Here is a 143,039-nt window from a genome sequence, read left to right as displayed (position 1 = left end):
TATATCTAAAAACGCTATTACTAAGCGTAACTGATGGATGGAAGCTCTCCTTGGTGCTGAAATTACGGTGATGTTTGCAAGTTTTGAAACTATATTCAACTTTTGAACATTTCCTTTGCTCCTAAACTCCCTCTTTAAAATCAATGTCAGAAATGATCCTTAAAGTAATAATTTTGAAAAATAACGGTCGATAATGATGATATCTGTAAACGATAAAACTAAGCCTAACTGACAGGAGTAATCCTCAGAACGACAATATGTCCACACGCGTTTGTTGAACGTCTCTCCCTCCTATCGGGACTTAATCCTACAATACATCACAGTGGCCGCCGGTTTGTTCTACTGTCTGTGTCCTTATGAATTCTTAATGCTCACCTGGCTAGCTTATTACTGATGTGTGCAATGGTTCTGACAGACAGGCGTTATGCGGGCGTCCATCACGAGTTGTTTTATTTTTGTATTCACATTTGATTATTGAGTATTAGGCAAGAAGCACAGTTTCTTATGTGTGACGCCTTCTACTGAAAGACATATAAAACAAGACAAGAGCAAAACACAATGACAAAATACATACATAATTACAAAATGGGTAAAGCAAAATAAATAAGTATAAACAAGACAAGTTGGTGCTCTATCAATTACGAGAATCTACCTGTACAGTACAAAGGTTTAAAGTACATCGAAGACACTACAGTTTTGTGAATGTGAAAGTGATCGACGTCAACCTTCGTAGCAATAAAGAGCAAAAATTTAAAGTACTGTCATTGAGATGCTGTAGCTCTCAGAAACGTCTGAGACTACCTGAAACGTCTGACCGTTTCCAAAATCATATCCAGTTGCTTGAGTATATACTGCTTTTTGGTGCAGCTCTACTATGTTGGAAAGGGATCATGACAACAGTCCATCACGAGTTGCGGCGTGGTGCGCAGGACTGTGGACGGGCCCGACAGGCAGATTCATCAGGCCTGCTCTCGGCGCCGGCATTCATCAGCACCTCGGTAGGAACATATTCATTACCGGGCCTCCCTCCCGAGCGCGAGCCGGCACAACTTCACTCACCAGCTCTCCGGATCCGTGACAGAGCTGCAAATGCCCCTCCTCGGGATCAATGCATGAAGACCTTTATTGTACATTTGATAACCGCCGAGCTAAGCACAGGTCAGATGTTGACGATCATACAAGGAATATAACATGTAGACAGCTGACATACTCTCGTACTTTCGGCTTCCTCTCGCTTCTTGGTATTTGTATAATTGTAGGAGGCTTTAGGGTTAATTAAAATGGTTTATCGAAAGATGCAAGGAATGTTAATTGTTCTTTACTATTCATATATTTAAAGCGAGGAAATGTGCTAATCACAACACTAAATCTATGGTGAAATGTATTTCGTTTTCTGTTTCACCTAAATTACAAAATTGATGGATTCGTTAATCTATCCGAGCTAGATGGATGGCCGAGTTGGCCCTTTCCTTGTTGTGGCAGATTCACCTACATTGTGCGCTCAGTCGGGAATAGAGTGGGCGTGGCACTCCTACCCAAGCCTGCAGTAGATCAATCAAATCAGAAGAAATCGACGATCACAGCGACAGAGAAATAGGACACTGTCACGATCCGCCAGCTTAATGTCTATAATCGGAGGATGCTGCGCTGACAAAGTAAGACGATCAAAAGCTACCTTATAATCAAAGACACCCGCTTCTCTCCAGAACCATTTGTGGTCAATTATCATTTGTATCCCGGGGTATACCGACATGTAAGTGTCTTTAAAACAGGCAAAACGGTGTTATTTGGAACAAATGTTGTCAATCTTGTAGTATCTTCCTGTCATTGTGGGCTTGCAACCCTTAATGTTCTACCACAAAAATATGAGACGCTGCGATGTTCAAACACATCAAAGAGATTTCATAGCGCTACAGTGTCAAGAAAGGCAAGCTCTACACATTCATTTTATGAATGTTCAAAAGTTAGACAATTCAATTTTCACCCTAAGTGTTGGAGCCTGTGTGCTATTTGTCAGTCTACCGGGAAAACACAAGGGTGCCATTTACTGGTACAGCCCGCGCCGATACCGGGAGATTTGTAGGTCTACAGTCATGTGTATCCTCTAATCAAGTGCACAAAAAGGAGAGATAATAGCGGCAATACAGCGCCTTGTCCATTTACCAGGCGTCTCTCGGGTGCTTTTCCCCAGTATCGTTGACGAGCAGGTTCTCAACTGACGGATGTGGCGAAAAACAAATGGGTGGTTTTCCACTCCGTTAGGCAATTATATTTTAATACCCCGCATTAAAGTAATTTCAGATTAATGTCGTATAAAACCGTAAGGACTTACAGAGGGTAGTTCTTAAAGAACACTTAATTAGAGAAGTCATTAACATCAGAGCAGCTCCTACAAGTTTATTTATTTATTCGTGATTACCGTTTGCAGTAACGAGGTGACATACCGCTTCCTAATCTCACATTAAGGCTCCTGGCGCCAGAATGTCGTTCATAAAGATCATGCGATGCGTTATTGACCACTCTTGTAGCCATTACTATCGGCATTCCAGGGGTACATGGCAGAATCTAATATCTATCATGTAAAACCAGGGCCATAAACATAAAGTTTCATGTCTGTGTAAAAGCCATGACAAGTTGTTCCGCTTGACGAAATAATAAGTTGTAAAGACTATGACGAATGCTGATTGATTTTGGCGAAGAGAGACGAGCTTTAGTTTGGTAGTTAGATCGTTGTGCTTTGTGAAACACGCGTGGGAACTAATTATCACACTTCTCACCGGAGCCCTTAACTATAATCACCTCCCATAACTACCACCCCATATCTGCTCTACACAGCTCCCTCTTACGTAATTATTCTCAATTGTAAGTCGACTAGAATGAAAAGAGCTTTTCTGAGGTTGAGGCTATTCTCTTTGTTGTCGATGATTGAGTTAGAAGTGTATGAAATTTGCAGCGATGGACCGATCTATCTGTGTTGTTGACGGTTTGCTCATTATGGTAATTCTGCATCTGTCACATGATAGGTGCTGCGGGTTGCCGTGTGTGCACAACAACTCTCGGCGGTAGTTACCCAGGGTCATCCGCACGCCACTCTCCATTCTGCCGCTCCTTTTAATCTTCCTGCCTGCCCTTCCCCCAGTAAAACTTACTTCCACTAAAACACATCCTGCTGCACTAATTACTACTTTACGGCGCTGTTGACATTGCCTTGGAGCAATCAGCCTCGCAGTGCGGCCATCCAGGCAGCAGTAATTATGTCAGACAAGAGGGCCGTCCCGAGAAACATCCCTTCCCAATTTGGAGACAGCATCTGATGTAATTAGATGGTTAAAAATTCATCTATTCTCTCGTATGTCAACACGGGTACAACCTGTTGGCTGGGCGGGAGAAGAGCTCGAAGACGTCTCTAGGATCGGCCCCATTCTCCAGCAGAACGTCCTGTCGTCAGGTCGGACCGGAGCGGCGCTTCCCCGGCCCGGCGGAGAACGACTGATAGATGAACATTCTAAGTGACTATTGATTCGATCATTCCCGACGATAAGTCGGTAACCAATGAAATGTTGAAAGACCTCCTGTTGTGGGGAGTTGGAGCTGAGCACGCTCGACTGGCGACCGGCCCGCTACCCGAGACCAGTTGAGCGTTACCGGCGGTGATGGCTGCTCCGTGTGGTGGGCGAGGTGTCGTGGCGGGGCTCCTGTGCGTGATGGCTTCATTATGGCGAGGTGAGAGGGTCTTCTTAGATTAGCCCTGCTTTCCCTGGGAGATATTAATGCACGGGTCGGGTGGTACCGCCACAGGTCAAGTATCAAACGGCTATCGTTTGATTGCGGGGGGAAATGGGGCGACTTTATGGCGATCTCCTCGCTACTGAAGGCGCTCCAGTTGTTACCGCCGCTGATGAAAATTCCATATGCTATTCAAGTCGCTAGACGGGTACTGTAAGCACTCATCCCGATACCCATTTACTTGTGTTGTAGGTCATCGTTCGTTTAGGGCAACGCCTAAATGGTACGCACGAAGCACTTGCTATGGCATTAGTATTGTCCGTGTATTATCGGTGTTACACTGTTATGTGTTTGTAGCGGCAGCCCTGATGCTCAACACTTGCCCATGTAGAAGCTCTATTCGTATCTTTTATGTGGTGTAAGCTCGCAGAATTTGTCCTTCTATCAGCGGCGCTCGGGCAGAACGGGCAGGTAGGATCCGCGGCATGAGCTATCCGTTGTCTTCCATGTCAATCCCTCGGGGAGAATTACCTGCGTCTACCCACGAAATTGCCGCAGGGCCCTAACGTCTGATATATTACACCGGGGATGCCGGCGAGTCTACCCGCTCTCTCTCTGCTCGCGTTCCGGATAAACTTTCCCCGTGTCTTAAACTCGCTGTTATATTGCGATGCGACAGTACGTGTATGTATGTATGTATGCGCCTTGAGGACGCCCGACATGTCGCATCAGTATTCTGTGAAACCGCTCTTGGAATTTGTCCAATAATGACAGTGTCATCCTCGATATCTCACAGTTCGTCGACTCTTTGAGTAAATAAAGACTATGACGTGCCCAAGATCGTCTCCATATGCCATTATGAAAAAAACCTATATTACCTATATTATCTTGTATTTATGGTGTACTAAAATGTACTGCAAATACTCTGTCCATGTTGAATCTGGCAGATTTCTGTGTTGTTTTGCACTACTTAGAAGTCCGCACATGTTGGAAGATGTCGTCAACATTACGCACACATCTCGCTACGTCAGCGTGCATTACGCTTACCCCGAGAAATGATTTTCGACTCTCTGCCGCCAATTGAAGTGTGGATCGTCCCCACCCAACCGTGTCACACATCTCCACACAGCCGGGAGAAATCAGTACTCCTTCCGTGTACGCAATCATATCCTAACCGCCTCGGCGCCCTCAAAACTCATCTACCACATCGAACCACACCTGGCCTGCTTTTCAAATAACGAGTCCGTTATTTTTTTTCTTCCTCTTCGTCGCCAACCAACGTCTCTATCGTAACCACTGTTTACGGTGACCTTTCTTCGATCTGTTTCCTTCTCAGCCACACCACGTTACTAATTAAGGCTACAACTGAAGCATGCGCACTCCAATTAATCTCCCTTCTCCCTGCAATCGACATCGCGGCATCGCGGCTCCGTCAGCCCGGATCTCTGAACGCGCAAATTAAAGACGCCCATGAAAAATTTAACAACCAACCCGCCAACTGTGGTTTCCCCTACTCTACTCTACTCATCTATTTAATACCCACACGGCTTAGTAGGTAAAACTCTGCAGTAGTGCAGATGAAATCGTATATATGATTTGGAGTTCTAAGTAATCCACCGCCAACAATCCTCAGTATTCCATCCGTGAAATTAATTGCTTATAGCCATAGCCAATAATCTAGTAATACCTACTTAGTTATGAAGTACGAAATAAACACAGAGTTAATACTCAAGGGTCTTCTTCGTGTAAACATGAGATTTTTTTGTGATGAAAGCTCCAAGTTGTGAGTAGACCAGCTCAGGTCTGGTGTATCGATTTCAAACCTGATGAGGAGATTGTGTTCTCGCAAGATAACCAGACGAAAAAGCTGATTAATTGACTTTTCAGGAGAGACAATATCTTAATGGGCAGAATCCATCTTTCGATGAGCGTGCTTCCTGTGTATCGTCCTTTCCACTCTGAAGCAATTTACTACAAACCGGCCTCTTAATTGTTCATCCATTGACCAAACTTTCTGTTTCCCTGACAACGTTTAAAACATCGATCGATCTCGTACCTCTCCTAATGCGAAAGCGGTAAGATTGACTACAGATAAGTGCGTTCTTAGAGCTTGTTTATTACCAGATCTACCCAGGAATCTGCTCTCCAACTGCTCGATAAATGATAAGGGACTCTTACAGACACGTCGCAATTAGAACTACTTCACTCAAGTAATTTCTCCTCTGTATTCACGGTGAAGCTCCCTTTTACACAGTGCTAGCCTGAGCAGAAGGGTGCTTAACATCGCAGAATGCTTTTGCTTTTTACAACTTCGAAAATCAAAGAGCGCTCCCAGCGTCATTGCCTTTGGATAGGTGGGCCTTACGTTTTAATGTATCTCCTCAAGTTTTATATCACGCGGTCATTAACTTGACGACCCCATGGTAAGCTGCCGTGGAACTTTAGGAACCTAACATGGACGGTAGCAGTAAGATTCAGATATACATTCCCCCAGATAACTTCTACTCTTTTGATGGTGTTAGAATTTGCATGCCCGTGAAATTTCGCTATACACTGACGATATTACCAGTCTGTGAAATGTTTCTGATCGCCCAGCCTCTAGCACATTGCATGGCGTTATGTATATATATATAAACCTCCTCCCGAACGTAATAAGTATGTCCCAATCTATCACTGGAACCGGAAGTTTGGGAGAAAATTAGACGGTTGTCCCACGGGGCGCGTAATCACCAGCTGGAGGCGGGCACCAGCGATGCAGGCGGAATATTCGCCCGGCGTTCAACCCGCCGTCACGCGCCCTACCTCCCGCCAAACCTTACGGTTGCCCCCGTGTGTGTACATGATGAAAACACATCTCCAGTGTGAGCAGTGCTCACGGCAGTAAAAGCCATGACAAACACACGGAGTGTGCCGAACATCAGCTGTTGAGAATTGTCGGGCTGATAATGGAGACCTTGTCACTGATATGTCGGCCTCGGTAACTGTTAGCAGGCGCAATCATCATTTAGAGCAAGGCGGGCTGCCACATTGGCGACACATCAAAAACCGCGCGGGCATCAGTTAAGACGGCTGTTTCATATTTATGAGGCCTATCTTCAGTGTGGACGTCCTGTAGATGAATTCCTTCCGCAGTGAAGACGGCTTACCTGGGATCTATCTGTGGCAGGACGCTCCCTGACCTGACCTTATGTCCACCGCCATTCAGGTTTTTATCACTGAGCCACCAGCACCCAGGCAGCTGCACGGTCGTTTAAACATCTGTCATAAAAACTTTGGCGTTATCGGTACACCTGGAGATTGCCGGCAGCCTGACACTCTGGCGTTTGGAACGGCGCGACAGCGCTATTTATGACATCGTAAAGACTATCCACCAACCCCTGGGGGTGGGATCGCATTATACCCACTGCCCGACAGTTTTTGCACGCTCGCAGAAGATGGGATTTTCTTGTCACGAAGAGCTTCTGAAGAGTTGCAGGAAACTGATATCCCGGCGTCACGGCGAGAGAGCCATGACCCGCAGTCAGGATGCTTGCCCGTCCAATCACCCTGCTAACACAGTCCGGGGGAAATGGTGAACAGATTAACGCTGCTGAGCCAGCACAACGTCACGACCTACACCTCGGGAAGGAGTTAACCCATCTCCATGAGCAAGTCAGACAGTCTAATAAGATTTATCAGCGGGAAGAGACATCCAGCTTTATTTGCAATTGTAAACAGTGGCTGTTGTCCTGATCCGGTGTGCTAAAATGAGGAGCCATATACATGTATACGTGTGTTAAGGCCAAAAACAAAGATATATATATACTATTTCATTCTCATAGATAAAGCAAGGGTTTAGTGTAAAGTAAAATGTATTAAGCAAGATCAATGAACACGTCATCTCAGTGGCTTTGTCTGTGATATTCAACACGCTATTTTCTAATAATTAATATCTGTGCTTAGATATTATCACGTACGTTTAGATTTGAATGATGTAGAACAGAACAACATCACATTGTTCAAAGAAACAAGTCAGCTGTGACAGACCGCAAAATAACAGATGCATAATAGACTGGGAGGGGAGCAAGGTCATAGACAGAGGACAACAAACGCAGACGTTAGATGAAGGAAGTCATCTGGATCAGTAGAACAAAACTGTCAAAACACGCAGTAGTGAAGTTGACGGATGAGGTGCTTATAACCCGTGTGCCGTCACAACATACGTCTCCTGGCGGGCTCAGTGGGCTGTTGTTACTCGGCGGACGGATTATAAACTTCCGTGACGAAAGTGATCTTTTAAACCGCAGGAACGGCATCAAAATTACAGACTTTAACGTCAAACTCAGTTCTTACGATACGTGCCTGTGTTCCTGAAAAATCATGCCCGTAGCCCGAATTTTGAAGGAAGGGGGGCCCAATGTCTGAGGGACCAGCGAGTACCGTAGGTGCGAGCTTCTGGGGAGGGGGGTCCGTGGGCATGCAACCCCGGGAAAATTTTGAAAATTGATCATTCTGAAATGACATTTCTTACGTTTTTGAGAGGATTTAAAAAAAAAATCAAACATAACGTTTTATTCACGATTCCAGTTTTTCTATGATTCCATCCCTGCTTTTGATACCAATCAGTCCATATAAAATATGGGATCTTTAGATAAAAAGTGGACCTTTGAGCCTTCTGGGGGAGTTCTTCCGAATATTAGAAAATGGACTACTGTACATTGACGTTGAGCGCGTCACTACAAGAAGAAAATACCGGAAATGAAATACGAGCGAGCAGAGTCTGAGTTTATTCAGGGGAATTCCACTCCTCTGAGATGACTGATGCCAATATCTACAGAATTCTGAGGAAGTTCTGCCGCACTGTCGGAGATAGAATAAATCATGTAGTGTGGCGTGCCGTGGATATGAACGGGCGGCAACGCGATGTGACAGCCGGTCGTTCTCCAGGGCCGGAGTCACAATTGAAGAGTTACCGCGCTGTCAGATCCGCAGAAATGCTTGCCACGTCTCCGAGCCGCTCATTGTTCTAACTTCAGTATCTCACGGCACATGCACGGCCCCATTAAGAACCTATTATTCTCAGGAGATCTACTCCTGAATTAAGAAAACCCGAAGGAGATAGTCACCTGTGAGATTGTCGCATCCTTTTGTGCCAGTGCTGCGGAGGATCATAAAGCTCTGTAAGCCGTCTGACTAAATGTACCGCAAACTTCCAGGAAGGCTAAAGGTGACTGATTGCCTGGTGTTATGCGCTGAGCTAGACAGAGATTCTCAACAATGCAAGATCCTCTACTTGCCAGGAATACATAATTATCATGTTGTTCTGTTATAGTCTTTTGAAACATATACGAAATGTTTGGACAAATGTCCATTGTAAAATCACAATGAGTTATCTATACCGTGACGTTTAAAATACATCCCTAATGATTTCCTTCAATAACTGTTTAACAATAATGACATGCCCAGTACAACCCCCTACAGTAAAGTGTGTGTTTCTACCGCAGTTAGTCATTGTGTCGAGCCTGGTAAGATGTGTTTAATGTCCTATAGACCAAGGTTGGGATAAACTTTACCTTAAATGCTATGGAAAAATGACTTCATAATAAGCAACTTCACTGAGTCAACAATATTTTGATAAGGACACTGCAGTTGCACAATGAAACACGTATTGTGTAATTATCCTTAACATTAATGCCCATTGGCGTTAACTGCACCATTTGAACCGGCAGGCCGGTCGCCATGTACAATTATACATACCCTCGGGGCAGTAATGGATTTCTGCCGTCTCGGCGTTCTGTTTCCTCTAACCAGACTGGAGCATAAAACACAACAGAAGTCATTTCAGGACACAGTGTTCAGTTCACTCATACTGGGGGGTATTTAGTATCAGTAAGAACAATTACAATTATTATCTCATTATGATAAGAGGAACGATAATACTAAGCAAATAAAGAAGTAATTTAAAATGAATTTATTGGGGAAAATCATGCCCGAAGGCTATTTGCAGGGGCGGTGTCAAAGAAGGTAAAGCAAAGCAATAAAGAACGTACAACTACTTGCGGATCAACGTATACTCCTACTACTTTTGCTATTATGAGATTTGACTATCAGAGATTATTTCATGCCGTTGTTGTTTTATCCTTGTATCTACTGGACGAAGAAAACGTGACGGAGGTTATTAACGATTAGGTTCATGACGTTATTGGTTTGAAACTCATTATAAGTCCAGTCTGGTCCAGTACGGTACATTAATCCATGCCGGTGACATACGGCCGGGCATGTGCTGAAAATAACGCCGGGTATTCCGACTCATCTTCCTGTAGTAAACCTGAGTCTCAGGAGTCTCCATCTACCCGGAGGCGATAATATGTACACAGCACGAGAACTGCAGTTGGTTCCAGGGGACAATATACCGCTCTGGTAGCTTTACTGCGCAGCTGGGGGACAAAGTATATTGTGTTTTCCTGCTACAATGTTGCCTACATGCCCTCCGGCCGTCGCGTGCTGTCAAAGGAGAGGAAACGGCTCTGCAACTTAACGTTCAATTTTGTTTGGAATCTGGTTGACGAATGGTCTGTCTTCTCACGGCGTATCTGATGGCGTTCGATTCTGGCTTCCTGCTCTTCCCCCGCCATTAGATACTTCATGTCGAGTACCCGCTTTCCCGGATAAAAGATTTCACCGCAGTTGGGGTCTAATCAATCGACCTCATCACTCTTCGACCAAAAACAATTTGGAGCGAGTCGTTTATACACTAGCGAGCCGGGACTTGTACAAATGACCTTCCCCGCATAGATGATTTCTGTGCTGACCTGATTTTTTGCTGGAGACAAATGGATAGAACATCTGACCAATGGGCGACACGAGGAGCGGATGTGCATCAGAGCGAAGCATTCTAACGTTAGAAAACCGTGATAATATTTCCGTATTAATAAACAGGTGCATCCCCGCGTGAAGATAGTTAGTGCCAGATTATGTTCTAGTCGCTCCCTCGGGCCGGATGGAGGCGGGACCTATCGGACTTGTGGCGTTTGCCGTTCAATATTGACCGAAACGAGGGCCAATATATCGGGTCTACGGCGGGATGAGTGGCTCGTAATGGACATGCAGCAATCGCTACGCAATAAAAAGCGCAGAGATTCATAAATCAGCTGTGCGCTGACCTTTCCGTCTGTGATCAAATGGAAGAAAGGTTATACCGTCCGTAACACGAGCCTGATCATGTGTTAAAGCCTCCAAAATTGAAATCAAAGTTTCGTCCTCTCGGAAAGTTTTATGGGGAAGATCCACTCCCTTCTTGTAACCCAATATCTTCTGAGCTTTGCCGCTGTCACCAGAGTATCATATAGTTCTGGTAATAGTAATGAGATCGGTAATACCAACATTAATCTTGAAAGATGTGGGTTTGTACAGGAATGGTTCAGAATAATGAAATGTGTATAGATGACATGATAACGTAGATCCTGTGGTGGTATTGAGCAAAAAGTGATAAATACTTGCGAACGTGTAAACAAGCATTTTTGTATATTTTATCCCATTGGATTCATGTTCTCAATTCCTGTTTATTACACCTCCCAATTCATACATCCCGCAATATGTCGGCAATTTCATACTCCACTGCACACAGAAAAGAAGTCAAACCCAACATTAACCATATCAAAAGTAGCATTAGCTTTACTTGTTATCATTTTTACAGTTATTTCTTTATCATGTTCTTGCAGTTAGGCTCTTGCCTTGGGCATGGATTTGCAATAAACTTTCATATGATTATTTTCTTTTTTTCTCTAAAAGCTAATTGACACCCATGTTGTGTTTTTCTCTCCCTAGCCAACGCCGCTTCGTACAAAGTGCAGCCCCAGTCGGCGGCTGTCCTGCGGGGCCAGGCCGTCACGCTGCCCTGCACGTTCAGCGGGCTGACCGGGGAGGACGTGGTGGTGTGGGAGGGTCCTCCCGACTTCCGCATCATCTCCATGGGCACCAAGGTGGGGAGACACCACCATTGAGTCCCAAATGACAATTGTAGTTCCTAGATAATATCTTTGAAAATCCTTCTTTTGCTCTTGAACATTCTGGTCCAGCTTGGACATTTTTGGGCTAGAAGGAACAGGTAGGGTCTAAATCGTCCTATTTTGGTCAAATTTTGTTCATTTCACCAGTTTAGTGGGCATAATGAGAGATTTGAGTGATGAGCTCTGGCCTGCCCAAGGCGGATGGATGCACGACAAAATTAGGTCAAAAGTAGGGTTTATTCAGCTAGCTGTTGTAAGAGTTTGAGCTGGTCAACCTCCTATTTTCTTTCTATATTTGGGAAGCAGACCCTTGTGGCTTTTTGGTGCAAAAGAAATTTTGAGATTGAAATGTGAGAAAGTACTTTCATCGGGACTTGTTTCAGTGTATTTAACCATAGATTCCTATGGACAAAAAGGTAACTGTACTGTCCATCCAGGTGACGGCTGGATACGGGAGACACTTCGTGATCGGGGACACGTCAGCGGGGGAGTACAACCTGCAGATCCGGGAGGTGACGCTGGGAGATGCGGGGGGTTATCGGTGCAGCACACCCTCCGTGCCGGCGGCACCCAACGCCGCGCTAACAGTCATCGGTGAGCCGGGATTTCAGCCTAGTAATAAAGCACTCTAGCCTGGGTACCATCCGGATTTTCGCTCCGCAACGCTCGAAAACCATCCGGATTTTCGCTCCGCAACGCTCGAAAACCATCCGGATTTTCGCTCCGCAACGCTCGAAAACCATCCGGATTTTCGCTCCGCAACGCTCGAAAATCTGGATGGTTCCCAGGCTAAAAGCACTCTGCTGCACCGCAATAAACAAGGCAGCAGGAAGTTCTGACACGTTCTACCGCGCCGTAAATTTGCCCCGTGCGAAGACTTGTTGGAAACCATGTGAAATTCCATCCGTCTCAATAAATGCTTCAATTTGAGGTTGCAGGTAGTCGGTATACGTACTGAGGGCAGAAAACAGGCATACGCCGTGCCTTTGAACCCCAAAGTAAAGGAGTGATGATACAAAGTATGATAAAGTTTCAAATGAACGTCGAAGTAAAGACTAAATGGGGCAATCTTGTGCAGCTATAATGGGATAGATACAAATGATTTCATAAATATGATTGGAATATATATACACAGAATATACCAATGTTACACCGCACTTATTTTTGGTCTACTAAATCGATCGGGTATAGTTCGTGCTAAACCTGGCAGTTCCTAAAATTATTTTGAATGAACACTTTGGGACGACACCCACGCAGAGCTTCCATGGTCAATTTGTATTCTCTAAGGCACCTGTAAACACATAATACTGTACTGAATAAAAACCCCGCAGCAATAAGTTAGCTTTAGTATAATGAGAACATCAAGAATCAATCAGGAAAAAAAGCCCCGTCGATAGCTAACGTGTTTTGGGTAGAATAGAATCGTGAAACAGGATAAATCACTTGCGTAATGCTGGTATTTGCTATACAAATCTGTGCCCCAAGCGCGCTGCCCTTCGTCAGTTGGCCTTGACCCCGCCTGCCCCCCTCCCCATAACTGGAACCGAATTCATGATTCTCTCCCACTCTCCATCACGGTCGTTTGGACAATGGCGACGCCGCCGTGCATAGAAAGCAATTATATTGCTGTCTCAATCACACCCGCAAGGTGGCCACAGATATTAAACAATTTTCTCCGAGGTGCTAGGAAAATCATCTGGACAAATTATTGGACCGAATCCAAAATGGGCAGCTACGAAATGTATTCCTGCAAGCTTTAAAAACGCTAAATCACACCCGCAAGGCGGCCACATACAGATATTAAACAAGTTTCTCCGAGGTGTTGGGAGAATCATTTGAAGAAATTCTTGGACAGAATCCAACTGGACAGCTACGAAATGTATCCCTGCAAGCTATAGACATAATTTGTTACCTTCCCGTGGAAAAGTGCGTGTTATGAGCTAAACTTTGCAGTAGTGTTTCAGCTAGTATGACCTAATGTTACCGAGCATATATACTCATCATATTATTATTATACATCATTATATGCACTCAGCACCATATATACATTACGTATACTCAGTAACATTACTATAACATATTGAAACACCACTGCAAAGTTCAGATTATGACATGCAAGAAACAGCCGCCATAATGACTTATGATGGCTGTTTCTTTTGATAATCAATGATTGTAAAATATATTGATCAGCATTAACTCACAATAACCATTTGTACTAATTCCGATCTGATTTCAGTTCCGTTAGCGAAGCCCCCGGAGATCGTTGGCGGGAAGCGGCCCACTCCGGTCGGGCAGCGACTTCTTCTCACCTGCTCCTCCCAGGGAGGGTACCCCCCTCCCACCCTGTCCTGGCTCAACGGGACCAAACTGTTAAAGCGAGGGAAAACTCCGCGGAAACAGGACATGGACCGAACCTCGCTGGATTTCGTTCTCACTAAAGTGAAGAAGTGGGACAACGGGAACAACCTGACCTGCGTGGCTGACCAAGGTCTCCAGGGTGTCGTCAGGCCTCTGACAGCATCCAAAATAGTATCCGTCAGCTGTAAGTAGCCTCAGTATACACAGTTTGATTTGATGTATTGAAATTGCAACAGTACAATACACATGGGACACAGGCAGCTGTTGCTGTCCCCACACATAGAAACACATACAGGACAGACCATACTCATTTTCACTTGAGTTAAGTGGGAAAAGTCGCGTTAAGGGCACTAGATCGGTGGCATGTCAGGACTCGAACCCAGGACCTCTTGGTTCCGAGTCGAGCACTATACCGTCGAAACACAACCCCACAGTTAGACTGTACATGAATGGACAACAATCTAAGAACATATCCATTAACTGTACAAGTTGAAGGTCTTCTGTTTTATGGTACTTATTTATCACAAGCCCATTTAAGGGACGGAACAGAATTGTCAATACGCGTCTCCAATTCCCATTGACTGTAATGTTTTGTGCTCCGGCAATGATGTTTATATGGACAGTGCTGTTCGTTTTACGGGGAAGGAGGCAGTAATCAATAAATGGAGACGCTTGCTGGAGAGATGGTTGTGCTTTGCTTTGAGGAGGATATGTTGTTACTGAATGGATCTGTGTTTCGACTGTTACATTGGAAGTCAGAAAAATGGCCATTATATACATGGTAACAGACGCAAAATCGTCAGCTCAGACACAAGTAATTGCCTTCTTTTATAGACAGTATATTTCGAAAAATATTCTGACAAATACTGGAGAGAGACGGGTTTGTTTTCAGCATGAAGATACCATAGTCTCGAAAGACACAAGAAACGTTGCTTCTCGATCATTATTTACTTTTGGGTCGAGATTTTATCTTGCTAATTCTACAGTTTTCTGTCCTTAAGTTAACTCAGAGAACAATAGATGCATATGAAATCTAATGAAGCACTATTTTAAATATTATTTTCCAAACTTCGCAGATCCACCGACAGTGACCGTGCCAGAATCCTCCAAACGTGCTAAGGAAGGTGACCAGGTGAACCTGACGTGTGTGGTGGACAGTAACCCGCCTGCTGTCGTCACCTGGAGGAAACTGGGCGGGACCCTGAACCAGGGCGTCAATGACAGGTGACGTCAAACTTGTCTGTGCGCAAGTAGTGCACTATCCAATTTAGGCCAGCACGTCGGTAGAACGTCTGCAGAACGAAATCCGGACTTTCCATGGTTTTTGTTAGATCTTCATTCAACGTACGTTGCACCAGAATTTTGCCCGTTGCAGGCCATATCGTTTTTGACTATATATCACAACATTTGACAACTTTAGACAGGATGTCATCCTTAAATGCGCAAAAATGATCTCAAATTGGACGTCCTGCCGAAGTGCTGTGAAAAATACTTTACATTGGATGTGCATATTGGACCAACCTTCTGACAGTCACGTAGCTACAGATTTTTCATATGTACATAATAAAACATTAGACTGGGGCTTGCTACTATGGTTGACCTAGTTATCAAAGCTTACAATGATTTGTCATCATGATCATCATCATAATAATGATTTGTAAAATTGGAAGACGGTAAGACAATCCCTCTGCTTGATGGGTTTGATGCGCTCCTACCATCAAGATGTAAGGATATCCCGCTCGTAAAATCATATCATTGCAGAAAGCATTACCCCTCTGTCAGCAGAATATATAGCGCGACCTGAGGTATTGCGAGATCTTACAGTTTATTGATCCTGAACTATATAGATCCCAGTGGACTCGCGACCTTCTGACCAGACGCAAGAAGGTCCTTCAGGCTTCCATAACTTTTTGGCAAAAATCAGTGACAGTGCAGAAAGGGCTTGGGTAGATTGATGAATGGCATGCCTTTGTTCCCAGAGGGCAGACGTTGTCTCTACCAAAGGTCAGCAGGCATGACAGCGGGATTTACCAGTGCACGGCAGACAACGAGATCCCCCCGCCTGGTTTGGGAACTGTCAGCTTAGATGTATTATGTAAGTATTCACTATTTCATATGAAAACGACAAGTCAGCATTATAAGTAGCACTAGCTTGTAGGTACAGCGTATAACTTTCTAAGATATTCACAAAGTTCATGGTTCTACAATATGTGTAATAAGAAAAAAACAGCTATGCAAGCTAGAAAAACATACTGTTTTCATATCATGTATAATGTCTATTCTTGATGGCAATTAACCACAAAACAACTAGTTACGTCGATGAAGGTTAGACATCCAGGTAATACAATACGCCAGCAGTTACTCAAGCAACTGGATCCAAAATCCACGTGGGGCGCGTACAAATATTCAGTTCAACGAGTTGCCATTGCGATTCTGCCTTTTGCAGCTGGAGTCAGCACAAATGTTCAATCTTGTTCTAGTTTTGTTGTGATGTTTGACAAGAAGTAGTTCACCAAAGATGGAACCCATAAATCAGAGATAAAAACGTTATGAAGTCCGCATGTTAAGAAGACGTCCAAAGCTGGAGGAAGATTTGTGCCCATCGCGGTGTATTCTGCAGCCGCCGCGGGATCCCCTGGCAATCTCGCCTGGTGCGACCAATCTCCACAGGCTCACCTTTAGATTGCTTTTCGCCATGGTTATTGTGATGGAAGCGGTAAATATTGAGGTCATATATCTTTTCGGCATCTTTATACCTTATCTGAACAATCTGTTATCATTCAAAGTTTTTTGAAATATCTCTGACCATAAATAAGGTTGTGCCTATAAGCGTTTGAGGACTGCGATCAGGGCATCTTTTTTCCTCCGTGCCTGTATTCAGGAGACATGCCTGATGCAAATCGCAGATCTACCGATATGTCTTCCCTTAGCTTCGTGTTAGATAACAGCACAAAGCTAAGTTTGTGTCAATGACTGGTTATGAACTTTTCGACATGAATGAACAAATTCCACATAGATTGATCGTCTATGTAGTAGAATAATCACTTGGAAAGACGCGTTACATAATAGAACCATTGATTACAGTTCTCACTCGAGCCTAACGAATGTAATTTGGTTGAAACACAAGACCCCAAAACCATGATTTATTTGTGCAGGGTGATTCTATCGTGTTCTGTGGATTCTTGTAGCTTCTCTTCTGAGCAAGACCGAAAGGTTGTCAAACTACAAGAGGCCTGAAACGCACCTAATGGATACACGGACTTCACGGCAGTATAGAAAAAGCCAGGCCCGAACAGCAATACCCCAAGAACGATGACAAAGTGCATTCTCATGCCATCATATCTGGCCTGAGAGGCTCTTCGATCATGTGCTAGAATATGTCATATCGTTGAGACGGCCCTGTATGACTAAGTCTTGGTTATTAGTGACGGTACTTGCTCACGCTCCTCGCGTACGTGGATACCAACTATCTGGGATGGTACTTTTGAATCATGGTGCCAGGGACGGATTTTACATCGAACATCTATCGGGGGGTATGGTAATGGCTTCTAACCTTGTCTGCACCCCATGGGTTGACGCCATGGCCGTCTAGAATGTCAACAAACGCGATTACCACTTCATATCTGATCGAGAAAGAACGCCGACACAAAAGTGCCATTTGAGAAACCTTTACAGATGTATTTTCTATTCACAGATCAATCCTGGATAGACCCCTCCCTCAATAGCAAGGTCAGTGTCATGTACGGACAAGATGGCTTCCTGCTCGAGTGCTCGGCAAGCGGCAACCCGACACCCCGGGTAAGATGGCGGCGGAAGGATACAAGTCTGTACTGGGACAACCCACTCCGGTTCCACCGGGTGCGCTATGACGTGGAGGGGACGTATCAATGCGTGGCCACCAACGAAGGCTTTCCTGCGACTACAAGGGATACATATGTCGATGTTGTTGGTAGGTTTGAATCCCTATGTTGGACGCAGAAGGAAAAGAGTCACATCATAAAGCACGAAGAAATAGTTAGCACCATAGTAAAATACTGCCAGTATCTTGACCGTAAATCACGTGCAATTTTCTCAACCCCACAGGCACTATATACACTCACAAGTTACATCAGCTAAAGAGATAAGGAACTCTTAAATCATCACTACTCATGCCATTAATGTAAGAGCTTTAGATGAGTTCGCTCCGGTAATACCATCCATTAGTACAGAACTTCAAAATCGTTAATTTTACTGCCATCAATGGAAGAAATCAACAACCTTTTTATATCCTGATGTCATATACATGTAGGCGACAGGTTTACAACAGTTCGGTGTATCATAATTCAACCCGTAAAGTTAGTTTTTCTGGATGCCCCTAGCCATGCTTATAGCACCAGTCTAGCGTTTCTAAAATCCTTTGCTGCCATCTGTATCCTTATCGCAAACATCAGGTATAGGTGTCCCAGTATAGCAGATTTGTAAGTGTTAGGAGTCTTGTAAATCATCTTTAGTACCTTTAACATATGAAGTTAATTTGCCCGGTTGGTCCAATAAGCTTGGATATGGCAACATTACAGTGCTTCTAAAACCTATGCTATAACAGTTTACTCTAAATATAGTGCCACTTGCCTACGCATTTCTCACGCTAGCGATCGGTGCCGCATTGTGGCAGGTTTATAAGCCTGTAAGTCATCTTTAGTATCCTAAGTATATGACGTTAATTTGTCCTGTTGGTCCAATATGCATGGCCGCGATGGCATTACAGTATTTCTAAGACCTATCATACAACAGTAAAACCTGCAGATAACGCTATCTGCGCCCATATCCATCACATTATAATAGCTATTTGTGCCTCAGTATGACAGGTTTAAAAGCGTTAGGTGTCCTGTGAATTTTCTTTATTACCAGTCTTAAACTTGATTTGTTCTATTAATCCCATGTACCATTCAGATGGTTACAAAACAATTTTATAACTTCTTTGATATAACTTTTTACTCTCTTAGATACATTTATTCGCGTCTCTTTTGCCAAGATTACCTATTGATGCCTCAATATTGCCGCACCTGCCGTACAATAATAACATCGTGTTAGTGTGCTTCCCCAAAAAGTCAAGGAGTAAGTGATATTGATCTCAATATGGCAGCTTCTGCAGCTCGGAAATTAATCTTGTAACCACGCCATCAATAACCTACAGCAGGGCTGCGTGGTGCATTCCATCATATAGGCACCAGGACCAGCCGGATATTTCATTGTCTCCCGTTCAGAATCAATCATGATTAAAAGAACTGTTATCCTAACAAGACTAATTGATGCTGGATTGGGTGCCTCCTGATGACACGGATTAGAGAAGGTTTGCTGAAAAATTAGAAAAGCAACTTTCATTCTGAGCGTGAGATCCTGTTAGAGGCAGGTTTATCCATTTTGATTTATGTGCTTTAGATTCTCGGTAAAGTGCTTTTCTTTCTCAAAGCTATCCTTGATACGGAATTATTTTACGATTGACTGATCGTTGGCATTATTTCAATTGTCCTCTATCGGCTTAGTATCTCTTCAATCGCCTAAACAGTGCTAGACAAGACAAAAGAATCGTAAATTTCCCATTCTCTTAAAGATAGATGGCGTCGTAAAGAAAAGAGGCCTTCATACAATCGCATTATGATACATTATGGGATTATAGAGATATGCTATGGTTAAAGTATTCAGGGCAGTTGCAGAGAATAAGTTTTATTGCTACTTTTTTTATTCGCAAAGAATGAGTTTTACTGGTGATTTCTTGTCTTCACCCATGCAGGTAGGCCGTACATACTTCAACGTTCAACAACGTTCACAGTCCGGAGAGGCGACACAGCCAGACTGTCGTGTGAGATCGTGTCTGATCCGGTACCCAAGACCATCCAGTGGGCCTGGAGAGATGTACAGGGGATAGAATCAACTCTGTCTAGCGGGGAGAACGGGGTTGACATTACGGAGGAGCTTATACTCGGTGGCAAACTCAGCACCTTGTCTATCAATGGGATTACCGAAGGGTGGAAGGGAACCTACATGTGCAAGGGAACGAATATGTTCGGTACTGACCAACGGGAGTTCAGGCTGGAGGTCACGGGGTCACCACACACGCTGGTCATCGTGGTCGGAATATCGGTCATGGTCGCTGTCATGGCGGCGGTGGCGGCCATCTTTGTTTTCTTTTTTCGCAAGAAATGGTTGGGTGACGACAGGAAATCAGGTACAGTCTTACATTATCTAACCTCCATCGACGTTTCCTTTAATATCTTTTCCAGATCTTCTTTAGCCTGCTGTAATGTCGTCTTATTAATTATTAAATATAAGTGCTTTAAGTAAAACATGTTTCGTATCGTGGCTCAACTGAAAGTGATGCTTATTGATCTAGTTGATATCATCAATATGTTTAACTTAAGATAATGAATCAATCAACATGGTAAGGCATAAACGCAATAGTCACTGGCTTCATGCCAAAGACACGACAAAGTTGCTTCATTGCAGACACCACATCAGTGACAGTGTCTCGTCCGATGCCACCTCCTCCAGGCTACAATAAAAACAAGCTGGATCAGCTGGGTTCCCTGGATATTAAGGACATAGACGGGCTGATAGAGATCCATGAGATGAACGGCACGCTGAAGCCACGCCCTCCCCCCAGAGTAGACAAAGAGTGGACGGCTATTGGGCTGTCGTATCCAGGTACGGAAAACACTGTGTCTTCCTTCAAATTCACATAAAAATCACCTGCAATAGAAATAACAAAAATTAGTCTGATTCTTATCTGCTAGTTTACCTCAATTTTACGTATACGTCCATCGTATCACTGAAGATGATTATATTTCCGGCGTTGACATCAAAGAAATCAAGCTATACTTACGTACACGACAATTTGAGATTCGAACATATACTTAGTACTCGTTAATGACATAGGAATAGTGGATAAGTGAATACTTGTGTATCACATCACCAACAGGGTTAGTGCAGCCATTGCCGCCCTACTCCACAGTAGACCGTCAGCAGCCGGAGGGAGAAGACAGAAGAATCGGCAGTCAACAGTCCCAAGTTGGTACACTTCTTCAACACTATTATATGTTAGTCTGGTGCTAAGATCTGTTGCTGTTGGCGAGATCTACAGTTGTAAAATTAATGATGATGACTGACTTAGAATGTTAGGGATCTGCTGTTTGTCTAAGTTTGAAATTTGCTGATTATAAATACAGTTCTTCAATCCTGTCTCATGTTTTCACACATCCTCCAGCCGGACGCGCCTCAGCCGCCACCGAAAGCGAGATGGACGCCTACCAGATCGGGAGGAGACCGGAGATGTTCCGCCTCCTGTGACCCTGACAGGGCCGGACGGTACAGAGCATCGCGGGGTGATCAGACAACAGCCGCATGAGGGAAAACTCTGGGCCGGCATTTCTGGTCATCAAGGCTGATGAGAATCTGGTCATTTTGCCGACATGTTGGAGGCTCCCAATCACCATCCATGTACATAAACATAAACTGTGGAATTGCCAGGCTCAGGTGGTAGTGATACAAGAGTGCAAGCAGCCTAATGTTCGTGATGGAGCTTCTGCCATTTGAAGAGTTCCTCCTCATCAACGCAATGCTGCAACAGGCTTAACGTGTGGACTTTTATTACACTTTACAAACGCTGAACGAAGAAACGCATACAGTTGAAGACATGCCAGTGAGCTGAAGTTTCTTATGTCCAGCGACATCATTTTCAGTGGAACAGTTGGCGAAATGAATCTTCTAGCGTTTAACGACGAGGGAAGTTTGGTGAATCTTCTGGATATGCTGCCACGTTTTAAGGTTACGATACACGACAAGCTTCAATTACTATCAAACATGGAAAAACAACGCGCAGTGAATGAGGCATACCTAAGCTACACTGTGGAAAAACACGCTGGCAAAAACACAACAACGCTGAGGTGGACTAATGTCTGGCCCTTCTTTTGTCCAAAGGCTCATCCGGAATATGTTTTATGTAAATTCAAGAAAGACATCAGATGAATACCGGATCACAATTTCATTATCTTTTCAGTTCGTTAAAAATGCCTCCCCGCTGTCTATATCCCGACAGGGGTGGGAAAACTTTAGGAGTTAGTTACTGGTTACCTAGCTGCTAGTATGATCTATCACAGTTATGTGTAAGACATGAGGTATTTCGACATGTATTGATGCAAACAGGATGTCCTTGTACAAGCGACAAAAGAACGTACATTGTTTAGTACCTTGCTATTTCTTCAGTGACTCGAAGCAATCCATTCTAGATGATCTGCTCATCTTTGCCTTGATTTAACATACTAGAGAATAAATTGACATCGTATCGTCGTCGTTTGCGACACTGGTCTGTAAAAAATTTCCTGTGAATGTGGACATAAATGTTTTTATGATAAAACTTCCTAAAATCAACGCTGTCACGTCTCTTGCTTTGTATTGTACATGACTTAGTCACACTAATACTTGCATCAGAGTGGGATGGAGAGTATTTTAGGCAAAATATTCCAGTAGTTTGGTTGGTTAACATTAAAGTATTTTTTCTACCATCTGTAGGGACAGTGTACACGATTGCATTGAAAATGATGAATATACTGAAATCAAAGAAACTATCAATGACATTTCATCTTCTAAAGCAAACGACTTACATCATCTATCTTATGAAATTTCCTTTGGGGAAAGATGTTGCCGGAATTACAATCTGCACTTTGATTTCGTTTTATGTATCTTTAATAAAGATTTCCTTTCAGGGGAAAAGGGGGGTCTTTGATGACGTCCTCTAGAACTTGATGGGATCTTGTAGCAAACAGTTCAATGCCATCCATCACAGCTAGTCAGCGTGATGCCTGCTGATTTCTCATGCCGCAACAATCTTACACTATCTCAAACTAGATGATTGATTGTGTGCATTTTAATTGCATCTGTTTTGGCATCTCGTCGCTACGTAGAGACTAAAACTTTTGACAGAGCTAAATATATTACAAACTTTCCCTCAATTCAATATACCTTGCCAGGCTCAATCAGAAAAAAAGTTTTCTTCATGAACTCGAGTTACTGTTACTACATGTATCTCAAAATTGACAGGGTGGTGCACATGTAAGTTGTAAGTGCAAAATAACTCAGTTCTGTCAACATATTAGTTATTGTATTAACGACTTAGAGAAAAGAAGATAAGATTATGATAAGATCATAAGATATTGCCATTGCCATGTGTAACGTTAGTCAAGTCATAAGGAAAAGGCATATGGAGGCCATTTTACATCTGCCAAAAATTTATTCGTCTATAAAGAATAGGCAATATCATTCAGTTATGTTTGGTAAAAGCTTTCATTCATTATTGTCTTATGATGCTTCATAAAAGCATTCATGTTGGTTGTAATATTCCTCCCGACGAGCGGTTGTTCGGCGTTGACGAAAGCTGCCTCCACCCTGTCCTCACGTCTGCCATCCTGGCGGGGCGGACCATTCATCTTCGCTCTGATGCTCTCCAGCGGGTCGACCCTACCGTCCCCCAAGGAACCTATTTAGATGCATCATGCAAGCATTCGTCTCATCTGCATTTTGTATCCAGTGAGCCGGGGCCGCACAGGGTCGCGGAACAAATTGGATAAGCCTGAAATTAATAAACGGCCGGTCTGTAAATGTGGATGATAATGTCTCTACCGCCCGGGGGAAAACCGGTTATAAAGTGCAGTGAGTTAGACTTCAATTTGTCACACATCCATCTACTCAATAGTGTGTAAAAGGACTTCCCATAGGAATTCTGCTGCAGAGAACAATTTCAGCCAGGCAAAAAGCATTACATCATTTAAATCAGCTATCAGTAGCCTTGGGGCCATGCTTACGGTCGTCCGTGACGGGTTAGATTTACGTCCTACATCTCAAAACATTAATGTACGTGTGCGAACTCCACATACGTAAGGACGTACCCGTAAATCTTAACATGATTCCAAAGAGAGGTTGCCGAACAAAGTTATGAAGCAGGTGCAACTGTCCTGAACGTTACAGTAAGATTTATAGTTCTACTTATTACTAAGGCGAAGCACGCATTCGACAGAAAGAGTCTACTAACGCGTGCGGATAATGGGATTCTTCTTCGTGTTACTTTTACAAATGTATGTAAAGGAAGTCCATTTGGGACCAAAATGAACTTGAAGGTTAAAGTCAATGTGTTGTAAGAGTTTGAGGCGTGTAATGGGCAAGTACCTACTGCTGTGCCTTGATGATGGCTGTTTCTTCGCATCCGAAGATCAATGGGGAGGTTGTGCCGCTCTGCATGCGTGAGTATCTTGTGTGGCTCCCGATGCAGCCCGATTCTCGATCTGCACATCCTACTGCAGTTCGGGCATGTGAAGCCCTGTGTGCATGGATGGTGACTGAAAAGCTGCAGCTTTCCTACACCTTCTCTTCTTCATCTTCTTCTCTACTACTAGCCTGTAATGACAACGGATTACTAGCAGCCGCGCCATTTTTATCAACTGTGAGTGCAAACAAAGGGCAAGACGGGGAAAAGACGTAGACATGTGCAAAATAGGACAAGTGCATTAGTACTGTATATAATATACAGGGGCAGCTCACCAGACTTCTCTTTACACATGAAATCACTCCTCAAGCTGTCTGAAATCTTTCAGCTGCATAGTCAAGTCGTAAATCGAACATACCCTGACATTTGAATATATATAGAGGCGCTACTAGCACATCTCTTAGAGCAGTAATAAATCGGTCATTTGTTCTCCACCTCTTTTCCCGATAATGCCGAAGGTGTCACTCACTCTCACCAGCCGAGGGAGTGTGAAGTAAGATCAATATCGTCCACGGGCAAGGAAATACTTTTGGTATTCAGTGAAACTTTGTTAGCAGCCAATGACCAACTACGTGTATGGCTAGCTAGCTGCTAGGATCCTACCCAGTCACTCAGAGGAGTAACAGAACTTTGCTTTGATGGAGTTTGGTGAGTATGGGAATAAGGTTGGAATCCTTCTACATGGGGGTCCACTTTATTCACGTCTATTCATAATGCATAGGGAATACTCGGAGTTGGCAAGTATGCCATATTTGACAGGATTGACATGATTTAAAGCATACCATGCATGTTATACAACTAGCTGAAGCCAGTGAAGGTTGAGAAGATCAGAACAGTCTTTTACTCAAATACCACCTGTAAGATAAGACTTACGACAAGAGCGCCTGCCTTTCCCAGGATGGTCTTCAAGATTCCCGTTGTTTTTACAGCGCCAAGGTCAGCACAGTTAATTTACGACTACAACGGTGTCTTCAGGTGCACACTCACTGGAAAGTGCAGCGTAAGGCGCGGTGGTACCTCCTGGGCATCGCGGCACCCAATGCAGCGTTATGGATAAAATATGGCAAACATTTCCGACCAAATCCGGGACTAGGGCTATGTACTTTTATCGAATTGTATTGAATATCTAAGTGCAGAAAGACTTAAAACTTGGCCTCGGGGTACTTTTACTGCCACCCACTCACGAGGTATTCTGCTCATTGATAAAAACGATAAGTGCTAAGTTAGGGCGTAAGAGAATGATGTGGCAATGCGTGTATGTAGAAACATCTTCAACATTCCCTGCGGCATGTTATCCCTACAGCGTCCCCAGAGGCTCTGACTGGGATGTTACAGTAATCCCTGCAAGGATGGAATTTACGCTGGAGTAATGTACAGATAACCTGCTGGTCTCATTATGCTCATGTGCAGCGGCAGTAGTGGCGCGGATTCTGGTCTAGAATCTGCCTCTTCTATGATGATATAATGATATACATGTAAGGTGAAGGATGCCCAGTTGTTGAATTTCAAGTAGTTCTCGTGAACACTCGATATAAAGGGACAGATAAATTGCATGTTACATAGATTACACTCTTTTTAAGTGGTTACAGGAGTGGGAAACTCATTTGTACTAATAATCTACTCTGCTACGTCCATGGTGACCATGACAGTGTTTTATTTTCAACAAAGCACCACAAAGACGTGTGTTATTGTGTAGGCTTTACGCCTAACTCATCAAAATGGAACCAAAATTGTGAGGTCACCTCAGAAAAGAGGTCGCCGTGGAAATAACCATGTTTAAGTCTCTCTCTAAGTGCTTTATTCAAACCGAAGCGGAAGGATATTTTGTCCAACAGTTGTCCTATTAGTGAGAATCAAAGATGGCGGAAACCGCGGAGTCCAAAGTAATTAGAACTGGAGGCCACGGCACAAGAATCGATCGTCCTTAAATTGAATCTCACCCTCTGTGATCTGTGCACTCCATCCCCAGACGGGGGCTCCCTAACCGAGTTGAGCTTGGCCTCAATATGAGCCGTGTGAATGTAAGAAATTGGACAGAATAATTGCGTGCCGTTGTGCCGGAAATAATGGGACACCTGGAGGTGAAAACATGGCGCGGTAGGTGTGTCCGCAATCACGTCATTTTGTGGTTAGTGTTCCAACAGTTCGCTACAGACTTTGTCACAACATTATCATTACTCACCAAACTTTTGCTACCAATGGAACCTTCCAACAGGAGATTAACAAATCCGTCATCAAGGCTTCCAGTGAAGTGTAAAGAACGATTAACGTTAACCTTCTCTCCCCTATACTTCTGGAAGCCGCACATCTGTCGACGATCAATAACGTTCACGCTCCAGGAGCGCGGGCGGGTGGACGGGATTGTTTCGGTCCTGGTCCCCGGGAGATCTCCTGAGCACTGCCGGCGTGACGGAGCCGGCTCTTCCGCTCGTACAGGATTGTGTTCAAATCTCAGGTCTGGCACCCTTCCTATCTCACGGTCTTACGGAACGAGGAACACGGTGATAAGGAACGGAAGTCTCAGTCTAGAAGCTACTCCACGTCCAGACATGCACTTTAAGGGGAGATGGCAATGATAAAGACTTGCTATTTTGAAATCGCTTGTCATCAGAATGAGAAATGTTATGTCAACGTGATCACATCATGAAAGTTGCAACATATCACCAATTGTCTGTAAACTGGGAATGGACTTTTTGCTCAGAATGTATAGAATACATATTAACTATTGTACAGGGTATAAAGTATGGCATCTACTAGTACATAAATGCATCATCATCAAATAGTCAGACATTGGGGCATTTGAATTGCTGTTATATTTAGTTGTAATCTTGAAGTTTTCAAAGAGCTTTCCGTAATAATGAAGTATCTGTTTTACGTTCCCGAGCAAAAGATCATGTCATGACTGAATAATCATATCTGGTTGTACTTCTCTGGACGTTGATTGGACATCTGTGTTACTATGGAGCCAGGAATAGAGTACCTCAGGCTCAGGTGGTGCAGAGTCCCGAAATGACACCGCCTTAATGTCTATCAGCGATCTTTTGCCATTTCAGACGTTACCTCATCAGGGTCCTCCACATCAGCGGTACACTTATGACTCTCGGCACTTCGGGATAACGACGCTGCCATCAAGATTCGTTTGAAGGTGGAGGTTCTTCAAAGGCTTTTCTCAGAGGTGAGATTCAATTAAGATATTCAGATCTAATCCTCTGGTAGGTTAAAGGTTTGGCTCATGCATGAATAAAACTCACATTGTTTGCAGACTGGGTTTGGTTGGGATATCGCTGTAGGTATCTTCATTCAGAGCAATGTGAGGACTTAATCATTTGGGAACGGTCATTCATAACTTTGGTCATTATGTAAAGAAAACAAATCTTATGATTAAACTGTGAAACTTTCCTGGAGTGCTATTCTTTTCATCAGTCCCGTGTGTCCAAAAACTTTTCCCCTGTTCCTCCCTGCAGCAGTATTCTGCCAGCTGAAGGAGCCGTCTTCGATAAGACGAGCTTGTTTTCCTTCAGGAGCCCTGCCGTACATGGAAGCCTTGAATTTATTGCGTTCGCAGATCTGCCATCTCAATGACAGCTACCATCCATCATTCCTCACGAGGAACGCTGCAGTCGACCTTTTCCTTCGCTAGGATTTGGCTTCATCCCTTTCTCTTGTCCGTTACGCCTCCATTTGGAACCCCTTGGGTCGTGACCGTGAGCGGTGCCACCATGGAGGTGACAACTCAGAAATTAATGAATGATTCTCTCTGTACGTTACAATATCCTGCAGGCTCTTCAAGCCTTAAGAAAAGTAATCTAAGGATCCGATATAACATGTTAGCTGTTGGCAGGCCAGCCCGCGAAAATTCCCAGGAAATTGATTCTCACTCAATGATACAGTGACCAATTCAAAGTCACATTGCATGTGCTAACCCGCCTGGTGCGGTACGATGTAGATTACAGTAGCTGAATGTAGGTTTTGGTAATCGGCAAGGTCTGCCACCGGATTCTTGGCCGATTAGAATATTCTAAGAAACGCATTGTGATGTCTTCCCTTTTCCTTAAGGAAATTCAATAACAGCTCAGTTAAAAGTGACACAGAAAAGGACGTCTCTGCCATTGAGCCGTAGTTTATCGATCCAGCTTAGTCCATCGACTGTCTTGACTGGCAAAGACGTTGACTATTACTTTTGACCGTCAGTAATGGAAGCTCAGCAGGACACTTTCTACACTTTCTGGGCAGTATTCCAAGCAGCCCAAGCTTTGAAAGGTGATGTAAAAAGTAAACTTTCTCGTTTTAATTAACATTCTTGGAATTCCTTATCGATTCCTAAACGCTGTAAATGTAACAACTTTGTAGTTCCACATTTTCTACATTGTGGTCTTATAGACTTCTATCTTCATGGTTAGATGATAAACTGCGAAGCTTTGCCAAGAATGAGTTGAAAAATACTTTGATATATCTTACAGTCTCTTCGCCCTCTAGATACTTTTAGCAAAAATCGTAAAAAGCTATTTGATTTATACGTAACAATATAGACGCATTGTATTACACGATACGCCTATGTAATACGTTCCAGTATCAGATATCTCACTCACCGAACAATCATGATGGTTATATCTTCTTCAGCCAGTCCGGGCAAACTTAGCTGTGGCTACTCATGTCTGCGGCCGCTGACCTGGACATATGCGTGTTAAAAGGCTGCTAATGGGAAATTGATCTTTCGTATTTGTTCATCACGGGCAGTTAATTTGTCTTCTCTGTAGAGCAACCGAATTAGGTTGAACAACTGAAGCAAATCACGAGGATGTGGGTGGGTTAATCTCTTGTGACCGACTACAAGATACCGGCCACTCATTACGGACTATTGCACAATAGAAGATAACGATTACTGATTTTGTTGAAGAACATACAGAGAGGGAACCTCAAGCTTATATCAGTTTGTACGCATACCAGTTATCATCAATTATCATTGATAGTTATTTGCAATAGGTGATGTGATCCAGAGACTAAATAGCGAAGTCGTATGACCAGTAGTCATTCTTATAACGAACATGTTTCTCAATCGATATCATTCTACTCGAAACGATATCGATTTTATCACCTGTTGTGAGGATGGGTCCTTGATGGGTTAACTGATAAATTGACCAGGTAATGTGATTTTGGAATGAGGCTCGTTCTAAGTCTAATCTCATTATCGAATACACGTATTTGGTGTTTAGAAGTACATTGACTTTTTAGATTGTTTCAGGCCCTCCTTGTATGAATCATTTTTGTTCGTATACATCAATATTAGATATCAATACGTGTATCTGTTCCGATTCTACCAATACAGATGGAATTCCAAGCTATGAAGCATAGGCATAAACTTAAATAAACTTGAAGTCTAATCTAACCAGGTTGGCATTGAAATAGGCAAGCAATGCCTAAAACTCTTCAAAAGGTTGTATAAACATGCTACAAAAGTTAGACAGCACCCAGCACCAAGTGCTTCTCTAGGTTTGGTTACAACCAACATCTATTCTAAATCAATTATTCAATCCTTGCTCTTTTTGTGGTTGTAAGATTGGAGGTTTAATGTTACGACGCCATGGTTGTGCTTCTGTGTGGCAGATATGACTATCTATAAAGGCTGTGGCATTTCCCGGACTTCCGTACATGGCATTTGTTTCCTTTTTATGTGCCCGTTCAACAAATCGTTTTTGTAGTTCGAGGATCATTCGATACTCTTCGGTTGCAGAACATATGAAGTATATGTCTTTGGAATCCTCGTGAAGAATACGTTGATCCTCGTTTTGACATGGTTGTGGGGGCATCAGGAGATCCCTATAGCTTTTGGACTACTAAAAGCTTTATTATGAATGAGGTGAATCAAAATAAAGCCAGACTAGATACTTTTATACATACGGGACTCAGCTGTTTAATTCTCTTGGTACAAGATCCGACTTCTGAAACACTAAGATAAGGAAACGGGCCATCTTGTACCATTACTTTTAATTATCTTCAATTTTTTCTGCCTCCCTTATTTCAAATACAATTTCACGCCGTATGGATCCTGGTCTCTATGAGCCCAGCGCTGGCGTTAACGTTTCGATGTGGTTTCTGACTGTAAATCAACCCCATCTGTCCCAGGCAGGCAGCTTGGTGATAAAAAAAGTCCGATTTCGTCCGGGTATACGGAAGCTTGTACATTAAGTCTCAAGCAAAGAGAATAACAGCATTGGACAGTGAATTCCCGGTGTGACCCTGGGTTCTCCGAGACAGATGGAAGGGACATTTAGCCAAGGACGCCTGAGGAATTGGATGTGCAGCCACGCGAAGCCAGGTACCTTCAGAATAAATTGGATAATCCTCAGCATTAATAAACGAATGTGCAGCGCGTGAAGACAGTTATTACAAGATTACTTTTCCCTAATTCCCCGGGGGGAAAATGTGGTTAAGGCCTGTCGGGTTCTCCACCACGGTAGCGAGACAAACGAGTTTAAGTATCGAGTCAATGTTGAAATGAGTGGCCCGTAATGGACGTGCGGCAATCGCTGATGCAATAAAGAACCGCTGGAGCCATGAATCTCGTGTGCTCTGACCTTTTACTTCGTGAGGTCAGCGATGAAGCCGTGCGTCACACGTACTTGTTCTTGCGTCAGCCTTCCGTAGCTGCCAGCAGTGGCCATACGGCTGTGATAAATGTTTACATGTGAATGTACATCTGGGAGATATTCCCTCTTGTCGAGACCTCCATTATGGCTACAGAAAGATTACCACAGTGAGCAGCCCTTGGATGATTCTTCCTCCAGACCTGGTTGGCCACCTCTATCACAGGCAGGCATTGTGTCGATGACTAATCCTTTTAAAACTACATCTGCAAGTTTGATACTAGTACCAAGTTAACTTTTACTACTGGTGCAAACTTTAGCGGACCATCTGTGAAGATATTTTCATGCATTCCTATTCAGTGGCAAAATGAAAGTCCTTTTGTACCATGATGTTCAACCATCAGCTACACGGCATAAACCAGCATGACGGTACAAGGACGACATTCTTTATAGGTTCTAAATTCCAGTCAATGTGAAGGTCGGAATAACCTCAGGGAACTTTTGGACGTTCATGGTTTAAAATAGCAATAACTGCATGCAGTATGATAAATAGTGGAAGACTGACACTCTGAACCCCTGCAAATGTCACAGCAATAAAGTTTCCTTACGTCGCTTTAGGAAACTTGCTAAAAGACGAGGAGGCACCCCTGACCTTTATCCAGTAGGAGTTGGAGGTTCCTTGCCAGCGTCGTGGTGCTTCTTCTTCCCGAGTTAAGGATGTGGTAGAGAGCTAGGATTACCAGATATCTCGGATGTCCTGGGGAGAGAACTTGCCTCTGTCAAAGGTCGGCTCCTGTGATCAGTAGACTCTATCACCGCGATGCAGACGACTAAATATGACCACAAGGGATTGCCCTTCATGCGTTACTCGTATCCCTTAAGTCCTTACGGAAAATATTTACAAAGCACTTAGATTTGTTCTCCGCATGGAGGTATTTCAGATACTCGAGAGAAGCATTTTGTAGTTGCCTGAGGTTTTGGATTTCCTGACTTCGTGCGACTATGAATCACAATGTCCACGCAGGAAAATGATACCATAAATCTATGCAATAGTTGGGAAGAAGACCCTTGCGTCTTTCATAACATCAGGTCTAGTAACACCCTATGCGCGTGTAGATTTGAGACGCAGGTTAAGAGTGTAAACGCTGATATTTTGTTTATTGTGGTGGTTTCCACAGGTTTATGTTATGCCGTACAGCAAATTAAGTCTCTTTTCTACCATTAACGAGAGATGTGCACACCCGTTACCTATTTCCTCTTCCAGCCGAGCAGTTACATCAATACAATATCGATCCACACACATTTCCTGCAATTTCGTACAGACGAGGCCAAATGTCTCCGCTATCAATTTTCTCTCAACTATCTTCATTTCGCACTCAGCCACTGTATCACTTTGGTATATTGGATTATATCTACCCGATATTTGTGATGAAATTTCGCTGGCAGTGTCGACAGCTTCTCAGCTTGAGATCATCTAGCACTGTGAGCCACCAGGTTTGTGGAGTAAATTAGGGTTCCTTTCTGTGCTGTATGAATCGATCGTAATTAAAGTGATACTTATCAGCTATGAGTTATGCAGCCACAGCCCGGTAAGTGCTTTCCTATGTTCCAGACGAATTGGTGGCAGCGGCAGTGCCAAGTATATACACTGGTCGAGAGAGTGACAATCGACGTTAATCTTGTTAAGAACGCATGAGACCCATCGGGGCAGAAAATCTGGAAAGAAAAAATCAATATGTGATCTTTTGACACAATCTTCAATTTATGTTAAGTACACATGCGCATAGGAAAATTAATATAACATATTTTCCAGTGTTTTTCAACACTGGACGGCATCGGATCGCATAGTCAATGAATTGTTCTTTTCAGTAGCATCGTATATAAGCATCACGTATAGCCATCACTCACGGTGTATCACTTTATTAATTACCAGATCTGTATAATACACTTATCTCTTCATATCACTTCTCAACCAAACTATCAGGTTTTTAGTACCTGCAGGGCTGAAAGCCAAGAATATCACAACACCGCCATGTTGACAATTGCCAGGTGCATCCTGGGTAATGCAGTTGGCTGCTGTGGGGATTTTTGACCGCTCCGTTACGATTGATATCGATCTTATTTTCTCTCACAGGATTCTGAATCATGGTCTAGCTTAGCCAGTCACACTTATTACTTCAGACCTGCCTGTTATATTTCGATTATTGTTTCTAAACGGCAAGATCCTAATTCAGAATATCATATCAGTTGACAATATCCCCCCTTCGCTATAGAGTAAACTCCGTCAAAGGGGGACCATGCCTTTGCCGTAAGATATGGAATCTGAAAACCGTTATTTTCGACTACATTTAGATGAAAATGTAGGCTTACTGCACCAAAGTTGACCCAACGTTTGTAAGGCAGCAAACAGACTCCTTTTATTACAGCTTTGTAGATGACATTTCACTCGATATCCACGTAGTATCTTCTATCTGGATCGAAATTTGTGCCCATATGACTGCCCTCCCCTACAGCTACTGCACCGCTCCGGACCACGTTCCCTCCAAATAGGGAACATTGGATCCGCTCGGAGTGACAATCAATAGTTATGTGCACCTGTTAGTTATCGTACAGGAACGTGTGAACCCTGGAAATATGAACCGTCCTATTTATGTCTGTAGTCAGTCAAGGCCGCCAGGTTGTAAAACGAGTGGGGGATGATTACTTATCCGTTATCAGGCACTGCTCACAGAGAAACATCCATTTGGTAACTTATAGATCAACTAAGACGTAATCCCTCAGATTGCTATCAGCAACGGTAATGGGGAAAGTGAGGTACATTGGAATTGGTCTATGGGTTGGAAATTGTGCTCAGAAACATCGGTAGGTGTGATGGATTATCCTGTCAACAAGCACTATGCTCTCGCTGTCAGGATTCCTTTTGTAGAGAGAGAGTATGTACGTTTGGTGTCCACTCTTCAAAGCGAACCATTTCTTGCTCTAGATCTCTCTCATGCAAAGATAATCTGTAAAACTTTTGATAACGTGGTGGTAGATACGCATGTTTGTTGGCATGCAAAAACACGTCTTCAACTTTTGAATCTTGCTCTGCATTGGTCACGACTCTACGACCCCAAATGGAATAACATCATTCATCTTCAAACGCAACTTTGTACAGGCTTTTTGGCGTTCATACAAACATAGCGTTGCCTATTATCCGAACTGTACTTAAGAAAGTGAACTAATCGCGAAGGTTCGTTGAATGGTAGTCGTGATCACTGACTGATTGTAAAGAGAGGAGTTTACATGTGATCTGTACGTACATTTGTAGATGTGAGTCGAGTTAGTCGAATGCTCATTTCCATCAAGTCTTCCGGTGTACAATAAGGGTTGTTTGAATAGTAAGAGCAATTCGCCCCCACCCCTTCCCACAAAGACCTACTGTAACTCAGGTCGATCTCAAGAAGTTCTGACTACAACCAAGAAGGTTAACTTTCCCTTTTCTGACCTCTTTGCTACCATTGTATCTTGACCATGTTGGGATGCTACATAGAGACATTAGATCGTTCTACTCCCCGACTTCGTGGTTGATTTCACACCGTGTCTCTGGGGAGTTTGTGCAATCTTACACACCGACATGCCTGCCGAAATTACTTACCGGAGTCGCAGTTCAGTATATCTCAGAAATTTGATAATAGAATTCAATTTCTTTAAGATATATTGAATATAGTCTTACAAGGCGTCTATGACGTTAGTGTGAGCTTTTATATCATATGTGCGCCGTAAGACTATCTATATATAGCCACGGAAAACTAAGTTTGAATTAGTACAAGTCAAAGATAAATGTCGATGGGCACCATGGGATACAAAATGGCGACGCAGGCATCAGATGACATATGTTTTACATTGCTGATGTCTCCCAAGGTGACCGTGAACATGCTTGTTGCGTCACATCTTGGGAGGCAGTTATGTAGAAAATGACCCGCCAAGGAAGCCGTATATAACATTCTCCTCCATAAATGTTATCTTACACATAAACTGAATACTAGGAGCCAAATCGATCATTGGGCAAAAAATTCCTACAAATCATCAGTACGTAATTATCTAATGATTAACCACAGGCAAGTATTCTAAAGGTAAGTGTATTAATTAAATGCCATACTGCCGCACACACTGATTACCTGGGCACAATGCCTCCATGTGATCTTCCTTCAAATTTATTTCCTTCGAGTTTCCTCAAGCAGAGGCGATGTCAAATAAAATAGTTAATGCTGTAACGACGTAAAAACTATGTTTATTGAATGATTGCTGTTATAAAAATTCAAAATCTTTCAATCTCCTCACTTATGTATGTATGTAAATATGAATGTGTAGACCACAGGAAGAATAGCCTCTTATGAGGCTAATTGTGGATCTGAATAAAACTGAAAAACTGAAACTTTAATCTACAGTACAGAATCCGTTCGTTTGATTCTGGGCCATGATAAACTACTATCCGGCAACTTTTCGATGACTATCTCCTTGTCGCAAAGAACCTGAGCTCAAGTTCTCCACGCCTGATTTACACGTTGCTGCCAGCGCTGTCTGGATTACGGCAAGACAAATCTTACTCCTGGTTTCTTATTCATATCTCAGTGCAGTAGTTAAAGGTGAAGGCTGGAATACGCGCACGTCCTTCAATGTTTAGGTAACTATTAAAGCCCGTGAGGAAAGGACCCATTAACCGCTCAAGTGCAGGCAGCAATCAGGTCTGAAAGGCGGAAGGTCTACCGGAGAGAGAGATCACATCGTAGCGGGGGAGAAGGTTGCCTCCGTTTAAGTGACTTCTTAAGAGCCTGAGAACTGAAGCCATTATCTATCACAGTGTGAAATACTAATTCACACATCTTCATTGAAAAATGTAGAGCATGGCTGAATATGATTTTTTCAAAATCTATTTTCTTATAAAGGACCAGTGTCTCCATCATTATGCTGATGGATTTTGAATAAAGATTGATAGATTGTTAACCCATATTTTGTATGGTTACACGGTTCTTTAGCGACTGGAGACAACCATTTTGTCAATGTCGTAAATAAGCAATGTTATGCTAGATAGTGTTCAAGCAATGCTCCAATGTTTAATGACCTTTTGAACTTTTTGCTCTATTTCTTATTGTTTATTTATTTATACCCTTCGTTAGTCACGACAAAGCCTCGATAAGCCCTTAAAGACCTGTTGTTGTTCTGGATATCGTCGTAAGGACATGAGAAATAGCACCGTTTGGCTACGTGGCAGGTACAGCATGAGTCACAGCAAGAGACAGTACAGAGAAAATTAGACAAAACCCTGGGGGACACATAACCACCACCCTGTGCTATACCTCAGGAGTGAGTGATGGATTCACTTGTTTTTTGTTCGAGCCATTAACGTCTTTATTGCCTGCTGTGTTCTTTATTGCTGACATAGATCAAGGTGAGATAACATTAAAACAGACAAGCATTGTTCAAATCACGCTGACATCGTGGTGGCTCTGTGCTATATCTGATGTAGACAGTCGTTCTCCATGTTGAGAATAGTGTCGTTATCCGTATCCATGCAAGACCTCAGTGTTCGGGAGAGGAAACGTTGCCTCGATAGCCGTCCGTCTTTCTCTGTGTTTTATAGCAGATGAAAGTCCGTGTGCTTGTATCTCAGTCTCCCCCGAAGGATCATTCTTTCGCAGGAAAAGGCAGTAAACTTCTTGCATACTGCACAAACCTTCTACTTTTAAAATCAACTTGGAGTAGTAACGTACGTACGCGGATTCCCAATTTGAACACTAACGTTGCTAGTATGTCTATCTAATTTCTAAACACATTTGTTCAAAGGCAAAACTGCTGCGCAAGCTACGAGCCGGTATTACAAGATACCCCACAATTAGATAACCGCCGATCCCGCTGGCTTTCCCCTAGATCACCAGGATACTTCAAAGCTTACAGAAACAACAGTTTCGTTTTATTGCCTGTTTTATGTACCCCTACAAGGTATGCAAAGCTGTTGCAGCTCCCCCGTCCAACATCAAACCGTCAGGTTGGACAAATTACGGCTCACGACAACTATCACTCTCGGGCTTTGCGAACGTTACACCTGGAATGAGCGCGTTCGGCAAAATAACATTCAGCCATTTGATGTTCCTGAAACAGCAGGGGAAAGTCTTACGGGTAGATAATCCTTTTACGAGTCAAGCAGTTTGAATACGTAAAATGGCAGCGTACGGAAAAAGGGGCTGTATTTCTTATACAACAATCCCACACAGGGTCTTTATCGTATATTTACTACAAACTAACCTGAAGTATCAAGCCTTATTAATTCAATACAGGGGTTCCAAAGTTTTGGGTAGAGAAAATGGTGGCTAGAATATTTCTCATAACTTTACAGCATCAACCAAAGGCATTGAAGAGAGATCTGTCACCTTGACTAATCGTAGGCATTGGCATTTGGCAGACAGTAATGTTGTTACTGTATTTGCCATAGACCGTTGTACTTGCTCGGTTATTCCGTAGCGGAAATCTGATAGCACGAGATAAGGCGGGCAGACCGAACCTTCTGGTTACCAACGACCACATCACGTCATCCGGGCATCCATTTGGCTGCCAAAGTCTTTTAGATAGAAAACTTTTCGCTAGCAGTCACCCTGTTTTATAGAGCATTAGGATTACCGGGAGAGACGGAGTAGCTTGTGCTAATGTAGGACAAACATAAAGCGAGTTGCTTTGAGAAAAGCCGGTTGTACTGGAAAATGACCTGGTCAAAGCAATCTTTGAAGGGCGGAGTACAAGGAACGGCTCTGGCAGCTGAAATCAGTTGGTGCTGAATGACCAGCTTAGAGTCCACATCGCATTTAGTGGAGATAGAATGACATCAGTCTTCTGCACACTATATATCCAGTGGAATAGTTCACATTTCCTCTATGTACTGCTTAGCTCGCATTTGAGACTGATGCTGCAGGCAGTAATCTGTTGCCGCGATTGCATCACACTAAAACTTGTGCCTCCACGTCTTTGAAAAGCTGCTAAAGCTTCTAACTCACCAGCCCAAGTCGCCCAAGTCATGAAGTCAGTTCAGCTATTCCACAGAATGAGACAGACACGTCTTTACATAAACACAAGCAGGTATGTGTTATGAACATAGTTTTCGAGTTTAGTTCCCCCTTTACTCTTTTGTGACAAACTACGTACTGGAAAGGTAGGGTGAAGTACTACCATTACTAGTTTAAAAATGCCTGTCGTTCCTTTTCCTTTGTTGTATCAGTTTCTCCTAGCTACCTTTTCATAAATAAGAATAGCTAAGAATAGCTGCCACCCTCGGATGGGCAGCTATTAAAAGGAGAGTTTTTCCTCAATAAACCTCAATAAATGTATAACCGGCTCCTATATATTTACGTTCAATTCACACGCTACAAACAAAGCCTCGCGAGCCCCACAGTGGGTAAGGAATGAAGATGATTTGTGTTGTGTTCCGGAAGGTCAATGCGTGGCTACCAGGGGTCAATGCGGTCAGAGATCCGCCATGCCTGACAAATGTACCGTATGCACCGAATGGATACACAACACATACTGCCTTTTGGCTGAGATAAAACGGCCTTGACGAAAGCGTGGCATTGCATGTTACCTGGGTTCAAATTGCTGAGGAAGACATTTGGGAGTCAGCGTGGGACGCAGAAAGTTTGAAAAGGGTACGCCATTATCGTTCTTCAATCCGCGCGCTGTGTTGGAGCGTAAGGCTAAAGGTAATGAGGTTATCTTCGGAGAGGAGTCTTGAAATATGAGCCGAATGAAGGATGCGGAGTTGATAGAGAAAGGACATAAATTTCCAGGCCTGGCGCCACCTCAGCTTTTTTCAGGGTAAACGGGCCATTGACCTAAGGCCATGGCATAGCCAAGTAACATTTTTGAAAGCCTTAAGCTTAAGTTTAATGTAATAAATGAAGTTCAACATAAATACTAAGTGTCACTGCAAACTAGAAAGTCGTATAATATCATGTAGTATCAATATTATGTAGTAATTTTTTTTGCAGTAGTAATCCTTTTGAGGTAATATACACCACAACACTGTTCTTCTTCACGTGAAAAAAGTTCACAACCACAACTTAATTGCAAGGTAACTTCAGGGCTGACCCAAATCCTGCACAAGATAGATGTTTTCTCCGTTTCTCCAATCTAGTGTGAGAAATCGACTTTGCAGTCGATCGTATGTCAACCGCCTGGAACAAATTGGATAATCTTCTGTAGTAATAAACAAATGCCTTCTCCGCGAGGGCATCCGTTACAAAAATACCCTCCGCAATTCCCAGTGGTGAGAGCTGGCTCGATCCTATTGGCTTTATGCTATTTATCGCTCAGTAATTTCCGTAACGGCACCGCTGGATATCGAGCTATTGTGTTGATGAGTAGCCCATAAACGACAGGGAGCAATTGTAGTGTAATAAGCTACAGCTTAGATGTCATAATTCATCTGTGCCCTGGCCTTTAGCGGTAGGGGGTGAGTACCGTCTATCACACATGTAGAGTTAACATCTCACTTCGTATTCATGCCTCACGCGCTGGTTATACTTTAACTACATTTTACAACTTTACCTGGATTGTGTGACTAATAGATAGCTTGTAAACGTATCCACATCGTTTGAATGAACGAAATGGTGAAATTTTATCATAATTGACAACTGTTTATAAATGCAGCAATTACGAGAAAACAACATACAGAACAGAAAAATGTCGTAAAATGACACGAGCAGCCAGGTATTGTTGTGGATGTTGTTATTGAGGTTGCCATGCAATTTACATAGCAATGAGGCTCAATACCAACATCCACAATACCTGATTCTTCATGTAATATCACTGTCATTATATTTTTCTGTGCAAAACCTTAGGGCAGTATCAAATACTCTTTTTATTTGGCGTCACCATCGAATGTCATCCAGACCCAAGAGAGATGCACATAATTTGTTCCTTTATAACGCATCAGAGACTCCCTGGCATCATGATTGAACATCTCCGTTGTTGTGAGTTCGCCAACAAGGTTATATTTAGAGTGCATTGAACGTAGAAGAGGAATTTAACCAACTGTAACGTTAAAACATATTCAGTCTCCATTTCTATAATCTATAGAACTGTTTTGTTCTCACGTTTCGTTCTCACGCCATTTCTCAGCTGTTCAAAGGTCATCGCCATATTGAATACAAATGGCCGCCCTGGGTCAGCTTAGAGGGGCAAAACTAATGGCGTCTCACCGAATGTCATTGGCAAACCATACGTGACAAATGCTCAAATTATCACCTATTAATGCCAGCACACGACAGGACAAATACCACATTGAAGGGTGGCAAAGGCTGTTCTGACAAGACGTATAGATGACTTCGTGGTGTCTACTATGATGGAATGAGCTTTCCTTCGACAATACTTTTCTCAGAATGACCCTTAGGCCTTTACCCTAATATGGCAAAGCAATGCCGGTATGAGATGATTTAGTACTTAGCTAGCCACATCAAGAAGTAAGCAATTTTGGTGAATGTTTGACTTTCTACATTTATTTGCATTTATAATGTCTAGTACGTTAATCATTACAAAAATAAATGTTGATGCTAAAAGCTTTATTGTTCCAAATTGTGTCAAAACACACAACCAAATGTTATGGCTAATTTGTACAATTAAAACAGATAAGGCTGCTAATTTCAGACAATTAAATCCAATCCTACAGCATACACAGATGTTGTGTTTCTCACTTAACATTGCAATGACTGAATGCAATGCAGTAAATGTTTGTTTTGTGATCCGTTTTTCTGCCTCTTGATTACATCAATCTCATTCACCTCTCATTACTCCCAGAAGCCTTGAATTCCCACGAGTTGCTATCAGAAAAATCACTCATCAACGCGGAACATTTAAAGTAGATCATTCTCCATATTGTACATATGAGGCACTCCCAATACGCACGTAGAAAAAGGCTTATCGGCACAGAAGAGACTAAATAACACGTCATACGGGCAAAAATCTAGTCGTCCCATCTTGATGTGTGTAGCGTCACTAAGTCTGAAGCTTAGACTGATCAAGACGTCTTGGGTGTGAAAGCCTTCTCTCCTTGGCGTCGAAAGAATAACAGAGTGTAAAATTCATCAGACGTAAAACGTGCCCCTAAGTACTGTTGGAGCACGTTCTTCAAAACAAAGTAAGGAGGATTTGTGACCTTTCAGAGTAAGACGGAGATGCTTCCGGTTCCTCACGATGCATACGTTAACTTTAAACGATGTGCTTTTACAGGATAGAGGGGATATTCATATTTGACGAATGCGTCCCTTTGAGTGAACCTGACACAGATTGCGTGTAACAAGGCAAGCGAAAAGTATCAGTGAGACACAGCCAAGAGGACGTGCTTCGAGCCATTGGTACATGACATGAAAAACTATTTTAAGCATTTGAAAAAGCAAGAATGACGAAATACAACATTAGCCAGTTGATGACCCATTTCCGTTTAATGTTGACAACTTTCATGCATCATTCCATGATTTCTGCATTATTGAGCCCTTGGAGACTGTGCTTAATTTCTGTGATAAGACTAATTGCTGGCTGATTGAAGACTGGCAAACCCGGGAGGCCGCAAAGTAAAGAGTGTTCCAGAATGATTAAGTGTTGCCTGTGTGGTCTGAGAATCGATCGTCTCTAATTGAAGCCTTTCCTCCCTGATTTATATGCGCATCGTGGTGTATAAGTGCCTTCCGCTGTTAACGTTGCCTCATTTAAGAAAGTGCCACTATGCAATAACAGATTTGAGTGAAGGCCCGTGCGGCAATATCGATGCCCCAAACTGGGGAAAGATTACACAACATAACCATTTATATCGTGCTAGCTGAGATGACCCCATGATGAAACTCCTATATAAGCAGCCGATTTGTTACCCGGCTGATCCATGTAGGAGATTTCCCTGTGCAGAAGGCCACCTCGTTTGTCCTTTACGGCAATATACATGGAAAGTCTCATGAGAAATGTACTTTATAGGCAATAGAAAACTGCGCATGTTATTACAGGACTGCGGGCAATGACATAGAATATATGGACCAGAGTACTTCGTCTTCTACTTGTATACATGTATCATTCAGATGCTCAAGACCATGAATTTAGAGTAATGTAGATTATTAGGTGGACATTGGACTATATCCTGGTTTGCAGAAGAAGAAAGACTAACAAACCAAGCAGATTTAACATTTCGTCAGCAAGACATCGTGCCATATGGACTTATTGTGTCGACAGGGCGGTCATGGCATTGGATCAAGGGTTCTCATATTTGCTACAGCATGCCACATGTACAGCATGTGCTAACAGAACACTATTTAGGACTTTAGAGCTTAGATGTACTACGTTATCCCAACCCCATACCGCTGTGTGTCTTTTTGTTTGAGAGGAGTCACCTCTTGTACATGTATATACATTAACATGTCGCCAGTTAACTTTAACAGCATCATGAACATGACCGTTTTCCTTCTAATCAGTCCAAATGCTTCGATCCATCCCTGCAGTAAACAACGTCTTCCCCAAATTGAGTCGCCTTCAGCAGAAAAGGCCGAGTAAAAGTTCGTTTACCGAAGGTCTTGGAACTTCAGCCGGGGTAATGGAGAATCGATATCGCATCATGTCGGCTGAGGGCCCGGGAGACTCCGCGGGATTAACGGCCTCTAATAGCGGTCAATGTCATTTGGAGCCAGATATGGAGACGGATCAACAAACCACTATATCCACAGAGGGGGGATTAACGTGAAACTTTAAATTACATTTGTGTTGTTATCTGGCTCTTAAAGAAAGGGGATTGGATCATTGATAACGATTAGCATCTTTTTATTCAAGACATGCATTTGTCTATTCGGTGGTGGTCAGACAGACTGACCAAGGGGCAACGCAAAAATAGGTAGATATATAAAGAAGTGCTTTGTTATTAGAAAAAATGCCGAAACTTGTGATTAGTCCACTCGATTGTAACACTTCATCAAAGACTTGTGTTATCCCATATTATTTGAACTTAATCATGATATAGGTTTGTTAGGTTTTAATCGACATTAGGTCTTGTTCAACACGCTTATTTTGTTGTTGTTACTCTCTTTATGTAGTTTGCCATGCATTGTACCATGTGCAATTGTCGTGCGATAAAGTTCTTCTATAAGTGTGATCATACTCGTGATATACACCTTGTGCTATGGAAGAGCCCAGGCATGTCCTGCATGTAGCAAACATTTAGCTCTTTTCCTTCCCTGATTGCGGACTGTGGTGTTAACTGCGGCTCTATGGCGCACGAATAAGAGCTAGAGATGTCTACAGAGTTTATATTATGAGACAACGTTCTCTCGCAGATGACATATAGACTCCATATCTGTTTATAATTATAACATCGAAATCAATATTTCCGCAAACGGAAATGTATTTCAGAAGTTGAAATACCATCACTCTCGTAAGGCTTATTGGCATTTGTTTGACATTGTGAAATTATTCGTGCTTGAGCGTGCTACAAGTTCCATTTAGATATACCTGTGGGTCGACATCAACGTTGTACCTGAACTTAAGAACTGCGATCATGTGTAAATCAGAGGCACAAACCGTGCTCTCTGGTGGGTGGAACTGTGGTGAAATGGACGAGGTTAATTTGACTCTTGCTCTGACCTCCTGTAGAACACGAGCGTGAGTCCATTGCTTTCCTTTTTGTCAAGAGCTAACCCTTGCCCTTGGCTCACCTTGTGCATTTTACCTCACACGATACCACGTTGTGATGTATATCATGTTCGTAACCCCCATTATAACAGTCTACAAGGACAACATACCGAGGGAGAGGGGGTGCATAGGCAATGTACAAACACACATTATACGGTTTATCATCATAAATCAAACGGGTATTTCAACTTCACTTAGATACGACCAAAGCCAGCTGTAAAGTGTAGTCAACTCCAGCTTTGAATGTAACTTTACTAAAAGTGAACTTGTTAGGTATAAATATTTGTGTTACCAAAGGAAAACATTTTGTTTTTGCTACGTTTCCTCTTCTCCTCCAAACCAAAACCTGGACCAGACGGTCTGTTATGGTAACCATAGTAACTAGTGTTGGCTTACACCATGTTGCAATTTTATAGCAGGAGGGATTTAGACTCCTGTCTGACCATATGTATGGATGTGTTTGAGTAAAAACTAAACAGAGCAGACCATATGCGACGGTAAAAATTATGCATTTGCATTGCAAATGTTACCTTTCTAGTTATAGATGTCTTCCACGCGTACATGTCTTGGACCAGATCCACCACGATACAACATTTCTTCCGCAGTGTTATTACAAGTAATCCGATGCCTCAGGAATTAAATTCCGTGTCAAAACCAGTAAGATAACAGCTTCCTTAAAGTGTTGTAGAACAATCCATCATGATTTAAGGGTCTTGTGGGAGTTGCGATCTGGCGTCTGATACCTACCAAGGGCACGTCGTGAAGGTTATCTTAAGCGAGTTGCCCTATATTGATATCGGTGTTATCATCCATCTTGTCCTGGAAACAAGTCCCTTAACACCTTTACTGATCCTTGATCAATGCAGAAGATTGCTTTGAGCGACCTTTCAGCCATGTGTGGTTTATACGGTAATATCTCATCGACGTCTTCAAGTAGTTGATCGTGTCCGCCGAAGGCGTCTTCAAAGTAGGACAACTAGTCTTGGGTGTTAGACATCGGTAACGTGTGGAAGTGATCCATCGCGATTTGGTAATAACGGTAAATGGTTAAATGTGTCAACCAAACATCTGTCGTTTTCAAACCGACTCAGATGTAGGTCACTCCTATAGGAGTCATTCCAGTAGCCAATACTAATCGAATTATAACAACGTAGACCTCATACTGTCACAGTATATTTGAACAAATTGACTTAAAAAAGAACATTAGCTAAGCTTTGGTGATAAATCTCTGTAAATTTAATCTAACTGCTAGTGCCAGATGTAATGAAACGGCAGACTCAGTCCACCCAGGGATTCTAATATGGAGACAATTGCCCTTCTTTTGAAGCGGGAAGACATTTGTTTTCAACTGTCTGCTTAACATTTTGGAAAATCAATTCAGCAAAAGTTTATCCACATAAACAACGATGGCAGAATATGCCAGGTTGTCTACTCTTGTCAACAAAGTTTCTGAGTGTCTTCACTAGCTAATTTGGCGTTATCTTCAACCCTTAAGAAAAGCACGCAGTAATTATTGTACTTGTCTGTGGCCCATTAACCAGAACTACCAGCGGATTCTTTCCTCAGCAACCTCCAAAGGTTTCTATCCTCGTCAAAGCATCAGAATTCTGCCAGCGCACCAACTCGCATGCAATACAGGTCGGCTTAGCTACCTCCGCACTGCAACCAATAAAACCAAGACAGTGTGGGGCCAGAAATGGACCAGATCACAAAAATCACTGCTGTTGCGTCCTGCATCCACGATTGCTTCAGCAGCTCTACAGAAAACAGGTCATTGAACTTCCTCTTGACTCACTGATTGTAACTCAGCGTCACCGGGTTTCCTGGGGTATTAATCAATTCATGCCGTGCAGAGACGTGCATGAATCAAAGATAATCTTTCTCAGAAAGGGATGATTTCATTAGTTAGTGCTTCGCGTGCTGCTAAACAATTTAGATTTATTATCCAATACAACATCTGTGAACTAATCCCACCTTATGAAATACAACATGTAAATAACACAAGGCATGATACATTACAAAATTCAGGCATGGTGCCATAATGCAATTTGTGAAAACATACTCATATAACATGCTTTCTCTTCCTGTAAGACTGCTCTTCCTGTAAATATTGCCCCCCCCCCTTTGTTTTCAATCGTCGTTCCGAAATGCGTCATCTCCCAATTGCAGGAAGACGGTATAAGAAGGTAATGGCGACATTTTTTAACTGGTCAAAACTGTTAATGATGTCGTTTTAAAATGTTACAGTTTCAAACTTGTATTTGAGGTGCGCCAGTTTAGACTTCCTTTTCTATGCTTTGCCAGACGACGGACAACTTATTAACCTCCAAATGGATCACGATTACCGCTGCTTTAATGCAGATAAGACTGAGCCGATCTCCGATGCCTGTGATTGTGGTTCACATTCAGCCTCATCAACCAGGCAGGATAACCAGGGTGCTCATCAGCGTAAAAGCAAGATGAAAAGACCCTGCCGTGCTAATTTCACGTCGTCAGGCTAAATTACGACAAGATTGACTGTCATCAACAGAGGCGTTTAGCACGGGGAAGAACAAGTCTGTCTTTCTTGGAAACGATTAAGTAATTGTCACGCACTGGCAAGAAAGAGTAAGTATTAACATAATACCGGTGGATTCCAGCAATGTGAGGATGTGAACAATTACCGATGCACGCAACAATGACGCTAGAAATAGATACAGTCTCATCCGATCATACGCGAAAAACAGATTAAGTCTACAGGACACCGGTAAATTTTTTACTTTATTTGATAGTTATATCCATAAAAAGAACAAGTATTAAGTCTGCAAGCAACTTCATGCAACATTCCCGTGGTTCATGTCCCGTTTAACATTGAATAAATAGTTTTAACACGTCGTCAGACTAAATTACAACAAGATTGACTATCATCAACAGAGGCGTTTAGTCTTTCTCGGAAAACATTTAGTAATTGTCACGCACTGGTAAGAAAGAGTAACTATTAACATAATACCGGTGGATTCAGGCAATGTGAGGATGTGAACAATTACCGATGCACGCAACAATGACGCTAGAAATAGATACAGTCGCATCCAATCATACGTGAAAAACAGATCAAGTCCACATGCCATCGGTAACATATTTTTTATTCTATTTGATAGTCATATCCTTAAAAAGAACAAGTATAAAGTCTGCAAGCAACTTAATGCAGCATTCCCGTGTGGATCGTGTCCCATGTTACATTGAGTAAATAGTTTTCACACGTACCAATTCAGTTCTGATTTACTACCTGACTATGTGAGCGATCAGTTGAAGTTTTATTCTCACTGCCAGTTTCAGATTTATAGTTGTGCGTACTACTAAGGTAAGTAGTTATCTATATGCTTAGCAAGATTTATGCATTCACATATGTTGAAACACTTCAAAACATCGAAACGCTATTTTGCACTAGCCGTGAATATATATATTCAAGACAGCTATCAGAACGCGAGGGAAACTTTACACTAATAAGTACCATCCAATAGAAAAATGGCCGACATTCAATTACTACATTTTTCTGAGATTAACATATGATTTAACCTTAACCTTAAAACATATTATTAAACCATAGTGAATTCCCATGAGATGTTGTTTCGTAAGCCAGAAAATCTCTGACTCAGGTATAATTAGGCGGGTGGTCTAATTAAGCAGAAAAACATAGACAGATGTTTTATTAAACATACACAGATGTTGTTTTTCTTCGTTAGATTGATGATAAATTCTTCAACTGTAACTCCACATGTCATGACTGATGTGCGCCGTGCTGTGATCAACTGTGATGAAACAAGGCAAATCTTTACATCTATTCCGGGCTCAGAAAAACTCTGCCGGTAAGTTTAAGGACTGTCTGTGCTTCCTTAGAGAGGGATCTACCGAGCACATAAGGATTCTAGTAACATGAAAGGAAAACTCGCCAAGATCCCAGGATTGATGCGTGTTCTTACGTTAATATGCACGTACGTACTTTCCATGTTACCGCTATTGACTGCGGTTCTAGGAAGTATGTCTCCTACCATTTTCTTGGACGTTATGGCGTATGGGACACATTGGAACATATTATGTAAAAATGTAGATTTTGCAAGGATTAGCGCTAAAGAAAGATACTCCATTTGGTCATGAAACATAAGATAACAACCATCATATTAAAAGGTAAGAACTATACCTAGCATCTTTCTTAAGACCATCGTCTAAATACTGAAGAAGTCAGAAGTCATACTTCTTGTTTTCTTAGTAATTAGTTTGATAGTAGGCACGCTAATATTCACATGCACTAAAACTGATTATGTACTGATTTATCACATGAAAATATTGACTTGATATCAAGCTGTTACACGTACGCACCAACAATAGAAATCATAATACATTCTGTGACATTGATAGATGTTGGCTATATAAAGTGCTGCGTTTCTACTTGTCATGCTGTACAGATATCGTTACAGGCATGAAGAACAGCTATTCACTCCCCATATGTTACCTAAAGTTCCACACGATTAGCAACAACAAAGGCCCAGTGGTCTTTTGATACTCTTGAACTGCTTTCGACAGATCTGTTGGGATGATAAAATGGGTTCTCCATCATGTAATGTCTACGAGACCTCTCGTACCCACGCACCAAAATGAAGTTTGGTGATATATACATCGACGTGAATATTATTGTGTAGCGCGCCTGTATTTATCACATCTTGGAACGCAATCAATTAGCTGATGGATGGCTGGGTTCGGGCTCCCCGCAGCTCTATAGCGTACCGCTGAAAAACAGGATCCTGTGGGAGTTGGGTATGCATTCTAGTTGTTGTAAATTTGCTGTGTTTGCAAGAAATATTGCAATTTCTAGATTATATGAAGAATACTTGAGATATTTGTACTCCATCAATGTAAAAAACACAAAACAAAAGAAAATACAATTTATTTCATCAAACAACACACACATCAATCACAACAACTATCTACGTACAGTTAGAATCCTGATATTCCAGTGTGATATGAAGAATGATGTCACGGAAGCAACAGTTATCGTAATGACTTTGAGAAGTAATGTGTTCTGAAAAGCCGGAGCCAATTCCCCAGGCAGGGAAAGATCCATGGCATCGTCTCCCATACTTAAGCACCCACTTCATCAAGCCGTAATTGTTTTCCCGCATGCACGCTTGACGCCGAGGTAACATCACTATTCACAAGGACAACATCAGGATATTGCTGGAAGAATCTTGAATTCTCCATCTTACTTACAGGAATGTCCCACACATTGCACATGCCTGGCAGTCTTACGAGACCCAAGCCGCTCATTTATCATAACACAATTTAATGTTGTATTCGCGGTCTCTCTTGTTGGCAACCGAAACGAATCATGATTACCCACACACAGGGGTTTGTGAGATTATTTCCCTTGATGAGTATCTTTGTCTTCTTAGTTTCATCATTACAGCATCATGAGTCTAACTCGTTAACTACAGGGCAATGATGGGATGTGATAAATGCTTTAAGAATAAATCCTTGCTATCAATCGAAACATTAAGAGATTATCAATAAGCATCTTAAGGTAATGCGTAAATCCCCTAATCTTCTGCTGAAACTTTTACCGTCTGAGGAATTAAGACGAATGGAGGCCATCTTTTCTACTACTGCAAATGACAAAGCGTGAAATTGCTTAAACCCCTCTGAGTCTCGTGTTTAATTCTCCATTCGATGTTGATAACTGTTCGTTTTAAGTGCCTCAAGTTACAAGACCACTATTGAGTGACAGTTGACGTACGACTCAGCCCTTTTAAAGGAACAGCCTTGGCTTAACTGCACACCATTTAATTGCCTGAACGCTTGAATGAAAAATGTAGAAAACCTGATATGCATCTAGCTTACGGCCGTTTCATTGTCAGACCATAAAACTGCCAGTCGCTTCAAAAGAACTAGATATATGGTGACATATCTACAGGATACAGTTGTTTAAACACGCACGGCAACTTCAAACAACATTGCTTTGGTCAGACTACAGGGTGACGAATAAGGAGACTTCAATAACTTTGTTCTCTTAGAACTTTCCAGAACCGTTGCGACATCTCCCATAGCTGTAGGCGATACGAGAAAATATTGTAGTAAAGTAATTTGTCCTTTAGTATAGATGAAAAGAGTTTGAAGTAAAGTTAATTGTTTCTACTCGAGGGAAGCTACAATCAGCTCAGTGAATGCCATGGGGCTGCCAGACCTGAGTCTAAGGATGAAATGTACAGTCTGCATCAATTGTTCACCTTCCACTATCTTGCAGAACACAGACAAGTTCTGGGGAGTAAGATCATCCAGAGATGTCGAAAGTAATGAGACGGTTCCACCTATCAAAGCGATGCAGGATGCATCTTGTACGTTACATACGCAGATCAGCACCCAGGAGAGGAATGATTTACTCGCTAACTTTAGTAGATGTTTTATAAACTTTCATTGTGTCAGAGACTATCAATTGTGAATTCCTTTCAACTGCGATTAAAAGATGAAGGCGGCGTGGACTCAGGGCGTAATTGACAAGGCGCCATTTTTGACTACTCTCAACGATACCAAAATCCGTTTATCCTATTCATTTGTCACTGAAGTAGAATAGATTAATTTCTCACAGTTTACTTGAAGTTTGTGACATTGATGTGTTTGGCAGTGTAGTAACAAACTCTACAGAAAGATGTACGTAGTTTCTGTTCGTATTTAGCTGCAGCGGGCTTGTTACAGACAGGTAAACCTAATGGCAAAGATAGATATTGCTCCCACGGGAATGTATACAGCTGTCCAGAATCGTCCTCGCAGTGAGCAGGTCGGGGTGGCTGGAGACGTTAGTTCAGACAGAGTGATGAGTTTTCTTCTGCCTTGAAGTGTTGCTGGTGGAGCCACTGGCAATGATCCTTCGAAATTGGCTGTTAACACTAAAACGGTGCTCATGGAGAAAGTGACAGGTCGATCTTTCAAGTACCGACAAAGATCCATCACGGCCAGTGAATGAGATGCTTACAGTCTAGTGCGTGATCCCCAAAGTCCAGCCAGACCAGCCAAGTGGGATCTTAGAGAAACGTAGACGTTTGGATTCAATCATTGCCGAGGATTAAACTGAAATTGCCTGTCAACAACCTGTATTAACAAAGGGAAAGACTGGGCAGTCACATTTCAGAACAGATCTCCTCAGTGACGATGTCTCATCATCTCAAGCTTATCAATTGTAAGAGAGACAGGTCCCTCCCAGCTGTCCGCCGAGCCAACGTATAGACATCTTCAACTAACAAATATTTAAACTGAGATACTGATATTTGACATTGATTAATGTCCTGAAGACAGGGGTGGTCCAGCGCCGGTCCCTCTCTGACAGCCAGCCGCCCGTGGTGACCCGAAAGGTCGCCGTTGTCTCTGCGTGGTGTCAGACGTATTGAACTGATGGCGAGTGAGGAGCGTTTCACACGCCACCTTGTGATCTGTCTAGACTGGATGGAATCACCTGGATGGCATGTTTACGACCTGTCTGACTGGAGATGGTAACTGGGTAAGGGCATAGCTTTACCTGTACGTCAATGAGGCCAATGTTTCTCTCATTGGCGGCATTTGCAAAATGATTGCAGCTGCAAAGTGTCCTGACCACTGCGGTGGATGTCTGGTGGATGATAATTGGCAAAAAAGCCACTACTGCACTACCACCCAGTTCACGGAATTTGGAGGCTGTTGCTGGGTTTTGTGAACTCAAAACGACGAAAGTGGCCAGTAACTCAGAGATTGCACGGGAACTACATAACTTAAGCATCTCAAGAGATATCTGTAAGTTTGTTCACGGAACCTTCTCCTATGACACTTTCTCACTTATCATCATGATGGTATAAATACTGTGCGGCACAAAGATGAATGTGGCCAGGATTGATGGATTACTTTAATTAGTACAGACCCGATAATGTATAACTCGCTATCGCATTCAATAATGCTGTCAGTTCACCAGAACAGAATGGATGATTGCCGGCTGAAATATGAATCTATGTTCATGGTCAATGAGGAGGTATGAGTGATAGAGAGGGATCCACAATTCTTACGTAACTTTGTTGTTCACCACTTTCTGGTGCCATGGAGGACAAACAATGACGTTTAACGTATAGTTAACTCTTTGAATATTTTGGTAGTATACTAGAGGCATTTGGTATGAATGTACAATCCGTTGAAACCAAGATGACTGATGTATCGTTATTGCGTAGCCGCCGCAGTGTTGGGCACATGCTGCTATATAGAGCTGACATTTATGGGGCAGACGTACCAAACACCATATGATGATAGGCTCCCCGCAGTAAAGTGCCCAAATTGTGCGAAAAATGCCTAAATTGCGCAGAAAAATGCCTAAATTGGGTAGTCGGAGCCTTTGCGCTCCAAGTTCGCGACAATAAGCTTATTGGTGGCATTTCCTGTACTATAACTGTGCCCAATGTGCGGAATTCTCGGCAATTTTCCTTTCTCCAGCTCTCTATTTCTTTGTACTCAACTGCGTTCTGCATGAAGTACTCAACTGGTTTAAAACATGACTTTTGCAAATGGTACACAGGCGAACACAGCATCTAATAGTGTGAGACTCTATGGTTCCCAACTGTTATATGTTCAAAATGTTTCCTGACGAATTACAACACCTGGGCCTTAGTGGTCAGCATTTTATGGCCACATTAGGAGTAACTGCCACTGCTACGAATACAAAATCGATCAGGATGACACTAAACCAAACCTGTGTAATTTCCAGTTTCTCTGTGGTATGCTCAAGTGCTGATCGTGTGCGATCAAACTTCGGTAAAGCTTACAGTCGCCATAGCTGCGATAGCCCAGGACTTACACGCAAATGTGCTAGAAAATGTGCATTGGGATCAGCTTCGAAAACTGTTTCAGCTATCAGGCTTTGCCTTGCACTGCTATAGTGGTTGTGAACAGACAAAAAATATTGTCCCTACAACGACGCAAAGTGCCCATTTGTACTAATGAGATGGATTCCGCGATATACTACTCAATAAATCTTTATAGACATAAGTTTCGTCCTACAGAGTTTCCTGAAGATGACTACAACTCTCGTCCGTGTCATAAATCGAGGAAATCCAAATTTAAAACTGCAACTGTGGAATCCAGAAGCGCAGTAGCTAACCAGTACATTACTGCCGGCGGCCGTCATGGCTTACAGATGGGGGCCTATAAATCTGCAGCGTCCGATAGAAATCTTTGCTCGTGGCAATCCGTCAACTCAAGCATCCCGGGCAGGAGATGAAAGCCAGGGTTATCTTGGATCACGTGGCAGATGGCAGCATGTCACGTGCACCCTAATTCTTGTCCAGGGCTCAGTAATATTTACAGCGCAACAGAAGCCATGATAGGAAAATCCCTTCATGTGGCATCAGAACTACGCAAACGGTACTAACCAGCGATTGATTTTGAAACAATCCTTACAATAAATTGGGTTGATGATGTACGTCAATGTTTCTCCTTTTGACCTGTAGATAAATCAGGCTTCACTCAGTGGTGGACATCATCAATATTACACGGCAAAAGTTTGCTCTTATCCTCTGGACTTTAGACGCCAGTGCAGGGAGCATCAGTCATTCTGCCAAATACATTTTAACGGTGAATACGCCGAAGGTGCCAAGAGTTACATCATAGATATATGACCATCGACTGAAGGCTTCAAACTATGATGACCATTAGGCATCTACCTGAGGTGAATACGAAAGGCAATCTATCGGATACTGACCTCGTTACTAGTATTCAGATGATGGATTAGTATATAATATGTGCGGCTGATACTCATATGTAGGTCATGTGTTCGTATTCCAGTACTCCTTATTGGACAGAATAGTAACCATAAAAAATACGACATTCTCTGTCTAGTATATTCCTCTTCGCAGCGCTCAATATTGCAGTGGATGCAACATTGACGATAAGCCATGACTTTACTGTAGCAGGTATTCACGGCACATGCAGCTGATTGCGTTTTGCTGCTAGTGGCATCTTTTAAAGTGCAGCTTCACTCAAGCAAGTTGTTTGTACATAATGGATACTGCTATATGGATATATCGTGACCTGCGTTAGAATAGATGTACTTCCACTAACTAAGATGTGCTTGCTGTTAAATGTGAATTGGTGAGTATTATTGGTGTGTGTATGAAGAATACAAGCATGAGGTCTCTAGTCTCTACACGCACATTTATATGCACTCAGCAGATTTGACGACCTGACCCTCTTAAGGAAAGTAATCATCAAGTTTCAAGTACGCTAAGAAAGTTCATCTCGGGACAAGGTAGTAAAAATTACGTCCATGCATGAGGCATAAGGGCCTACTATGTATGACATGTACAAAACCATTTCCCAAGTTTCTACACTTTTCAATATCACTGCAACAGACATTCCAAGAATCCGTGAGGGCTCAGCAATTTGATGACCTGAACCTCTTAGGAAAGTAATCATCAAGTTTCAAGTACGCTAAGAAAGTTCATCTCGGGACAGGGACATGCATGAGGCATAAGGGCCTGATATTTTGAACCATGCGAACGAGTGTTGATGAAATGTAATACAAACATTCAGATAACCGTTGTGGGCTCAGCAATGACCTGACCTTCTTAGAAGTTTCAAATAACGCTAAAAGGTTCATCTCGGGAGCCAATACTGTACCAGACGTACTCTTCTCTCTTGATGAAATTATACAAGCAAAAATTGGGCTGGCTTACCTTCAGTATCTTTGTGCTCTACTGAACGGGTTTCTACACTTTCTAAAATCACTGCAACAGACATTTAGAGAATCCGTACGGCTGAAATTGCTGTTATATTTGTTATTCCTACCACTGGCGTGGCTTATACGCCTTGGAGTGGGAGGTCTTTGGGGTCTTTACTTCTCAAAGCCAAGCCGGAAAGTGCAGAACCGTAATTCGTACACTTCGCCGTGTCTAAAGCCATGTGGAATAATGCAACTGCATTAGTTAAGGTCACACAGCCAGCTGCGTTGTTGTAACAATTTTCCTCAGCCTCTGCGTTTATGGCAATCACAATTTCCTCCGACAATGTGGTCGTTACAGCATATCGGCAGATGTAATAGACGATTATAGGGCGTTCGACGCTGTTCCATACCTTTGAGCCTTGCCGACATATTTTGTCCCATAGATGTCGTTCTGTATTTGACATCGAGCCATAACCTTGATCTCCTAAATTCAAAACTGAGCCCGAGTTTATTGACTGCCGTAGAAAACGTCACCCTGAGGTGAAGCGAGGATCTAAAGAATATTTCACTGCCCAGAATCTGATGTTTCACAAAGTAGGTAGCCCATTTACGGCAGTAATGGGATCGGTGAGATCTGAATGATTTACTTTTCTTACTACTTCCATCGTTCAGTTCCAAAGTAATCAACATGGTTAGTTTTTGTAAATCGTTAGAGCTAGTCTGTTACATTGTGGCCACAGTTCTTGCGGTATTGGACTTCTGTGCTGTAGTTGAGCTTCAGCGTTTGCTGGAAGTTAAGAATAACTGTGTTATCAGCACTTCTTTCACATTCATTGTAAAACGGGAAGGCGTCTGTTGCTGACTGCCCAAACGTCCTGCAAAAGTTTCTATCGATCAGCTGGAGGGTTATTCAGCAAAATTTTGCTGCCTTGTTACGGAAAATGCTGCCTTTGCTCCTCGTGGGTGGATGCTTCTGCTGAAGCTTCTATAACATCAAATCCTACGACGGTCTACGGCGAGTATGACAGAGTCCTTAGATGTGGTTTGTTAGATGTGCATGTTCATTAATAATACGTAATAGTAGTAGAAGGTCTCCTATGTCTTAAATAGATGAGATCAGGCGTAGAAAGTACCGGCTTGGAACAAAGACACAGAAAACTGGGATATCGTAAATCGATCTTTCTCGGCATCTTCCGGCATCGCCTCCGTTGATGACCTTTTTTTCAAGGCCGGGCGTAAACGAAGCGAACCCAACTCCAGAAGTTGTCTCCACGCTGCGGTGCCCAAACGGCACACGGACATGTTTACACAACTGAACACTTTCATTGGAACAGTTTTAGTTAATGTACGGTTTGTTCCATACTGACAATACCTTCTAACTTTTTCAGTCTTTGCCTTTAATTTATTTTTTACTGGCACTTCTAGCTTACGAACTTGCCATTACGTTATACATGTACACATGCAGATTATCATTTTCATGATATATGCATTACATCGACTTAAAGCACAGTTGGTGAAGTTCTCAACACAACTAAATGTTACTATGGTCTTTTATGTTCGTGTTACCTATGCTTCTTAGAGTGCAGCCTCCTGAAACTAGATTTCATTCATGAGTTCTGCAGACCCAGTATCTTACCATTGACATGGCTGTGGAACTAATGCAGCAAGCGGGAGACATCTACCCAACAATCATATCAAACTTTCAACACTGCCAGTTACTAATGCACGGGCTTAAACTGGGAAGACACATGTCCCAGGAAAACGGATATTGAAAACATCAGAAGAGTTCTGCAAACGATTCTTTAAGCCTACCTGAGATGACTATTACCGATAAGTTGTAATGCATATGACGACCTTCATGAAGCTAATCCCGAAGTACGCAACCTTCTGTATTGACTGATGAAAATAATGTAGGATGTTCGGACAGCCTTGTCCGTACTGCCGGGTAGAATGGGTTTATCTCTTTCCAATAGTCTCGGCTACTTACATAGGCACCTGGTAGTCTAGGCTGTTAATGGTTGGACAAATAATCATGGATTTTTCAATACGATTCTGAACAATTGACGTGCTCTTCTTTTGTTTTTATGGTGCTTTAGATTCCGGGTCGATTTAATCTTTTCATCGATTAGCTGCGGTTTAGTGAAGAATCGGAACCGTTTGTACTTTAAACGCAATGCATTCCGAAAGAAAGTATTTAGGATAGGATCCCCCCCCCTCAATGTTTGTACACGTATGAACATTGTGGAAAGATTTTTCACTATCAAAATGAGGGAGCTCAACACTTTTGGGCAGAGCTTGTAGTATCCTTACAGCACAACAGACTAAACTCTTCGAGAGCTAGCAATGTCTTGAAATACAATCAGCACACCAAGACATTACCCATATCTCTTATCTTATGTTGCACTAAAAACTTCTCGAGTGACACATTATAAAGACTCCCAAGCAGTATATCTTGGAACAACATAAAATATTGAAAAGCATGAAATTAGATGTACAGTGCGACTCCAACTCACTTGAATGAGTTGCTTATTGGTTCTTTTATGAGCAACAGTCGTGCGCAGTTGTGTTATACTATACATGTAATTGATTCCCATCTTTGATTGGATCAATATGATTTACAGAGCATGTCGCTTTTAACCCTGAAGACAGCTTTGCACCGATCGTTATCTCATAAGTCGTATACACAATTTCCCCAAATGTTTCCCCATTTATTCTGGTAACCATTCAGAAGGTTTTTGGAATGACGAGGTATCAGCTTGTTCAAAGCGAAAAATCCATGCAGAAATATAAGATAGATGTTTACGACTTTTGACAACGTTCCAGAATCCGGTGCGTTGTTGGTAAGGTTTGTATTTCTCAAAGATGTTGAAGTGTAAGAACTTGTGGATATATGTGTACAGAGACCGTTGAAAGTTTTAAGTTGTTTCCAGTGTTCTTAAAGAGCCATTAGAATCGACGTCAGAAGACAGAGTGCAACCTTGAGGTCCGAGTAGAGGTGTTGTGGAGCAGCACTTAGCGACCCAACAGTGCACACCCTGCGATGCGCACTGAATGCAGTATGAGACCGGGTTGTGTAATGTTATTCATTGGCAGACCATATCTTACCTTCCGTGAATAAACGAGGTACTTTATTTTCCGTCCGTCTATATTGTGAAGTCTGTCTCACATCTAGATAAGTTAAAGGTGAATGGGTATCTCTAGACCCACGGGCGTCTGACGAATGTAATATTTTGCTCTTGCAAACCGGTTCGGTTGTTGCTCTGACCATGAGTGATGCCGGTTCGACCCTGGCCAGCTCTCCAGGCGGTAGGTTAGTACGTGATAGTTTCGCACGCTCCAAGCAAGAGGAAACTTCCTCTTTAAATCAAACAAACACTAAAAAGAAACATTGAAGTGAATAGGTGTTTCACGTGGGTTACACAACAGTTTTGATAATGAATGACGACCTTTATTGCACATTTTTGCCACACTTGGCTAAGTACAGGTCACAACAAAACAAGATGAACGGATACAGTTGTCAGATACAAAAGAATCCAACTATAGTTATATAAATTAGATAGATACGAGTATGTTGTATTTATTTTGCAAATAACACGGGGACCCTCCAATCATTCACCCATTCACATATATATATTACTTCTGGCAGTTAAAATCACTGTAGGCGCCTAGGAGTGTAACGTAATGCATACACGTTTTTAATGTGATCAATGTTGGCTTCTCATGACATGTGTCTGGTTCTAATATCTAGTATATTTGTAGTGTATTAGTGTATGTAGAAACATTAGTGCCTACCAACTTTAACATTGCAGGGCCTCTACAGAAAGTTTAGACGAGACAGGATTACAAAATATCACATTTTTAAAATGTGACTGCCGCCTCTCTACAGATAGCCCATGTAGTAGGAACAATAAAGCTTCTAATGGACAATTTACATAAGTTGGGCATGTACCTAAAACGATAACTATTTGTTTCACTTAATATGTATGTCAGTATGTCAGTTGAGCAAAAAGCCACTGAGTTCGCTTGCCCTTTATATGTGTGAGACACTCGCACTGCAGAACAAGTGGAATGCGGAGAAAAGTTTCAATGGTGATCCACTGGGATTAAGATCAACAACAACAAATCGCCTCTATTACCGACTACAAAGCAAACACAGAAGATGGCGCGGCTGTTTATCATTCTATTTTAAGCCCCAGCATCCTTCCTGCAGACGTCCCATGTCACACAAGCGTCCATTACCACTACACCTCATGCCCCCCTCCACACACCGGCTCATCCATATGGCTCTTACCGCTGCCATCCGTACGACAGCGGCCGTCAGTCTCTCCTTTCAAGTCTCGGCTTCCAAGCGGCTGGGCCGGCCGACCTCCCCGCCGCTCGTGAAAGCGAACACCGCGCGCCCACATGTCATTCCGTTACATGTTCATCCCGCATCCGGCCAACCGAGACGGCCCGAGAGTCGGGAGCGAATATCGGGCGATCGCAGGAATTAATAAAGGTCTGGGTCTGTAATTACACGTGTGGCTGCGGTATCTGATGTCTCGCGGGAGATGGTAATGTTATAAAGTTTTCAGGAGACTTATTTAGTCTCGCCATGTTGCCTGGAGGCGCTGCCTGTCGCTAGGAATGGGTGATTAGACAGACATGGGCGAGGCACGGAAAACGGCAAGTATTTTATGCATAGCAGACCCCAGAAGAAGCCAATATTTAGCATTATTTCAGAGAAGCAATTATAAAATATGCTATATTGTACAACTACGTAAGATCAAAACGGATATATTATAAACCTATGATCAAAGGCAACTACACAATTGCGCACATTAAACTTGAAATTTATGTAGTCTGTCGAATTCTGTTTTGTGTTGTTTTTATTAAAGATTCCTAGTTCATCTAGTACCCCTTACATGTTGACAAGGATAATTCAATATAGCGTACAAAATACATCTTTACTAAGCAAAGTTTTACGTCTCTTTGTAAATCTGAACACAGTTTAGAATTATAATTGTTTCTGTTTGAGTTTTATATCCCGTATGGAACGAGGGAGACAGAAAAATGGCGCCAAGTTGACAAAGTGGCATTAGACATTACAGCCTGGCCCTAAAACAATCTGTGTAAAACTCCTGTGTTGGTTCTGCAGTGATTCCGCCCGTATCTCTCCCCAAATCCTGCTCTTTATGGGTCTTGATTATTGTTTACAGCGTTTGATAAGCCAGACGGCAGTAAAGACAACCATAATCTGACCGAGCATGACTAATGAAATCGGGTACACGGCCTTACATTGTTACGAGGCAAACCTTAAGTGCAGGCGACTTTTATGGAACAATAACAGTATACTAGTAAAAGGTCTCCAGCATCCCCTCCTAAGGGTACAACGTCATTCATTACTTCCTCACAGAATGTAAAAGGCCAGACGTATCTTATTGCTGTGTAGTCACACATTCAGAACCTTTCCCCGAACACCAGCCGACCAAGATTGGCTGACGTTTGGGTGCACTCTGACCAGATTTAAAAATACAGAATAGGAGTCTATCATAGATAGTTGTTATCGTTCATTTGAGAGACACAGGCAGGTTGATATATACATAGCTTCTCTTCGAATACATAAATACAGAGTCGAGCAATAAACAATGGAATGGGAAATCTAAGATCAATGGAACGAAATGAGGCTTTATCAACTACACTGAGGTGCAGGACAAGGTACAACATATGCATCATCATCAATTCCACAGCGCCACCTTGCGGCACACGCTAACATTGCCATCAATATAACATCCTTCTTTGCCTCACAACCGTTTCTATCTTTTTCCCTGGGTCCTCTTTATGGTCATCCTCGTCCTCTGTCCCAGTCTCTGATGCTCTGAGAGGGTCGTAGGCTCCAAACGGGTCCCCGTCCTCCGGTAGAGCCGGTTTGGGGGTTTTCTCATAAAACGCTGACAAACTGTCCAAAATGCTCTCGAGCGCTGCACATGTAAAATACAAGGGGAAAGGGAAGAAATAAAGATTTAGATTCCTTTGTATTCCATTATTTTTTATTGAATTTGGAGTGTTTGTTCGGTTTAATTATTTGTGCACTTGTTTTCATATCAAGGACGTCAATTTCGAATTCAATCAATGGAGGGAGTTAGCAGATGATTATTAAGAACAATTTGTCAAAAATTGAATAAGATGATTGCAAGATAATACATTAAGGTACCGTGTATTCGTGCTTCACTGGCTGGTTCTCCCCCGCCATTGTGGTAGAGTTGTTTGCCGTTGTTGTTGACAGCTCTTACCAAAGTTGACGCCACCATGAAGATGAACAAAATGGCGGCCATGACCCCACGACTGCACATATTCAAGGTCATCTAAAGTGAGAAAGATTTAAAAATTTCAATGGGGCAACGTATAGGCCAACAATCATCTATTAAGAATCTATTGAGAAGCTAGATTTGAGTCATATTTCATCAGAAATGTATGAATACTCGTATTGATAACAGTTATTATATGACAGAATAAACAAGGCTATGCAGCAGGCAACATATCATGTCTCATATGACAAGAATAGAAAAAAAAACACTGCGTTTGTTCTAGTTGAAAACTCAATGTTGTTGTTAAGACACGGTCAAGTTACCAACGATATGCCAAAGTTACCACAGGCGTTTAGTACAGTTGAAGGATGTAGCTTGCATTAACGTTATACCGTATTATTTGCTTAGAAAGACATAATCATTTGGGGAAATCTGCAGCTGGCTCTTGACAAATAAATAAACGCCGAAGTGCCGTATAGCAAATTCCTGATTAGACACCACCTAAATCCAGAGCCACTCCCAAAGCCAAATGTCACCAAAGCAGTGAAGACCAACATGGCGCTTAAATACATGGTTGCTAGATGTAGAAGTCATGCATTTGCTGTACGTACATGTATGCATTGAAAAGAAAAGACATAACCTACCATGCATATGAATCAGACTCACGGCAAATCTGTACTCTCCGATCGTGGTTACGATCAAGTAATTAGATACACGTACACTCAAACCATCTTGGCTCAGAGTCAGATACGGGTCAGTTCACAGCACCATAGACCTCGACGGTAGCTGCCGTACGCAGTCAGACCAGTTGGACAACTTTTGTGGACACGCTTCGACAGGCTGTGGGGTCAAAGGGAACCGGACCTAGCTATAGACAGATATTCCGTAATAATGTAGCGGCGTGTTTTTGTCCGCAATAAAAAGAGAGATGCTTGCATGACCAAACCAGACTAAAACAGAGTATATTATAAGGTACTCGCCCAAACATGTAAAGACAAACAGCGAAATTGAGCTGTTAGGGGTTATCTCTCAAGTGAACAAGAGTTCCACTTGAAAATAAGTGTCTTTTGTACGAATTCACAAGTTTCTGACAACATCAATTTGAAACATGAACTTTTGTTTTAGTTCAGATCAGTTATTTCCAGTGAGTTACAGGATGTGATAGTGTCTTGTTCCTATCATTTGACAGAACAGAGACATTGAGACGACAGAGTTGGAACAGCGATCAAAACTGTGTTTCAGGCATCTTCAGCTAGGTGTCGCTTCTGAATGGCTGCAACCTCTGCAAACCTGTCTAGCAATACACGCATAAAGCAGCACTGTGGTGTCCCCCCGGAGTAATTACATGGGTCATTGCACACTTGTCTTCAGGCAGAAACGTCAGAAATACCCTGAACGCCTTTCTTCATATCTCCGTACTGACCGATATATACATAGTAATAAAGATCAAATAGCAGAATATACTATTTGCCCCTATCGCTCCTTGCACATGCTTACGTAGAATGTGAAGGTCATCATATTGTCAATATGTGACCTTCTTATTACTGATGACACCGACGCCATCTTGTTTTTGGCGCTATTTGCCCCTCAAGCTATATGACTGTCAGTACTGAACACTCACTCTTCGCCCCCACTTCGCCTGAATGGTAGAGTGATTCACAGCCCCTGGAGCATTGTAAAGTAGTCCTTGAGCGATGAAGACGACTTCCCTTGTGTCACATATTCAGTACCGACACGGTAGGCGAGTCCAGGTGGTTCCTGAGACTTTGTTGGTCTGAAATCTGCCACAACAACACAAGCAGGTATGTTCTGGGTTTTATACTGCACGCGTTCTGAATGTTATACTTAGTACTATACGGTGCGATGTCCCAGTATGTTTGGCAACGACATGCTCAGTTTAACGTCTAATATTTGCCTGGAGCTCGTCAATTTACTGGTTAAGACATAATGTCTACAACGTAAATACACTTGTACATGAATATCTAGAATGTTAATGCTTATTTTTCACCTCAAATCTTTGCCTCGTCAATACCAGTTAAAAGACATAATTTCTAGAACGATTGTACATGACGATTTCGAAAGGTTTAACACTCCACTATGTCATAGTATACGTATAGTAAATTTACCCCGTGCTACATATAACATTTTGGTATCATGTCAGATCATGGCGAAATGTTTAAATCTTTATGTCCACAATGTAAAAGATATTACGTTTTAACCGTGTAGGTACAGAATTCATCAATTCATTATAGAGATTATGGGCAACGAGGGTTCCTCTATGGCTGTACTTCAAACGTCGACACCATTTGTAAAATGGTGCATTTTGTCCCACGCTGTGCTCTTTTGTTCGTTCAAAATTACAGGCCAGTAAAAACAGTAGCAGTAGCTCCAGGGTATGGGATTAGGGTGGTGACCCAGAAATATGACATTGGTGATTCACTCTGTCTGCTTCTGACTGTAAACATGGTAATGGTAGAAGAAGGGATGGGTTGTTATCGGCGTTAAACCATTGACTTGTATTTTGAAGGAGTGGGTTGGAGAGTTGATGGACGGGATTCTTTGACTATGATATCATGAAAAAAATTGTCCACGCGATGATTTGAAACGACCAAATATTTTCATAATACATATGTATAACCGCTTTCTGTCTGAACGTTCCCTATCTCTCTTTCTCTCTCTCTCTGTGTGTGTGTGTGTGTATGTGTGCGTGCGTGCGTGCGCGCGCGTGTATGACTGTATAGTCGTGTCTGTATGTGCGTGCATGCGCGTGTGTGTGTGTGTTTAGACCTTTATCATGCTTGTCCGTCGACGACGATATTCTTATCTACAAGCATGTTCTATTCAAGACGCTATAAACACAAAGTTGCCGCTACCGGTACCAGACAACAACATATCAGATAACAGCTTAATGTCCATTTTCTTTGTGTGCCGGGGCGAAACTAGCCCCGAGCGTCAGTTAGCAAGTCTTTTGTACGAGTCAGGCGACGTGTTATCTCAGATTTAAGTCTGTCTAGATTTTGAATTGAGTATTGAGTCTAATACTCTAACGATGCTATATATATATAATGTAGATTCTATTCAAACTAGATAGTGACCACCCTCAACAGAATTTTGATTGACATTACTTAAACTCCGATACTTTTGTGGTGCCAAAAATCTGTCATCATTGTAAAGATTTATTGGGATCTAGAATAAAGACAGGATATGGGAGGGCCAGTTTAACGGATGTAGAAGCGACATTGTATCTGTGTTGTTTTCTTTCAATGTAAAAGTTACCGTGGGCACTGTAGATAACCAGTGTGTGTGCTGCTATGTAAAAAAGAAATCAAATTGTGTTTTATTCCTCCAGATTTGGATCTTTGACAGACAATGTGGGGAATTTTTTTAATTATAAGAAAGCAAAACGTCAACAGGACCAAAGGACAAGCGATGGGCTTCCACTTCAGACTCCTGTTGCTGTTCCTGTCTCCAGTTTCTGTCACTGTTGCAGTGTATCGGGATTCTGGTAAGTAAAATTTGAACGTTTAAAATATCACAGATATCATACAGTACAGCTAAAAAAACTTCTTTTAGGAGAATGATTTTTACCATGAAATCATTCACCGTATCGGAATTCGTTCATAGTAGTTTGAAATCTCAGAATTTCGTACAGTAGACGACCTATATTCAGTCAGGCATTATTCATCTCATTACAAACATTTTGTTTCACTTGACATAGCAGATGTACCAAGACTGGGACCGCCCATTGTAGATGCGCATCAAAGAGAAATAATCGCGTTCAGGCCAGACTTTGCATCTCTGCCGTGTGCCGTAAGGGGGCGTTCCTCTACCACGGCCTATGAATGGAGAAAGGACGGCCATGGGTTGATCTTGACGCCTGCCAAGTACAGACTGGTCGATGGAGAGCTGCAAATTTTTAGTCTAAAGAGACCAGAAGACGAGGGGAAGTACCAGTGTGTAGCATATAACGAGGACGACGCGGAAATAAGTCTACCGACATATCTAAGAATAGCCTGTAAGTATAACATAGACTTCGATAAATGTTAGACATCCAGGTAATGAGGTACAAAAGATCTAGAAAACAGTTACTCAAGCAGCTAGAGTACCTAATTAATTGTTTTCTGGTATATAACTTACACTCTAGTCCAATAGCAATATCACTAGCAGTTTATACACGGTGTATACAATAGCAGGTAATACATGATGTATACATGATGTATACATTGATGATTTGTTGAATATATTTTGTTTCCTCTTTCAGATATGGAACCATTTGAACGAACCGTCCGTCTGCCTATAGTCGTCACCGAAGGAGACACCTTCAGAATCAGATGCGATGCTCCCGATCATTACCCATGTGAGTAGAACTATATAGTAATTGATAGGACTAGAATATCATATGCACAAATCAACTGTTTCTGCAATTCTTAGCTGAAAAGTTCTTCCATTGTCTTTTAGGCGCCACGTAACGCAAATGATAAAACGTTATTCAATGATATAAAACTGTATTGTTTTGTGTATTTCAGTGGGTGCGTACAGCTGGTATAAGGGCTTTCCTCTCCAGAGGGTAGAACCAGACGAGCGGATTTTCATCTCCAACAAAAATGGGGACCTCTTCTTCAGATACGCCACCTTGCAGGACTCCGGGAACTACAGGTGATTCATTTCTCTATCTCATTGAGGTCGTTGTGAACCTTTAGAAATTGTTTTTTAAAAATGCCAAAACAATAGCAGAGTTTTTTACGTGCCTCGATGATACTACCTGTAGTTTCAAACATGATTATCCTTTACGAAGTTGCAATTGAAGATCAATAGAAAAGGAATCGCCGTTGAAAACTAATAGAATTTTCTGTTTTTCTCCACCAGTTGTGAGGTAGCCCCTCACATGTACTACCCAACCGCACACAGTCCTGCAACGTCTGTTATTCTCCGGTCGGGAAGTAAGTACATGGCGTTGTTATTTTAATAAAGCCCATCTCTACCTATATATTCAGCATCACATAGAGACGAGAAAAAGGCGACCCTATGTATTACAAGCCGTTAGTATATGTGCATGTACGAACTGGTACCGTTACAGTAGTAAAGGGTTTAATGATGAGTCACAATACTATGTACTGCTACTTTGTCATTGTCTTTTCAAATATTTCTGTCTGTGATATAACTAGCATGGCATTTAGAGTGCCATTGACGTGTGGACCTCTCTCACTAACACCGGCCACTAACTCAGTCAATTTGCCAATTTATCTAGGGCGTTCCAACCTTTTAGCTTTTAAAATTATGGCGAAAGTTTCGTGAAGTAGTTATATGTAACATGATTCTATTTCTGCCCGTTGGCAGACGTGACATCCAGACCTCCCCATGTCGTCCTGTCCCCGGAGGTTGTTCACGCTGTGGAGGGGCAGACGGTCACCATGCAGTGCTTTGACGATGCATAGTGAGTTTTCCACACCATGTTTAAGGTCTTTAAGCCATTAATAGAAGAGGGATATTGTCTTGACGGGTCTTTCATAATGCAACGATGTTCCAGTCCTAATTTTGTCACCAAAACTGTTTGTTTTACACACAAATTTTCTGTTTAGCAACTTTGGCATCCCAAGGAGCATGGTTGATGTTGAGTCATTGATTCTTTTCCATTGATCTGAATAAGTTAAAACTATGGATATCTGTTTGTGCCAGCCCTGTTTCCGAGACAGTGTGGAAGAGAAGGGCGAGGAGAGAAGCCAGTGACGAGCTCCCCCTGCCGGAGAATGCGGTACTGCAGAGTAACGACCACCTGTTAATACTGCCAGACGTGAGGCGGGACTCAGACGGGTACTACTCCTGTGAAGTGGAAAACACACTGGGGAGAATGAGCATATTAGGCAGGCTAACTGTCAACGGTACGTGATTACTTCATAGTTTATATACACATATATCTTTTGTAACTTCAGACTAAATATTTTCATTTTCATAGTACAGCAATAACGTTGTAGATACATGTACATGTATTTAGAAATACACATTTAGTACGTACAATGTACTTATGTTGCAATCATTAACAAGATTGTGTCTTTAGATTCGCTAAAAATTCGGTTATGTTGGTGGTGGTTTTCATGTATTTGCGTGAAATAATCAGATTTTGCCCCCTCCCCTGGCGGCTTGTTATGGTACTGCATATGCATATAGATACATATGCTAGGGTCGCATGTTTGTTCGCCGCATGATAGTTTGCATTCAGAACAAGTAATCACGTTGTTGCTTTTTTGTTGCATCGACAGTTCCCGCCAAAGTGACATCGCCCGGTACGGAGACTCCTCTGCGTCTGGGGGAGAACATCACCTTCAAGGTCACGTTCGAGGGGACCCCGCCCATGACAGTCACGTGGTACAGAAATGCAAATGAGGTAGTGACGAGCGGGAAATACGTCATCAAGGGTGACACACTGACGGTCACTGACCTGAGGTTCACAGATAGAGGAAGGTGACGAATACGAACTTTGAAAAGTTCAGTTGGCTAATTCTTTTCCTTTTCAACATTGCTTCAAGACATTCTTGGCTTCAAGACATTCCTGTATTACTAAGAAAATATCAGTGTCTGTTTAGACTAGTTCCCAGCACACAACTTTAGATTGAGTTTAAGAGGGTTTTGAAGTGATGACACTAATATGTTGAACGTTGTTGAGGATGACAATCTAGATGAGAAAATTTATTCATATTTACAGTTTTAAAATCTTACATAATATCGCTTTACTGAGAATACGGTTGATGAAAAGTATATCCCGTTTCCCCAGGTACCAGTGCATGGTACAGAACGAGTACGGAGCAGACCAGGTGTTCTTCAGCCTTGTCGCCGTCGGTAAGGGTGATTTTTTACAAGTCTTTACCTATAAAACTTGTTAATACAGTGCAGTTGTTTTGGATGAAAATTTCGAACCTGCAAATCGTGACTAATACATAATATATTGATGTATTTACGTGGCAAGTGACATTCTCTAACTCACGCCTTGCCTTCATGTATTTTCTAACTCACTCCTACGTTGTAATGAAAGTCAGCCGCTGCCAGGCCACTGAATGACTTGGATGACTGATGAAATTTTTAATGTATTTCCAATGAAGACAACTCCGAAAATAAAGCTTTCTCCACGTCACTTCCAGAACCTGCCATAGTAACACCTCTGCAGGACCCGCAGACAGCCATCCTGGGTGAGAACGCTACAGTGTCGGTGAGCTGGGAGGCCTCACCACCGCTCACTATCAGCTGGAGACACGGGGACACCACTGTGGCCAGCGTCAACATGGACGACACACAGACAGTCACGATTATCAACCCTAGGTGAGATGTTTGATCTGTATATGCAATGGAATCAGGACGACTCGGACCATTACCAACTCGGCCCATCGCAAATTTGGTCAACTCGGCCCACCACCAAATCAACCATGTTGACTATAATATTTTTTGAAATCCCAAACCGCCGGTGCTTGGGCAAATGCAATCAACATGATTTTATATAGACCGCGTCTTTACGCAATCGCCTCTTTGCTAGTTCGTACTTACTTACAAACCTGCTTTTCTGACAACTCTCCAGTGTCACAGACAAAAGGTAATCGGGATGCCACCTGAAACGTCTGACCGTTTCCAAAATCATATCCAGTTATATTATTAATTACCTGAATAACCTGGATGTCTGACCTTAACCGATCCAATTGCCTCTTTGTTGGCGCTATCTGCAAAACAACAGAAAATCAGTGGGATTCACAGCACCATCCAATAATGACAATGATGTAAAACAGTCAAAATCGTCACTAAAATACACATGCTATAAGTATAACAACCCCACCGACGATACTGATCATTTATTGATTTAGTGTGCGAAGGCCTGTAAATGGAAAGCATACATGTATTAGCCAAAAAATGAAACTGTGGACAACACATAACTTCAGTATAGATGAAATGTATCAAATCTCACTAAAGATGACGACTTGGATTTTCTTTTGTGCAGAATAAATCTTACCAAAGAAGGCTGGTTGTTCATCAATGACGTCACACCAGATGACGAGGGAGAATACACCGTCACTGTTTCGAACCAGTTTGGGCAGGCTCAGGCGTCCAACCATCTCACAGTCATCGGTAAGTCATGCGTTAATTTTTTGCCACACTAAATAGTTTTTTTCCAGGTTTACAAATTTCAGTATCCCACACTAAAGTTCTCTTCTGCAACAAATAACACGCTCGTCCAGTAACTGTAACAGATACATGTAGTGCGTGTCTTCGTCAATAGCTTAAGAAAGATGGATACCGTCTGAAAGCTCCAATGCTTTACAATTGTAAGTCGTGTGCATCAGTGTAGATCCTTCTAGTAAGATACATGTTGCTCTATGAATATTGTGATAAGTTTGCAACGTTATTTTATTACCTGGCAAACCATATGCATTTCAAACTTACATCTGTAGAGATAGAAAACACTGAGCATTAATAATAATAACCGATATCTCTCATCACAGCACTACCAACAGAAAAACTAGGCACCAATAACATCCCACTGGTCATAGGAGTTAATGTGGCCATCGCCGTGGTCATCATTGTCGGCGTGGCTGTCGCTGTATGGATCATCAGGAAAAGGTCAGACTCAGTGTGTTTTATGTTTTACATGTATAGTGGATCATAAAAGTGAATCAGTTATCCGTTTGGCTACGTACATGACCAAAAATCAAAATCAAATCAAATGGCACCGTCGCTAGGATTCAGCGAAAGACGTATAGTGTGTGTTACTGTATGATGCTGATGATAAATCTTTCAGTACAATAAGCATTCAGTGTGTTTACAAAGCAACAAAAAAGTCAATTTTTCATCAAAGCCTCGCTAGCCGACCAGCTATACTTTGAAGAGGATTTAGTCAAATTACACTTGCAAATTAATTGCTTACAATCAAGTTTATATCAACACGTCAAGTCCATGCAAGACTAACTTAGGCTAACTGTGAAGAAAGATAGCAAAAGATAACGATTTTAATAGATGAATAACTAGATTAAAATTTTACCTTCCGCCCAGACGGAGAGACAGGGTGCGCTCCCCAGCCCGGCCTGACGCCGTCATCCTCCGGCCCGGCAGGGACGAGGCTTTCCGTGTCCGGCTGTACATCGACGACAAAGTCCCGGTCAACGAAGACTTCGGAACGGAAGACACGCAAGCATTGACGGCAGATCTATAGGAAAAAGCATTTTTAAAAGGTCCAAGAATGTTGCAAATAGCGCTAGATTTTAAAAGCATTATGACTATTGAGCGTCTGTAAACAAATTATAGTATATCGAGGCTACTAAAGTGCAGGCGTTAGCACAATGATCATGAAAAATATGATGAAATTTAAAAGCAATAATGTACAGCTTTTTTAAGCAATGCAAATTGGCAGTGAATCTAAAGTGCAATAAACAAGTAATAGTTCTATTTTTGCTTCCAGTCTTTGTAAGGTAATAAAACCATAACAGGGATAGCGGGTTATCTGTTTTAGTTACCGCAGTAGAACATCATCTTCATATGCAGCTAGCTTTCTATATGGTGTGCAATGACAAATTGTTTAATTTCAAGTGGAATAAAGTCGATCTAAGGTCGCCATTCTGTGTTATATTGTTTTTCTTGTCTTACGTGTACAATATATAATACTCCTTGCCAAGTACAAGTAGCCACAAACAGTAATTGTCCACTTTGGTAATGGTTACTTTACTCTACCCGTGTCAAGAACTCCATTAGAAGTATAATCAAAGACTGGGTACTTGTTACTACTGTCAAAATCAACTGTTGGGGTTAAAATAACTTGTACCACTTACTTATGGCACTAGAGACTTTGGTCACTTAACGGTTAACTGTGGATCTGTACTACACGTGTGCATCCGGTCTAATACCATCTCTTCTTGCTACACTATGCGCTGTCATCATGGGTGTAGTATGAACATGTATCGAACGGGTATCATACAAAAGCATTTTAAAGTCATAACAGAAAAAAAATCATGAAACAGTAGCATTTGTCCATGTAGTAAAGCATTTTTATCAATTCTCAACATCTGCAGAAGGAAATTATTACTTGTTTGATATTTACAAGCGTTGGTTACCACGTAAAGTAAGAAAAGTTGACTCTTAACCTCCTTCTTGTTGATTTAGACACATAGTAACCACATTTGTAATGAGTACAATGGAAGCCTGCATGGCTGCATGGTGAGGGTTAAACTTTATATCCCTCTAAAAACGTGTGCAACTGGCCATGACAGGATACATACAATTTGCATCTTTCAGTTCAAACTTATTATTACATAATCATTCAAATTGATTCAACACATTTATGTACGAGGAACAACTTGTATAAAGCTGCTTCATTAAAGTTTTAGCCATATTAGCAAAAATAATCACTAATGTAAAACTTTTCCTCTTGAAATTTTTAAACTCTTGTAATGCTGAAGTGCTGGCATTCCTATTTGTATTGCACCTAGCATTTAGCATTTGACATAAAAGGTGCAACATTATCACCCAACAACATCAGTCTAGAGTTAGCATAATCTACCTGTTCCCATAGTATCAACACAATGCACCATCACAATTTGGCAGTGTTATCATTCACTACGTTTTAAAGTATTGAGTAATCAAGTAAGGCACATTCTCAAATCAATCAATAATAATGTAAAACAATCAAGACGTATAATAGGACAGGTTTCTTTTCATTGCAAAAATGTGCACAAATACAAGTCACCAGTGCTGGCCTTTTTTCAATCATGCATGTTTTTTTTTTGCTTGTGTAAAACAATCAAGAGTTATTACAATAATAGGACAGGTTTCTTTTCATTGCAGAAATTTGCACAAATACAAAAGTCGCCAGTGCTGGCCTTTTTTTTCAATCATGCATGTTTTTTGCTTCTGTAAGCATGTTGAGCATGATACTTTATACAAGTCAAAAATGTTATAAGAAGTTATTACAAGCATTTCATTGTATCCTTCAATTGTTATCAAGCATACTGAGGCACACAACTGTATGCTTAGTTGCTGCTGAGACAATATGGTTGTCTGTAACTTTGCTATTTAGAAAAGTCATACGTGTCCAGTATACATGTAGATGTACCTTTGACTAAAAAACTGTATTTCTGTGCTATTGACTACAATTACATGTACCTTTAACAAGGAGTAACACTGAGTAACTCACAGGATGAAAAGCTCGTTTTCAAAGCAGCACTGAGCTTGAGGGCAAAATAAAGTTATAAAGGTCTTAAGCAAAGGGTACATCTCATAAATAAGTTGGTGTCTAAGTAGCCATAGATGCCAATGATAAACTTCATCATTATTTACAACAAAATGTTGACTCTGAGATGACCCTTAACAGAGACCAGAGAAGTAATTAATAATAATAAGATAAATACATGTAGCATCATGTACATCTGATTCATCAGTATTGGGCACAATTCTATACAGCATTTTGCAAATACTTTCATGAACCAAAAAATTACATACAAATTTCACTCTCAGCAATAAATTTTTTCAAGTAAATACAATATAGTTGCTAATACAATGTGCCCAATGTACACAATCTTCCAGCTTATAGTTGTAGGAAGAAAATAACATATTTTCATCACTTAGTGCTAGTTATTATACGATGTGGCACAAAGTGGTGGATTAAAGTTTTCTCAAGTAATATTTGGCATTATCAAACGCATTTATTTATTAAAGTCATCACACGAGGCACACAAGAATACTGTGGTATGTCTGTAGGTAAGCAGTTATGACATGAGTATGCTCCACCCAGCTTTAGAAATAGATCACACAGGAAGGAAGAATGCTAGATTTTTGTGCACAGTGCATCTTTTTTCCTAACGTTTTGATTATTTCCAACAGTGCCATAGCACTGGAGTTACTTATAGCATACTCTTATTAGACATAATCTTGAATATTAATATTTTCACATATCAACCTCTCCCATGCTTATATGTAGGATATTGTACCCTGAATAGAAAAGCCTTGATGTTCTCTGAATCATCACAATACGATTACACCAGAAAACAGATTGAAGCAAGTCCCAGCTTGCCAATGCTAACCCTACACCAAAGCAGCTGCAGATTCTTTACAATATGAGAGATTTTTCCGTGTAGAAGTCAGCTACACATCCAGCATATCCTCATCACTGTCATCATGGTAAGGCCTGACTTCTTCTGTGTGGTTCTCATCTGATTTAGGCTTGGTTTTCTGGAGATTCAAATATGAAAAAAACATATCAAAATGTAAGTTTTGAAAAAAAAATGCATATTTTCATAAAAAGGCATATTTTCATAAAGTTATTTATCAGGATTACGACAGTTGTGGATTGACATAACAGGTGACTATTACCTTTTCAAGATGTCAACCCTGAGACCAGATTGTATGGTTTGAACCACTCATACCAGGAAGGACCCCTGCTTTTTTCAATAAGCATGGGGAATCTTTAGCATGCTTAAGGTGTGGCTCTCCTCAAACAAGGGACCTCCAATTTATGTCTTATCTGGGAGGACGTCCCTAACCGAAGCTACCCTAGTCATTCATTTTGATAGTCATAACAGACAAAAAAGGATACAACTGTTACTGTATTTCTGGGACTGTCTATTGTTCACTCACCTTTTTTCTCTTTGCTCTGTTTTGTTGATGGGACTCTGCGTCAAACTCTACCATAAAGTCATCTGACGCCTCTTCTGATTGGCTGTTGCCGCTCTCCTCATCACTGTCCAGTCCACCCATCAACAGTGTACCATCCTCATCACCGTTAGACATAAACTGGAGGAGGAAGGGTTTTGATTAATCTTCTATCATAATCATTAATCACATAATAGAATTTCAATACATGTAATATAATATTATGTAATGTTGGTTTTGTTTACCTTGGTATATCTGTAGGTTGGGTGACTATAATCTCCTCTTCCACAGCAAGATTTCATTTTGTGTACAAATGCTTGTCTGAAATAGGAAACAAAGCATTAGCATTGGACAACAGGGAAAAGATTATTAAATGTTGATACCTCTAAACAGAGTGCTAATTGTAACTGGAATTTCAACCTGTTAGATGCTTGATTGTCAATCATGTCTTGCAGAGTAAATGACTGTGACTTTTATAATGGATAAAAACATTTACTGAGGGAGGCAGCGGGGGGTGGGACCCGACAGACAGATGCAAGTCTCGGGCCTAGTCTCGCGCTCTCGCGAGATTAGGCCACTCCGTGAACAAGATGGACTGATAGCCATCGAAAATTTGGAGGTTAGTATCCTTATCCTTCCAAGTTGTCACTGATGAAAGAATTCACTAGGAACTGTATCTATACGTGACAAATGAATCTCTTCAACGATTTACTGAGTAAAAGTTAAAACTGGAGCATAGCTGTTGCTCATAACAGGTTCCTCCTACCTTCTCTCCTGTTTGTGAAAGATGATGACTAGAACACAGATGATGACTATAGCCAGCATGATCCCCACCACCGTGGCAGCAGAGCTCTTATGTCGGCTGATGAACTGGGGAATCCCTGTCCCATCATCAGGCAGGTTCTGTTCTGGGGGTGGGATGGAGCTGAGAAACAGACAAGATAAAAATCAGAATACTTGTAGATCAATGATAGCAAACATTGGGGCTATTACATTGAAAGACTTCTTTTACACATCACATTAGGATTTCTCTGGGATGACACTAGGATTTGTTTACGAGTATCTTTCAGATAATACGGGTACCACATACATGTAATAAGGTTCCTTGAGAGAGCATGATTTCCTTCTACATTATGGAGTATATACAATACAACAATGGCATGTATTTCTCTCTTAGTGCATACAGTAGCTGTAACTTAAAGAGAGAAGCTACAATACAATAACCTGTTACAGAAAAACATTCTACATGTCTAATGTCTTAGAAGTTTCCAGAATTTAAAGTGATAGTGTACATTTGTAGTTGATGGATGTTAAGCTGAAGACTTACACACTTTCCTCCACATCATCCTTCAAACAGGCGACGCTGGTGTACCAGTTAAAGATGTACTCACAATCATGAGACTCAGAGAAAAACTCTGGCTGGCCCTGTTCAGAAGAAATTAAAAAAGAGTCATATTAATATCCATTGAAACTCACAAAGAAATGTCACAAAGAAATGTCATTAAAAAGAAGACAATGACAGAGAAGTACATTTGTATCAGTAAAATGTTATGGTATCCTATCTTACCCTTTCGATGTATTCTGAACAATGGAAGATTATAGTGGTGCTGGTCTTCTTTTCTTGTTTTCTCCCACATTTTGTACCAGAGAGAATTTGAACTTCCAGGGCTCCATCTACAACAGACAGAATATCACACAATCATCTAAATTTCCTATGTATTCAACATTTCATGATGGCAAAACTCCACAATCATTCTCTAATTTTGCAATGAAAAGCTGCATGAAGTAAAAGTACATATCTATCGAAAGGTAAAGGTAAAGCATCAGAAATTGACTGTTGCTATGCAGGGGGTATACAACCACTGGAGTTCATATTAAAATGATTGATAAAAATTGGAATATATGACTCATATTATGAGATGAGCAAAGGGCCTTCTTTAACAAATTTACACACTGAACACCAAACTTTCAAATTAATATCTTATTATATATATATAATATTCATACATAAAAGCTGACATCTGTCAGTGCCTACCTTGCATGTAATAATTGATCATGTTAGGTTTGCCCAAAACTTTCATGAAGGAATCCTTCTCCTTGACTTGGCAAACGGCAGCACCTCTGCACTGGTCCTCCTGTATGCCAACATCGTCCATCCTGATGTAGTACACGTACACGTCCCTGTTGGGTCTCAGGTCACCCGTCACTCGCCACGAGTTACTGGGGGGAAAAAAAATCAACATTCAGCCATCTTCAAGTAGTTTTATATAAAAACAATACCCTATTCACATGAGAGGCAGAATGAACTAGAATGCCATCTGAATTAAAATTCTTTGTATATTCCTGGATATTTGAAGTACATTCTAGAAATTCTTACTACATTCCAAGTATTAGTAGTCATTCTTGCCGACTTGAATGCTTTAAAACAAGTTAACTGGAAAATGTTATTTTAGTAGAAGTGCACTGGGTTTGGAACAGAAGCCCTATTAGTACTTTACTGGCAAACAAATATCTCTCATTGGCTATATTATAATAAGCAATTCAATTTCTCCAAATTCTTCCAGTTCACAGCATTTAAAATCAGCCTAAAAATAAGAATGTTTTAGTTTCAGCCAACAGCAACAAAGTTTAACATGCTACACAACTCACCCATTATTGTTGTAGAGCTGTGATATAGGGATGACACTCTGGGAGAATGGATCTCTGATCTTTCCACTTTCATCCGGTGTGACTGATTCTCTGTGAACAAACAAACATCTAGTAAGTACAATTCACAGTGTTTCACTTAGTAAATGTAATCCATTATAGATTGTGTACAAGTCATGTACATGTATGTTAGGGTACAGGAAGGATACACTATACATTAGTTAGTAGACAGTCTTCATTTTTGACAAGCACTACTAGTGGAAGGAGCACAACTACATTGTATACTGTATATAAGTGATCAATCAATCAATCAATCTTTATTCATTAAGGAACTCGCGGGCAACACACCCGAATTACGTCCTTGTTACACCAGTCACATTAAACACATTTACATTTTAAAACGAATCATCACATAGGTAAAATCTCAATATTAAAAACATCACAAATAACATGTCACAGTTAAACATATGCTGTGCCTGGCGCGATTACCAGATGTCCAATTACTCAGTGCTAATTGTCTTGTTGTAAAGACGGATTGCGCAATGGAGGAAAGAATTTCTTAGTCTCTCAGTCCGTGCCCTTGGTACACTGATAGTGCTAGAGTTTCTAAGTGTCCGTCCCGTGGCACCAGACCTTGAGGGCGGTACTAGGTCATGTAGAGGGTGGTCCTCCTGAAGCATGCGTTGGAGCAGGTGTACTGCCGCATCTTCCCTCCTCGACTTCAGTGTGGGTAGGTCAGGCACGCTACGCCTTCCTCCCAAGGAAATGATGCGCAAGGCCCGGCGCTGGACCCTTTCGATGGCCAGTTCTTGCTCCTTACAACACCCGACCAGTAACACATGTCCGTATTCGAGCACTGGCCGGACTAGCGCCAGATAAATCTGGATTAGGTCGGTAACGCTGGTGCCTTGTTTCGTTAGTAGGCGCAAGTAGTGTAGTCTGCGTGAAGCGTTACTGATCATGGAGTTAACCTGTTCATTGAAGGTTAGGTCCTTGTCTATGAGGAAACCCAGTCCCTTAGCACAGTCGACAGATGGCACTGGTTGACCTCCAAGAGTGATCGTGGGTGGGATTGGGACAGATCGACTGAAGCAGATCTGGAGAAGGAGGCTCTTCCCACCGTTCAGTGTCATCTTGTTGTCCTCTGCCCAGGAGTTGAGGTGAGAAGACTCGTCCTCTACAGTTTTGTCCTGATCAGCTAAGGCTACGGAGAGAGTCCTTGACAGTGTGACGTCATCGGCATACCCAACGTTCATTGTGTCAATGTGTACCGTGGTGCGCGTGCTCATGAAGAGAATGAACAGGTAGGGGGAAAGAACGCCTCCCTGTGGCACCCCCGACGTTAGGGTGCGCCATGAACTAGTCTCGCCGTCGATGACGACCCTCTGCCGGCGGTTCTGGAGATAGCTGACGATCCACCTCTGCATGCGAGGGCTAGTGTGGATGTCAATAACGCGCTGTAGAAGCCGAGCATGATCCACACGATCAAACGCCTTACTCATGTCAGCGAAGATCGCTCTGACCAAGGTTGGCTTGTTTGAATCTACCGCAGTTAACCACGTTTGCGCCATCCGAACCAGAGCCAGGGTTGTAGAGGAACCCTTTACGTACGCGTATTGGTCCTTGATGACAGCCTGGATGGAAGGTAGTAGCCTTTTCAAGATGCTCCTCTCCAGAAGCTTTGCTAAGACTGAGAGCAGGGACACAGGCCTCATGTCCTGGGCTTTAGATGCTCCGGCAAATTTGGGCACCGGGACCACGTTTGCTGATTTCCAGTCTATAGGTACTGTTCCCTCTTCGTACGAGGCGTTGAATAGGTGGGTCACAATCGGGGCAAGGTCGTCTGCAAACTCTGAAAGAATCCAGTTTGGTACATCATCTGGCCCGCTTGCCTTCTGGGGGTTTGACAGACTTCAGAAGGCACTTGGTCTCCCCAATTGAGCACAGTTCAGGACCAGGGTCACCGACTGGTAGAGGGAACATTGGAGTGGATCACCTTGACACCATGCCTCAGAGAAGAACTGGCGGATCGTCTCTGCCACCTGTTCCCGCTGGAGTCCCATCCATGTCAGAGCGTCTCGGCTTCTCCTGCGATCGGCCGAGCTCCCGGTTTATACATGCCCACCATTTTCGTGGGTTTTCCCGTTTTAACTGCTGAATGCAGTTTCTGTAATGCCAACTTTTGGCCTGCTGGACCACAGTCTTCACTTTATTTCTCAGCTGTCTCCACAAGGGCGACTTCCCGTGTCGCTGGAATTCCTTTTGCCTCTGTGAAATGGCTCGTTTCACCCTTTCCGTCATCCAGCTTTTGTCGTTCATCCGAACCGACCTAGTCTTCAGCGGGAAGTGATGTTCCACGAGACCCGTGATGATGTCGTAGAACGTCGAGACCTTCTTTTCCACAGACGTGGCTTCAAGCACGCGTGACCAGTCAGTTGTGGCAATAGCAAGTCCGAAGCTTGTTTTCTTGGAGTTAGTGACCAGCCTACGAGTCAGCTTGACTGGTGCTTGCTTTTCACCCGGAGCCCGAGCCTGAAGCAGCACACAGGCGTGGTCGCTTCTACCTATCGGTGCAATGATCTGCGGTTCATGATACAACTGAGCCATGTTCGTGATCACGACGTCTAAAGTAGCTGTGCCTCTGGTAGGCTGCTTCACGATTTGCTTTAGACTTGGGTGGGCGGCTTGGAGACGTCGAAGCGGTAGTCTGTTGACATCGCCGCACAGCAGAACACCAGCCTGGGGCTGGCGTCTGTGGATGACATCGACCGTGTTCACCAGGTGAGACAGTATGTGATCATTCCCCTCCTTATTGTTCCTACAAGGTGGGTGGTAAACCACACCAATGGCTATAAACGGAACGATCCTGGGGAGCCTGAGTGGTCGAACCTCAATCCACATTACTTCTAAGTCCGCGACTTCTAAGTCTTGGACTCTTCTTGCAGGAATGACGTTCGAGATGTACGTAACAAGCCCACCGCCCTTCTGGCATAAAGTGATGTTAAGGCTTGAAGTGAAAGATGGGTAGTGGTTAGTAGATGACCTACCAATGTTACTACTGGTTACTCATGTTTAGTATTGTGTACTGTGTGGTATATAAAGATTTTATTTGTCAACTGATTCAGGGCTAAAGCAGACTGTATGTTTAAAACCTTACCTCTCTGTAGCACAAGCGATGGCAGATCTCCAGTTGACGACAAAGTGACACCTGCCGTTGCTGTCTATACTGTGTAGCTGTGGCCCTCCCACTGTGGATCCGCAGGAGAACTGGATCTCTATGGAGGCTGCGTTACTGTTGGACCTGCGGGCGTGGTCATCACACACCCCGGCACCTCCCTCACTGTACATAACCTGCAACCCTGTGTCTGGGGGAGTGGAAGGGACAAATTTACTAGTTTTTTTTTTTAATGGAGAGCCGAGAGAAACATGGCTATGTCAAGAGATGGCGGTGAACATTAGATTTGAAAGCCTGTAGATTGTAGGTTGGTGGGAAACACTTGTCAGGGAGGGAATTCCAAAGCTTGGCCATACGGTGAAAGAAACTCTGTATCTGTATCTGTATCTGTATCTGTATAGCCGGTATAACCGCCTTTCGGCGTAACACACCAGCTTCGCAGGCACGCGGCGCGGCGGCAGCTGGCTATATTACACCGATCGACTTGTTCCACCTAACCCTTGAACTTCTAGCTCTAGACATTGTTTAAAGCTATCTATTGACAGTGTCCCTACTGTACTTGGTGACAGTGAGTTCCACTCTGCGATAGTTCTAGGAAAGAATGAATTCTTGAACACCTCAATCCTTGGTTGATAACTCTGGTACTTGAATGCGTGGCTATTTCTTGTTCTCTTCTGGGCTGGTATTAGGTACTTAGTAGTTGGGACATCCACCAGTTTATTAGTCATTTTGTACATCATGCATAGTCGAGACATCTTTCTTCTGTCTTCAAGTGAGGTCCACTGTAGGTTTCTTTTCATTTCCGTGACACTAGCACCTCTTACATAGTTGTTCATACAGAATCTTGCAGCTTGATTCTGTACCCTTTCCAATTTGTCTTTGTCTTTCTTTGTATATGGATCCCATACTGTCGCAGCGTATTCTAGGTTCGGTCTTACAAGTGACGTGTATGCAAGTGATTTTACTCTAGTTGGACATGCCCACAGATTACGTTTAATCACTCCCAATGTCTGTTTCGCCTTAGTTGTGATATTATTAACATGTGCACCCCACTTCAGTCCGCTTGTCAGCATGACGCCCAGATACGGATGGATTTTTGTGGTTGCTAAAGCCTGACCACAAAACTGGTAGCTAGTTGCATGTGGTGTTCGTTTGTTTGTTATGTGCATAATGTAGCATTTTTCGGGATTAAACTGCATGAGCCATTTGCTTTGCCATTCTTCCAGGGTGTTCAGCTGTCACTGTAAAAGATTTCGAACAAGGAATTTGGACGGTGAAGTTGTGTGAGCTAGTGGAGAACCTAGTGGAACGCTTAAAAGTTCTGAGTGGTGGCAACGAAGGGTTCTGAGTAAATAGAAAGCTATTTTGAGGGATTATGTACCAAGTACTATCACATAGTATCAATGTGCAAAAAATGAACCAAATCAATTTTTTGACCGGTGCCACTATTGTCTGACCCTTATAGACATTCGCTCTTAAAAGACCTGGAAGGACCCCTACTTTTTTGATAAATCCTGGGCACAGTTAGATGTAGACACTTTATGCTTATAGAATAGCTCCTGTCCTTGGTGCTAAAAAGAAATCAAATCTTAACCAAAGCTTTCTCTCTGTTACAATAACTCTGCAGACATAAATTCTAAGCCACCTAATAGCTCCTGTCCTTGGTGCTGAAATGCAGTCAATGCTTTCAAAGCGCAATGATAGAACTCTGTAAATGAAAGTTAGTGACAACTACATGGTACTGGACATGTGCTTACCATCCACGTTCATAGTCTGAGAGCTGACCATTCCCAGGTTATCTACTGTGCCATCATTTCTCTGTCTACAGGCAGCAGCATTGGGGTCACACCCTGTAGAATACAGAAACATATCATAGTCAACATATCGGAATAACCCAGTTTCCAAAACAAGGTTCCAAAAAAGACTTGGTACAGCTTCACTGAAGACATAGAGTATGTGGATTTCAATTTTGTATTTCAGATGAAATCCACAAAATGAAATACTAGTAGTGCAACATCACAGACCTTTAGTATATATATGTCAACAAGTGCAATTCTACAGGTATGTACAAAAATGTATCTTGATTGGAGTCTTTGTCAACAGAAGTTCTCATCAGGATGCTGTTGATATATTAGCAAAGGGTGGTTTCCCATTTGTAGATACTGAATTCCAAGTCAACCACTTGAATCAAAGTTGAAAAGTTCTATCTGTCTTTCAAGCAAATATCTTAAAGTAGAATATTTCTAGTTAATTGTTGTACATACTAGGAGGTCCCTGGTGTACAGGCTGACACAGGTTGAGGTAGTACTTGTTGCCAAACTTGTCCCTGAACCTCCAGCTGTTGGTCTCCTGTGAGAGGAGGTTCAGGTCGTAGGTCTGTCCGTTCTGCTGGATGGCACAGGGCTGACTGGCCGGGGGGCAGGCTAGCGAGGTCTTCCACATGAACGTGTACGAGCAGCCGGTCATCTGGAGAAAACAGACAATGGGACTATGAAAGAAATATAACTTATCAAAAATTAAACTTCTTATGATAAAATAATCTGTAGAAATGTTACAAGCCTAAAGATTTTTGAGGAAAGGAGCAAAACTAACTTTTGATTTAAAACAGACATTTTGATGCCTTTTACACTGGTTATATGAATAAGTCATACATCAAAGAGGAAAGAGAAAAACCTGACTGTAATTTGCAGATGGTAATTATAGCAAAAGAAAGCTGTTGTGTGTATTGTAATTAGTGCTGCTCTTATCATGATTAGTTCTCAGATCTCAACCCTGGCCATAACACTTAATACTTAATTCTTAAAGATTGTACTTTTTCATAATCTGTACTTGAACCCTTGAACAAGGCCTGGAAGATTAGCCCTTTATGGTACATGTACCTCAACAAGCTCAACTTCAATCTGTATTCGATACACAACAGATGTAAATACTCTGACTTACACTGAATATAGCAGGCTGACTGTTCTGTTCCTCTGCACATTTGAAGATGATGTTAGTACTGTACTTCTCACTCCCCCTGCATGTCGTCCCGTCGCTGTAGGACAGGGTCAGCAGGTTTCCCTCGTACTTGAAGGTCTGGGTGTTAAATTTGCCAGCTGAGATCTTCTTCCCGTCAGCTAGTGTCACACACACGGCACTGTCCTTGTTACAGCCTGCCCTGGGCACTGTGCCACACACATTCAGGCTGTACTTACCACCTTGGACATTGTCCTCAACCTGAAGATATGATAAGAAACAGATATCAAATACTGCAAACATGAAGTCCAAGCTACAACTACAGCCCATGGAACATATTGTGCCTATGCAAAATCCAGATTTCCCACAGTTTCTTTTGGTTGTTTGGTCAACTTTGCAATTTTGCCTGTTGCACTGCAGATGATATCTTTTCTGACACAATATTTGAAAACTATAGATGGGGTGTCATCCTTATATACATGAATACAAAAGATGTTCTGCTAAAGTGCTATGCACAACACATAATAGGTTTTGCAGACATGCTTTACATGTAAACCATTACTTTTTAGGAACTTCAAGACAATCACCAAAAACATGATCCAAGAATGATGTCCTAACTGTTACCTCATAACCGTTATCACCAGTGCTTCTGAGACTGGTGAGATTGAAGGTGTACTTCAGAGCAGGGTCTGTGTAGGTGCACTCTGTGGTCTGCACAGGCTTGGGGGCTGCACACACCACGTTAGTCTTCCACTCAAAGAAGTACACACAGTCGTCTGTCTTGTAGCTGAACTGTGGGCTTCCCTGGAGGGAAAACACAAGCAACAGTTTACTTCAAACTGTCTTTGTGCTGAACCCCATCCACATACAGGTGAACACACCTGTCCTTGGTGCTGAACACCATCCACACACATGTAATCACACCTGCCCTTGGTGCTGAACACCGTCCACACACAGGTTAACACACCTGTCCTTGGTGCTGAACACCATCCACACACAGGCAAACACACCTGTCCTTGGTGCTGAACACCATCCACTCACAGGTAAACATACCTGTCCTTGGTGCTGAACACCATCTGCACACAGGCAAACACATCTGTCCTTGGTACTGAACACCATCCACACACAGGTTAACACACCTGTCCTTGGTGCTGAACACCATCCACACACAGGTAAACACACCTGTCCTTGGTGCTGAACACCATCCACACACAGATAAACACATCCGTCCTTGGTGCTGAACACCATCCACACATTTGAACAGACCTGTCCTTGGTGCTGAACACCATCTACACACAGGTGAACACATCTGTCCTTAGTGCTGAACACCATCTTGGTGCTGAACACCATCCACACGCATTTCTGATGATTTATTAACTACATCACTGATTTGCACCTAAAAATAAACTTAGAATCTCACCACTGATGTTCCCTGTTCACATCGGAAGACAATCTGAGCAGTGTTGTTGTAGTTGGGGTTACTCTCACACCTCGAACCGTGCTTGTAGATGATTGTGATCTCCTTCGTTACTGGGTTAATCTTGGGCTGTTCAAACACTCTTCCAAGGCTCTGGAACATGGAAAATGTACTTAGTGAAATAGACATGATGCTCTTGAAGTTCTTTTACCTCCCCATCATTATAACTGTTACATTGCATTTGCAGGAAAAGAAGATGGTAGGAATAAAACTATTAGACTTGGAGTGTTAGCCTAACTTGCAACAGAGTGAAAAGAGGCTAATGATACAGTACTTGAGTTTATGTATGAGCAAGGCAAGAAACATACCACAGGATTTTTGTCATCTTCCTTCATACAAGCAGAAGCCCCCGGTGGACATCTGACCCCAGGGATGGGGTTCAAAGGTCGGCAGATGTTGATGTAGTACACCCCGGTCCCTCCTATCGAGGGCGCCATGAAGTGACCTTCAGCCTTGATCAGAGGGGAAAGGTCAAAGGAGTTTGTTCCGTTGTCCACGATGCAAGGGACCTGTGGGAACATAGTTTACATTACATGTAAATTTGACACATCGTTATGAAATCATTGTAGGAGGGCAAATTCTACTCTTGAACCCAGTTGTAAAACAGCATCAACAACGAAAGATATAATTAAGTATGACCTATTTTTGTACTGTATTACCTATCACAAATACAATACCAAGTAGCATTGTATATACTTGTGATATCATTTAACTTTTTGTCTATTCATCCAATAGCTTTTAAAACATCAGTTCTGGGGTATTCAATACAGCTCATTTCATTTATGCTACTTTCTTTATCCAGGGACAACATATTGCCACTGAGTGAGGTTTTTAAAAGTGCCCTGCAGGCATACATCATAATTCATCTATCAAATATTCACAGTCCATGAATACATGTATCCTGTAGAAATCTTGTAATGTTATAATTCTGTTCACATGTATTTTGATATCTGATAGTAACAGATAGTAATAAGCCTGTAAACCACATTGCCGTAAACCAATGATTAGCCAGAAGTGTTAGCCAGGGGTGCAACAACGCTGGCTATTGTTTACATCAGCACATTATAGAAACAAAAAGCCTGACCTGGGTTTCACAAGCCAGTGGTGTATGGAAGGAGAAATAGTAGGTACAGTCCTCCGACTCATCTATGAACACCGGCCTGCCGTTGTCCGTCCTGTTGGCGCACACGAAACTGACGACCGAGCTGCGCTCAAACTGGTCCTTGTGGCAGCGGGCGCCGTGTTTGTACGTCAGCTCCAGGCTACCCTCGTTGTAGTCCAGGTTGGAGTTAAACTTGCCGCCGCTGAACGTGCGAGTGCCATGGATCAGCTCGGCCTGACAGACACCTGTGGGAGAAAGCAAGCATGGCGGGGCTTGAAATGCGTTTTTGGGAATAGGTGCACTAGCTGGTGCACAAAACTTTTTGGGTACATCATAATAAAAAAAAATATATAAAATAAAATAAGTACTACAATGTACTTTCTACTAGAATGTTAGCAAAATCAATTTATACATGTTTGGAAGGTTGAAATTATTTCACTTTGCTGCCAGAACATGAGGAAATACATGTGTACATGAAGTCAATGACTAGTCAATGTCAGAAAGAAGAGGACCAAAGAGCTAGACTTAGTGACTGTACATATACTTAAAAAAAAATTATTTCAGTCCAAACTGGTACGTAGTGCATACCTAAGTCATCCCCGTCACACTTGGAGCCCTTCACAGCCCCACACACGTTAATCTGGTAGGCATGCTCCTTTGTCTGGTCCAGGACTTGGTAGTAGGAGTCTTTCTTATTCAGTCCATTCAAGTCAAACTCATAACCTAGCAGGACAAGGTAAAAGATATTCAACACTGATCTATAACATTGTTCTATCTTGCATGGATCTAAATGCTAGTAATCAGCTTTAAAATGAAATTAATCTGTAACTTTAAAAAGAAGAAATAAACAAAATTTTAAGGTAGAGTGATACAGATAGTAGGAACTATACACTTTACACTACAGATTCTATCAGTAACTGACAAAATGTTGATCTGGATGCTACTTGAAATGTCTGACAATTAAAAAAATCTTTCTAACTGCTTGAGTACTGTGTTACAGTTTTCCTGTGTATTACAATATAATAGAAGAATAACTGTACAGTAACGTTTACCTGTGAGGGGGTTCTTAGCCTTGCAGTTCCCTTCGCTGGGTTGTTCAGCCTTGAGAGGACAGGCCACATCAGTGAACCAGATGAAGGTGTAGATACAGCCATCAGTAGAGCCCAGGAACTGGGGTCCATTTCCCTATGGAAAACACAAACAGTATGTACCATAAGCTTCTTTATATCTAAGTAGTCTTATCAATGGACAGCATTTTTTTTTCAAAAGCATATCCTCAGGTCATTTAGTCTGAAATTACAAATGTATAGTTTCAATTTTTATTATCTCCTGATCACAGAGGCTTAAAAAGTACTGTGACTGTAAAAAAACCTTTCAGTTCTTACCAGTCCATTTGGACTGCTACTGCCAAGAGGTGATACATGTAGCTCGTTAAAAGTTCGTTTTGTTGTTAATCACTGACCTTAATAAGATCCCAGATGAAGAAATGTATCATTATAGAGTCATCTTTTTTGATGGAATCATCTTATGGGTACATGTACTTGTATTCAATCCATTCCCACTCACCACAGAATCTGCATCACACACAAATTTGATGACAGTCATTTTTTTCCTGGACCCGTCAGCAGTACAGTTTTCCCCCAGTGTGTAGTTGAGCACCAGGTTTCCGTCCTCGTACCACGGACCACTCTGCACCTCTCCCAGGTTCATGAACTTTTCACCGGCGTCACCAGCCTCCGGTAACTTCATACAGGCACCTGCGTTATAGGGACACTGGACACCTAAAATGATGTGAGAAAACAAACTATTGATGAAATACTTGGCACTTGGAGAGCACAGGTTTTGGTCAACATTTATTTCCCCCGTATTTCATGCCTACTTGTAGTTTTTGAAGCAGAATATACACAAGTCTTGAAGCAAAAAATACAATGTACATGTATCAAAGGAAGCTGATATGAAGATTGCCTCCTATCCTACAACGGCTAAAATTAAATATAATACAATACTTAGGAAAATTCATGGATCCATTTGATAACTAACAAACCACAAAGCAAACATAAAATTCATAAAGCAACAGAGTCTGGTGAAGATATAGCCTCCCTGTAAGAGCATTTAGGACGTGAGAAAATATAGAGAGGCAATCTGACGCAAGCTGTAACTGAACAAGTTGTGAACGAACAGGACTTGCCTCTGGAATGCACGACTGATCTGCACACATTGATGTAGAAGATCTCGTTGTTGGAGCTGCGTGATGTTGGGATGATCTCCCAGTTCCCGTGGGACAGAGACAGGGGGGTCAGGTCAAACTGGTTCCCCTCCTTGTCGTGGTAAACACACTCCACGATCTTGAAGGGGGGACAGGCGTACGATGTCGCCCACTCAAACACATACGTGCAGTCTGAGGTCTCATTGACGTAGACCTGGAAATGAAATAATAAGTGTCAAACTACAGAAAACTGAATGTTATAAACAACCTCAATTCAATTGATGAAAACGACTAACTTTAAAGATATAAGACTTATTTTGATTAGTTTAATGTATGCAAAAATTAACTCTTATGATTGTATACTATACATGTAGGTGTTTTCTGGAATTTTAAGTCCTAAATTCTTTTGAAAATTATGAATGTTTTCAATAAATGTGCTATGTAAATTATTTTGTTGATTGTCTCTTGGGATTCCCCCCCTCCCCTTCCAGTCTCATTGAGGAGTCAACTCAGTCTGCATACTAGTCTCCACACAAAAGAGCACAGAACAGGTCTGAACATGCATGATTTAAGGGGGATAGTAAGGGTCCGAGTAAACTAGTTTTAGGTATTATAGGATTACTTGATGGTCATATGACAAACGTTGATGTCACTGGGATTTCCCTATTCCTTTCAGTTTCACTGATGAGTCAGGTTTGCATTGTCCTTACATTTGTACATACAGTATGCCTTTAGGTATACCTAAAAGCTTTCATATCATTGGTCTCTGTACAAAACAGCACAGAACAGGTCTGAGCATGTATGCTATGTTGAAGCCTTGGGGGTATTCTAACTTTGAGGAAGTAAACTAAGAGCTACTTATTTTACAAAGAAGGTCATTTCCTTGATGATCACATGACAAAATGATGTCATCAAAAATCCCCTTCTCTTTGACTCTGCTCTGTCATTACATCATGTGCCAAACCTGTATAACCACTGACTCTACAGATTAAAGCTGCCTTACTTAACACTGTCACAACTGCCACACCTTGTTACGAACAAACCTGCCAAGTACTGTTCAGAAAGTGTACTGTAACTGTTACAGTTCTATTTAGGGCAGTTTCCTAATTTCTGAACAGATTTCTGACTCTTGATTGCAATCTAAGTCTTTATGAGTTACAGCATGAATCTGTTGGTGTCTCTTGCAGTTTTCTGTACTGCAGCACATGTCAGCTGTGGGCAGTCTACTCAAGAGGTGAGTGCTCGGTGTGACTACAGCAGGGGTGGGCAGGCTGCCTACACATTCGTGCTGCCACCTTCCAGTGTCCACAACTGTGGCTCTGGCTCTGACCAGGAGGGAGTGAGTCAACTCAGGGACATGGTACAACAACTGCAGACTAACGCACAACAACAGGAAACCAAGGTACAACAACTGGAGACCAAAGCACAACAACTGGAGACCAAAGCACAACAGCAGGAAACAGAGGTGCAACGGCTACTGACAAAAGTACAAGTACTTGAGACTAAGAGTTTGGAGGACAAGTGCGCTGAAGGACACAAGTTTCCAGGTCAGTTCAACATTCTATGTGTAAAACTTAAATTTTTGCAACTGTTACAGTGCCATTATCTAACTACTAATAAAAAAAAAATTTTAAAAAATATGTACTGACCGAATATGATTCCAGCTCATTGTTAATACTTTTTTTTTTCACCCAATGCCAACTACAATACATGAAGAAGTACTTTAAATTTATGGACCAGTAAACTTACAGTACTGTAACTGCAGTTGCAATACTAGTATACCAATTTGAAAACAATTTTTGCTGTATGTACAGGTGTGCCTTCCTGCTATCACCTGTGGAAGCTGGGATGTCGACAGTCCGGCTCCTACGTGGTGTCCTCAAATGTATCAGATGTGTACTGTGACTTCAAGAATTTAACCTTGCCACCAGGTATCAAAACATCATTACAATACATATTAAGCACCTACATTGTAAAAAAAGCTTATAGCTACATGTATGGTTTACAGAAATTTTGGAGCTGAATTTTGTTATTGCAAAACACATGTTCAAAAGGAAAACAAATTCCTTTAACTTTGATTGAAGTGATATTTTTTTAATGCAAGAAATATAATCTAACATCTTGCATAATTTGTATTTACTAATAATAATGTAACTTGTGTGTGTGTTTGTGTGTGTGTGTGTGTGTGTGTGTGTGTGCACATATAAATTCATTTACTAGGTATATGTATGAATAATTATGCATGTCTGTTATGTTATGTGTGCGTATATGTATGTGCATATGCATTTATGTATGTGCATAAATGCATGTGTATGATTGTGTATGACTTCTTCGTGCTGTGATGCATTTGACAACTACAGTGCAATGTATATACTGTTACAGTAACAAATTGATGAATGTACAATTGTACATGCACATGTACATGTATGTGCAGCACATGTAATAGCATGCCAATCTAATTCAGATCTACATGACTGTATGTACATGTAACTTCCTTCTCAGGTGAAATGCCCAGAAGCTGTTCGACCCTGTATGAGCGAGGTATGGTCTCAGGGGATTACATGATAGACCCGGATGGGCCTGAGGCTGGGGTGGAACCATTCTCTGTCTACTGTGACATGGACTACGTGCCTGGCAAAGGTCATTACAAACAAGACTTAGTAATTACATGTAAAGCAAAAATTGACTACTATAAGGCCACACCAATTCAATTTATTGTATCTTAGATTTTTTCAGAAAAAATATGAAGCGACAGGGTGAAAAAAAAAAAAAAAACAGGCCAAGGCACCCCATGATAGCCGGAAATGTTACGATATGAGCCATGAAGTCAACATACCAGGCTGGTTTATAATCAAAATAGATTTTAAACTTTTGATACAATGAAGTTGCATTGTTACATTGAAAAACTTAAACAACTAGGAAGAAAAGGACTTTCTTCAACCGTTAGGGCCAAAATATGTCTTTTGTTGAGCATTTTGCAGTTGATTTAGAACCAAAAACTTTTTTCTTTTGCAAAAAAATGGACAGGGCAAATCCGAGAAACAACAAATTAAATTGGTGTGGCCTAAGGTAAAGAATTATAGTGACTGTCCTTCAAATTACAATGTAGTAGTCTAGTTAGATACTAAGTAAGACTTCACATCTGCAACTTAAGATAAAAAAAGAATTATATATAATTGATACTTCAAAAATAAAATTATACATTTTGTATCTTTATTGTATCCGCATCAATCAGGCACTGCTGTTCCAAAAGAATCAGAACCTAATACTAACTAGAAAGGCCAATATTTGCTTTGGAGCAAATACAGCGATGGGTTCACCACATTTTACGACATGGCAGGGAAAGAATGAGAAACACAAGGGAAAACAATGATTTACATTGATATAACTATAATATGAAGTAACATACAACTAAAACAACAGTTGGATAGCTATTCCTAACATTATTGGTTAGGATTTTTAATTGCATAATGCAAACTGTTGATTTAAAAAAAAAAAACGTTCATGCCCCGCATTCCAATGCTGGAGCAGGAAAGCTTGAAATACCTACCAAAACACTTGAATACAGACATACTGTCAGTATGGAAATGCTCTGTGCAGGTGTTAATCAAGTTAAATCCCAACAGCCAATCAGCAAGAAGAATAGAGGAAAGCTGCATGCCTATTGGTTGATGCCCTGCATTCCATTGTGATGACTCATGCCCAAACGTGGTACACTAACACAGTAATACATTTGCTATAACACAGCCAAAAAACTCAAATAAAACCATTATAAAAGCCTGTATCACAAAAATTTATAAAACGCCTGGGGGTATTTGCCCACTGTACCTCCATACCAAATTTCAGGACCTTAGGCCCTAAAATGAAGAAGCTGAATCCATTTAAAAAAATGGCAGGAGAAGAAGGAGAAGGAGAAGGAGAAGAAACACCAGAAAAAGCAATATGGTTTCACCACACCCACTTCGTGGTGTGGTGAACCCATAATAAGTATTTTTACAAAGACATGACCACTGAATCAACAGAATACCTGTAAGATGACCTCGGTTTTTGCCCCCCTCCCCATGTTGTTCTGCCCAATCAGGCGAGACTGTGATCAGCCATGACAGTGAGGCACGTACCCCTGTGACGAGTCATAGTGCACCTGGTTCCTACATGCGTGATGTCACCTACCACGCTTCCTTGGACCAGATCAGAGCTCTGATCTACATCTCTGAGTCGTGCAGGCAGTTTATCAAGGTAGCATTATTACAGCTCATTGACAGATTACTTACTTACAAAGTACTTAGTACTTAGTTTGAGCTCCTGCCTACTTCATAATCAGTTTCAGAGTTTTCCATCTGTGAGCCAAGATACTTAAAAAGTTTTTGACCACCTCTCATCGGAAATTCAAAAATTCAACTGTTTTTTCCTGTTGCTCACATATAACGTTAGGTGTTGACAAGTTCTAAGATCATTAGCGATGCTGAACAAGAGTGGTGGATGTCAATCGAAACGTCCAGAAATTATCTCGAGTCCGTAATTCATTCTGTAGTAGAGTTTGAATTTCCTTTGACATTTAATGATTAACTGCAATCCTACAAAATGTACATTGTAACAAGACCATCTCTGAGAGTTTATGTATTATACATGCACAAAGTCTACCTTTCTGAAGATGATAAACATTAATTTTGCTCCTGATACAGTATGAGTGCTTCCAGTCTTTGATGAACGATGCTAATACTGACTACGCCTGGTGGGTGACCTGGGATGGCAGGAAGGCAGACTACTGGGGAGGGGCTACCCCTGGCAGTGGCATGTGTGCATGTGGTGTAGAAGGTAAGAGCTACATGTACATGTACTTCAACCACATGCATTTAAACACAAAAATGGGGAAAAATGGGTATACATATATATACATATATACATATACATATATATATATATTACACATCCAATATTCCATGTTGGCAAATTCTTAAACCTGTTTCAGAGAGAAAAGCCACTTATAGTGATGTACAAAATGTATGTTAACTGTGCTTTTTCAAATGTGTTCCCAGGCACCTGTGACAAAGGACAAACCAAGTGTAACTGTGACAATAATGACACGGCCTGGCGAGGAGATGAAGGATTCTTGACCCACAAGCCAGACCTGCCCGTCACTCAACTCAGGTTTGGAGACACTGCTAGCCCCTTTCATTTGGGTTTTCATCGTCTGGGAAAACTCAGGTGTTCTTAAGATTTTACCAACACTTTAGTTAAGGTACCATAGTCCATAATATGCATTTAATTACTTCAATGGTAAGTCAGGTAACTAATAGTAATGGCAATGGTAGTTAAAATCTGGGTGGCACAGTGCAGATTCTAAATTTCAACTAGGCTAGCAGTAATTAAATACTTGGTGGTCCAGCATATAAAAAAGGTACAGACTGTACTATGCAAAATCCAGATTTTTCACTGTTTCCCTTACTATAGATGTTTCAATTTTGCATCAGAATTTTGCCTGTTGAAACATTTGAAAACTTATACTTAGTGAATAGGGTTATCAGTCTTTAGGTTTGGGGTATGATTTTCATTTAATAACCTGTACCGTGTTCTCACCAGGATTTTTTCACAGCATAGGGGTCAGGTACAAAAGGACAACTTTCACGGTGCACTCACAATCCCCTGAGACACTGTTTCTCGCTAATCAAGGGCCAGATTTGGTGAAGTTAAGGTTTTCCCTTTGCTATAGTTTCATTCTGTTATATTTTCATTTTTTGCAAGATTTGTGAAGGTTCTCCCCCAAAAAAGAACCCTATGCTGGTTGAAAGACAGCATAGGGGTCCAAATCACAGCATAGGGGGTCCAAATCACAGCATAGGGCCCCTATGCTCAAAAGGCCTGGCGAGAACACTGCTGTAAATGTACAAACATTCACTATTGCTGTCAATTTATGTAATATGTAATATCTATGGATGGATGAAGCTTAGCATGTCAGTTATTCTCACTGTTAAACGTTGTCAGTGTTAAAAATACCCATCTGCAGTCTGCATTTTGCAGAGACATTTTCAATATTGCAGAAGAAAAATTAAGCAAGTTGAACCTGCAATTTTGCAGACTGAATAAATCAGGCTAGGGGTTTAATGGTGTTTGTGTTTACTACTGACTCTATAATATACATTCAAGTAATTTTGCATGTATCTTTCAAATTGCATGTGCAATGTAAAATATGCAATTTTGTATATGCCATGGGTTTAGATCCAGACTTTTAAGTGTGTTTTTGCAGAAAGTATTTCCTAATTTCAGAACAAAATTTTGACTTTCTGCAATATTGCAGAAAACTGAAAAGAAGTAATATTTCTACCACTGATTGCGTAACACATTCAACTTGAATTTGATGCTATCTCAATCTAATTTTCCACTCATGTTTCAAATCCTGAATAAAGAGTCCTTACCGGTCCAGGTTTGGGTCCGTCCTTACACCTCCCGTCAGCACAGTGGTCGCAGTAGAAGTTGATGGCTGTAGACCGGTTATACACAGTGTGGCACTTCTCCCCACCGGTGTAGTTTAACAAGATCTGCCCATCTTCATACACAACTGTCTTGTTAAATGTACCTGCCAAATACAAAATGGTCCTTAAATGGTGCAATAGCTCAATTGGTAGAGTGCTCGCTTTGTAACCGGGAGGTCGTGAGTTCAAACCCCGGCCGGGTCATACCAAAGACTTTAAAAATGGTACACACTTCTTTCTCTGCTTAGCACTCAGCATCTATGAGAAAGGGTGTGGGAAGGTCAAACACACAGCACTACCAGCGGACCAGCCCCCTGCTGTAGTGCATAGCAGTCACCCAAGTGTCACCCAAGGGTTACAGAAATGGATATGGGCACCACCCTACGCTCTGCATAAGAGCATGGGAGACCTTTCCTTCTCCTTTCCTTAAATGAAGATTTTAAGTGTCTTATAATATTATAATAGCTCAGAGTTACACTTACAAATGTACGAATTCCACTTGTAGAGTGTTCCAGCAAGTTTTATGTGTTCACACCTTTTTAACAAACTGTTCAACGCCCGATTTTTCAAACATAAACTTTTAAAAATTCTTTTTCTTAGACTGACTTTAAACATTGTAAGTCATAGAAAAATAATTTGAACTGTTCTCTTTTAACATTTTACATTTTGTATCATGCATACAAAATAACAAATTGGAGATGAATTTTTGTCCTCATGTATTTCCTCGAGCTCACTGATATATAATGGATGCTCACTTTTAGTAGTAAGACATTTTTTCTGACATAAAGCATAAACTTCTTACCAGTAACATGGGCCACCACTGGTTCAACCCCAGGCAGGGTCTTCTGACAGGAGCTGACATCTTTATGTACCTTAGCGTCGCACATCCCCGTTCCCTCATGGAGCGGTCCGCACACATTCAGACTGTACTCATACTGCTGGGTTCTCACTCTGTAAGATGGACAATGTCGACAGAATGATACACAATGAATTAGACAGTGTGAAAATTTAAAGTGAAAATAATAATGTCATGTAGTTTTGTTGGGGTTATCCCCCCAGGAATCTTTGAAAACTGCCAATAGGCGACATGTATTTCCTGGTTAAATAAATAAACAAACAAACAAACAAGGAGACAGCTGAAAGTCTTTTGAATGCCACCCCTTCTAAACTTTTAATTCAATTCAAGTCTTATAATGTTTGTGCCAGACCTAATGTCGTAGTCAAAACTGGAAGTACGTTTTGTGAGTGGTAAGGTATACAGGTATGACAGTAGTGCGCAATGAGGAAATTTGGAAGGAGCTATTTTCTAGTAACATCATTTTGCATCCAAAGCTATCACAGCAAATATAAAGTTTAAAAATTTGCCATTGCTTTGGATATATATCAGACTACTAGGATGAATTTGTTTTGAAGGAAAAGGACCCATGGTTACTAAATAAATATTAATGCAATACTAAGTTTGCTAAAATCTTAGGACGTTCTATATTGACATTGGACTTCCCTACCTGTAATCATGTGTGTAGTTGTACAGTGGGGAGAGGTCAAATTCAAATCCATACAGCGGATCCCTCACACGGCAGTTGTTCCCGACAGCCCTCCTGATTGGACAGGCACTCGGGGTACGCCACAGGAAGGCGTACTCACACCCGTCCTGTGTCGTGGTCTGAAACGTTGGGGTGCCCTGAAGAGAGGACAATGAACAACAGTCATCAAACCATGCTCAAGATTACATTGTAGCCTTCTAGTGAAGAGTAAGATAATTCATTGCTGGCTGAAATGTATGGTACCCCTAAAAAGTCTTCTAGGGCGCATACGTCAACAAAAATATGTTAAAGATAAGCATAAGAGTTATAATTACTACAGACATACTCTCTGTAATATACAAAATTCCGGCCATAAAAATGATGGCAATAAATCATACAATGTTCATGGAGATTTGTATTCTGACATTCTACCTTCTACATTTCATGTACACATACATACCAAATACAGATCTGACATCTTTAGGTGATAAAGAAAGTTAGTGATAAATAAATTCATCTGTCAGCAAAAGATCTCACCAACTGAACAAGACTTGTGTTCACTAAATGTTCATCTAACTTGACTTGATATATGGTAACTATGGGCCATGAGAACCTACCTGAGTGAGTGAGCACTCGAACACAATGACCATGCTGTTACAGTAACTATAGACCATGAGAACCTACCTGAGTTAGTGAGCACTCAAACACAATGACAGTGCTGTAGTGTACGTTGTCTCGGCACATGTCCCCATTGTAGTACCTGATGGACAGGGAGTTTCCTGCAGCCTGGGGGTTGGACTGCACCACCCCCAGGTTCTTATTCCCCAGGGGGCCGGTCATACAGGACCCCAGGGGACCACCTGGGGAGGGGGAAGGCCAAGGTCACATTTTACTGAGCCTAAGTTATTCCTAAGCACACCAAGCTTATACACCAAGTAGACTTTAAAATGCTTGAGGGAAGAGGATCATAATACACTGTAATTATTGTGGATGCTACATGCAGAGCCACTGATCTAGCACTGAACAGAATGCATGATTTTACAATTCATGACTACTATAATGCTGTAAAGAGGTAGGTTACTAATAACTGAAAGAAAAAAAAATTTCGTCTTCTCAATCAAGTTTGTCTCCTTCTTTTACGAATTAAACAAAATTAATGTCCTTGGCAGAAATGTGTGCTGCTGTGATGTACATGTAGAGCACATGACTGTATGTACCTGGGCAGCTGTAGTCCATGTTGTCAGTAACGACCAGAGGCCGACACACGTTGATGTGGTAACGCTCGTCTTTGTGTCCTGGAGTGGACTCTGGGTTCAGGGGTTCCCAATTACGGTCCTGGAAAAACATCAAAGATTGATTGATTGAATTATTATTCTATATACTAGAATATAGAAGTGGCACTAACAATAACTTAAAAATATGTTTCTTATGTCATGTACATCTAGACTTAGATATAACAATAGTAAAATATCACAAAGTTTCCAACATCTACCGTCTATCTTTGAGAGATATGGTCTTTCAAATGTCAAATTCTCTGATCACAGATTAAGACAAAAAGCACACAAAGACAAAACTAACCGTTCGAGACAGCGGAGTGAGATCATACAGATTGCCAGCCGTGTCTGTGACCAGACAGTCCACAGGAGCAGGGGGGCAGGCCAGGGACGTGGCAAACTCAAACAGGAAGGCCAGACCCTCCTGTCGCAGGAACTTGGGCTCTCCCAGCGCCACTTGTGTACGGCACACGAAGTGGATCATCACACTCGTCACTTGTCCTGCAGGAAAGAAGACAATTGGTATAACAAACAGAATCTTCAACAAGATACAGGTGGTTGCCTTAACAGAAAGTAGACAAATTGCAAACTACCTGTCTTTATTCAAACAACAAGGGGTTTTTCAAACAACTGCCTGTCACCCTGTTTCAGGACAACAATGACTAGTTCTAGTATGTATCTTGGGACTGCATTAAATTTTTAATTTTGCCACAGCATGATCTAACTCCAATCAGAACTTACATTGTTGCCCTGAAGGAAGGCATTTAATATGATGTTCTTCACTCTACCCAGGTGTAAAATGACTTCAGTTGGCGAGGTACATTGTAAAAGGCAGTGGAGGGATTGGGATGGGCTTCACCTTCTAATACCATGCAAATCCACTGCCCCTATGGCCTCAAAAAAGTCTGTAGGACTAGACTACCCTTTTAGACTGGACACATCACACTTCATGACTAGTCTTCACCTCTGCATGTCAACAACAATAAGGAAGATCTCCACATACCTGACCCCTCATCCCGGACTCCGTAGTACCGGAGAGTCAGCTGTCCTGCGTCTGAGAACTCCAGCTGGGCATCGCGGGCGTGTGCGAGTGCCTTGTTCTTACCCGAGGAGACGGAGCACACACTCGCGTCTTCACAGTGCCCATCTCCGTCACAATACTGGGGACAGCCATCATCCTTCACACTTCCACAGATGTTCAACTGGGAAAAAGATTTAGGTATAAAACCTTGGTATAAAACTTGTTGTATGATACCTGATAGTAAGTCTAAAATTAGATAAAAGAATAATAAAATAAAATAAAAAAATAGTAGGCTAAACTTTGTCCACTAACAGAAGCACAATTCTTTACTTTTGGTTAGTAATACCTTTTCTTAAGTTTACAATGTAGCTCTTCCAAGATAAAACACGCCAGGAAAGAAAAGACGCAAAAGGATCTTTCATGCTTTAACATCGTAAACCTATCTTCAACAAGGTTGTTGTTCTTGTTCGAAAAAGGTCCTGCCAGCCCTAGAAAAAATTTTTCTGCCATGCACAATTACCTACTGGTATTCCAAGACAAGATTTTAAGAACACCCCCTACCCTAAAAGCCTGCCCATCACTACTGGTGACATCGTAGTATTTCTTCTGTGTCCTGTCTCCTCTGGTGAGAGGCTGGAGGTTGAAGATGTAGCCAGAGTTGGGATCAGGGATGGTACAGTCCTCCTGTGTCTCCACCTTTATCCCGCAGGCCGCCTCTGTCTCCCAGGTGAACACAAATTCACACCCCATCTGCTCCAGGAACCGGGGGCTGCTCGACTGGACACAGACACATACAGTACATCAGCATTGAACACAATTTTTGTAACCTCTTCATCATGTAAGATTATTAGAGCTGTACCGAACAAGCTTTCGAGTTTAAATAAAGGCTTACTACTACTACTACTACTACTACATGTACATCTATTAGACAAATTTTTGGTGTATGGATTTAGGTAGAAGTCTAGATCTGTAATACTATCTATATCTCAACTAGTATGGCCAATCATCTTCAAGTCGACAGAACACAAAAACACAAAACATTAGCATTGCTGTTTACAAAAGTTGTAAACCTGTTACAAGGAAATTGCTGCAATGTCTAAAACATACAAGCAAAAAAGGAACTTAAATAACTTACATTTCAGTAACTTACCGTGAAAAAGACATCATAAAATAATCTAAGTACTGATCATTTTAGATTAATTTTGGATGCTCATTATCCAGTCTGGCATTCCCTAGAAGTGCAGAAGAGTGAGTTTCCACACATGACCTACCAGACTGCCCCTCTGACAGATGAGGTGGATCTTGGTGGTGTAAGTCCTGGCCACGCCGTCTGGCCCTGTACACGGCCCACCGTTACTGTAGGTCAGCAGGAGATGACCCGCCTGGCCCTCGATAGTGGGCCGGGACTCAGCCATACCCATGTTGGGAAGGGTCACCGCCTCCTGGGTTGGCAAAGACAACAAGACATTTTCAGTCATCATCATCATCATCATCAATCATCCTCCGAAGAGGTGGAGCATACAAAGTTAGATCTCCAGAACGTTCTGTCCTTCATCACAGAGATAAGTTCCAGGCCCTGCAAGCCTGTTTTAAGAGGTAAGTCAGATACAGATTCAGATTCATATTTCTATTTCCAATGACATAGCAGGTACACTAATAAATGTACCTGAAATGCGCCATTGATCACAAAGCAGCAGTTAGTGTTAAAAATTCAAGTATACACATCATAATACAAACATTATGGAACAGAATCCTCACAGTCAGAATAATCTCAAATAATTTACAAATTAAATGTTTCTGATGCAAATGGTAGTCATGTTTGTGCATGTGTTACAGTCTAGCTCAGTCATTAGTCTAGTCTATCATTTACACTGTGACTAGGATACAGCATAAACACAAATGCAAGGCTTACAAGTAGGGAGAAATTTTAACATTTAAGTCAAATTCAGAAAAATCACCTCTCCATTAGCAAAGCTTGTCTGGCACACGGCAGCGTAGGTGTCACAGCCGGAGACAGGGTTGATGGGGCGGCACACGTTGATGTAATACTTCTTCTTGTTGTTTGGGTCCGAGTCATCCAGATACGACCAGTTCTCACCGTTGTCGTCTTCTGACTTAGCCAGGCTGGAAAAAAAAATGACACCAGATTTGTTAGCTTTTGTTATGACACTATCATAGAAAAATGAGTGCTAACATGAAAAATAGACTTACATTCTTAGTAGCATGTTGTTTATCATTGTTTTGTCTCTGTATATGTATCAGTATAGCCGGTATAACTGCCATTCGGCGTAACTAACCAGCTTGTCTCAGCATATTAGTATTTACCAGTCCTTTGCACTGTAACTGAATTGGATTTTTATCTGGGCCCATACATTTTACAATTTTTCAAAACCCTAGTAACCTACAGTTGAAACTTGAAAGATAAAGGTTAGAAAGCCATTAGAAATTAGGGTATTATAATAAATTGTAATGTGTGTGCACCTACCTTGAGAGATCATACTGTGTGTGTGTATTTGGGTCTGTCACCACACATTCTATCGGCTGTTCAGGACAGGCGTACTTGGTGTACCACTTGAAGTAGTAGAAGTGGTTGTCTTCTGCCAGAAACTGTGGCTGACCGGGGCCGGCTTTAGGGTCGCACAGGAAGGCGATGTGAGTGGACCTGTTGACTTTGTCGTGGTACAGGTCCCCTCCAGAGTATGTCAGGTTTATCAGTCCATCGTAGTAGTTCAGATGAGAGTTGAATATACCAAGGCTTTTGGCATTGTTGTTGCTGGAAAGAAAAAGATAAAAGTTTTTTTCTTTGTTTTTCCTGTGACATCATACTTCACCCATTCATAACTTGTCCCTCAAACTCTGAATTCAACAACAATGGTTACCCTTTATTAATTATTAAGTACACTGATATCGGTTTGGAATCTTCCTAGTATGATTGTCGGTCAGATGGTACATGTATGATTATAACAAGACTCAATATTTCTTTTAACTATTGCAGCTGGGATGTACCTCAGTACTTCAAATTGGTCTACTTATGACATCATTTTGGAAGTCAAAAGTAACAAAATTCATCATTGGTCCTATATGACATCTTAATTCATGTCAATGATGCCATGATCAATCTGTTGGTATGTTAATTTTATTTCATCTCTGATCAAAACACTGCATTTCTGTTTCCTTCTAGTTGTAACTGTACACTATAATTCTGTTTTATCTTATACATTTAGACAATGGACTTTTCCTTAAGACTGCATTAAATTTACATCCTATTTTATTACTGAATCATAGTCAAATTTTGTCGTACCCTCTGTCGACCTGGCAGGCTCCAGCCTTGGGGTTTCTGTCTTCACAGCTCTTTGTCCCGTTGATGTCACCGCAAACATTTATCAGGTAGTCATATTTTCCGTTTGTCACATTGTAGAAACTGTCTGCTGTGGTACCAGCTCTGGACAGTGGAGTCAGATCGAAGGAGAAACCTGCGCAATTTGTGATATATGTCATCATGTTAAAAGTCTTTATTCGCGTTCACTGAAAGTATTTGACATCAATCATTACGCTACAAAAACTAAAAATCTAAGCATGAAAGTTCATCTGTGTTGGTATATAACATTATGACAACAGTTAAACTGTTATCATAACTAAAAATCTACTTCTTCAGCATCACTCATCTTTTAAATTGTGTTTTATCTCATCTTGTAATACATTCAATAAGAATATACCTTAAGGTCTTTGCGCTCAATCAGATGATGTAATATGGCAAAACTATTGCTGCCAGGATGGACCTCAGTACTTCAAATTGGTCTACTTATGACATCATACTGTGAGTCAAAAGTAATAAATATTCATCATTGGTCCAAGTCCAAGTACATGTATGAAAACATTAAGAGAGGACAGAATTTGTACCTGCATCATCGTCGAAGACCCTACAGTCGTAGCCACTTTTGCGACCCAGTGGGCAGGCTGCAGCCGTGTGCCACTCAAACTCGTACAGACACTTCTCATCTGACCTTCGCAACAGCACAGGGGCACTTTCAAGGTCACCTGGGTGGGACAGTCACAAAGAACAGCATTGTACAGATTGTACATTTAAATCTGTCTCTACTATATCAAGGTTGTCTTGCTGTTAGTATACTTTTTTCAGATTAAGGTTAGTTTAACTTATTAAAAACCATAAACAAGCCTTGAAATGTAGACGTTTACCACAAGGACTGCCTTTAAAATCTGGAAAATGTCTAGGCCAGTGTCCTATCTCTTATACTATAGACAATACTTTAACTATGTGTACAGTCACACCTGTACAAGTGAACACCTCTACAAAAGGACCACCAGCCAATGTGACCACTTTTTGGGGGTCCCTTAGACAATTTTCTAATTGACGCAAGCATTTAGAAGCCTGTCTACAGTGACCCAGATTTCACTGGTCCTGAGTGGTCTTCTTGAACAGTTTTGACAGTACCAAAAGGGGACAGTCTTTAAATGTCCTGTAAACCATGTGTAAGACCCACCAGGACTGCAGACCAGCCTGATGACAGTTGACCAGGTTAAACTGTTGTGACAGGAGTCCCCGTCTGTGTAGGTCAGTTTGATGTGGTTCCCCTCCAGTACAGGGTCTGTCTGGTACCTTCCTATATTTGTGGTACCACCACCTGTATCACCTGTACATGATGACAAAACAAAAGACAGTTCTGCTAGCTTCTGCAAGTACATGAATGAAGCTCAGATACGGGAGTTGTATTGTAAAGAATCTATGTCGAATTCATAGTGTTGAAAATTTAAAAAAGTGGATGGGGTCAATGTTGGAACACTCCCATCTCTCATGATCTCTGTTTCTATCACCCCATTAGCCCTAGCAGTGGCCCTACCGCCGTACAGGCCACAGCAGTAGGGCCACTGGTACTAAGAGTGTGTTCAACTCTCATACCCTTTGAACTTTGAGCTACTTTCAAGTTTTAGTTATTATACAAATGTAAGAGAACCACGCTTACTGATAGCACAAGCAGCAGCCCCCTGTGGACAGTCAGCAGCCTGTTCCAGCGTGATGACCTCCCCGCACACGTTCATGAAGAACCGCTCGTCGTTGTCCCCGCCCTCGTGCTCGTGTCTCCCGTCCAGTGCCTCCCAGTTCAGCGGGCCCTCCTGCACCAGCGTGGACAGGTCGTAACGTTTCTTCCCGTCGGGCGAGCTCACGCGACACGAGCGCCCCTCCTCGTGCTGCAGGCAGGCGTAGCTGGTATCCCAGTCAAAGAAGTAGGAACAGTCCTCTTCACCGTTGAACACTGGTCTGCCTCTGCCATTGTTATCTATGGTGAAAGGAGGGGTTAGATAATTAATCACAGTTTGAAAAGCTGTATAATGTGCAAGGTTAGACATAGAACTAAGGGTATTTCTAATGCTTTGAAATATAGGCTTAAAACAGCCTGATTTCACAAAATGATCTTAGACTAGAATCATACTCTTTCTGTGCTCAATTCAAATCGCGTATGACATGAGATACCAAACAAAAGACCGATCATGGCTCATACTCGTATAATAAATGTAAGAAGCATACTTGTATAATAAATGTAAGAAGTAATTTCAATCTTTCTTTTTACCATTTTTTTGCTGACATATTTTTGTAAAAGAGAGAAGGAGATGGAATTGCTACAGCACAACAATCTACAACCAAGAAGTATTGTGGAAGTTGGCTTGTGGTCTGACCTGCAGTTTTGTTACACCTGAATGTGATGACTGAGGTTCTGTTGAAGCCGTTGTGTCTACAGACTTCACCATGTTTGTATGTCAGGGTCAGCTCTCCGTCACTGTACCTGAAATGACAACAACAAATGTCTTTATATACATTAAAGGAAGAGATATATGTATCAGCCAAAAGACTAATTTTTACAATTCACTGAAAAGAGAGGAGTGTAGAGCATTTCTAATAAAATATCTGTATTTTCTACCTTCTAAACTTTGAGTCTTTCCCAGGAATCAAGATGTGTGTGTGTGTGATACTCAACACTATGTTAGCATTGACCTAAAGATATTTGTTATTATGTTTAGCATACACTATCTGTCACTATTCAAAAGAAACATAAATGTCATATCAATTTTTCATGCAAATCTTAGATAATACATGGAAAATGTAAAAACTACACAAACCTGAGAGTATGTCCTGTTGCTCCTGCGATATGAGCAGAATCAGCTGAAGTCTGACACACGCTCGTGTGACTTCCATCTGGATCATTGTCCCCACACTGTATGCCTACAGCCCCGCACACATTCAGCCAGTAGTCGTATGTCTTCCCATCATCTCCAGTGGTAGTCACCTTGTACGGCCAGGGGTTTGTTCCTAGGTGGAGTGAAATGCACATTTTTGTCTTCTAAGACTGTAAAATAAACTAGATAAACTAGCTAATTCAGCCAATAGTCCTATGTCTTCCCATCCTCTCCAGTGGTAGTCACCTTGTAAGGCCAGGGGTTTGTTCCTGGGTGGAGTAAAACTAAAAGGCACATTTTTGTTTTCAAAGACTAAAATAACCTCGATAAAATGGAAGACACTATATACAGCTAATGTCATCTAGTCAGCTTTCCAAAACTCTAGGGAGACCAATCTATTGTTAGTGTCATTATTAACATATTTTGTAAGTTTTGCTATTGTAAGAGAATTTGTAAGACAATTTTTGGATCCAGTTTCCCTGTCAATTTTCATCCATGCATGCTGTCAAATGATGTTTCCTGTTTCCTAAACCTTCTCCCTCCAATACATCCAATTATATACATACATTTATTTGGTACCTAAAAGATACTTCATCACAAACAACGCTAACATTTTATCACTCTACCAGGTCACTCACTCTAAATCCATTCTAACTTACTTAGTATCAATTACTGTATGACTTTACCTTCTTGTACACGTAGTGGTGACAGGTCAATGTCAATGTCGTGTTGTTGTTTACTGAAGCTGCAGGTTGTTGTTGTAAGGTACTCGGCAGGACAGGCGTACTCCGTCCACCACTCCACCTGGTACTGACAGTCTGTGTCCAGAGTCAGGAGTGGGTCCTTACTCTGACAGATACAGACAAACAATATTCACTGTTTTAGATCCTCTATCGATCTTTCCATTATAGTTCCATAGGTGACACTACAGTACAGGAATATATACATGTAACATAAGTTTAAAAGGACCAAACAGGATGGCACTCGGATACTGAAGTTTTCTTTTACACAATTTTCTCACCTACGTGCTTACGTTTCGGTGTCTATCAGACACCTTCCTCAGAGCTTCTGACTGGAGTTCTGCTTCTTGCCATGATCTAGTATCCTATACTTTACCAACCTGATGAAACTATTTTCGGAAGGATGGCACTTGCTAAACGGAAACCTCCTCTAAAGCAGCATATTGGCTTTCGGGATGAAATTTCTACAGATAGATTCTGGTATATCTCACAAGTAAGACTGTACTAATTAATCCTTCTAACTTCTAAACCTCATAATGTATATACATTGGTATATAAACAACTATAGAAAACATGAGATACTCACCCCACCCCTTCCATCACCATTTGGACAGACAAACGTGATGTGCACAGTTGGTTTGACCCCGTTACACCCTGCCGGGGCGTCCCCGTCTGTGCCGTTATAGTGCAGGAACAGCCGGCCCTCCTCCCCCATCTGTAGGTCCGTAGTGGGACGACCCATGTCCACAGCTTCTCCACCAATCACACGACAGCCTGCTGTACCAGGGGGGCAGGAGGAGGTGGGAGCTCCTGTTTCTGGAGACAGATAGAAAAAGTATACCTTACATGTACATCCTATGGTTATCATTAGATATAACCTCATAATGAGTTTAAGTACCACATATACAAGCAATCATTGTAGGAATTATTAGTAGGCAAATTATTGGTACAGGTAAATCAACCTATGTAACTACAACCTCCTTTTTCTTAGAAAGCTGTGTAACATGCTGTTAAAACACGTGCAAAAGCTGTTTAAACTGCATGCATGTGGTTATTGATAATGCATAGCCATGTGCGATTACACGAAAAACATTCAATGCAATTTAAACGAAAAGTGCGCAGCTTTTAAACGCATTATAATGGAAAAAAGCATTACTTTAATTAATCTCATTTTGCACAACTTTTGATTGAGATCTACATGCATGTAGATGGGAAGTTGTTGAAAATCTGTCCTGTATGTCACATAAAAGACTGTTTTGCTATTAGAGGAATGCAAAAACTCTTGATTAGCCCTACTTGCTTGTATACTGTACTATTAGCTCTTGATCATTCTATACCCTTTTCTTTTTGTACTATGTTCAATAGTCGTTGCCATACATTGGACCATGAACAACTGTCATGCATTAAAGTTCTTCTCCTTCACTGACCAGGAGTGATGTCGCGACACACGTTGATGTAGAAGTCCCTCTCCCCGGCTGAGTCCACCAGGTAACCACCGTTCTGTCTGATCAGTGGTGTCAGGTCCCTCTTCTTCCCGTCCACGCCGTACACGTAACATTTCACCTCCTTCTGTGCCGGACGCTGGACAGACGTACAGGCTACTGTACTGTCCCAGTCAAAGTACGTGGTGCAGGGTTTGGCCTCTACAAACTCAGGGAAGCCCTGGGGAAGGTACAGAGTTTCACAACAATTAACTACAGAAAGGAAAAGGCGCTTAGAACTCTGTATATTACCAAGAATCAAAGTTAAACACTTAAATTCTGTATCCTTTAGCACAGTGAAGTACCTGTTTGGCAAACAATTGGTTATAGAGTTAGTTAGACATCAGGGAGAAGGATATACATGTATTTGCAACAATGCACATGCATATAACTAGCAAAATCATCTTTAGGACACTTCAAAATACTTTGAAAATAGATGCCAATATTTGACATTTCTTTTTTTTTAGTTCATACATTACTAGTAGAGGACTATAATTATAAAATATGCATTTTGCTAATGGGTAGAGCACAAGCCTTTACCTCAAACTATGGGATATTTTCTGAACAAAAATATTGACTATTGACACCTACCAAAGTCCTACCACACTGGATGTTGATACTGGTTCCAATCTTGTGCCCGGGGTGCCCAGGACAATCATCATCAGAGTACAGCTCCATCCTGAAGCCCCCTCCATGCCTGTCCTCATCTATCTGTAGGCTGGAGTTGAAGTTTCCTATGTTGGACGTGACGTTTGACTGGAGTCTGCACACAGAGTTCCCGTTACATGGGGCAGGGAGGGTCAGCTGGCTGCAGATACTGATGTTATATTGCACATTGTTGTCTCCTCTTGCCTCCCATAGCCTTAACGGTGAACACAATGAAAGATTAATACAGTCAGCATTCTACTGTTTTTTTAATTCTTTATTTCAGACACCAAGGCCCATATTCTTACATAACATTAAAAACAGAGAGACACATACAGAGATAAATGGTAAAAACAGTAAGATAAGGTACTTAGTATCTAGTCAGATAAAAAACAATACATCCATTACTGTTTGATATCAGTACTAGTATTGATACCATGATAATTATTTATCATAATAATTGTAAGTATACAGTGGTAAAAATGCATGTCTCTATTAATCAACTTCAATACTGGAGCATTATGTGGTCATAAAAATTTGATAGATACTGCTCTGATAAATGACTTGGTAACGTTTTGATTTGATTAGTATTGGACGACTGTGCTATCTTGAAATTAACAACCAATGCTGTATTGTTCTTGGTGAACATACATAAAGCCATAAAAATCGGTGTTCTCAGGCTATAATACCGGCCATTCTTTGTATACTAAATACCAAAGCTGCAAATTGACTAAAAAAAATATAATTTATAGAGTACTGCAAGCAGTAACAAGACTGATAATAGTGATATAATAAAAACAATGACTACACCACTGAAAATCCCATGAATGTTCATGTATGCTAGACAGCACACATAGCTGCTTAGTGACTCATCCTGATATCATACTACATAATGTTGAATCTTTTACGGGTAAGGCAGCCTTGAAACTAATATTAATATGGGGTGGTCCTCTTCAAACAGGGATTGATGCTACATTTGTGATGGTTTTTAAGTGGGAACCTGAAACATCTACCATAACTGGGAACCTGAAACATCCAACCTTCTAACCCCATGATCTAACCATGGAGGTTTTTAAACCTCCCATTCGATCTAACACATCTTAATAGCAAGAGGAAGTGAGCCTGCAATCTACACAAAAGCTTGCCCCATTGTTCTGCTTTCTATGACATGACTTGCAGACCTGCAAACTCGCGTGGTGGCAGAGGGCGAAACACTTCAGCGAAGCAGTAACACTAAATGGCGACTAGCAAAACAACTGAACTTCATTATTCACATGGCAGACTAGACCCCCTCCCCCTTTTCCCCATCCACCCACATTCAGCAAAATATCCCACTAGCTACGATCTCAATAAAAGACCAACTTGGGAATCATACATGCCGTGCTACTGTACAAAACTCGTTTAGAGACTGTTGTATACATCTTGCTGAATTCCCATGCCGTGATTTGGACAATGTAAACACAGTCAGCTGATTTTGGAAGCAGATCTCATGCCCTGGGGAAGTTGGCGCAGCCAAAATTTCGCCACGTTCTTCCGCAAAAACAGACCTCGTTCGAGCTCTACTTACCCCTGAATCGGCTCTAGATTATAGTTCCCGGCTACGCAGTCTCCTTGGGTCCGACTGACAAGTTGGAAGACGAAGAAAAGCGAAGATATGGTCCAAAACATCGAAGTTTTTGGGTCGTGTCGGTGCCACAGGTGCACGGCGGCCGCCATGTTGGATTTGCTGAGGTCACATGACGCTGAGAGAGTGTATTACATCATCACCTGATCGTCATGTGGTCCCCGGTCTCTGGTGGCGTCCTGGACATTGTACCCATGTGATAAAAGTACACAATTACAGCCATTTTAATGGCTTCTGATATGTTGTCCTTTGACTGGTGTTTATAAAGAAGAAAAAAAGGCGAAAAAAAGGTTAAGAAGAAAAGGCGAGGACGTACAATTATACAAAACTGTCACCTAAAATACCTAAGATTGGCAAAATGGCAGGCAAAACAATATATCATAAAGTTTATTAAAACAGTTTGTACCTAAATAATGATAAAGAATGAAATGAGTCCTTTATCAAATTTAATGTAGGTTACTAGGTATATGTCCTTGTAAAATCATTTTGCATTCTTTGGCTTCGGAACGTTCGAGTTCTTGGCACTTCTAGTTTGTTGTTGCGCTTTTCTCATTCTCCTTGATTTCTTGCAGAGTCTGATCGAAGATTTCCACGAACTGGTCGCACACGTCCTCCGTGTGTTTGAGCGACAGGTACAGTTTGGTTCCCATGGGGTTGAGCTCGAGGAAGACGCTGCGTTTGAAGAGTCCCACCATCATGGCCCGCCGCCTAGCGGCGTTCTCCTGAAGTTTTTGCTCGCGGTAGTTGTACACCAGCTTTTCCGTAAACAGAACCTTGGAGAAAAGGACATGAAACTAAAGTCAGAGAAACTTGATAGTGTTTTTTCTTTAGCAAACTTGCATCAAAGATCACGCAAATTTGGTCAGAGGTTTTCAATATGTTAAAAAAATCTTTCTTTCATTCTTTTTCATGCGCAATGAAAAGCAAACAAACAAACCTGTGCCAGAGGCCCGTCTCCGATCACATGACCGGGGATGTCATTTTTATCCAAACATTCCTTCATCTTGCTCCTCACGTACCTGCCAATACTGCCGATGTAAAAAAAAAACGGAATTCTTTTGATCAATATATAGATAATATCCCTGAATGTCGACACTTTTAGGAGAATATGAGAGATAAAACTTCATATCTTTATCCGTGAATAGTTTCATCAGGTTGGTAAGCTACTGAGTAAAGAGACTCTTTTTACACAACCAAGTGTTTTTTATTCACAGCCGACGTTTCCGTGACCGTCTGTCACCTTCCTCAATTCTGACTGGTTCACATTGCACTGCAGCACAAGTGTCACTGCTATAGATGCATTCCCAACCGCACAATATTTACATATAATTCATATCTTTATCGTTTTACAAGTTACTACATGTAGTAAATGATGTCGTACTCATGCAGTTGCTTGTACGTGCCCGTCCTGCGGTAGATCTGTAGCGCTGCCAGGGCGGCCGACGCGCTGATGGTGTTACAGCCCAGGGAAGACGCCGTCCACACGTAACGCCTGTCTTTTCCCAGTAGGTCCTCGTTCACAATACTGGAAAGAATACAAAACAAATTCATAATCAACTACCCATAAGTCTAAACGAAAACATCTACAATGGCGTTTGCTTTTATTTATTTACTTGAATTGTGCATTGAGTACAATGTACATTTGGTATAAAGCAATAAAGAATAAAAAATGGAGGGAGGGACGAAAGCAATAAGATTTTTTAACAGTTTATTAAAGATAAATATTTTAAAACGTTTAAAAACGTATCGTACAACTGTATCATATACTGACCTCATAATATCTGCGCGACCCCCAAACACACCGATGGGATAGCCTCCACCTAGAGCCTTACCGTAGGCAACCAGGTCCGGGATCACGCCATAGTATTCCTTCAGCAATAGAAAATAGCTATGTAATTGTGTAAACTGAAGAAATCGATGTATTACATTAGTTAGAAGAACGCATAATCTCAAATGGTATCAAATCACTGATCATCGGACTACAATCAGGATTTTTGTTCAACGTAAAACGGAACTTATGAGTCGAATTATTCGGTATGTTACGTACATATTCGCTGTTTTGGTACAATATATTACCTGAGCGCCGCCATACGCCAGTCGAAAGCCTGTCACCACCTCGTCGAAAATCAACAGAACCCCGTGTTTCTTAGTAAGATCGCGTAAGCCCTGCAAAAACCCGTCCTGCCAAAACAAAAGACAGGACACGGGAAGAATCGAAATTGCATTGAATAGATGACGTCTGGTTGTAAACGTTTGCTTTTTGGTCATGACATTACACGACACAATGAGAATGGCGTTTTTCATAGACATGCGTACGTTTGCATTTATTTAAAATTTAGGCTTAAGTTTTTTCAACAAGCTTATGGAGAGAGGAAAAAAAAAACACTTTTAGACATTAGTAAAGAACAACAATATACCATAGGAGGGGTACATCGGTGCAAAGGCTCAACTATCACGGCGGCTAAGTCGTCCTTGTGCTGTTCCACAATCTCTGTCGTCATGCTGAGGTCGTTGTACGGTGCCACAAGGACGTGGTCCTTCACGGAATGTTCTATTCCCGCGCTGGAGGGGTCCGGGTTTGGGTAGTCCAGCAGCCCCTTGGGAAACAGACTGGTCACCCCTGTTTCGTTTGCACCATGGTATGCTCCTGATGACGTTGAGATTTAAACATGTTACTTGCATATGAAGTTACCAACGTCTCGGTGACAAATTTGGTCTATTTCTTGAACTTTAGGAACCTGACTTCAGAAACTGCAAGGTGTTTTATTCATTGCACGAGACAAAAGAAACAGGAAAGTTAGCATCACCTTCGAACTTGAGAACTTTACTCCTGCCAGTGAATGCCCTAGCGAGTCTCTCACAGTACATAGTGGCTTCAGTTCCGGACGAACAAAATCTAATGAACGACGAATATTGAATGAATGAATCATGTGACTGTTATAACATATCAGTCACAAAACAGGAAATAATGACGATCAGATTTATGTGTAATTCCTTTATTTGAACAAACAACGACATGCTGTGAATGCGGAGTATGTACATTTTGAGATTTAAACTTTTCAGTTTACTTAAGAGTTCATTCCATTTTCACCTGAGATAGTCCACTGCAGGACTCAGCCGTTTGATCTCCTCAGCTAGCTGGAGAGATTTCTCGTTGACGTAAGCGAAGTTGGAGCCGTTTGCGGCCTGCTCCGTTACGGCGGCGACCACTTCTTCCCGGGCGTGCCCCACAAGGTTCGTCCCCCATCTTCGGACAAGATAAGATATACAACACATGAAGGTAATTAAAAAAATGATTGGATCATACTCCCTGTAAACTTTTGAAATCTGCCTTCAAATAAACGCAATTATCCTTAGCGTTATTTGAACTTTAAAGCAATGGTGATTGTCACAGTATTAACATAATCGTGTATTGCGGACGAAGGCAAAAGTTTGAAGCCGCCGTCAAAATGATTGAATGTATCTTTTATTTACTCACCCCATTGAGAAGTCAAGATATCGCTTGCCGTCCACATCCCACACATAACAGTCTTTTCCTCTGGACAGGACTGTGGTCAGCTCTAAATAAGTTATATGAGATTTAAAAAAGGCTAGAAAAGGATTGGTGTAACGTTACATCTAATAAAGACTTACCATGGCTTACATACTAGTACTTTTATTGAGGGCGCTACAATGGAACTTTTAGCTTATTGTCAGTTTGCATAACGCCTGTTTGTGAAAAAATTCAAGAACTGTAAATGTAAACTCGCATCACGGAGGAAAATGCGATGAGGTTGCGGCGATGTAAGGTTTATAATTATACCTTTTGGCAGGTTGAATTCTCCGTTGGATCCGGCTGGAAACACGGCAAGAGACCTTTGAGCCGCCTGACCTAGCGGGATACCGTCGGCCTCTGGATCCATCGTTCTGTTGTTCTCTAATCCTCAGACTCCTTATAAAACGACTATTTAAGACAAACAACTTAGAAAATGTGCAGTACAATTGACTGTTTAAGCGTTACGGAAGGCCGAACTTCTCAAAACTTGCACCTGTGAAACAAAAACTTTCCGCTGCCACCTGTATGACCCCCGACCTCCCTTTGAATCATTGACCGCAGCCAAGTACATCTAAACAAAATTCACCAGAAAATAAGCATAGTATCTACACATGGCTAACATTAAGATGACCAAAAATGAACACAGGTATTTATAAAACGTGTATTTTACAAATATGTCTGTAAGGTTTGATTATTGAAAGTGTCATGCTATGAAACAACTTATGACACAGTTCGTGTTGTTGCGGTGCATAGCGTTAAAACTGATATGAAACTGGCGCCCACAAAGAGAGGCGGCAAGAGACGAAGATGTGGTCGTTAATTTGCTTCCATACATCCTCCACCGTAACCTAGCCAGTTGTAGGGGAGTCCTGAGGAACAGTGTCCCTGATGGACGTCCAGAAAAAGGACATCGGGCGAGGTATGGCATGCCCGCAGCGCAAATTCATTTGCTTCCATGTGGTCCATGCACGTTTTGCCAAAATGACCTGTGGGAGGGGGGCACTAGATACTAGTAGTAAATTATAGTAGTATCCGTAGCTCCAACTTTTACAAATATCCTTTGACCGTAAATATTAGTACAGTCTGTAAGGTGTTTAAATGTTCATTTTCCAAAGCCAGGACTATACATATGTTACGTCCTTTGCAAAGCCAAAGGTAACGGGCCCGTTAATAAATTATATTCGTATGAGAAGTTTCACACAACCAGTTTGTTCCATATCCAAGTATATTCCCTTGTAGATGAAGCCCATTTTGCCGTGCCGGGGAAACCTCCCCTCCCCACAGCCAGGAGACAGTATGAGAAGAGAGGTTCTCTGCCTACCAGTGAGCTGGCAAGGGCCAAACTACCAAGGTACATGTTTTGTACAGTTGAGATAATTTGTTCAACTAGATTATGATATATCAATTTGCATGTATGCAGGTTATTGTCCTGTTTGGAAGCTGTGCATATTTAGACTGTAAATACAGTAAAATTTGGAAAATTATTGTAGAAGCTAATAAACCTGTTCTAGATCTATTTGGACAACCACTGAGAGCAAGTTGACTGTTGCAGGCGACTAGACCCGCTCACTACAGTACAGGTGAAGAAGCCTTCCTCAGCTGTATGCAGTTGTATGGTGTTTTGAGGTTTGTACATGTAACATTATTGTTCTTTCTTTCCCACCCAGGCCCATCAGCCAGCCCAGACTACAAAAGAACTTGGGAGGAGGTTCTCTGGCCAGACTTAACCTGGACAGGTAATAAACAGACTCTACAACTTGCGAGCTACACCCATAGCTGTACATGATGCTATATGATATAGGTTTTTATGATAACATTAGCTAACCTTGAATGAAATTTGTTGTTGTCAATGATGGTTGACGTAATCATCTCATTTTCCATTTTGTGGGAAATATGAGGACACAAACAGCTGAGACAACTTAACACTGGCACCAACAAAACCTTTTGAAGATGTGGATGCTGCTGATAGCTTGGGATCTTTGTTTAGAATAGATCTGCACCTGAGCATTTAAGCCAGTATTCTACATGTAACTGTTACAGGTAACTTTGTAAAAGACTACAGTTCAGTGTACCATGCTACATGTACTTGCATCATTAACATTAATTTGACCTTTTTGTCTTCAGCAGAGAGAAGTCCAGTAGCCTGGTACAGCTGTCAAATCTTAAGACCAAGTAAGTACAGTTCCGCAAGTTAAATGTGATCAGGAACTTCTCTTTAAGACTTATCAGATGCAGCATAACAGTCTGTGCAGAAAAATGATCTAATAGTAGTACTAGTGATAGTTGAAAGTAGGGTGAGGGTCTTCCTGAAAGTGATTACAAACTCCTCTGTCTGTCCATGATGGTTGACGTAATCATCCTACCTGCCACATGGCATTGTGGGGAAACAATTTGACTGAGATAGTACAGGAGACATGTTAGACATTCTTGATAGTGTGGAAAATAAAACTATTCTTGTATAATTTACTGCAACACTTCTCCTTCTTTGCAAGAAAACCCTGTATTTTTCCATATGACTCACAGTAAGTATCACCAGTACCTTTCTTGTCCTCCTACAATGTAACTTTAGAGTACACTAACAAGTTCAAGATAATGCATGTTTTATCAGTGATCACTGATGCCTGAAAAATGTTTTGAACATTTTTTGTCAGCATCATAAGTTAGACAAATAATTTATAATGATGTACATCTTGCTACCTTATTCCACAGAACACTAAGCTCCAGTAACTTGGCAGCGGTGTCAGACAGTAACCTGTCTGTACAAGAGGCCGCCCCTCTCAGGAGTTACGAGACACCCCACACCGCAGAGGCAGCTACTAAAGTAAGCACCAAACTACTAGCATATTAATATTGTAACTCTCAGTCATCTGTACTACATGTACAGTAGTTTTATCTGCACAAAGACACGTAGTAGTAGCTAGGCAACAAGCTTTTGTCCATGTTATTAGGCATGAGATAATAAATCAAAGTGCTGTTGTACGTTGCATATTGTATTGTAGGGTTTATTTACAAAGTGACATTTCCAAGCAAACAATGGTTCACAATACAGGTCACAGATGAGTTATTACCATGTGATTAATCAATGTTCAACTCAGAGCTTCTAATTTTAATGTTCCTCTGTTTTTGTTGTAGCTTTATTTTGAACAGTTGGTGAAGAGGTATTTCTACCAGCTTACAGAAGGTTGTGGGAACAAGAAATGCAGGAACAAGTTTTGCCACTCTTGCCCAGGTAAATAGTACATACATGTACATTGATACAAGATAATATTAAAATCTTGTAAATTTATTACAGTTTACTGTACGATAAATATCCCATACCTATTGTTTTGCTGTTGTTTTATCATTGTTCTTTTTATATACCATGATCTGTATAGCTACATTTGTAATGAAAAATTTTGTTTGTTATAACTACTGTACATGAATAAAAAATTAAAATTTATTTCATTTTTACATTTAATACATGTACTTTGTTCCTCCAGGGCACATTGTTGTACCCAAAGACATGTTAGCAATAATCAGCATAGAGCTTGCCACAAGACAAAGGTAATTCTGTTACTTTTTGTGTTCTCTGTTTTATATTTACACTAAGACACCAGTTTCATTTGTTTTGCAAAACAGATGGCACCCAGGCCTAGGAACAAAATCTTACAAGTTGTTTTTACCCTACAGGCCATATCTGTGTGCTCTGAAGAAGTTTCTGGACAGACCACTACCATCAGATGTATGTATTCTACTGTTGATTTTTATGATTAATGGAATAAGAATATCCTTGTCTGTAATTATGGTTATATTTTTAATCTGAACTTATGGGTTATGCAATTTGATATGGAAAGAATCTAATACTTCCAACACACTTTTTGCTTACAGATTTTTCAGGTAGAAAAAGGGAGACCAAAGCCATTCCTGCACACCATGTTTTCATGCAGTCCTTTCTGTGGACTCTTCAAAGAGGCGCCAGAAGAGACAAGTCCACCAACCAAGCCTTCCAAACCAAGGCTGCTGTCCTCCAGCTCTAAAACACTGAACATAGCATCGCATTCCAACCTCATGTTAAAAGCTGCTACCTCACTGAACTCAGTGGCAGATTCGAGACCGGTGCATTCGAATCTCAGACAAGAGGTTTTAAGGAGGGGTTCCTTTACGACCTATGATGGGTGGAGTGGCCGGAGGGCCAGCACTGACTGTGTGTTGAACAAGCTTACTCTGGAAAAGAATGGACTGACAGGAAGCAGCCGAGAGCTGAGTGGGAGTATGGAGAATATTCTGGGTGGTTCACCCAGAGCACTGTCCATTCACAGGTAGGTTTGAAACAGTGTCCCAGTCTTGTGCTTAAGTTTTAACTACAAAAGGTTTTACACTCATTAGAAAATGAAATTACAAATGTAATTTATTGGAAATCTAAAGTTTGCACTTTGTTATGGCTGCTGTCTATGATGTTTGACGTAATCATCTGTCCTGCCATATTTGGTAAACTGGAGACAAACTTAACTGAGACAGCAGACATGCAAAAAAAACAACCTCTCATTGTATGAGTGATAAAGATTACTTCAATATTGTCATTGTCAATATTCGTTACTATTTTACAGCTTTTGGAATATTATGCCTAGGAGCTTGACTGACAATTTCATAATACTCCTTGCATACATTACAAATGTCTGCTTAACATCATATTATTCATAAACAACATTGTGTATTACACTTTAATTTACAGCCAATAATCCTAATATTTCCGCCCTCCCCTTTAGTAATGGCAGCAGACCAGGCAGCCTGACGTTTGGCCAGAGTGTCCCTCAGGAGGAGGGTCTGAACTCGCTGTCCAGTCTGACCACCAGCCCATCCCGCCTGCTGTCCTCAGCAGAGTGCCTTAGTGACCAGTCCCCTGAGCTGGAGGAGTTTGAGAGGGAGTGTATGCTGGAGATGTCATCAGATGACATCAGGGAGTTCTCACTCACACACCTCACACTGCCCATGCTTCAGGTGGGAAACAACACTTGACTTAGTTAAAAAATGTGTGTTTTTGATAGTTTTACCAAAGTTTTCATCAGCATCACCCACTACTGTCAATCAGTCATGGCTGTTTTTAGATCTTTAAAGTCTTGTTATAGCTTCTTCTAGTTTTGTTGTATACTACATTTTGTGAAATGAAGTATTTGAGAAGTTCAGACTTTTGGCCAGTATTTTTTGCTGACCCAAATGTAACCAGTGATACAATAACTCTCTTTCTTTGCTGAAGAAAACAACTCCTAATTTGTTACAGGGATGTAATAGTAGTAAAGACTCATTTCTGAAACTCAGATGTTATGAATAATGTTTGCTTCTTTTTTGATGGTATACTATCAATACTGTGTACTGTAATGTACATATCATATTGTGGGCATTAAAACAGAGTTGGTTTGAAGCCTTTACCAACTGATATTGTGTCCACATAGAACAAGGTACAGGTGGGACGTGCCGACAGCCAGTCAGAGAGTGCCGACTGTCTGTGCGATTATCTCACACATGTTTGACATTTTTCTTCATTAGTTTAAGTCTGAAGATGGGCTTATGGTTGTGTCAAGACCTCAGCATCATCTTGTGACTTATTACGCATATGGCACTGAGAGATGACTAATCTCAATGATGATTTTCACCTTCAACTTTGCTGTATGAACCCATGATGGTGTTAAAATATCCCAGCAAAGTTTTACATTTTCCTCTCTTAGGCCACACCAATTTAATTTGTTGGTTCTCGGATTCGCCTCTTCGTTTTTTTCTGATTTGCAAAAAAAAAAAAAATATGATTCTGGTTCTGAATCAACTGAAAAATGCTCATGTTTTGCCCCCAACAGTTGAGGATAGTCCTTTTCTTCCTAGTTGTTACAGTTTTCCCATCTATCATTGCAGTGGTTTGATTAAAAGTTCAAAATTCAATGTTTAAATTTTAACCCAGCCTTTTGTGTTGACTTCATGGCTCATTTCGTAGCATTTAAGCCTATAATAGGATGCCTAGACCTGTTTTTATTTTTTATTTTTTTCGCCCTGTCGCTTCATATTTTTTCTGAAAAAATCCGAGAACCAACAAATTAAATTGGTGTGGCCTTACATGTACTTAACGCTATATCTTCTCAGGACACAGTGGATAAGTACAGGGAGCTAGGTGATCCATCCTTCCTCCTCAACACCATCAGAACTGTCTTCACCTCATCTCAGGCTCTCAATGATAGCTTCAAGGTGAGCAAAGTGCTTTCATTCTGGTCAAATATTCTAGTATTAGTACTAGTAAAAGTTTCAAGTAAACTTAGTTCGGCTAAAATTAAAACATGTGACTTTCCCCTTTGTCAAAGGTACATGTATTACAGAATTTTTCATGTCTATGAATGATAAAGTCTGCACTTTGTTACGGCTGCTGTCTATGATGTTTGACGTAATCATCTGTCCGGCCATCTTTGGCACACTGGAGACAAACTTAACTGAGACAGCATTCTTATGTAACAACATCTTTCAATGTGGCTGTTTGACTTTACTTCATCTTGGTAAAGCAAGAGCACAACTCTTTGTTTATTTTTATTTGTAGCACAATGAGTCTGACCGGGGTGTGAACATTGACCTGGAGTCCCTCAGGAAAGCCTACTACCTGCTATGCAACCTGCAACCACAGGTTAGACTTTCTCAGTACATTGTACCTCACATTTGATGCTTACAGTTCGGCGGTGAAACTTAGAAGTTGTTTGTAAAGGTTTTAAGTTGCTTGACATTCACAATTGGTATGTAATGAGAACTACACTTGTACATGAAATAGTGTTCTTAAAAAAGGAGAAACATGTGTTGTTCTCTTTTAGGAAACCTTCAAGACTGCCATGGCCAATGCAGTAGAGATCCTTCTATCTTCATTACGAGGCACAAATGTACAACCCAATGATATTGCTCAGGTATGTGTAGGTGTTGACAAGTTAAGGATTTAATTTGTTGTCAAGTTTTTTTACAATCATAGAAGTCAGTACTCAGTTAATACTGCTGTCTGTGATGTTTGACGTAATCATCTGTCCTGCCATACTTGGCACGCTGGAGACAAAACTAACTGAGGCAGCATCAAAATAAAATGTTATGAAATTACTTCAACCAAAATTTATGACTAAAGGACGAAGGACGATTGTACACTGGCAGTTCTATAGGTTCACACATCTGTTTCCAGCTGATCATTCTGATGGAAAACCCCCTCATGGAGACCAGGCCAGCCTTGCTGCACAAGCTGTGCCAGGTAGTGGCCTCCCTCCCCCACACGTCCCGCTCACAGCTGGCCCGGGCACTCATGAAGTACGACAAGGCCAACTTCAGAACCTTCCTACAGCTGTTCCAGGCTCATCTGGTGCAGTCTCTACATCCAGACAAGGGGTGGGTTTTTAAACATCAGACATTTTACCCAGTTATAACTGATTCTTCAGTCAGCTGTGTGTTTTTTAACGCAAAAACGTTCCGACATACTCCAGAAACAATTTGAATGTGGGGATTATAGCTTCATAATTTGACTGTTGGTTACTCCAGGGCTAGGGACCAGATGTTGGATGTTGCCAGGACGTTGTCGGTGTTTCACCTCGCCAACAGCCGTGCTCACAGCTCCAGGGGGAAGGCCATCCTTCCTCTGTCTGACTTCTACTGCCCAGTACTGGCCAGGTGACACTCACAGCTTTTACTTGCATCAGTTGGATAATTCCACTTTGTGTCTTTTAATTCTTTCTGTTGGGTGAATGACGACTTGTATCCTTGTTGTGATCCTTTTTTGTATGATGAAAATAATTACGCCTTGTTTATTGATTTGTAGGAAAATGGACTACAAGCATGAGTACGGGAACTGGACAGCTTCTGATCAGAACTCCATGTTGGACTTTCCTTACCTGTTAGACCCATCGGTAGGTCTCATGTCTGTGGCACATACACAAGACAAAAAACAGCCCCTTTCTTTTGTGAAATAGTAACATCATGAACCAATTTCCTAATCCTTCTTCATTTTTACAATTTTTTGTAATAATAGATACTTACTGATAAGATACGTGTTAGGTTTTTATTTAAAATGTTCTGAAATGTTGTTTCAGTTGAAGGTCCGAATCCTACACTTTGATGCTGTGGTACAGATGAGGAAAGAGTATCAGAATGCCATCCTACACCAGGCAGTATGTATATTATTCAGTATGTATATATTATTAAAATTTCTCTTTTTCATTATTATCCACCTTTTTTATGTATACAGGACAACATTAAACATTTTTAAAATTCATTTCAGAGGGTGAATCAAGCTCAGAGATACCTCAACCAGCTGAACAAGTGAGTACTTTTTGTTGGATCATCTGAAAAATTCTAAACTAGAAATCAGTATAGTACAATGTATATCATGCTGCTGTCTGTGATGTTTGACGTATTCCTCTGTCCTGCCATATTTGGCACACTGGAGACAAACTTAACTGAGACAGCTTTGTTACTGAAACTTTGTTTCAACATTGTTACTGACTCCATCTTCCAAATACTGTGCCCTAGACATGCTGGATTAACAGCCCACTGCCCCTACGGCCTCAGTCAGGCTATGGGACTACCTTTACCTTCACATTTTTAATAGAAATCCCCCCTATCCCTCAGAGAAGCGTCCCTGGAGGATGGCGTCCAGGCGGCCACCTGTCCCTTCCTGGTGCTGGAGATCCGCAGGGACCAGCTGATCCAGGACACCCTTGCCGAGGTGCAGCTCAAGAAGGACCAGCTCAAGAAACCGCTCAAGATCAAGTACATCGGTGGTGGGGAGCAGGTCAGTAACTAATTTATTTTATTTTATTTATTCTATAATTGTTTAAGTCAGGCAGAGCCCATAGACATGAATACACCTACATGTAACAGAGACAATAACGTTATATACAGAAAATTAATCTAAAATACATTGACTGGGTTAAAGTAGGCTAGGTAGACCCCCATGGGTCTTTCACCCTATACATGTAGATGTCCAGTTGTGTTCCACTGTTCATCATACATGTACTTGTTCATAGAAGCTACAGGACTTTCCCTGGTACATTGTACATTGAACCTTTATGTACCGGTAAATATATATTAATAGTCTTTCCTTCTTTTCATAAACAAGTACATAGTATTGTTCATGATAAGAAGGAAAGACTGTAATGTCATAACATAAAGATGTACCAGGGAAAGTCCTGTTATAGTATCTTTTATGATAAGTGGTTCATCACCATTTATTGTCCTAACAGGGCCTGGACATGGGAGGTCTGCAGAAGGAGTTTTTCCAGATGATCACAGAGTCTGTGTTTGACCCCAACTATGGCATGTTTGTGTACCTGGAGGAGAGCAGGAGTCTGTGGATCAATGGTGAGCATCATCTGTGACTGTCTCTCAAGTCTCAGGGTTTAGAAAGCACATGTAATAATAATTATTGATGTCTTCAAAAACTGTTCTTTTCTCACACTGTCATCCTCTTCTTTCATACTGATGAGCCCAAGTGAAAGAATGATGCAGTGAGATATTGTCTGGGGTCACTTACCATTGAGTTTTGTGGTGTTTGGTGCTGCACCTTGCTATTACATGTAGATGTCACATAATTGCAACCACTTTTGTTTACCACAAAGCTGGTGTGTTATACCAAAGGGCTAATTTATCATCTCAGAAATACGTAGATACAGAACTCTCTGAAGCTTTAGACTGAGATTTTAAACTCAACATGTTTTTCTTAAAGGGGAGTCACCGGAATCAGATGGAGAGTTCGAGCTGGTGGGTATCATCCTGGGGTTAGCCATCTACAATGGCGTGATCCTGGATGTGCATTTCCCCATGACTGTGTACAAGAAACTCCAAGGGGAGACCCTGGAGTTGGCTGACCTGCAGGACATCCAGCCGACCCTGGCCAGTGGGCTACAGGAACTGATGGAGTATGAGGGGGATGTGGAGATGGACTTGTGCTACACTTTCCAGGTCAGATAGGATTTGGTGGCAACGTGATTGTCTGGTTTAGGTCCACCACAGAGGGTCCTACATGTTTATACATGTAAAATGCATATTGTCTACCGCATTCCCTCTTATGTCAGGCAGACAGAATACTTCAGGTGATTGAGCCTGTCCACCCCCGTGTAGACTCTAGTTGGTATCGCCCAAAGTTGAAGGGTCACCCTCCCTGCGCATGCGCACCAGTCTAATTTTTTTGAGCAACCTGTAAACACCTTCGTGTTTTGCGTTGGTATCATGGGGTCTAGGCGTGAAAAGCAACGCGATAGACATCGTTCGAGGGCGCCTTCGGGTCCTAGGGCGACCGAGGAGAGTTCCAAGCGCGAACGTGGCGGTTCCCGGCGGCGTTCCAGCGGCAGGGAGCGCGAGGAAGGCGGGACAAGCCCGGGCGGGTCGGCGCACCATGTGCGTGAAAACGACCGCCATGACAGTCGTCAGAAGTCGTCTTCTCCGGCTATGCCGGTTCTCAGCGCTGACGGAAGCCAGCAGGAAGGCGACGGCGAGCAGAAGCAGCCGCCCACGGTGCAGCAAGACGGCAACTTGCCGTCTGACGGAGACATAAGCAGTGGTGGCGGCGACGGAAGCAAGAAGACGCATGATAGCGAAACGGAGTTTTCGCCAACAAACGTCCGCATCTCTGCCTTGGAGCAGAGTTTTGCGTCCATGTCTCAGAGGCTAGAGGCGTTCCAGGAGCTGATGTTAGCTCAATTTGAGCAATCTTCACCGAGGAAACGACGCAGCGCTCGTCCAGAGACGGCAGTTCCTGAGAAGCGCCGGAAGGAAGATAGCGCTAGCGCCCGCAGTGGCAAGCAGCGCTCCCCGTCTCACGACGGGGCGGAAGGAGAGAGCGTCGGCGGCGACTCTGGCGCTAGCGACTCGGTGTGGAAGCCGTTCGACCCGACGAACAAGGACACCATGCACTCATGGGTAGCCGACGATGTTGTCTTTTCTGAAGTAGAAAAGTACTTCAAGCATGACCAGCAGCGCCGGGGTACAGACTTAGAGGCGTGGCAGCAGAAGTTCAGCATGCCCGACAACGCTCCATCCACGATGGTTGCACCGAGTTTCAACGACAACATAGCCAGGGCTGTCGTCGACAATGACAAGAAGCAGGGTGAGCAGATCATTTCTCATGATAAGGCTCTAAAGAACATACATTCGAACTTGGTGCATATTGGTACACCTTTGATGAATCTGTGGCAGATGATTCAGCGTTGTAATAGTGAGAACTTTGAAGAGTTGCAGCTAGAGATGAGTGACTGTGCTGGTTCAGCACTTGTGTTGCTGGGGTCGCTACATTCTCAGTTGGCGTTCACCCGACGCACGTTCGTAGCAGAGTCATCCCAGAAGAAGTTTAGAGACCTTTTCAAGGCAGCATCTGAAGACCCAAAGTTCCTGTTCCCGCCTGACATGGGGTCAAAGGCTAAGGACTTGTCGTCAGAGACGAAAGTGCTGGTTGGCATGCTCAGCCAGGACGACCAGGGGAAGTCTTCAGTGCCGAGGCGTGGTGCTCGTCGCGGCGGCGGCAGAGCAACTGGCGGAGGGTTCAGCTACAGCTACAGAAACTCCCGCTACATGCCACGGGCCAATTATGGCCAGTACAGTTACAGGGGTTCACAAACCCGACAGTTCTACAACCGCAACCAGTCCTTTCAGTCTAAGTCGGGGGACGGGAAGCAGAAGCAGTCCAAGTAACAGACACGGCTTCAGAGGGAGAAGCACGCCGGCGTTTGACCGAATTTCAACATGTACCCAACACTACTCAGCTACTTCACGGAGGCAGGCTAGCCCACTTCATGCAGGAGTGGAGGCAGTTGACTTCCGATCCTTGGGTTCTTCAGTGCGTCAGGGGGTACAGGTTGGGATTTGCGAGAACGCCTCCGGTGCAACGACATCTGCCATCTTGTCGAGCAAGAAGTCCAGCTCAGATAGAAGTTCTGAGCGGAGAGGTAGAGACTCTACTTGCCAAAGGGGCAATAAAGGAAGTTCAGTATCAGCACAATCAGTTTGTTTCAACTTTGTTTACAGTGCCAAAAAAGACAGGAGGTCTTCGTCCTGTTATCAACCTGAAACCATTAAACAAGTTCTTAAATGTTCAGAAATTCAAGATGGAAACTCTGGGAGTTATCAAGAACCTGGTTCGACCAGGAGATTTTATGGCAAAGTTGGATCTCAAGGACGCATACTTTACCATCCCGGTAGATGCGGACAGTCGCCGGTTCCTCACCTTTCAGTGGCAGGGCCGGTTTTACCAGTTCCAGTGCCTGCCCTTCGGCGTGGCGACCGCCCCGAGGGTCTTCACGAAGTGTTGAAAGTTCCTGTGGCTATCCTGCGAAGACGGGAGTTTCGTCTAGTGGTGTACTTGGACGACATCTTGGTGATCGGCCGCTCCAGAGAAGCATGCCGAGAAGCTCTTTGGGCAGCCATAGAGCTCCTGTCAAGGCTGGGATTCGTCCCCAACCTCGAGAAGTCTGTTCTAGAGCCATCACAACGCATAACCTTCCTCGGTTCCGGCATCGACACAACACAGATGGTTACTTTCTCCCCGAGAGCAAAGTTCTAGAGCTACAGCAGTTAGCACAAGACGTACTGACTGCAGACAGAGGGATGTCGGCAAGAGAGTTAGCAAGCGTGATTGGCAGGCTACAAGCCACAACCACGTCCGTATGGCTGGCGCCGCTGCACTTCAGAAGTTTGCAGCGTCTGCTCATCACAGTTCTGCGTGTGACAAGAGGTCACTGGGAACAGCTCGTACCACTGACAGAATCAGCAAGAGCAGACTTAAGATGGTGGACAGATCACCTACCCAGACACAACAGTCGTCCAATCCTCTCACCCGCAGCAGACATTGTGGTGGAGACGGATGCCTCTACTGCCGGCTGGGGTGGGTACAGCAACGGCGTACATACAGGAGGCCGGTGGTCTGTCGAGGAAGGACAGGCACACATAAACATCCTAGAACTGCGTGCAGCGTCACTGACGGTTCGAGCGTTCTGCAAGGAGCTAGTCAGCAAGCATGTGAAGGTCCTCACGGACAATGTGACGGTAGTCGCATATCTGAATCGTCTCGGAGGGACGAGATCTCAGAGATTGCTGGACATAGCTCTCGATCTATGGGAGTGGTGCGTGAACAGAGACTTGTACATTACAGCAGAACATGTACCAGGAAAGGAGAATGTCCGAGCGGATTACAATTCCCGGCATTTTTCTCTGGCCACGGAATGGACCCTGGATCGTTACACGTTCCTGGGCTTGCAAGCGACATTTCCACGACTCATGAAGGGGGTGGATCTGTTCGCGTCCCGAACAAACTACCAGCTACCTCAGTATGTGTCTTGGCATCCAGAGCCAGAGGCAATCGGGACAGATGCGTTCACAATGAACTGGAACAGGTGGGATCTGCCATACGCTTTTCCCCCGTTCATGCTAGTCGCACCAACTCTAAGGAAAGCGCGAGAAGACAGAGCTCACCTGCTTCTCGTAGCTCCGATCTGGGACACAGCAGTCTGGTACCCAGTCCTGCTGGAGATGCTGGTAGAAGAACCAGTGTTACTACCTCGCCACAACAGTCTCCTGACACAGCCAGAGTCAGGGATGCCTCACCCAGAGGGCACAAAAATGCAACTAGCCGCTTGGCATGTCTGCGGAGTCAGCACGACATGTATGGCATTTCGCCAGAGGTTAGCAAAATCCTCTTGGCGTCATGGAGAGCAGGAACACAGAAGCTGTATGCTTCGGCCTGGGACAAGTGGAGTGGCTGGTGTGATCAACGGCACATCCATCCCGTTTCTGCACCTCTGAATAAGGTGCTAGACTTTCTGTTATCCTTGTACGACAAGGGTTTCCAATACAGAACTATCAATGTGTACAGATCAGCTATATCTACCACACATCTTCCCTTGGAAGGGCAGCCTCTAGGATCACATCCGTTGGTGAGGCGTTTCATGAAAGGAGTGTTTGAACTACGTCCAGCACTACCCAAGTATAGCTTTACCTGGAGCGTCGGTAAAGTTTTAAAGTTGCTAAGGAGTTGGTCTCCAGCAAGTTCTTTATCACTTCGTTTGTTAACCTTAAAACTTATTATGTTGTTTGCTCTTACTTCTGCGGGAAGAGAGCAGTCTCTTTCGTTGCTGGATCTGAGATTCAAGAAAAGAATCTCCGACGGAGTTTGTTTTACTGTTAACAGTCTCTCCAAGACTTCACGGCCGGGCAAAGTCACACACGACATTGTGATTCCAAGCTTCCCGCAGGACAGAAGAATCTGCCCGGTAACATACCTGAAAGCGTATGTATCAAGAACTAGAAGTTTTCGTTTGTGCGACAGTATTCTGTTTAGGGCTCTTGTGGAGCCACACCAGGCGGTATCTACGTCTACCATCGCTAGATGGCTAAAAACTGTGTTACAAGAGGCCGGGATTGACACCTCAAGGTTCACCGGACACTCAACTAGAGGGGCGTCTGTTTCTGCTGCGGCACGACAAGGCGTATCAACCAAGGACATTCTAGCAGCAGCTAATTGGTCTACAGCTTCTACTTTTAAGAAATTCTACAACAGACCGGTGGGGTCAGCTTCATTCGGAAGAAACGTCCTGGCCTCAGCAGCTACAAATCTCACCTGAAGTATTCTGTCTGCCTGACATAAGAGGGAATGCGGTAGACAAATACAAATTGTCCAAACCTAGTGATGGACAGGTGTAGTTGTCTCCGCATCCCTCGTTGTCAGGCAGACACCCTCCCTGACTGGTGCAGTTCTCCACGAGTTCCGGCACGACCCATCCCGAGAGGGCTTCGGCCAGGTGGAGCTGAAAAACTTTAGACTGGTGCGCATGCGCAGGGAGGGTGACCCTTCAACTTTGGGCGATACCAACTAGAGTCTACACGGGGGTGGACAGGCTCAATCACCTGAAGTATTCTGTCTGCCTGACAACGAGGGATGCGGAGACAACCACACCTGTCCATCACTAGGTTTGGACAATTTGTATTTTAGTGCCATTATTCTTTGACATGCTTATTGATTCTTGATGATAGGTGTTTATATACTGTATCATTGTTATTGTTCCTAACAGGTTTCATACGAGTCATTTGGCCACTTGAAGACAGTTGATCTGATAGAGAATGGATCTGAGATGCCTGTCAACAACAAGGTGCGTATGTTATACAGTATTAATTTAGAAAAGACATGTTTGAATTTGTATTGTAGAGTACAAATGTACATGTAAGTCTTGGTGTTAAGGTTTATTTTACTATTCTACTGTGCCTTGCAGCTATGTCTATCCTTGTGTTCTTCCTTTTCAACTATAGAACCGAGGAGAATTTGTGCGCAGGTATGTCAACTTCCTGCTTGTGGACAGTGTGGAGAGGCAGTTTGAGGTTGGTACATATATTTTGCTTTGTATTCATTGGTGCTTCCATAGGTGTTCAACTACCCTGTACCCATATGCAAAATTCATTCTCAAAACAGGGAAACTTTGGGCAGATTGCCCTAAGTGTTGTGACAATGTTTGTGTACATTGATTACTTGTACATCTTGGTGTTGTTGTTCTTCAGGCCTTCTCCCGAGGGTTCCACATGGTGTGTGGAGGCAGAGTGCTGACACTGTTCAGAGCAGAGGAGATTGAGCTGCTCATCTGTGGCAGTACTGAACTGGTACGACAACTGATAGGCATACATGTGTTTAGAACACTGGTTGATATGCCAATATGTACAATAGGCCATTAAAAGGACCATTCCTAGAGAAAGATTCAATCCCCTTTGATATCCATTGAAACACACCAGTCTTGCAAAGGATTTAAGTTTGCTACAAAGCTTTCTAATTTCTTTTTTTTTTCTTGCAGGATTTTGATGGACTGGAAGCATCTGCAGTCTATGAGGATGGCTACTCAAAGTAAGAATTAAATATTTTCAAAATCCCTTTCCTCTTTTAGTAATGTTTTATGTTTTTCACTCAAAAGTTGCAGCATCTTTTTCAACCCTCTTGTCATTTGCTTATCTACCACACTAATGGGGGAATTATTTTGACCACAGGGAACATAAGACTATCCAAGCCTTGTGGTCAGTGGTGCGGTCACTGTCACACAAACACAAGAAGATGCTGCTTATGTTCATCACTGGGAGTGACAGGGTAAGACTTGATCACTTTTTGACAATACATTTTATTTAGTAATCAAAATAAGTAGGTTATCATGTAGATTTTTTAGAGGCATTTTTTAAATCCAAGAGGAATGTGTAGAATATGTTAATTTGCCAGTCTCTGAAATGTGTAGTTGCCACACTGACTGTGAATACGTAAATTCAAGTGTACACACAGGCTCTCAGCCTACAAGGAACCCACATGTGTTACATGTAGATGTACTACTAGTAGTTGAAGACTTAATTTCTTTATCCATGTACTGTAGGTCCCACTGAAAGGCCTGGCCACCCTAAGGATCACTGTCCAGAGACATGGACCAGATTCAGAAAGGTAAACGATCTTCTGCAAGAAATACTTTTGGATGCTGTAAGAAGAGGGAATCCTGCTATGAGTAGAAGGGGGAAGAAATATAATCAATTCTCTAAAGTTCCTCTATGTTGCTAGGTTTTAGAATAGAACTTTACTTCAAGCTTGTACATACTTTGTTCAAGTACCAATCTCCAACAGATATTTAAGATTGTAACTGTAGTACAAGTTCTTACCAGCTTATGTCATTCTAAAGTTGCCTGGTGAGCTTACACTAATCTGTGTATCTCCTTCCCCCCCAGACTTCCCACAGCCATGACATGTTTCAACACCCTCCTCCTGCCTTCCTACAAGGATGAAGACAAACTGAAGAACAGACTTCTCACTGCTATAGAGAACTGTAAAGGATTCGGTCTTACATGAGATGCAACGTAAACATATGCAAACGTCTATGTACAGTTATGGGAATCTATAAAATACATTTTTCAAATGTGTTGATTGTCAGGTATACATGTAACATTATATGATTTACAAACAGTATTGTTGCTGTAATAATAGTACAGTTTGTCAATTTCTCAAGTGCTTCATATTGCTGCCGTCCTTACACAGTTGTTTTTCCACAGTATGATTAGTGGTGCTGGTAAATTAATGAATACTAAGTATATTGTTTTGTGCATTCTCAAATGTTGTTTGTGAAATGTCTTTATTGACAAATTGCTGCTGCGTTTCTGGATATTTGAGGCATTTTTGTTTTTGTTACCTCATTTGAAAGTTGAATATATTTATTTGTGTAAGAAGTGTAACGTTACATTCCTAGTGTATGAGAAGTACAACATGTTTTGACAGAGAAGATTGCTGCTATATCCATTTTCAGTGTTTATATTGTTTATGTTGTATTATAATGTAACAATTACTCAGTGTTGAATGATTGTGTGAATTGAGTATTGGGGTGATTTTCAGTCGATTTCTTGTAACTTGTTATGAAGGATTCGATTGCTCCCCAAGTATGACAAAATTTGCAAAATTTACTGACAACATCAGTTATCATCTGTTTAGACTGGTCGGTATCATATACTCTCAAATTATTTTATTTTTGTACTTTTATAGATATTCAATCGTGCGTTTACGTAAAAGTGTCGGATTAAGGTTCACTGCCGTTACAATTTATGTGACAAATATTGACATTAGCGAACACAGTTTTGTTGTTGAGTGATTCGGTCCATTGTGCAGTGAGAAAATAAACTTTCTTCAAGAGTTCTGAATTCTGTGCTTGTCGCATCCTCAATTTCTCAATACATGGATAACGTTAGCATACTATAGGAATGGTAAGCTTCTTTGAGGTTGTCCAGCTGTTAAAGTTTATCGTGGGGATTTTAACTTTAAGTTGTGAGGGATTCAGTGCTTAGATGTCCTATGATAAAATGTTCCTGCTCTGGGATTTCTGAATAGGTACTATCCCGGTGTCCTTGTGCGAATTGTTGGGCTGCATTGCGTCCCAAAACTGGAATGTTTTCACTACAAGCGGCGCGCCGTGTTGCCATATCAGTCACCATGAAAGTCTACTGAGGCGAACTGGGGTGTGACTCTGACGTCTCATGTTTTGTTACACAAACAATAACAAACGCTTGAGCAAAACGTTTAAGGGTTACGTTATTGTACCTGTATCCGTCCCATATCGTGACAAATCTGAATTTCAAAAGTACCAACAACCTCTCTCTTCCCAATGCCCGTACTTTGCACCCAAAACACAGCCCGCATCTGTTGACAACATAAGAATCTGGGCGCCAGCTGAGGGTATTATTTACCGGTTTCCATGGATACCTCGCACAGGCCCCTGGGTAATAAACATGGCTACCTTTAGAAGAAAGTTTTGAAGAAACCGGATAACCTCTCCGTTGTTCCTTCCTATCTTTGTTGGTACTTGATGCGATGTAGATGTCTTTGTCCTCGGAGACGTACAGGACACAGAGGGACCAGATGATGGCGGAGACGCGGACTGTGCGGGAGCAGGAGCTCCGCCGGCTCATGGACACCGTGCTCGACAAACACCGGGACGACATCCTGACCATCGCCAGCGGTCACCTCAACCACGACAAACTTTACAAGCCACCCGAGAGGGCGACGCACCAGCCATGGGTGAGTTCAGGCAAGGCCAGTATTTCCCTACGGGAGCCGAGCGTCATTCCGAAGGGACAGAAGTCTGTGCGACTCCAGCGGGAGAAGCTGCGACAAATGTCAGAAACGGCGCGACAGTTCAGCATGGGCACGGCGGGAAGTCTACCCGCGACTTCGCTGTTCCCCTCGCCCACCGGGGCTCAGGTCTCCCGTAGCGGTGGCGAAAGGAGCCGGACAGTCCTCCCCTCCATCGGGGAGAAGGACAGGAAAGACCGAGAACGTCTTACGCAGTCTTATCCGACTCAGAGCCGGGAAACGTACATCGACGACAACGTGAGAGTCGAGGAGTTGAACATGCCGGAACTGTTACTCCACTCTCCCAGGAGACCGGCAGAACCCAAGACAAAATCAGTAGACTTCGCTCACAAGTTAAGAACTATGAAGGACCACACGTTCATGCAGTCTTACTTAGCAGGGATAACTAAGAAGGAACAGTTTAGCAGGCTGAAGGAGTTTGAGAGTGATGTGATGAGGATGGGAGATGCTAACGAGAGGAAAGTGTTGACTGGACAGAAAGCAGTGGACCATCACGAGGCCAAGTTGAACGCCGTAAGTTTTGTGACAGTTCGACAGCGGAAAACTTACTGACGTGTGTCCTTGAACTTCATTCTAGCACTGTCAATTCTTGCTAACCAATGCTGTGACAAAAAACTTAATATTTGTGGTAATATATTTATCCATCTATCTAACAAATATGATCTATTAAATATTGTTGTCCTCCATCCTGTACAGTTCCTTGACGAGTTGGATGCCCGAGGTGACTACAACCGACTTCACCGTCTGCAGGCACATAGAGAGGTGTTGGATGACTTGTGTGAAGAGTCACCTGTATTTGGGGACCTGCTCAACAAAATTAAGGTGAGACTTGTTGTCACTGCAAAGTGATACGTACAACAATTTGAAAATGAACCTTGAAGGGTCTACCTATTATCAAAACATAAAAAAGAATTGTAGTTGGTGATGATTATTAGCAGTTATTAGATGGTTTATGGCTCATATAGATGGAGAAGGTGAAGTATTTTAGAATAGTTGTATTATTCTATTGAGTTTGACAAGGAAAGGTCATTTGTGTTTTATTGATGTTCTGTGTCATTGATGACAAAAGAGTAGATGAACAGTAAATAACATGCAATTCTTCAATAAATCAGATCCAATAATACAACTCACTATCCACTTTACCATCTGTTGTTGTGTGTACATAATTGCTACCCTACAGTTCTTTAATATGGCTCAAGTTCTGTATATCTACATGTACAAGGTTCACTGCGGCTCAGAACCAAGAGGTCCTGGGATCAAATCCTGCCAAGTCACTAACCTTGTGCCCTTGGGAAAGGCACTTTACTTTACACGACTTTCCTCACTTCGGTCAGGTGAAAATGAGTACGCCAGAATGATCATTATCATGATCATGGGCATTACAGGAAAACCAACCAAACCATTTCCTCCCCTGTAGAAAGAGTATGATGCGTACCTGTCCCACCTGCTGGAGTCCCAGAACCTGCAGCCCAGACTGCTGTATGAGTACCAGCTCAGACAAGAGTCCTGTCCCACCTAACTAATTAACAAACTATTATATAAATTTAACAAATATGATAATCTTGTATTTCCTCCCCTGTAGAAAGAGTATGATGCGTACCTGTCCCACCTGCTGGAGTCCCAGAACCTGCAGCCCAGGCTGTTATATGAACACCTGAGTACCAGCTCAGACAAGAGTCCTGTCCCACCTAACTAATTAACTAACCAATATGATAATCTTGTATTTCCTCCCCCGTAGAAAGAGTATGATGCGTACCTGTCCCACCTGCTGGAGTCCCAGAACCTGCAGCCCAGGCTGTTATATGAACACCTGAGTACCAGCTCAGACAAGAGTCCTGTCCCGCCGGGGGAGGTGGAGGAGGCCATGCAGCAGGTCAGGTCACTGGAGCTGCAGGCCAAGGACCTCCTTAGCACCAATGACAGGTCAGTTTACATCATGATTGACCAACCACATGTCTTCTCTTAATTTACCTCTGGCTTTTATTTGACATTTAGTAATTATGACTTCTATTACCAGACAAAACAAAATATCTTCATATTCTAAGTTTACACTTGATGTTTCCTGGTTCTAAAAATCCTATAGCTCTGAACTGAGAATTGGTTCCATTGCATTTGAAATTTGTGGGTTCATAGTTAATGATAATGTGTTATTGAGATAAGCATTGAAACCTAAATCTTTTTCTCCATAATTCTATCTTCACAGGTTGAGAAATGAACTTCAAGAGGCCAGGGAGAGTCTAGCAACAGCTGAAGAAGAAGCAAAAGGTATTTTTTCTTCCCACCCTTTGTGTTTTTACATTAAAAAAAAAAGACAGGACTTCGTCAGGGTTTACTATTTTATCTTCAGTCATGAAAACATTTTCGTGCTCATAGATATGAACCCTCTCCCCTTCCATGCAGAACCCAAGTCCAAGCTGTTTGTGTACAAAGAGGCTCCGCCGAAGGAGATTGATGAACAGATCAGGGATCTGTACGCTGAGATCCTGGACAATCTGGATGACATGGAGGCCATCAGAAACAACCTGCAGGAGGAGTTTGTTCCTCTCCAGGTCTGTCAGAATCTGGACCATCAGCTCAAGGAGACGGAGGTAAGCTGGCATTGACATGTTTAAGGTGGTCTCAATAAATTGGGAAATCTTGTATCAGATGAGTGATAGAGGAATGCTGATTATGGGAATGACTTGAAATCTAACAGATGCCCTTCATATTTGCATTAAGACCACACATAGGAGTACGAAATTATTTTTTTTATTAACATTGATTTTGATTGTGTTTCATAAATAAAATCTATGTTGTCTATTTTTCAGATTGACATCCAGAGGATATTAAAGCAGAATGAGTACTTGGAGAAGCAAGTGCAGGTAATGCTTGATCTCTTTGTGATGCATTAGTTTTTTCTCCTATTGATGTGTCATTTTTTAATCCATGTACATACATTAATGCATATGACCACAATGTTTTTGCAGGATTTGGAGGAAGAGCTAGAGGACTATCTGGAGGGGGAAAATGTACCACAGAGGGATGCAAGGTGGGCTATTTTCATCATTTATAAGTTTGTCATATGTCTGTATTATTGACATACAGGGTCAGCATACTAGAAACTTCAAAACAGAAATGTAATTTTAAATTCAATAGAAAATATGACAGAAATATGTCATAAATCTCAAGCTTTATAATTCCATTTACTATACATATAGGAGTAAGTCATACATTAGTAATGCATAATGATGTAATGTATTTTCTCTTCTCTTTCAGGAAACTCTGGAGGAGCATCAATATAGACAAGGTTCTCAGCCTAGGGAAAATGGACTATTAGTCATGGCTGTTACAACAGGAGTGGGCTGACTGTACAAAATGATGCCAAAAATACCTCTGTTTGAAGGCAAAGACAGTTTTACTGGCTCATTCAGTAAAGAGTTGCATATACAGTACATGCACTTTTCCCTGTAAACGTGTTGGTAAAAATATGGTTTGTAATAAAATTTTATCCAATAGATTATGATTTGTCTTATTAGTTCAAATGCTGGACACATGTACGCAAAAATGAGATTCTTCGCTTATTTCATGTAAGTTAATATGTTGTCATTCACCAGTGGGCACAATAAACCTCTACTACATGTTCTTAACTGCAGTACATGTATAATACCAGCATCATAATTTGCATCAAAGTTTCTTGTGCAGTGTGTTCTGTTAGAAAAGAAAAATGGTCCTGGAAAAGCTGTTGCACTAATTATTATTTACAAAGAGATAACAGTCTCCGCTTTGTTAGATTATTACTAACAATAATCTTTATTGAATAAGCAAACACAACAGTGTACATACATGTACAAAAAATTCTCAGCAATGAAAATGTTTTTGTGTAAGAGTTTGATAGAGTGCTTCTGGAAATGAAGCAATATGTAAAATATAATATTATACACATGATTGACACAACTTTGAGACTTTGCCTGATTTCTTACTACCTTATTGCCATCCCTGAAACAATGTAAGATGTGACAAAATAAAAGTAAGTTTACCACAATGGACAATTCCTCTCACTGTGGGACATGATAGGAGGACATGTTGGCAAGATAAATTACTAGTCTTTGTCTAGGCAACATTAACATAAGTTGACTCATCAAAGGCCTTCCTGGCTTTCTTGAGTTCTTCATTCATTGTTAACAAGTCCTTCACTCGGGCGTATTTTCTGGGATCTTTCCTGATGAGGAACACTATATCCTCCACTTGTACTCTTCCTGGTCTTCCCACCTCCATGGCCTTGTGTGTCTGTGAAGTATTTAAAGTAAAATATTTAAGATGACATGAATGTTGAGATTTAAGATCACAGCTTTTCTTGATTCATAAGAAAGTCTAGTACACTCTTTCAAAGATATGTATCAAAATTCAAATGATCAAAAGTTGTTCACAAATTTCAATACAACTACAAGGATTATTCACTTCAGTCAAAATATACTGGCTGCAATCATATACATGTAGTTATCTGAGGGAGACCAAAGAGTTTTAACTTTAGTAACCAAGACACAGATACAGGTATTCAGATGAACATAATATGTTGTTCTATCAATCTATGAACTTGCTTTACCTCAAGACAAATGTAAAGAGCATGCTGAAATGTCTAGATCAAGTATTAAAGCACAAAATATGAAACACTGCACAGTACAAACAGTACTAGTATACATGAAGCTAAAGTTCCACTGACCGTTTCTGTGATAAACTCAATGACCAGGTCCTCCAGTAAGTCCACTGACTCAGCGTACGGGTTCTGGTCGTCTCCAAACCCATACATCATACAGCGTACTGTGAAAACAGGTATTGTTGAAGAGGTGCAGTCTATACAAAAGCAAAGGCTATGGGGAAATGGGTGACTAATAGTAATAATAGCTAGTTTGTTTTGTTTTTTTTATAATAAATTCAGCCTATAATTTATACCTACTACATTGTAAGCTGTATCTCCATAGATGCTATCTCCAAGCAGATGTTGGGGTGATGAAAACATTATTTGAAGCTGGAACTATACTTACATTCCTTCTGGAACATCCGTTTTTTGCCTCCTACAACTGCTGATGTGTCTTTGGTCTCTTTTTCCTCTGGTGGGTCCTCCTCAAGCTATACAAAAAGGAATACGGGAACAAAAAAATTTGTTTGTTTTTTCTCCACCTTTCATGGTGATGTGGAATGAGTCAAATTATGAGGCCTACATATCTTGTTATAGCCAACGAATAACGGAATATCTTGATAACAAACACTATCAATGTAGTCTTAAGACTTATCTAGTCCTCTTAGACACAATAATGATGTCCTAAATGTTGAGTAAATTGAGTTTTTAAACAGTTACCTCAGCAGGAATGTTTTCATGTTCACCTCCTTCCGCCATGATGATGATGATGAACTGCCCTTCGGTAAGATTCTAACCAATCAGCTTTCAGTATTTTCCATCGTTCCCAGGGTACTTTACCTGCTAACTCTGCGTACGAGCTGAAGGTGAAGCTGTGTCGGACGGCCAGACCTTTTGTATTACGCTCTTTGTATTATTTGGAGCCAGTTATTTCACCCTCTCTTGGCAATTATGTCGGATCCAGCACCCGTAGAAGGTGTCCAAGAGGCCGGGGAAGGTGAGAAGCCCAAGTTGAAGCCGTGCTGCGCCTGTCCCGAGACGAAGAAGGTCAGAGATGCGTGGTGAGTACGAGTTCTTGCGGAGTCATGCTTGCTTGTTACGCAACGTGCTAATCGCTAAAACACGTCGTCTGCTACAGCGCCCCCTCACCACTCTCGATCCGTTGTCTTCAAACGCTCAATTGCCCAAAGCGATGGGAACTTCATAGGTCATTGTTATCATCATATCCTAGTTTTATGCCTTCAATATTTCTACTTACAGCATTTATTTAGCTCCACGAGTCAAGCAACTTTGCAACATGTGATACGCCCCCCTCCCACCCTTAGTGTGTTGTAACTCTACCTAAATGTCAGCATGTCTTTAAACACAACGAGAAGAAGACATCACAAACAAAGGACGTTTGTCTGGTACTGGTGACCTCTAGGATCTTTCCAACCCCTATTTTTTCCAGACACAGCTGGTAGGGGAATGTGACCCAGTGTTCGATTTGACCTACTTTCGCGGGGACTAGTAACGTTATATATTGGTTTTGCAAGAAAATCGATCCATGGCTTAATGGTTGAAGTCAAAATAAACGAGCAAAGTATATTTGATTATCCTATATTCATTGGTTAGAGATAATGTGGATTTTGATTTAGTTATTGCGTAAATATTCATTCTCTTTGGTCTACGTGACCACAGACATAGACATGACAAGCAGCTGTGACTACAGAAAGGTTGTACAGGCCCTGAAGGTTACACTACAGGCACTGTAAATGCCTGGGAAGGTCATTGACCCGTTTTAGCCACATGATTTATAAATATAACAGTTATAGCTCAATAGTTTAGAACGGGTCATAAGGGCCAATTGTAATATCACCACTAATGAAATAGCGGCCACAATCTGGGGCAAAATTTCTTAAAAGGTTAACTACATAAATACGGCTCTGTATTATATGGTAATTGGTAGGAGTTCTTAAAAGGGAAATGCTAAAGAGCGACCCGTAATTCATACTGGAATGTCATATTTAGGACAGTGTAATATATCATGGTGCTATGAGTGGTCATGCTGACAGTTGCTTACTAGTATGGATGCCCTTGAATTCAATAATGGCCAGTCATTCATATCATTAGCGATTAGTGTCCCATAGTTTTGGTACTTTACCCAAAGCAATAGAGTAAGGGCAGGCCCAATGACTTTGATGACCCATCAATATCATGCAATATTTTTATCCTATTTTTCTCTTATACATGTATATGATATTACTGTACTTGATCAAAGCATAAATGATGTCCTTGTATGTCACACCATGCTTCATCTTCCTACCTTGATTGTGATGTATGTTGTAGATGACCTTCTGAATTATGATGTCTTCTCCCACAGCATCATAGAGAAGGGAGAGGAAAACTGTGGTGACCTCATAGAAGCACACAAAGAGTGCATGAGAAGCTTGGGCTTCAACGTCTAGCTGCTAATCCAGGGACAAATACCTTCATCATGGTTTGTGAAAATTCATTTGTCTGTTTTTTTTTTTCTTTTAATCATTTCTAAGAATACCATGGATTCTTTGGCAGCACCTGTCTGTGTTTGGCATATATACTACATACATATTCATGAAGACTTTTGTGTTTTGTTTTTCTTTCCACAGTTTTACAGTGCAATTGTACAGGTGACGGCAGAGCTGACAACTCCTGGCAGTGACTGATCAATGTGCATGGCTGGCCAAACAGAAGTTGTGCTGTAAACAATTACTTACTGTAACTGAGAAAATGTGATGAAGAAAGTTTTCTTCTTTATCTTGATGTTTTCAATGAAAATTGTGTAGATTTAGAATAATTTTATGAAGAGGAATAAAAAGTTGTAGGATGCATGGTTTAGAACGTTTTACTTCTAGGTGGATGAAGTAATTGACAAGAAGCAAAAAGCAATATTGTGTAACTTACAATTTAAGATAGGTGTTAAGACTGTCCTGAAGATAATGCATACAATTTTGGCATGTTGATGTCAAACTCTAAATCTACACTTACAAAGAAAGGAGTAAGCTGTGAAACAAAAAGTGGTAGTTTGGATAATATCTTTGGAGTTTGAGGCAGGCCCCAAAGTAAATGTCATTTCTGTCGGTTACTTTAGGTAGTATTTTCAAAACAAAACAAAACATAATATTTTTTACAACAGCCTGTCACAAGAAGCGTAGGCATTTTTTCTAAATACCTCATACAACAGAAACAGATATTTACTATACATGTAGGCCACAAGTTGTAACAATTCCAAGATAATGACAAGCTGTACAAATGCTTCCAATTGTGATGATAGAATAAAGAAATTCTCACATTCTTGATTCCTTTTGTGATGGTATTTAATGTCATTGTTAGTCTTTCAATGAAATTACTTACTACATTTTGTACATGTACTTTTAAGCATCAAATCAGTTTTTATACTTGTTCCACCAAATGGGACTTTTTGTCTCCAGTCCTCCTTCCACATCCTTTTCTTTCTTTACTACTGTGCCTTGTTTTCTCCATCTCTTTCCTCGCTTTTGTTTCTATCCCGCTTCTTTCCTTTTTCACTATATCTTTCTCTGTCCCTATCTCTATCCTTGTTTCTGTCCCTATCTCTATCCCTGTCCCTACCTCTGTCCCTATCCCTACCCCTTACCCTATCATCATTTGCACTTCTATCCATGCCTCTATCCCTCTCTTTATCCATGTATCTATCTCTGTCCCCGTGCCTGTCTCTGTATCTCTCATACTCCCTACTTCTATCCCTCCCCCTTTCATATCCTCTCCTCTCTTTTTCCTCTCTCATCCTTTCATACGGATCTCTGTTGTCCTCTGGCTCTTCATTCAATCTCTTTACCCTCCCCTCTGTATGTACTGTTATGGGTTTTCTGAATGGTCTGGCTCTGCCACCAAACCTCAACTGTCCAGACTCCTTACTTCCCCCCAGTCCACCCCCTAGTCTGCGTGGGATCCATCCCTTTAGTGTCCGCGAATTTTCCACATCAACAAAGACCTCATACTGTTCAAGTTCCATCTTGTACGCCTTACGGTGAGCGTGCCACATGGATTTCTCATCTGTGTACTCGATGAAGGCATATCTCTTGGAGTAGCCTGTCACAATGTCTCGGACCAGCCTGATCCTGACAATGTCGCCAAATTTGGAGAAGACTTTCTCCAAGGAATCTTCTGTAGTCTTGGGGTTGAGGTTGGACACAAACAGGGTACATCTTGGATCACCCTTCACCTGGAAAAAACATTGATAGCCTCATGAAAATACACACTAAACTGAAGGTATCAACTGAAAAAATATTAAATATCCTTTTCTATCTCTTATATTGTCATGCAGTATGTAATGCATGTTCATTCTCTTGCTTTACCTAAGGAATCTTTGTATCAATAAACTTAACTGAAAGATATATATCTGGACATTACACCCCGTGAGGGGTATTGTCCAGTAATCCGTAGATGTAGATGTAGATATGATAATTGGTGTGTATTTGTTAAGTGGATCACCATGACTTACTAGTAGTAGGTGAATGGGAAAACACACAAGACAAATGTAAACTATATCTGCATAATGTTCAAAAGAACATATCCCAGGGTTTTTTCTAAACAGGGGAATAAGGGCACTGCTCCCTCATGTAACCAGCCAGCTCCCTCATGCCAATTTTTTTCAAATTGAACCCTATGTGGCTACTTACACACCATTTAGTCTTTCTCAAAATGATCTTTTTCCAGTAAAGATGTAAAAACAATACAACAATGCATTCTAGCATTACAAACTGTGATACCCTTATTAGAAAATCCCCCCTCGGTTGCTTCGTTCCTTGCCATGCTTGCGATCTGCTCCCTCATGCTAAATTTTTCTAGAAAAAGCTCTGTATCCTACTGTCAAGTTTTCCTTTCCTAAAACAATCTACAAATTGTACAATATACAAGTCTCGACCTGGTCTCATGTTCTCGTGAGACTGTGATCATGTACAGTGGACATAAAAAATTTGGAGGAACGTGTTTTTACCTTTAAAAAATGTCACTGATTGAGGAACATTCTACTAACTGTGATATGCACATGACGGATGAATCTCTTCAACGAGAATCTACAATACAGAAACCTGACCTGTTTGTTAGGTCTGTACTTGGCATCCATGGCCCTGATGACTGCCCTGTCATGCGGGTCCAGGTCAGTGCCATCGATACTGCCTGCCCGCAGAGGGTTGTACACCCTGGCAATGGGCGACCACACCCAGCTGGACTGGTCATCCATGGGGCACTGGAAAAAACAGAAATACATACATGTAATTCATAAATGAAACCAATTTAACACATGGCCACAAAGCATGGGTGCCATACCCATCACACTAGACACAAAGTATCTCAGTGGACACTGAGATACTTTTGTGTCCGGTGTGCTATGGTCTGGCACCCAGGCTAATAAATTTTGATGGCCACATGGCTAGTTCTGTGCAAACGGCCAAGTTGTAATCTACTGAACCTTGTAGAACTATCTACAACCAACCAACAGTATTTCCTTAAAACATAGAAGACCGCAAATATTCCCTTTTAGCTAATTTCTGAGCACCATGAACTGACAATCTCAAAATATTTTCAGACAAATTTCTGCCCTCCCACACTCGCACAAAATCAGCACGGGATAATGGCGGTTTAATAATTATTTACGCTATCAGAATACATTTAAGAGTGAAAGAGTACCTTTGAATGATTTCCTGTTTTCTTAAGAATACCAAGATGACACAGAAAGGTTGAAAATCGGGATGAAACAAACTCAAATCTGCCAAACAACCACAAGGTAGCAGGTCACAGTATTAATGGGCGACCCCCGATGACGCGGGTATAGAAAGTAGTGCAGCGAATATTCTTGAAGGCTGGGTAGAAAGCCTGATAAGAGCGTCAGCCAGATGTAAATTGTGCTGTGTGGTGTAGAAATGTATCGGGTTTGAGACTGTATGATTTGATTTGTGAAGGTTTTGCAGTTCGTGTATAAATGCGCCGTATTGTGCAACTGGCTTTCCGGGTGAGTCGGCTGCAGTTCAGGTCACGTCCGTAGGAGGCGATTTCAAAGTGTACGTTACGAGCAGATACGCCGACAGGATTTTTTGGTTTCTAGATATTTTGTAGTTTGTACCTTCTTCTCAAACATATTCGATTTTCGTATTTGTGAAGTGCACCCTGCTATAATTTTTACCGCGTCGAAGTGAGTCATCTTGGGGTCCTTAACTATAGAAATCCCCATAGGGCGAAAACTGTGTTCTGCTACCACAACTAAAATCTTTCCACTTTCCGCCATGATGGATTTTTGCCACTACATTAGTAGGGGTGTGAACCAGAGAAGAAAATCTTGCGATATCATTACTACCTTCTAGCAGAGCAAATAATCTCAATGTAGATAAAAACCTTTCTTTTCTTTTCTTTGTTACGTTTGAACCGGCGGGCCTGCCCAAGTCAAGTGCCCGGGCGGGCCTGCCCAAGTCAAGTGCCCGGGCGGGCCTGCCCAAGTCAAGTGCCCGGGCGGGCCTGCCCAAGTCCGTAGCAGGCTTATAGAAATGGGGGTTTGGTACGTGGTGTGACGCGCCGGATTGAGTACTTAGAATGCTCCATACAAAAAGTCGTAGTACGGTCACGATACGTCAAATGAGGCTGGTTTATGTGTTCCCGTGATGTCAACGAGTCAGACCACCGTGTATGGGTCAGTTGGAAATTCAAAAATCACTGGAAGACGAGATATGTCCCGTCAAAGTTGACCTTCTAAGTACTCATTTTGGCGTGGTTTTTCTGTGTTTTGCGGTCTGCATGGGGGTTTTCAGACTACCGCTGTCCAGTCTACTTCCGGGTCAAACCACTCCCCCTAACAGCTGCTAATACGCGTAGATGTGCTTATACTTGGACGGCGATTGCGTTCGATACGGATGTTCTGGCCAGTGTTATAACTAACAGTACGGCCCGGAGTCTCTTTTGTTATCACACATGCTTCCAAATGTTTCATAGAATAACTCGAACGGCCCCCGTTACACAAAAAGTGTAACGGTCGGGTTGGTACGTTGGGCAATACGGCATACACAGCGTAGTAGTACAAGTTGCAATAAAAAATAATATATATAGTAACTATATATTTATTTTTTATTGCAAGATAACATGTAAGCCTTACCTCTAATAGTTGTTCTATCAGGATCACTCAGTTTAACCATACTAACGTTAATTGTTTCTTCGAACTTCACGTTACACCCTATTCACCCTAACCATTCTGACCGGGACATATCATTCTTGTTTCTAATGAAACATACCGTAAGTTGTCTTACAGACAATCTGTTTTGCTGTGCGCACGTATGTAAGTTGTAATGTAGTTCATTTTCGTTCACGACAATTTCAGTTATGGGGTAATTGTAACTTTGGACTACATATATCTTTAAATGGAACAATGCTAGAATGTCTACATACATGTAAAAATTGCTTGACAAATAAAGACGGTAGATTTTTCACCTGTGTCACTTGAATGATATAGCCCAGTGAACAAGAGAATTCTCACCTGTGTCATAGGAATGACATAGCCTTGACATGGCAGATATATGTCACCTGAGCCATTGGAATGATATAGCCCTGAACAGCAGAATTTCCACTTGTGTCATAGGAATGACATAGCCGGCAGATATTTTACCTGTGTCACAGGAATGACATAGCCCTAAGACGGCAGATATTTTACCTGTGTCATAGGAATTATATAGCCTTAAGACGGCAGATATTTTACCATGCTGTGTCATAGAAATTATATAGCCTTAAGACGGCAGATATTTTACCGTGTCATAGGAGTGACATAGCCCTAAGACGGCAGATATTTTACCTGTGTCATAGGAATGACATAGCCCTAAGGCGGCAGATATTTTACCTGTGTCATAGGAATGACATAGCCCTAAGGCGGCAGATATTTTACCTGTGTCATAGGAATGACATATGAGCCCTAAGGCGGCGGATATTTTACCTGTGTCATAGAAATGACATAGCCCTAAGGCGGCAGATATTTTACCTATGTCATAGGAATGACATAGCCCTAAGGCGGCAGATATTTTACCTGTGTCATAGGAATGACATAGCCCTAAGGCGGCAGATATTTTACCTATGTCATAGGAATGACATAGCCCTAAGACGGCAGATATGTCATTCCAATAACAATCATGGAAATTCTGTTGTTCAAGGCTATATCATTCCAATGACACAGGTGAAATACGAATGATATAGCGCCTTAGACAACAGAATTTAAACCTTCTCTTGTACGTTTAGCTTTGTTGGTAAAAGTCATTATGAAACAAGTTTGAACTGCTATTGCGGTGTCACGGGGTTTGCGGTATATCTTAACTTGCTGGGACCGTCCTCTTTAGATAGAGCAAGTCCGTATCCTGGATGCGCTCTAAGTGCGACGTCTTCTTGGTAGAGTAAGTCCGTATCGAGGATGCGCTCTGAGGTGCGATCTCTTTGGGATAGAGTAGGTCCGTATCCAGGATGCACTCTAAGTGCCGACC

General features: G+C 41.8%; 10 protein-coding genes and 1 long non-coding RNA gene across 14 annotated transcripts; 6 read left to right on the top strand and 5 right to left on the bottom strand.

Moving 5' to 3' along the window:
- The first annotated feature begins 3,653 nt into the window (after window positions 1-3,653).
- LOC109481050 (hemicentin-2-like) lies at window positions 3,654-22,434 on the top strand. Its single transcript, XM_019783525.1, has 10 exons — window positions 3,654-3,723; window positions 11,533-11,687; window positions 12,152-12,308; window positions 13,951-14,256; window positions 15,149-15,296; window positions 16,052-16,167; window positions 17,767-18,021; window positions 19,843-20,277; window positions 20,556-20,753; window positions 21,313-22,434. The coding sequence occupies exons 1-10, from the start codon at window positions 3,654-3,656 to the stop codon at window positions 21,393-21,395; spliced, it is 1,923 nt and encodes a 640-aa protein (XP_019639084.1). The 3' UTR covers window positions 21,396-22,434.
- Window positions 22,435-59,202: 36,768 nt separating this feature from the next.
- On the bottom strand, window positions 59,203-61,438 carry LOC109481101. Its single transcript, XM_019783574.1, has 3 exons — window positions 61,265-61,438; window positions 60,527-60,677; window positions 59,203-60,293 (listed from the first exon to the last, which is right to left on the bottom strand). The coding sequence occupies exons 1-3, from the start codon at window positions 61,265-61,267 to the stop codon at window positions 60,094-60,096; spliced, it is 354 nt and encodes a 117-aa protein (XP_019639133.1). The 5' UTR covers window positions 61,268-61,438; the 3' UTR covers window positions 59,203-60,093.
- Window positions 61,439-62,230: 792 nt separating this feature from the next.
- LOC109481099 (contactin-3-like) lies at window positions 62,231-70,401 on the top strand. Of its 2 annotated transcripts, none has more exons than XM_019783572.1 (14): window positions 62,231-62,422; window positions 63,970-64,125; window positions 64,342-64,635; window positions 64,882-64,977; window positions 65,147-65,276; window positions 65,487-65,560; window positions 65,958-66,054; window positions 66,297-66,499; window positions 66,878-67,079; window positions 67,390-67,454; window positions 67,754-67,931; window positions 68,599-68,726; window positions 69,101-69,218; window positions 69,648-70,401. In XM_019783572.1, exons 2-14 carry the CDS (start codon window positions 63,990-63,992, stop codon window positions 69,805-69,807), a joined length of 1,881 nt encoding a protein of 626 aa, XP_019639131.1. In that variant the 5' UTR covers window positions 62,231-62,422; window positions 63,970-63,989; the 3' UTR covers window positions 69,808-70,401. The 2 variants fall into 2 exon arrangements, with proteins under 2 accessions (XP_019639131.1, XP_019639130.1); XM_019783571.1 differs by having other exon boundaries at window positions 64,339-64,635.
- Window positions 70,402-70,598: 197 nt separating this feature from the next.
- Window positions 70,599-107,873, bottom strand: LOC109481228 (cation-independent mannose-6-phosphate receptor-like). The gene is made up of 42 exons (XM_019783769.1): window positions 107,710-107,873; window positions 106,089-106,359; window positions 105,444-105,678; window positions 104,603-104,832; window positions 103,963-104,125; window positions 103,220-103,409; window positions 102,779-102,885; window positions 102,067-102,381; window positions 101,587-101,736; window positions 100,985-101,122; window positions 100,386-100,557; window positions 99,570-99,857; window positions 99,043-99,208; window positions 98,356-98,526; window positions 97,646-97,861; window positions 97,067-97,265; window positions 96,368-96,564; window positions 96,007-96,124; window positions 95,474-95,649; window positions 94,772-94,947; window positions 94,069-94,217; window positions 93,210-93,370; window positions 86,779-87,010; window positions 86,157-86,371; window positions 85,643-85,775; window positions 85,179-85,313; window positions 84,573-84,835; window positions 83,797-83,997; window positions 83,432-83,581; window positions 82,636-82,815; window positions 81,997-82,272; window positions 81,321-81,522; window positions 80,814-80,906; window positions 79,039-79,246; window positions 75,885-75,974; window positions 75,271-75,455; window positions 74,803-74,909; window positions 74,563-74,660; window positions 74,002-74,160; window positions 73,481-73,556; window positions 73,221-73,376; window positions 70,599-72,815 (listed from the first exon to the last, which is right to left on the bottom strand). Exons 1-42 carry the CDS (start codon window positions 107,856-107,858, stop codon window positions 72,729-72,731), a joined length of 7,383 nt encoding a protein of 2,460 aa, XP_019639328.1. The 5' UTR covers window positions 107,859-107,873; the 3' UTR covers window positions 70,599-72,728.
- LOC109481229 (contactin-associated protein-like 2) lies at window positions 87,776-92,552 on the top strand. Its single transcript, XM_019783770.1, has 6 exons — window positions 87,776-88,343; window positions 88,611-88,727; window positions 89,299-89,436; window positions 90,878-91,032; window positions 91,479-91,611; window positions 91,833-92,552. Exons 1-6 carry the CDS (start codon window positions 87,947-87,949, stop codon window positions 92,009-92,011), a joined length of 1,119 nt encoding a protein of 372 aa, XP_019639329.1. The 5' UTR covers window positions 87,776-87,946; the 3' UTR covers window positions 92,012-92,552.
- A 367-nt stretch (window positions 107,874-108,240) lies between the features above and the next one.
- Window positions 108,241-111,830, bottom strand: LOC109481102 (glutamate-1-semialdehyde 2,1-aminomutase-like). The gene is made up of 10 exons (XM_019783575.1): window positions 111,569-111,830; window positions 111,245-111,326; window positions 110,858-111,013; window positions 110,574-110,662; window positions 110,184-110,413; window positions 109,843-109,947; window positions 109,538-109,635; window positions 109,148-109,291; window positions 108,704-108,794; window positions 108,241-108,539 (listed from the first exon to the last, which is right to left on the bottom strand). The coding sequence occupies exons 1-10, from the start codon at window positions 111,666-111,668 to the stop codon at window positions 108,294-108,296; spliced, it is 1,341 nt and encodes a 446-aa protein (XP_019639134.1). The 5' UTR covers window positions 111,669-111,830; the 3' UTR covers window positions 108,241-108,293.
- Window positions 111,831-112,060: 230 nt separating this feature from the next.
- Window positions 112,061-128,968, top strand: LOC109481223 (ubiquitin-protein ligase E3A-like). Of its 2 annotated transcripts, none has more exons than XM_019783763.1 (28): window positions 112,061-112,220; window positions 112,541-112,652; window positions 112,969-113,037; window positions 113,429-113,473; window positions 114,011-114,122; window positions 114,434-114,530; window positions 114,781-114,844; window positions 114,971-115,022; window positions 115,169-115,599; window positions 116,047-116,278; window positions 117,410-117,511; window positions 117,855-117,938; window positions 118,120-118,209; window positions 118,473-118,672; window positions 118,823-118,951; window positions 119,100-119,187; window positions 119,371-119,448; window positions 119,559-119,599; window positions 119,909-120,071; window positions 120,523-120,640; window positions 121,005-121,240; window positions 126,337-126,414; window positions 126,572-126,640; window positions 126,818-126,916; window positions 127,105-127,154; window positions 127,295-127,391; window positions 127,666-127,730; window positions 128,009-128,968. In XM_019783763.1, exons 1-28 carry the CDS (start codon window positions 112,190-112,192, stop codon window positions 128,127-128,129), a joined length of 3,153 nt encoding a protein of 1,050 aa, XP_019639322.1. In that variant the 5' UTR covers window positions 112,061-112,189; the 3' UTR covers window positions 128,130-128,968. The 2 variants fall into 2 exon arrangements, with proteins under 2 accessions (XP_019639322.1, XP_019639321.1); XM_019783762.1 differs by having other exon boundaries at window positions 113,426-113,473.
- Window positions 128,969-129,282: 314 nt separating this feature from the next.
- LOC109481226 (uncharacterized protein C6orf118-like) lies at window positions 129,283-133,979 on the top strand. Its single transcript, XM_019783768.1, has 8 exons — window positions 129,283-130,430; window positions 130,614-130,739; window positions 131,656-131,840; window positions 132,121-132,182; window positions 132,318-132,505; window positions 132,725-132,778; window positions 132,884-132,945; window positions 133,173-133,979. Exons 1-8 carry the CDS (start codon window positions 129,642-129,644, stop codon window positions 133,231-133,233), a joined length of 1,527 nt encoding a protein of 508 aa, XP_019639327.1. The 5' UTR covers window positions 129,283-129,641; the 3' UTR covers window positions 133,234-133,979.
- A 13-nt stretch (window positions 133,980-133,992) lies between these two features.
- On the bottom strand, window positions 133,993-135,365 carry LOC109481225 (transcription initiation factor TFIID subunit 13-like). The gene is made up of 4 exons (XM_019783767.1): window positions 135,253-135,365; window positions 134,939-135,023; window positions 134,617-134,714; window positions 133,993-134,183 (listed from the first exon to the last, which is right to left on the bottom strand). Exons 1-4 carry the CDS (start codon window positions 135,289-135,291, stop codon window positions 134,007-134,009), a joined length of 399 nt encoding a protein of 132 aa, XP_019639326.1. The 5' UTR covers window positions 135,292-135,365; the 3' UTR covers window positions 133,993-134,006.
- Window positions 135,366-135,370: 5 nt separating this feature from the next.
- Window positions 135,371-137,849, top strand: LOC109481227. Its single transcript, XR_002140885.1, has 3 exons — window positions 135,371-135,593; window positions 136,895-137,011; window positions 137,160-137,849. It is a non-coding gene; the product is annotated as an uncharacterized LOC109481227 (long non-coding RNA).
- A 102-nt stretch (window positions 137,850-137,951) lies between these two features.
- LOC109481224 (U11/U12 small nuclear ribonucleoprotein 35 kDa protein-like) lies at window positions 137,952-140,350 on the bottom strand. 2 transcript variants are annotated; one of them, XM_019783766.1, is made up of 4 exons: window positions 140,273-140,331; window positions 140,221-140,240; window positions 139,628-139,780; window positions 137,952-138,754 (listed from the first exon to the last, which is right to left on the bottom strand). In XM_019783766.1, the coding sequence occupies exons 3-4, from the start codon at window positions 139,772-139,774 to the stop codon at window positions 138,011-138,013; spliced, it is 891 nt and encodes a 296-aa protein (XP_019639325.1). In that variant the 5' UTR covers window positions 139,775-139,780; window positions 140,221-140,240; window positions 140,273-140,331; the 3' UTR covers window positions 137,952-138,010. The 2 variants fall into 2 exon arrangements, with proteins under 2 accessions (XP_019639325.1, XP_019639324.1); XM_019783765.1 differs by having other exon boundaries at window positions 140,221-140,350.
- Between the last annotated feature and the right edge of the window lie 2,689 nt (window positions 140,351-143,039).

The sequence above is a fragment of the Branchiostoma belcheri genome, unplaced genomic scaffold (genome assembly GCF_001625305.1).
Source record: "Branchiostoma belcheri isolate BF01 breed outbred unplaced genomic scaffold, Haploidv18h27 scaffold54, whole genome shotgun sequence".
Lineage (NCBI taxonomy): Eukaryota > Metazoa > Chordata > Leptocardii > Amphioxiformes > Branchiostomatidae > Branchiostoma > Branchiostoma belcheri.
The sequence above is the reverse complement of the archived record's forward strand: the minus strand, read 5'-3'. Positions and strand labels throughout refer to the sequence as shown.

Bases quoted from the DNA above. Each gene is read 5' to 3' on its own strand.
- LOC109481050 (XM_019783525.1), top strand. From the start codon at position 3,654: ATGGCTGCTCCGTGTGGTGGGCGAGGTGTCGTGGCGGGGCTCCTGTGC. The intron at 11,688-12,151 runs GTGGGGAGACAC...CTGTCCATCCAG, and splicing joins TCATCTCCATGGGCACCAAG to GTGACGGCTGGATACGGGAG. The intron at 16,168-17,766 runs GTAAGTATTCAC...TTCTATTCACAG, and splicing joins TGTCAGCTTAGATGTATTAT to ATCAATCCTGGATAGACCCC.
- LOC109481101 (XM_019783574.1), bottom strand. The intron at 60,294-60,526 runs GTACCTTAATGT...TTACATGTGCAG, and splicing joins CAGTGAAGCACGAATACACG to CGCTCGAGAGCATTTTGGAC.
- LOC109481099 (XM_019783571.1), top strand. From the start codon at position 63,990: ATGTGGGGAATTTTTTTAATTATAAGAAAGCAAAACGTCAACAGGACC. The intron at 65,561-65,957 runs GTAAGTACATGG...GCCCGTTGGCAG, and splicing joins TGTTATTCTCCGGTCGGGAA to ACGTGACATCCAGACCTCCC. The intron at 69,219-69,647 runs GTCAGACTCAGT...CCTTCCGCCCAG, and splicing joins GTATGGATCATCAGGAAAAG to ACGGAGAGACAGGGTGCGCT.
- LOC109481229 (XM_019783770.1), top strand. From the start codon at position 87,947: ATGAGTTACAGCATGAATCTGTTGGTGTCTCTTGCAGTTTTCTGTACT. The intron at 88,344-88,610 runs GTCAGTTCAACA...CTGTATGTACAG, and splicing joins TGAAGGACACAAGTTTCCAG to GTGTGCCTTCCTGCTATCAC. The intron at 89,437-90,877 runs GTCATTACAAAC...CTGCCCAATCAG, and splicing joins GGACTACGTGCCTGGCAAAG to GCGAGACTGTGATCAGCCAT.
- LOC109481228 (XM_019783769.1), bottom strand. From the start codon at position 107,858: ATGGCGGCCGCCGTGCACCTGTGGCACCGACACGACCCAAAAACTTCG. The intron at 87,011-93,209 runs GTAAGGACTCTT...TTTCATTTCCAG, and splicing joins ACGGACCCAAACCTGGACCG to GTCTACGTCAATGAGACCTC. The intron at 86,372-86,778 runs GCAAGTCCTGTT...ACATCATTTTAG, and splicing joins ATCAGTCGTGCATTCCAGAG to GTGTCCAGTGTCCCTATAAC.
- LOC109481102 (XM_019783575.1), bottom strand. From the start codon at position 111,668: ATGGATCCAGAGGCCGACGGTATCCCGCTAGGTCAGGCGGCTCAAAGG. The intron at 111,014-111,244 runs GTGAGTAAATAA...TCTTGTCCGAAG, and splicing joins TATCTTGACTTCTCAATGGG to ATGGGGGACGAACCTTGTGG. The intron at 109,292-109,537 runs GTCAGTATATGA...TATTCTTTCCAG, and splicing joins GGTCGCGCAGATATTATGAG to TATTGTGAACGAGGACCTAC.
- LOC109481223 (XM_019783762.1), top strand. From the start codon at position 112,190: ATGGACGTCCAGAAAAAGGACATCGGGCGAG. The intron at 121,241-126,336 runs GTCAGATAGGAT...TGTTCCTAACAG, and splicing joins ACTTGTGCTACACTTTCCAG to GTTTCATACGAGTCATTTGG. The intron at 127,155-127,294 runs GTAAGAATTAAA...TTTTGACCACAG, and splicing joins TATGAGGATGGCTACTCAAA to GGAACATAAGACTATCCAAG.
- LOC109481226 (XM_019783768.1), top strand. From the start codon at position 129,642: ATGTCTTTGTCCTCGGAGACGTACAGGACACAGAGGGACCAGATGATG. The intron at 131,841-132,120 runs GTCAGTTTACAT...CTATCTTCACAG, and splicing joins CTCCTTAGCACCAATGACAG to GTTGAGAAATGAACTTCAAG. The intron at 132,506-132,724 runs GTAAGCTGGCAT...TCTATTTTTCAG, and splicing joins ATCAGCTCAAGGAGACGGAG to ATTGACATCCAGAGGATATT.
- LOC109481225 (XM_019783767.1), bottom strand. From the start codon at position 135,291: ATGGCGGAAGGAGGTGAACATGAAAACATTCCTGCTGAG. The intron at 135,024-135,252 runs GTAACTGTTTAA...CTTTTTGTATAG, and splicing joins ATGAAAACATTCCTGCTGAG to CTTGAGGAGGACCCACCAGA. The intron at 134,715-134,938 runs GTAAGTATAGTT...CTGTTTTCACAG, and splicing joins ACGGATGTTCCAGAAGGAAT to TACGCTGTATGATGTATGGG.
- LOC109481224 (XM_019783765.1), bottom strand. From the start codon at position 139,774: ATGGATGACCAGTCCAGCTGGGTGTGGTCGCCCATTGCCAGGGTGTAC. The intron at 138,755-139,627 runs GTCAGGTTTCTG...TGTTTTTTCCAG, and splicing joins AGTACAGACCTAACAAACAG to GTGAAGGGTGATCCAAGATG.